This window comes from Dermochelys coriacea, chromosome 18 (genome assembly GCF_009764565.3).
Source record: "Dermochelys coriacea isolate rDerCor1 chromosome 18, rDerCor1.pri.v4, whole genome shotgun sequence".
NCBI classification, from domain to species: domain Eukaryota; kingdom Metazoa; phylum Chordata; order Testudines; family Dermochelyidae; genus Dermochelys; species Dermochelys coriacea.
Genome location: NC_050085.1, coordinates 1750580 through 1853405, shown reverse-complemented (window position 1 = coordinate 1853405; position 102826 = coordinate 1750580). Strand labels below are relative to the sequence as shown.

General features: G+C 47.2%; 2 protein-coding genes across 10 annotated transcripts; one reads left to right on the top strand and one right to left on the bottom strand.

Moving 5' to 3' along the window:
- Positions 1 to 32215: 32215 nt before the first annotated feature.
- LOC119845182 (small vasohibin binding protein) lies at positions 32216 to 40926 on the top strand. The gene is made up of 2 exons (XM_038377108.2): positions 32216 to 32501; positions 40481 to 40926. Exons 1-2 carry the CDS (start codon positions 32385 to 32387, stop codon positions 40565 to 40567), a joined length of 204 nt encoding a protein of 67 aa, XP_038233036.1. The 5' UTR covers positions 32216 to 32384; the 3' UTR covers positions 40568 to 40926.
- A 16846-nt stretch (positions 40927 to 57772) lies between these two features.
- Positions 57773 to 102090, bottom strand: TMEM269 (transmembrane protein 269). 9 transcript variants are annotated; one of them, XM_038376480.2, is made up of 9 exons: positions 100613 to 100673; positions 91551 to 91621; positions 84223 to 84334; positions 78981 to 79091; positions 77354 to 77501; positions 73178 to 73275; positions 65355 to 65498; positions 63368 to 63568; positions 57773 to 61756 (listed from the first exon to the last, which is right to left on the bottom strand). In XM_038376480.2, the coding sequence occupies exons 5-9, from the start codon at positions 77401 to 77403 to the stop codon at positions 61647 to 61649; spliced, it is 603 nt and encodes a 200-aa protein (XP_038232408.1). In that variant the 5' UTR covers positions 77404 to 77501; positions 78981 to 79091; positions 84223 to 84334; positions 91551 to 91621; positions 100613 to 100673; the 3' UTR covers positions 57773 to 61646. The 9 variants fall into 9 exon arrangements, with proteins under 9 accessions (XP_038232408.1, XP_038232411.1, XP_038232410.1 ...); XM_038376483.2 differs by having other exon boundaries at positions 79027 to 79091; XM_038376482.2 differs by lacking the exons at positions 84223 to 84334; positions 100613 to 100673 and adding an exon at positions 102036 to 102090.
- Positions 102091 to 102826: the final 736 nt, after the last annotated feature.

The following is a 102826-nucleotide window of genomic DNA, read 5'->3' as shown; positions in this document are numbered from 1 at the left end:
TGGCAGCCATTGCCTGGAAGATGTGTCGGGGGGGGCGTGATGCAGAGAGGGAACCCATCGTCTTGCTGGAAGGTAAGGACATGAGCTCTGCAGCTTTGGATCTCACTCCCCAAACAGGCCTTTGCCCATCTCCAGCCCCAGCCCCTGGATCTCACCAAGATCCTCCAGTGAGCACGCCAGCAAAGCTTACTAGGTGAGTCCTAGTTAGGAGAGTTTTCAAGCCCTAATGAGCCTCACAGTTCCCAAATGGCTTGTCTGGATCCCCTCCCAAAGCGACAGAACACTGCCAGCTGCACACATGGCACGCACCCAGGATGGGACGTGGAAAGGAGTGAAAAGGGGGTGTGCACAATGGTGCCTGTAAATCTCAGCCAAACCTTTGGAATGGCTGCTGCTGTGTAATTCATCTGCACAACCCCTCTGAGAGGTAGGTCAAGATGATCAGTGCATGCCGGAGTTGTGAGTCCGAGCCCTCTTTTCTGACCATTATGTCGCACTTCCTGCTGGCTAGCGATTGGTCAAAGTCAGCCAATCATTGAGGATGTAAGCTGAGCAATAGAGGAATTTCCCCCAGGTTACAGTCCTGTTCAGTTGCGGAGGTTCAGCCTGTGTAGCGCAGTGAAACAGGAAGCAAAAGTTCTGCTAGACTGTAGAGATTCAGCCGGTTTCTGTTGCGTTGGTCAGGGAGATGCCATGGCAGCAGGGATCCTAGCCTTCCCCTCACAGGGCTCTTGTGTGGCACCAAGATTGATTTAGTTACAAGCCACAATCATTTCTGGAGACAGCTCTCTTGGCAGCACTGGCCCTGGAGCCTCTGCAGTGGCAACATGCAGTCCAAGCAGAGAGGATCTGGATCCTGAAATAACAGCCAGCGTTGAGGGAGCTCGTCAGTCCTGCCAGGGTTGAACATTTCCACTGAAGGTCATTTGTGTCAGCCCCTTTTGTAGCCAGAGATCAGCCTATGGCCCAACACTGCTGAGCACTAGCTGAAAGAAGGTCCATGAAAATACAGCACTGGAGACAGCCTGGCGTTTTAGCATGTCCCTTCCTCCCTCCAACTAAAGGTTGCACTATCATCACATTTCATACATCACCGGGTATAGCACACGAGATCAGCATTACAGAGCCCTTTATGCTAAATCACAAACGTAAAGGGAAAAGAAAGAGAAATACAAAGAACTGAAGCAAGGCCCAGAGCCATTCCACCTCCTCTATACCTCTCTCTGTCCTATGGCACTGAGGGCTATCGAGGTACCAGGAAATCTCCCAGATTTAAGTGGTAATTTTACTTATGTCCGTAATTGTCCCAGGGGTTTGTTGCCATGTTAACAAACACTAATCAAAAGCAAACAAATTATTTGAGGAACGGATAGTGCGATCATCTGCAGATGGTATGCAAAGGTGATGGTAATACTACATTGCGTCATTAGTTAATAGCCAATATAGTTGAGTGGTTAGTTGATTTTTTTCAGTTCAGTGGCCAACCTGAAAATCCGGGGGAAAAAATGGTTTGTTCAAAACAAAAATTGTGGGTTTTTTCCCCTTGCCAAAGTGAAAACCCCCCAAAAATATTTTCAGGTCAAACAAAACATTTTGAATGTTGATTTGAAAATTATATTTACAAAAGAATTTGTTTGTATTTTCAAAAGAAAGTGTCAAAACCATTTGTTTAGAAAATGTCAAAATCAAACATTGTGACATTTCCCGCAAAAACATTTTCAGAGTTGGGGGGAGGGGATTGGCCTAAACAATTTGACTTAGATTGGCGAGTAGTTTTGGTGCCTCGAAATGCATTTTTCAATAAATCTATTGTGACCCGAGGTGCCTCGGGCAGCCCACACTGAAAATGCCCAGGGCAAGGCAGACTGCAAAGGGAGAGCAGATTCTCCCAGAACTGGAGGTTAACACTGTAGTTAGATTCACCAATCAAACACAAACTGTGTTCCTGATTCCCCACATTGGTTATCAAGAAGCTAAACAAAAAAATAAATAAATCACCCAGCCCTCTTTATTGCATTCCAGTTCTCTGACTAGGTCCAGTAAGATGAGGAGTTATTTAAAACTCTGCTCACTATACAAAATGTTCTTCTGATCATAGAATCATAGAATCTCAGGGTTGGAAGGGACCTCAGGAGGTCATCTAGTCCAACCCCCTGCTCAAAGCAGGGCCAATCCCCAACTAAATCATCCCAGCCAGGGCTTTGTCAAGCCTGACCTTAAAAACCTCTAAGGAAGGAGATTCCACCACCTCCCTAGGTAACCATTCCAGTGCTTCACCACCCTCTTAGTAAAAAAGCTTTTCCTAATAGCCACTGCAAACCTAAACCTCCCCCACTGCAACTTGAGACCATTACTCCTTGTTCTGTTAAAGGGACAGAAATCCCGAAAGGGATCCAAAATACCATGCTACTAGCCAGTTTTATAGTAACTAAAACTAAAGGTTTATTAGAAAAGAACAAGAAGAGAGTTGTTAAATGGTCAAAGCCATCAGATACATACATAAGACTTCAGAGTCCATATATCAGGTTCTTAGCAGTATTGGTGAGTTTGCTGGCTTGTAGAGTCCCTCTGGAACACATCCAAAGCTTGGATGGGTCATTCAGTCCTTTTTTCAAAGCTTCAGTTTGTAGAGAAGTTGCTCCAGAGGTAAGAAGCCGGATTGAAGACAAAATGGAGATGGTGCAGCTGCCTTTTCTATCCTAACACAAGCTCACAACACATGGGCCTGTAAAAACACTTGGAGTCCCCTGTCCACAGGCATGTCCCTACTTGTCCTGCTGACTCATAATTGTAGCCCCGGCTTCTCTCAATAGCTTCATTGTACAGCTGATTGCCATCAAGCAGGCCATCAAGAAGGTTGGATAGTGCTGATGCCAATCTGTTTGGGGGTGTGTGACGTTATTGATATAAGCTGGGACTGTATAGATCATTTTTGCAACCAAGGTCCTGTAGTGGCACCAAATCTTGTATAAAGGGGGTCAAATGAGGTGTCTAAGACAAGGTTATGGTTTGCTGGTTATGATTATGCTGTCTATATGTGTATCATTTTTGTAGTTAAAGTTATGAATATTGGCTCTATACTGTCTGTATTTCAAACGTGTGCTATGCTTCTGGGTGACACCCCAGACAAGTTGGTGTCAGCTCTGCCTAGCCTGCTTGATGGCCCATTAAGGACGATCAGCTATACAAGGTTTCAGAGTAGCAGCCGTGTTAGTCTGTATTCGCAAAAAGAAAAGCAGTACTTGTGGCACCTTAGAGACTAACAAATTTATTAGAGCATAAGCTTTCGCGAGCTACAGCTCACTTCATCGGATGCATTTGGTGGAAAAAACAGAGGAGAGATTTATATACACACACACAGAGAACATGAAACAATGGGTTTATCATACACACTGTAAGGAGAGTGATCACTTAAGATAAGCCATCACCAGCAGCAGGGGGGGGGGAAAGGAGGAAAACCTTTCATGGTGACAAGCAAGGTAGGCTAATTCCAGCAGTTAACAAGAATATCAGAGGAACAGTGGGGGATGGGGTGGGGGGGAGAAATAACATGGGGAAATAGTTTTACTTTGTGTAATGACTCATCCATTCCCAGTCTCTATTCAAGCCTAAGTTAATTGTATCCAGTTTTCAAATTAATTCCAATTCAGCAGTCTCTCGTTGGAGTCTGTTTTTGAAGCTTTTTTGTTGAAGTATAGCCACTCTTAGGTCTGTGATCGAGTGACCAGAGAGATTGAAGTGTTCTCCAACTGGTTTTTGAATGTTATAATTCTTGACGTCTGATTTGTGTCCATTCATTCTTTTACGTAGAGACTGTCCAGTTTGGCCAATGTACATGGCAGAGGGGCATTGCTGGCACATGATGGCATATATCACATTGGTAGATGCGCAGGTGAATGAACCTCTGATAGTGTGGCTGATGTGATTAGGCCTTATGATGGTATCCCCTGAATAGATATGTGGACAGAGTTGGCAACGGGCTTTGTTGCAAGGATAGGTTCCTGGGTTAGTGGTTCTGTTGTGTGGTGTGTGGTTGCTGGTGAGTATTTGCTTCAGGTTGGGGGGCTGTAAGCAAGGACTGGCCTGTCTCCCAAGATCTGTGAGAGTGATGGGTTGTCCTTCAGGATAGGTTGTAGATCCTTGATGATGCGTTGGAGAGGTTTTAGTTGGGGGCTGAAGGGGATGGCTAGTGGCGTTCTGTTATTTTCTTTGTTGGACCTGTCCTGTAGTAGGTGACTTCTGGGTACTCTTCTGGCTCTGTCAATCTGTTTCTTCACTTCAGCAGGTGGGTATTGTAGTTGTAGGAATGCATGATAGAGATCTTGTAGGTGTTTGTCTCTGTCTGAGGGGTTGGAGCAAATGCGGTTATATCGTAGTGCTTGGCTGTAGACAATGGATCGTGTGGTGTGATCTGGATGAAAGCTAGAGGCATGTAGGTAGGAATAGCGGTCTGTAGGTTTCCGATATAGGGTGGTGTTTATGTGACCATCGCTTATTAGCACCGTAGTGTCCAGGAAGTGGATCTCGTGTGGACTGGTCCAGGCTGAGGTTGATGGTGGGATGGAAATTGTTGAAATCATGGTGGAATTCCTCAAGGGCTTCTTTTCCATGGGTCCAGATGATGAAGATGTCATCAATGTAGCACAAGTAGAGTAGGGGCATTAGGGGACGAGAGCTGAGGAAGCGTTGTTCTAAGTCAGCCATAAAAATGTTGGCATCCTGTGGGGCCATGCGGGTACCCATCGCAGTGCTGCTGATTGAAGGTATACATTGTCACCAAATGTGAAATAGTTATGGGTGAGGACAAAGTCACAAAGTTCAGCCACCAGGTTAGCCGTGACAGTATCGGGGATACTGTTCCTGACGGCTTGTAGTCCATCTTTGTGTGTAATGTTGGTGTAGAGGCTTCTACATCCATAGTGGCCAGGATGGTGTTTTCAGGAAGATCACCGACGGACTGTAGTTTCCTCAGGAAGTCAGTGGTGTCTCGAAGATAGCTGGGAGTGCTGGTAACGAAGGGCCTGAGGAGGGAGTCTACATAGCCAGACAATCCTGCTGTCAGGGTGCCAATGCCTGAGATGATGGGGCATCCAGGATTTCCAGGTTTATGGATCTTGGGTAGCAGATAGAATACCCCAGGTCGGGGCTCCAGGGGTGTGTCTGTGCGGATTTGTTCTTGTGCTTTTTCAGGGAGTTTCTTGAGCAAATGCCGTAGTTTCTTTTGGTAACTCTCAGTGGGATCAGAGGGTAATGGCTTGTAGAAAGTGGTGTTGGAGAGCTGCCTAGTAGCCTCTTGTTCATACTCTGACCTATTCATGATGACGACAGCACCTCCTTTGTCAGCCTTTTTGATTATGATGTCAGAGTTGTTTCTGAGGCTGTGGATGGCACTGTGTTCTGCATGGCTGAGGTTATGGGGTAAGCGATGCTGCTTTTCCACAATTTCAGCTCGTGCACGTCGGCGGAAGCACTCTATGTAGAAATCCAGGCTGCTGTTTCGACCTTCAGGAGGAGTCCACCCAGAATCCTTCTTTTTGTAGTGTTGGCAGGAAGGTCTCTGTGGGTTAATATGTTGGTCAGAGGTGTGTTGGAAATATTCCTTGAGTCTGAGACGTCGAAAATAGGATTCTAGGTCACCACAGAACTGTATCATGTTCGTGGGGGTGGAGGGGCAAAAGGAGAGGCCCCGAGATAGGACAGATTCTTCTGCTGGGCTAAGAGTATAGTTGGATAGATTAACAATATTGCTGGGTGGGTTACGGGAACCACTGTTGTGGCCCCTTGTGGCATGTAGTAGTTTAGATAGCTTAGTGTCCTTTTTCTTTTGTAGAGAAGCAAAGTGTGTGTTGTAAATGGCTTGTCTAGTTTTTGTAAAGTCCAGCCACGAGGAAGTTTGTGTGGAAGGTTGGTTCTTTATGAGAGTATCCAGTTTTGAGAGCTCATTCTTAATCTTTCCCTGTTTGCTGTAGAGGATGTTGATCATGTGGTTCCGCAGTTTCTTTGAGAGTGTGTGGCACAAGCTGTCAGCATAGTCTGTGTGGTATGTAGATTGTAATGGATTTTTTACCTTCAGTCCTTTCGGTATGATGTCGATCTGTTTGCATTTGGAAAGGAAGATGATGTCTGTCTGTATCTGTACGAGTTTTTTCATGAAGTTGACATGAAACATGGCTGACTTAGAACAACGCTTCCTCAGCTCTCGTCCCCTAATGCCCCTACTCTACTTGCGCTACATTGATGACATCTTCATCATTTGGACCCATGGAAAAGAAGCCCTTGAGGAATTCCACCAGGATTTCAACAATTTCCATCCCACCATCAACCTCAGCCTGGACCAGTCCACACAAGAGATCCACTTCCTGGACACTACGGTGCTAATAAGCGATGGTCACATAAACACCACCCTATATCGGAAACCTACGGACCGCTATTCCTACCTACATGCCTCTAGCTTTCATCCAGATCATACCACTCGATCCATTGTCTACAGCCAAGCTCTACGATATAACCGCATTTGCTCCAACCCCTCAGACAGAGACAAACACCTACAAGATCTCTATCATGCATTCCTACAACTACAATACCCACCTGCTGAAGTGAAGAAACAGATTGACAGAGCCAGAAGAGTACCCAGAAGTCACCTACTACAGGACAGGCCCAACAAAGAAAATAACAGAACGCCACTAGCCATCCCCTTCAGCCCCCAACTAAAACCTCTCCAACGCATCATCAAGGATCTACAACCTATCCTGAAGGACGAGCCATCACTCTCACAGATCTTGGGAGACAGGCCAGTCCTTGCTTACAGACAGCCCCCCAATCTGAAGCAAATACTCACCAGCAACCACACACCACACAACAGAACCACTAACCCAGGAACCTATCCTTGCAACAAAGCCCGTTGCCAACTCTGTCCACATATCTATTCAGGGGATACCATCATAGGGCCTAATCACATCAGCCACACTGTCAGAGGCTCGCTCACCTGCGCATCTACCAATGTGATATATGCCATCATGTGCCAGCAATGCCCCTCTGCCATGTACATTGGCCAAACTGGACAGTCTCTACGTAAAAGAATGAATGGACACAAATCAGACATCAAGAATTATAACATTCAAAAACCAGTTGGAGAACACTTCAATCTCTCTGGTCACTCGATTACAGACCTAAGAGTGGCTATCCTTCAACAAAAAAGCTTCAAAAACAGACTCCAACGAGAGACTGCTGAATTGGAATTAATTTGAAAACTGGATACAATTAACTTAGGCTTGAATAGAGACTGGGAATGGATGAGTCATTACACAAAGTAAAACTATTTCCCCATGGTATTTCTCCCTCCCACCCCAGCCCCCACTGTTCCTCTGATATTCTTGTTAACTGCTGGAATTAGCCTACCTTGCTTGTCACCATGAAAGGTTTTCCTCCTTTCCCCCCCCTGCTGCTGGTGATGGCTTATCTTAAGTGATCACTCTCCTTACAGTGTGTATGATAAACCCATTGTTTCATGTTCTCTGTGTGTGTGTATATAAATCTCTCCTCTGTTTTTTCCACCAAATGCATCCGATGAAGTGAGCTGTAGCTCACGAAAGCTTATGCTCTCATAAATTTGTTAGTCTCTAAGGTGCCACAAGTACTGCTTTTCTATCAGCTATACAAGTCTCCCATTGAGAGAAGGCAGACATGCCTTGGGACTCAGCCAGGTATGCAGGGACCTACCTATGGACAGAAGTCTGAGGTGTTTCCAGACCATGTGAGGGACAGCTTGTCTCTGGGACAAAGGAAGTAGAGACCACATGGCAAGAGACTATAAACAGCTGCTGCAGCTCCTCCATCTTGTCTTCAATCCTGCTTCTTACCTCTGGAGGGACTTTGCTACACTGAAGCTTTGAACAAAGGACTGATGTCCCATCCCAGCTGTGGATGTTCTCCAGAGGCTTGATTTGAACCTGCAGTTTATTCTATCACTGCTGCAAGCCTGAACCAAGAACTTTGCCATTACTGTAATTAATTGATTCCATTTAACCAGTTCTAGCTCTCATCTATATTTCTTTCCTTTTATGAATAAACCTTTAGATATTAGATTCTAAAGGATTGGCAACAGCATGATTTGTGGGTAAGATCTGACTTGTATATTGACCTGGGTCTGGGGCTTGATCCTTTGGGATCGAGAGAATCTTTCTTCTTTTACTGGGGTATTGGTTTTCATAACCATTTATCCCCATAAGAGGGGCACTGGTGGAGATACTGGGAAACTGGAGTGTCTAAGGGAATTGCTTGTGTGACTTGTGGTTAGCCAGTGGGGTGAGACCAAAGTCTGCTCTGTTTGGCTGGTTTGGTTTGCCTTAGAGGTGGAAAAACCCCAGCCTTGGGCTGTCACTGTCCTGCTTTAAGCAATTTGTCCTGAACTGGCACTCTCAGTTGGGTCCTGCCAGAACCAGCATCATTACAGGGTGTCACCCAGAAACACAGCACAGGTTTGATATGCAAATATACCACACATTGATAACTCACAGTACAAAGATGATACATACATATAAACGTGATTATCATATTTTGCCAGTCATAGCTTTCCCACTAATACCTTAGAGGCAGTGATGAGCTGGAGCCAGTTCGCTGGAACCGGTTGTTAAATTTAGAAGCCGTTTTAGAACTGGTTGTTCCGCAAGGGACAACCGGTTCTAAAAGGGCTTCTAAATTTAACCACCGGCCGAAAGTGGTGCCTTAGGCCTGACTCCATGGGCAGAGCACCCACCGACAGCTCCCTGCCCCAGCTCACCTCCGCTCCGCCTCCGGCTCTGAACGCGCCGCCCCGCCCTGCTTCTCCGGGCCCCCCCCGGCTTCCCGCGAAGCAGCTGCTTGCATGGGAAGCCGGGGCGGGCTGAGAAGCAGGCGGCAGCTTCCCGCTCAGGCCGAGGGAGGCAGAGGGGAGCTGGGGCAGGGGGCGCGAGGAGGGCCACCCGCGCCGCAGCAGGTAACCCGGGGGGGGTGCAGGGGAACCGCTCCCCGCCGCCACCCTCGGCCTGAGCGCGAAGCCGCCGCCTGCTTCTCAGCCCCCCCCGGCTTTCCACCGAACAGCTGATTCGTGGGAAGCTGGGGGGGGCGGAGAAGCAGAGCAGGGCAGCGCGTTCAGGGGCGGAGGCAGAGGTGGAGCGGAGGTGATCTGGGGCCAGGCGCAGGGCGGGGAGCTGCCGGTGGGGGCTCTGCACCCATCAAATTTTCCCCTTGGGTACTTCAGCCCTGGAGCACCCAGGGAGTCGGTGCCTAAGGCTCCACTTTCGATGTGATCAGTGGGGGAGCGGCTGCTCCCCCGCTCCCCCGCTAGCTATGCTCCCCCGCCCCTAGGAGCCAGAGGGACCTGCCGGATGCTTCCTGGAAGCTGCCCCAGGTAAGCACCTCCGGGACTCCCCACCTCGTCCCCCAGCAGGTGCCTCTGGCTCTTAGGGGTGGGCACCCACTATGGTGGCCCATGAGACCCTCCTGCCTGGTTCTGGGGGCAGTCAGGGGACAGGGGAGGGGGGTGGATGGGGCAGGGGTCCCGGGGGGCGGGGGTGGGCAATGACCCCCTCGTGGGGTAAGGAGGGAACCCATTGTTAAGATTTTGGCAGCTCATCATTGCTTACATGGCATATATTGTAAGAGTCAATGCAATTTTGTAATATTGGTATCAGTCATATTATAAATGGTCACCCATATTCCATACAGCATCACATCTACAATTTTCCAGAACAATTTCATGGAGCTCTACAGTTGCAGTCCTGTATTTGGTGCTCACCACCACGGTATCCTGTCACCTAAAAGACTTAAATTCAAAATCTCAGGTCTAGAAACCAGACTCCATGCACCAGAACTAGTTGGCTTGGGAAGCAGGATTTAAGCAGCTTAATCCAGCTGGGCAAAGAGGCATGTCTAAAAGCTGCCACATTCCTTCTGGTCGTATTTCAGCAGGGAGTGGATCCCAGAGGTCTACTGCCAAGGAATCTCTGTTGCCAGCCTTTATAGGGTTATAACAGCACCGTTCCTTTGAAGACAGGGTTTGTGTCTGCCCACCGCCTTTCACTGGAGAGCCTCGGAGTGCTTTACCAACAATAACACAATCCCTGTTAAAACACGGGGCAATAGCTTCCTCCTCCTGTCACTGGGGGGAAAGTATGGAAAAGAATGGTGGCCTAGTGGTTAGGGTCTTGCCCTTTGGAGAGCTGGGTTCAACTCCCTGCTCTACTGCAGACTCCACTTGGGACTTTGGCAAAGTCTCTCTGGATCTCAGATCCCATGTGTACACTAGCAATACTAGTCCTGCCCTGCCTTGGGGGAGGGTGTGAATATACACACTGAAGAAGGTGAGGTGCTCAGATATTCTGGTAATGACAAGTACGCAAGCTAGATGTGCTATATCTGAAGTTACACAGTGAGTGTGTGCTGGAGCTGGGAACAGAACCCAGGCTCCCTGCCCTCAGTGCTGGCTGATGTCTCTTACCGCGTTCCCACATATGCTGATTCTTTCTTGGCAAATGATGTTCCAGGGCAAGATGGGAAGGAATATGACTCCCTACCCACCGCCACTTCAACAGAGAGAACACTGGAGTTTAAGGATTCCCCCCTCGCAAAATGGGAGCTGCCTAAGGACTGGCACACCCAGGAGGAGGAGTTTTTGTGCATGGGGCGATATGGACAGATTTCCCAGGCCACCCTCATCCAAACTGGTTCTTTGGGGCCTTCACTGTCTGTGATTCTGAGGAAACTACCAGGTGAGCAAGTTGGGGAAAGGAGCTTTCTCTCACTGCCAGGTCTGGGCTGTCTGGTGCGTGATAGCCCGAATGGGATGCCTAGAACAGGAGACAGGTCTAAAAGGAAAGTAGCAGGCATTAGCTAGAATTATACTTTAGCCATCTAAGTAAATGTCACAGTGGCCAACTTGGCCAACATAACAGGGCTTGAACCAGGGACTTCCAGAGCAAATGCATGAGATAATACACCTTGAGTGAAGCCTCTTGCGGGGAGCTGCAACAGACTCGAGTCCTCTGTGACTCAGGCACCACGGGGAGAGGAGAGGGGGTCCTGTAGCTCACCAGTGGGACAGACACCACTTATTAAATAAGAGCATGTGACCAGGGAACCCTAAGCAGCTTTAGAAATTCCTTCCTCGGTGTCTCTAGCTCCAGGATTCTTTGGTGACCCCCAACAGCAGCCGCGACAGTCTGATGGTGCAGGGGAAAGGCTCAGGCAATGCAGCTCCTATTGTGAGCATGATGGAAGCCGGAGACTTTCAGGGCAAAACATTCATAAACAGAGGCCTACAAACATGCATGTGTACAAGTGCAACTATTCCAATTTGCACACGCATGACCCCTTTTAACCCAGTAAATGTCTTTGTCTCCCTCTAGTGGCTGGACAGGTAAAATGTTTGAGTCCACTACAGCCCCAAGATGCCTGTATCAGCTCCAATGGCTCAAAGAGTAGACATGCTTTTAGAGCCAGAAGTCCCTGGTTGAGTCACTGCAGATGACTGAGCCGGAGGCAGGGGACACAGTGCCTAACTGTGTGCACAGTAAGGGGCATTTTTGTTCACCAGCCTGGCTGCCTACAGTTTGAAAATCAGCCCCTCCAGTGTGTTGTGGGATAAGCTCTGTTACTATTTAAATGTAAGGCGGGTGAGAGGTTAGGTGCAGTGGCTGAGTGGTTAAGGTGCTCAACTACAATCTAGATGGGTGTGGGTTCAAGTTTGGTTGATCTCCCACTGAAAGCCTGCTTCCAGTTCACCCAGCTATAGCATGGGTAGCTGCTTTGCTGGGTCAGGGTAGCCCAAGGTGGTTGGCTGTTTCACATCCTCGGGTACTGTTGTCTATGAACCTTTTGTGTCTTAGCCATGGCAGACCGATGAGCTGTTGGGTTAGTAGACCTTTGACTGTCAAAAGCAATAGATTCGTGTTGGTACATTCTTTCTGTAGCCTGGCTATTGTGCTATAGTTCTGGGCCACAGCCAATACACCTTGTCCAAATCAAGAGCAGATAGTCCTGATATCACTACAATGGGGAGAACCAAAATCATGGATCTAAACAGGGCATGTGATAGACCAAGGCTCATGTACTGTAAGGACTGGTCTAAGAATGTTAGGCCACGTGGCATTGTGTTCATTTGTGACTCAGTATCCCACACATCACCGTTGTTGTTTGCAAGTCTAGTTCAAGTCCACTATCACCCAAGCAGACGCCTTCCTCTGCAGCGTGGGGCTTGGGTCACTTGCTGGAGGATTCTCTGCACCTTGAAGTCTTTAAACCGCAATTTGAGGACTTCAGTAGCTCAGACGTAAGTTAGGGGTTTGTTACAGGAGTTGGTGGGTGAGATTCCATGGCCTGCGTTGTGCAGGAGGTCAGACTAGACAATCATAATGGTCCCTTCTGACCTTCAAGTCTATGATTCTGTGATTCTATGTAGCAAACCTGGCTCTGTGCTGCAAATCCAACCCGTATCTAGTCCCCGTTGAGCCACATTTTCCTCCTCAAGGTTAGTCCCCTTTCTTGTAGGCCATTAGCTTTCCTCCTCTTGGTGCCCATGCTTGGTATTAACGTTGCTTTTGGTTCCTTTCCATCAGTGGCCACCAGCTCTCAGGAAATGAAGGATTTTATAGAAGTGATGAAGTTTCACATCAAGATCTGTAAACATGACAACCTGGTGAAGGTCCTGTGGTGTCAGAGCCAAGTTCTGCCCCTCTGCCTCATCCTGGAGGCCATGAGCCTAGGAAATTTACTGCACTTCCTTTGGCAAGCCCGTCAGATGAGAGGAGCCGTTTGGTTTTGACATGGGCAAGCTGTAATGGGGGAATGCCAAGCACTGCGCCACCCGCAGCCCCCTTCCACTTCTCTCTGTATTGTGGGCGTTTTAGGGTTAATGTAATTCTCCAAGCAGAAGTGGGAAAACATTTGACTTTAGCAAATGCACTCCAAGGTGTGTTGGGATAAAGTCAGGAGAGTTGGAAAGTTCATGATATTTGAAGTTTGTGTGAAAGCCCCAATTTGATAGAGTTCAAGGCCAGAAGGGATCATTGGATCACCTAGTCTGACCTCATGGATAGCCCAGGCCATTGCATTGCACCCAGTTACCCCTGTGTTGAGCCCAAAGACTTTAGTTAGACTAAAGAATTTCAGCCCTGGAGACCAAACTTGTGTGACAGAGAACAGTAGTCTGAGGTGCCACCCAATGCTTGAGGCCCCTGTAATGGCAGGGGATTGATATGTGAGATTTGCCCTGACGATTCCAGCAGGCGACCCATGCTCCATGCTGCAGAGGAAGGTGAAATCCCCCAAGTCCCCTGCCAATCTGATCTGTGGGACTCTGATCTGACCTGGAGTCATGTTATTCCATAAGAATCTCAGCTTTCATTTTTTTTAAAGTGCGTCTTTAGCCCGCTTGGTGTAGAGAAAAGTGGGAAAATGCAACTCGAGTTGACCTACAGGCTCTGACACCAGAAGGGGAAGGAGAAAACAATTTTTTAATCTCATGATTTTTGAACACTCGGAGTTGGCGACACTGCAGCTGTACTCTGAGAACAGCCTGTAAATCTGACAATGTGAGGGCTCATTTATTCTCTCTGCATCTGAGTGGAACTTGCTCACTTTACAGTGTAAGTCAGGACTTATTCAAGCTGCCAGCACCACAAATTCCAACTGGGATTTCAAATCCCATTTTTGCTTTGTGGATTCTTATTCCACCTCATCACCATAGTTTCTGAATGCCTTGTGCTTTCTGCCTCTGCACGATCACCAGTAAGAAAGCTTCTGCTGTCAGGGTTTAGCTGACAGTTCTGTTCATGCATGAGATCAAATAGAATCCAGGTCCCTTTCAAATAACTGCAGTGTGAAAAAAATAACAACTTAATTGTGTCAGTAAAGTGAGCAGATATCACTAAAATTCTACAGAGCATAAGATATGATTTTTACCATAGTTACACTTATAAATGCGCTTTACAGGAGATAAAAGAAAAGGAGTACTTGTGGCATCTTAGAGACTAACAAATTTATTTGAGCATAAGCTTTCGTGAGCTACAGCTCACTTCATCGGATGCAGTGAGCTGTAGCTCACAAAAGCTTATGCTCAAATAAATTTGTTAGTCTCTAAGGTGCCACAAGTACTCCTTTTCTTTTTGCGAATACAGACTAACACGGCTGCTACTCTGAAACTTTACAGGAGACAGGAATTCATGTTAAACATACTCAAGACTAGATGTGATTATTCCTAAATACTAAGTGGTGACTGGTGCCCTAGCTAGACCTAAGATACCATAGATATTGGGAACTCTTTAGGAATAATCAAATCTCTCCTAGTCCTACCACAAAGCAGAGAGTAGGAACTAGACCAAAGGCGGGCAAACTACGGACCGTGGGCCACATTTGGCCCACGGGACCCTCCTGCCCGGCCCCTGAGCCCCTGGCCTGGGAGGCTGTCCCCCAGCCCCTCCTCCGCTGTCCCCCTTCCCCGCAGCCTCAGCTCACTGCGCTGCTGGCGCGATGCTCCGGGCAGGGGAGCTGTGAGCTCCTGGGGCAGTGCAGCTGTAGAGCCCAGCCTGACCTGGTCTCTGTGCTATGCTGTGAGGGGGCAGGGAGAAGGGCGGGTTGGCTAGAGGGTAGGGGAGTTCGGCGGGGGGTTGGATAGGGGTTGGGTGGTCAGAGGGCGGGGAGCAGGGGGATTGAATGGGGGCAGGGGTCCCGGGGGGGCAGTCAGGAAGTGGGGGGTTGGATGGGGCAGGGGTCCCAGTGGGGGAGTCAAGAAGGAAAGGGGGGATTGGATGTGGCGGCGGGGGGGCAGTCAGGGGCAGCAGTTCCGGGGGCAGTCAGGGGACAGAGAGAAGGGGTGGTTGGATGGGGCAGGGGTCCCAGGGGGGCTGTCAGGGAACAGGGGGGTGGGCTGTCAGAGGGCGAGAAAGGGGGGGGCGGGCCACGCTCCCCTCCCCTAACCAGCCCTCCATACAATTTCTGAAAACCGATGAGGCCCTCAGGCCAAAAAGTTTGCCTGCCCCTGAACTAGACGACTTACTAGAGGTCCCAACTGCCTTCGAACCCAAATGGCTCTATTTTGTACTGCAGCATATAGAAGAGAATTTTGAGGAGAGCAAAGAAATCACTATTAATACCCAACTAGGAACTATAACCAGAGGAATTATTGTATTTAGGTATTTTGCCTGTTTTCTGGTTAACCAATAAATTGTGCCCTGAGGTGACAGCCTGAGTCAAACTCTGGTGTGATGCTTCCCAGGCTGGTGGGCTACCCACCTGGAATTCTGACACTCAAATTTGGCAGGGGGAGTCTAAAACTGAGAAGGTCCTGATCCTTAGTCTTCCCCATCTTGTCCGCAGTTTCAATTGGATTAGGATGTAATTATTGCGATCCCAAGCGGAAGTTGTTGTGGAACATGGCAGTGTTTGTGGGGAGGCAGAGGCTGCTTGAGTGAACTGTTTCTTCCTCTTTTGACTTGGTAGGGGGACTTACCCGAGAAGGGACATATTTATGAGCTGACAGAGAAGAGCGTGTTCACCATGGCAATCCAAATTGCATGCGGACTGGTAAGTGTGGCGTATGTCATGGAGGAGAGTGGGTCAAATACACTGATTTGTTTATTTCTAGGTCAATTCATTAATCTTTAGAGAATAAAGCATGGCTTGTTCCTGTGGTGATCTCAGTCCTGGAGGACAATCAATGGGCAAAACCTCGCCACAGCTGTTGCCTTATTTAGTTGATCCTACAGGAAGATCCTGAGCTCACTTCCCAGCTGGGAGAGCACATAGATCATACTGGGAACAGAAGGAATCTCTTGGAGCGTTAGGACCCCTTCCCTACAAGGCAAATGTAGGATTCAGCTAAGTAATGCTGCCAGAAAGGGGACTGGAATTTACACAGACATGCCCATGGGTAGGCCAACACCTTAACCTCTCAGCCATTCTAGATTACAGGCAGGATCCCCATTTGGGAGAGCACAGTTGCAGTAGTTAACTCTGTGGTTGCTGAGACCAGGGGTGGCAGACCACTTGCTACTCATGCAGTCCCAAAGTTTCCTTTGCAAACGTGAATGTGGCTCTTCTAATTTCAGGAATATCTGACAGTGAGCCAGAAGCTGATCCATGGCGACGTAGCAACTCGAAATGTCCTGATCCATCAGGATATGACAGTTCGGCTCTGCGGCCTGGGCTGGTGGGAGAGGTCTACCGCAGGGGCATGCTGCCATCTAGGAAAGCAGCTGAGGTGCCCATCAAGTGGCTGCCACCAGAAAGGATCCTGAAGCGCCCAGTCACAGCCAAGGATGACGTGTGAGTTATTAACGCCGGCTAGAGCACACCCAAAAGCAAGTTGTTCTCCAGAGCTGACTGGGGCATAGCAGAGGGGCAGCCTAGGAAACGCATGCTGGCTTTTAGGGGAAACCTGGGTGCTAAAGCCTAGATGTTTGGGCTAGATTAAGGCCTTACAGGAGGGTTCCTGATGGGCTGCCGAGCTCTGGTACTGTGTGCTGTGAGGAGCGTGTTAGAAACCGTGCTCGCTGGGGAGTGCGCACCCCGGCTAGCATCTAGGGAGATCTCACAAGCCCCTTCCAGCTTCTAGCAGCACTTTTCCCTCTTCTTGGTAGTGATTTGAATCCACAGTGGTGCATCCTCCCTCCTCTCTGGTCTCCTGGGGCCCTTGTCTGTGGTGCACCCTACTAAGCTTTCCCGCAGCCCTGCAATGGCCTTTCCAAGCCTTCATCTTCTCCTGGCTCCTCCTCTGGGTACTCTGGTTTGGCCCAGCCCACCGGCCAAATCATATGAAAGTAAAAACTGCTCCAGTGTAACGGGAACAAGTCCAAATGAAAGTCCAAACAAATCTTCAAACTCAGAACCCTTCCACCCTGTTCAGGCTCCACTGCAGATCCCTTGTTGGCCCTGCCTCAGGGATCCCCTGCAGGGGCCAGACCTGCACCTGTAGAGTTCTTCTCCATTGTTTCCTGTCTGTTAAACCCAATCCTGAGGCTTCTCTCCAGCAGAGACCTGTCTCCTCTGAGCTCCCTTGGTCCACTTACAAGGCCCAGCTCCACCTCCTCTGGCCAGGAGACAACTGGTTAATCACCCCTACCCAGGTGCAGAGCATGACAAACTGGGGTTCTTTCCCTTGCCTTGCAGGTAATCGGGGTAAGCCCCATCACAGAACCCTCTAACAATGACCTGCCATCAAAGCGTGCTTGAAGAGCACAGTTTGGTGCAATGGAGATTTCTGCATGGAAGCTGAGATAGGTCTGAGATAATGTTACACTCCCCACCTCCACTTCTAGCTGCCTCAGCCCTTTGCTGTGCTTGATATTCCCTCTCCCTTTCAGAGTAGAAACCTACAGCTGCCCCTTGCTCTTCTGCAGGCAGTTTGACAATAGCCAGAAGGCCCCAGCTCTGCGATTACTGATGAATATGGTACAAATGCAGCTTCATTCTCAGCTGGGTTAAGCCTGAAGACTAGAAGGGGAACGAAGCTTCTAGGTGTGAGGAGAGAATGTTTGTTTGCAGGAGCTGTTTCTACCGGATTTAATGTGGCAAAGCTTTCAACGAGAGTTTTCTCTTGGAAAATTAATCATTAGACCATGAGCTCAGTCTCTGCCTAAGTGTAGCTCTTCTGAGAGTGAGTTTTATATCTCGCGAGCATGGGCGGTGGGGATCGTAGGCCAGGGGCGGCTAAGCCTCCCCTAACCCAGACTGTGGCCTCACCCATGCTCCACCCTGAAGCCCCACCCTCACTCCCCCTCTCCCCTGAAACTGGCAGGGGTTCCTCCAGCTGTGGCCGGGGATGGGGTCCCTCTGAGCTGCAGTGGGCAGGGCCTCCGGTGGAAGGGGCGGGAGCTAACCTCCCCAAAGGGGAGGTTCACTCGCCGACTATGCTTACGAGCCTCCTGCTTTGCTAAGGATGCCCCAGACAGACAGGGTGACCACAGTGTCCTGAAGTTTCAAACAGCAAAGTTTTTCTCTCCACCACTCCCTGTGCTCAGTGTTCTAACAACACACCTGGTGCTGGGGGAGCCTCAAAGGGTTCACAGGTTTGATTCCTTTGACCGGGAGGTGAGATTTTGATCAGTCCCTTCTCATGAGATTCCTCGGCTGTAATCAGGGTAGAAATACGCTGAAAATTGTATTTGTCTGGTTCTCCTGCATCTGATCCCAACCCATCACATGTGGGTTAAGGCCAAGACTCATGTTACTTTTTACATCATCAGAAGGAGTTTATCCCATCCATAACAGAGTATAATGACTACCTGAGGTCTTCTCGGTGGTCTCAGAGCCCTGCTCAGTCATGAGCTCCCCCCACAACATACACATATGACCCACCAGTCACAGAGCCACTGCTGTATTCATTTAGATGGAATATAGGGGCCCAAAGATGTTAACATAATCAGGTGACTGTCCAACATTAGACAGTGTTAAACAGGGTTCGGGGTTTGGTACAAAGAGACCTCAGCCTGCTTGGTACCACGGCAAACAAAATTAAACATCCGTTAACCTTTTAGTAAAGATACAGAGACAAAGGAAAAACAGTTAAAGCATCTGAAATATAACGTATTAAATAAGGCTTTCATTTTAACAACATCCTTTGTTCCCTTCCCCTTTATCTGGAGAATTTTAGAAGGAAAACCGCCTTGTCTGACAGTCTCTGAGATGGTAGCAAAGCTGGGGATAACTGTCTTTGGGGAGAAGAGAAGAAGTTAGCTGAGGTGGGCGGGGCTGGTTTGCTGCTAAAGTCAGATTCCATTTCATCTCAGGTGGTGGCTGGGATTCAGCTGGTAGAGGTAGAGGTATCTGGGTGCCTCTCTCTGGCCCTGTCTGAGCAGGACAATCCCTCTTGATTGGAGCAAAGAAGGACCACGGTCCATGGAGGTGGTGGGGTGCCAGCCGTAATGGCAAAGCTTGCTTCAGCAGAGTGCCTGTTCTTCTGTATTTCCCTCTCCCCATCAAATCTCTTTCTTTTAGGACCAAAAGAGGGAGTGGTGGGTGGAATAGCCCATCCCCTCGTTATTTTGTCCGCCAATTGGGCCTAAAATCCGACTCACCAATTTTGGTTCATTAATTTCCGGATCACATTTTCTTGTTTACCAGGCATGATCTTAACACAGTCCTTGAGTTATACTAGTTGGCCTTTTAGTTTGGACTAATTCCGTCTGTCTCCCTTTTGCATCTTCTCCCATCAACATTTGTTGTTATCGGTTATTATGACATTTTAGGAATTTGTACATACTTTTTACAGTTGAGCTCACAATTAGAGTAAATTTGTAGGCCCAGTTATCACAGCTCTACTAACAGGGCTCTCAGCTACTCCCATCCCAGTTCCATTTCAAATCTGTGGGCTCACTTCTCTGCTGCTGCCTTCTACACCTTTTCCTGGAGCCTGTGTAGCTCACCACATGGCCTCAGAAGCCATGGAAAGAATGACACCACAGCCCAGGCAGAGCTGAAGCAGACAGGGTCTCAAGCCTCTATTTCTGGCTTTAAACTGACAGAGTGACATTGACAACTGATCATCAGTTCAAAGCGACTCCCCAAACACTAATTCTCGACCGGTACAGTGCTTCCAAACTACATGTTGCAAGTATTCAAAACTGAGCAGTCTTGACTGGATACATAGGTGTCATGTACTAGGATTCCACTCCCTGACTGGATAAGCATAACTCTGTGGCAATACTCACAATTCTGATTCTGAATTCAGACCTTCCACAAATTAGCACTAGACAATATCAGTGAAGGACATATTAGACTAAGAACAGGCTAACTGATAGATCCCAAAGGCAGTCGTCCATGGAAAATAGTTATCAAATAGGGGGTGTTTCTAGTAGAATTCTGCAGGGATCAGTTTTGTTTCTGATGCTATTCAGTATTTTCATCAATGATCTGGAAGTAAATATAAAATGTGCAAATGACAATCTTTTTATCAGCAAAGATCAATGGAGGGGTAAATAATAATAACTGGGCAGCCATACAAAGTGATCTGGATCACTTGGTAGGCTGGGCCCATTCATACAAAATATGTTTTAATACAGCCAAATGCAGTTATACATCAAGACCAAGGATGCAGGCCAGACCAACAGAATGATGGACGGGAGTACTTATGGCATCTTAGAGACTAACAAATTTATTAGAGCATAAGCTTTCGTGGGCTAAAACCCACTTCATCGAAGGCATAGAATGGAACATATAGTAAGAAGATATATATATACATACAGAGAAGGTGGAAGTTGCCATACAAACTGTAAGAGGCTAATTAATTAAGATGAGCTATTATCAGCAGGAGAAAAAAACTTTTGTAGTGATAATCAAGAAGGCCCATTTAGACAGTTGACAAGAAGGTGTGAGGATACTTAACTTAGGGAAATAGATTCAATATGTGTAATGACCCAGCCACTCCCAGTCTCTATTCAAACCCAAGTTAATGGGTATCTAGTTTGCATATTAATTCAAGCTCAGCAGTTTCTCACTGGAGTCTGTTTTTGAAGCTTTTCTGTTGCAAAATTGCCACCCTTAAATCTTTTACTGAGTGGCCAGAGAGGTTGAAGTGTTCTCCTACCGGTTTTTGAATGTTATGATTCCTGATGTCAGATTTGTGTCCGTTTATTCTTTTGTGTAGAGACTGTCCGGTTTGGCCAGTGTACATAACAGAGGGGCATTGCTGGCACATGATGGCATAGATCCTGGAAAGCAGGGTCTCTGAAAGGATTCAGGGGGCAGAGTGGATAAACAACCGAATGTAAGCTCCCAGTGCAACATTGGGGCAAAACAGGCTAATAGGATCCTTGGTAGGGAGTAAGAGTAGGGAGGTGATTTTACCCCTATGTATGGTATTGGTGATACTGATGGTGGAATACTGTGCCCAGTTTTGGAGTACACAATTTAAAAAGGATATTGATAAAATTGAAGAGGGCACAGAGAAGGACCACACAGATGATTCCAGGGATGGAGAACATTCCTTACAGTGAAAGACTTAAGGAGCTCAATCTGTTTAGCTTCTCAGAAAGGTCAAGGTGTGATTTGATTACAGGATATAAGTACCTTCTTGGGGAGAAATACCAGGTATTGGTTCTAAAGGGCACTTTGATCTAGCAAGCACAAGCAGAACAAGAATAAATAGTTGGAAGTTAAAGCCGGACAAATTCAAATTAGAATGAAGGCAAAATGTTTAACAGTGATTGAATTTTCAAACTAATTCAAAGGCTTTCCCCAAGGAAAGTTTAGCACTGTCTGCCCAGAAATCTACCCTGGTAAAAATCACGTGATCCTTTAGAAATCTGCTAAACCTTCTGGCAATGGCAGATACTCTCTTGTTACTGCCTTAGATTCTCTAGTTTGCATTAGGTTAATTTACTGTCTGTCACGAGGAGGTTGCCTTTTGCTAAAGCAGATGGACCTCTTATGTGAAAGGAGTCAGGGACAGGACCTTAGAATCTTAAAAATGTGGGGCTGGAAGGGAGCTCCAGAGGTCAAATCCACCCCTCTGCATTGAGGCAGAACCAAGTAAACCTAGACCATCCCTGACATGTGTTTGTCCAACCTGTTCTTAAAAAGCTCCAAAGATGGGGATTCCACAGCCTCCCTTGGAAGTCTGTTTCAGAGCTTACCTGTCCTTAAAGTAAAAGTTTTCCCTAATATCTGACCTAAATCTCCCTTGTTGCAGATTAAGTCCGTTACTTCTTGTCCTATCTTCAGTGGACATGGAGAACAACAGATCACCGCCCTCTTTATAAACAGCCCTTACCATATTTGAAGATTGTTATCAGTTGCTTCCCCCCTCCCCCAGTCTTATAGATTCATAGATACGAAGGTAAGAAGGGACCATTCTTATCATCTAGTCTGACCTCCTGCATAATGCAGGCCACAGAATCTCACCCACCCACTCCTATGAAAAACCTCACCTATGTCTGAGCTATTGAAGTCCTCAAATCGTGGTTTAAAGACTTCAAGGAGCAGAGAAGCCTCCCTCAAGTCACGCATGCCCCATGCTACAGAGGAAGGCGAAAAACTTCCAGGGCCTCTCCAATCTGCCCTGGAGGAAAATTCCTTCCCGACCCCAAATATGGCGATCAGCTAAACCCTGAACATATGGGCAAGATTCACCAGCCAGATACTACAGAAAATTCTTTCCTGGGTAACTCTTCAGTCCAATCCACTTCCCTAACTAATTTCCTTAATTTTTGAAAGTCAGCCCTTTTGAAATCAAAAACCCTAGTTGCAGATTTATTTTTGTTAATCCTTCCGTTCAGTTTGAACTGAATTAGCTCATGATCACTTGAACCAAGATTATCCCCTACAACCATTTATTCTGTGAGGTCCTCACTACTCACCAAAACCAAATCTAAAATGGCATCCCCTCTAGTCAGTTCAGCAACTACTTGATGAAGGAATCCTTCAGCTATCGCATCTAGGAAAATCTGAGCCCTATTATTATTACTAGCACTGGTCCTCCAGTCTATATCTGGGAAGTTAAAGTCTCCCATGATCATGCAGTTTCCATTAGTATTTACTTTATTAAAAACATTAAAAAGGGCTCTATCCATATCCAAATTAGATCCCGGTGGTCTGTTGCACACCCCAAGCACTATCGTAGGGGAGGCTCTACTAGTTTTCTTCTTTTCTCCAGACTAAACATACCAAGTGTTTTTGGTTAAATAAAGGTGCACTGGAAAGTAATCGTTTTGAGGATTTTGGCACTAATGAAGTGCAGTGCTATGAGAGATAATGCAATGCCAGGCTTCATTCAGCAAATACTATTCCCCCAGCTCTGGAGCATGCTCTGCCTCCCAGTGAGGAGTCCACAAGACCTTGCTTTGTGGGGCTGGGGATCAACCTTAATTCTGACTCATGTGTGGCTGGCTCCAGACTCTATGTTCTCAAGCACAGTAAAGGCATTCTGCATTGGGTGTTGCACCAGGAGTGCCCCGTTCTCAAAGGCTACAGATCAAATTATACACTATTAGGCTGCCTGACCTGCAAGTCCACCAGGTATTGGACCTCTGATCCATTGACACCCCATTAAAGTCCCTTAGCTTTGCTAACTCTCTCTCCAGCAAAGCCTCCTGACCTAGACAACCCACCCCAGAGCCTGGCCAGTCAAGTTTTACTGCTTCTGTTGGTTACAGGGTGGTGATGAGTTCAAGCCTTTTTATAGCACTCGATAAGAATGGGCTATGCTGTGACCAGCCACACACAAATATATCAACCCCCCCATGGGTTTCTTGGTCACCCTGCTTCCCCTAGCCCTGGAACGTCCCCTTATTTTAGATAATGCAATAACTCTTATTCAGGCCGGAAATAAAGTGTAGCATTTTAACAGTGAGGGTAATCAACCACTGGAGCAGTTCACCAAGGGTCAAGGTAGATTCTGCATCACTGTCCATTTTTAACTCAAGCTTGGATGTGTTTCTAGAAGATCTTCTCTGGAAATTATTTGTGGGCAGGTCTCTCACCGGTGCGATACAGGAGGTCTGACTAGATGATCACAATAGTCCCTTCTGGCCTTCGAAACTCTTCATTGTAAGTTGGATTCCGTTTTCCTGGAAGTTCTTTCCTTGTCCCTTCATTTTAATCCCCTCCTCTCTGCCAAGACTTTCTTCTCCACAGCACTTTATCCAACAACCTTCAGCCTCCCATGAGGAGAGGTAGGGACAGTTTTATTGGCACAGGCTTTGTCTGCATGACCCCTTTGAGGGAAGTTTCCCTGCCCTGTTGCACCTTCATTGCTTGCAATGGAGCTGCCATAGGCAGAGGCACGACGTTGTACCACCGGGTCCCTAACCCTGCTCAGAGCAGGTCTAAGCAGTGCAGTGACACAAATGCTGGTGTCTTCTCTGCATTTACTCCCTGTGAAGCTGCAGTGAAGGGAGATGGCCCCAAAGGTGACCATGGGATGGTATTCCAAGAAGAAGAAGTGCTAGGAAGAGACGGGCTCCACCTAACGAAGAGAGGGAAGAGCATCTTCACAAGCAGGCTGGCTAACCTAGTGAGGAGGGCTTTAAACTAGGTTCACCGGGGGAAGGAGACCAAAGCCTTGAGGTAAGTGGGGATGTGAAACTTTATCACTTCTATAAAATCCTTCATTTCCTGAGGGCTGGTGGCCACTGATGGAAAGGAACCAAAAGCAACGTTAATACCAAGACCATTACGGATGAATTCTAAACAAATTATTTGCATTGATCTTCACTGCAGAGGATATGGGAGATATTCCCATGCCTGAGCCATTCTTTTTAGGTAACAAATCTTAGGAGCTGTTCCAGATTGAGGTGTCAGTAGAGGAAGTTTTGGAACAAACTGATAAATTAAACAGTAATAAGTCACCAGGCCCAGATAGGATTCACCCAAGAGTTCTGAAGGAACTCAGATATGAAATTGCAGAACTACTAACTGCGGTATGTAACCCATCGCTTAAATTAGCTTCTGTACCAGATGATTGGAGGGTAGCTAAAGTAATGCAGATTTTTTAAAAATACTCCAGAGGCGATCCTGGCAATTACAGGCTGGTAAGCCTAACTTTATTACCAGGCAAATTGGTTGAAACTACAGTAAAGAACTAAATTATCAAATACATAGATGAACACAATATGTTGGGGAAAAGTCAACATGGCTTTTGTAAAGAGAAATCATGTCTCACCAATCTATTAGAATTCTTTGAGGGTGTCAACAAACACACGGACAAAGGTGATCCAGTGGATAGAGTATATTTGGACTTTCAGAAAGCCTTTGACAAAGTCCCTCACCAAAGACTCAAACTAAGCACTCATGGGAAAAGAAGGAAAGTCCTCTCATGGATCAGTAACTGATTAAACGATAGGAAACAAAGGGCCGGAATAAATGGTCATTTTTCAGACCAGAGAGAGGTAAATAGCGGGGTCCCCCAAGGATCTGTGCTTGGACCTGTGCTGAACAACATATTCATAAATTATTTGGAAAAGTCGGTGAACAGTGAGGTGGCAAAATTTGCAGAAGATACGAAATTACTCAAGACAGTTAAGTCCAAAGCTGACTGCAAAGAATTACAAAAGGATCTCACAAAACTGGGTGACTGGGCAACAAAATAGCAGATGAAATTCAATGTTGATGAATGTAAAGGAATACACACTGGGAAAAACAATTTCACTATACATACAAAATGATGGGATCTAAATTCTTTATCACCAAGAAAGAAATCATGGAGTCATCCTGGATAGTTCTTTAAAAACATCTGCTCAATGTGAAGCAGTGTCAAAAAAGAGAACAGAATGTTAGCAACCATTAGGAAAGGAATAAATAATAAAACAGGAAGTATAATGCCGCTATATAAATACATGGTACCCCCACACCTTGAATACTGCATGCAGTTCTGGTTGTGTCATCTTTGAAAAGATATATATTAGAATTGGAAAAGGTACAGAGAAGGGCAACAAAAATAATTAGGGGTATGGAACAGCTTCCTTATGAGGGGAGATTAAAAACACTGGGACTGTTCATTTTAGGAAAGAGACGACTAAGGGGGGATATGATAGAGGGCTATAACATCATGAAAGGTGTGAAGACAGTGAAAAGGAAGTGTTATTTATCCCGTCACATAACAGAAGAACTAAGGATATGAAATTAATAGCAGGTTTAAAACAAATATAAGGAAGTATTTCTTCCCACAGTGCACAGTCAACCTGTGGAACTTATTGCCAGGGGATACTGTGAATGCCAAAAGCATAACTGAATTTTAAAAAGAGCTAGATAAGTTCCTCGGGGATAGGTCCATCAGTGGCTATTAGCCAAGGGACACAACCCCATGCTCTAGGGGTCCCTAAACCTCCAGATGCCCACAGCTGTGACTGGATGACAGGGGATGGATCACTCAAAATTGCCCTATTCCATTCATTCCCTCTGAAGCATCTGGCACTGGCCACTGTCAGAAGACAGGATGCTGGGCTAGATGGACCTTTGGTCTGACCCAGTGAGACTGTTTGTATGTGCGTCCTCCCACTACTCGCCCTTACTTCCTTACACTACTCTCAGGTCGGCCTGAGCTTGGTATATTTCACAATACCCAGGTTTCATGGCAACAACCCTTTTCACTACATGGGGCTCAGCTACCATATGTGATTTCTCCAGCGAAGCTTGAAACCCTTGCCCCTAACCAGTGTTCTGGGATGCCCCACATGAAGCAGTGCCATGGCTTGATTGTTTTTAATGGACATTCTGTTAGCACAGCCCCTCCCGCTCTCTCCAAGCTCTTTTATCAGCTCCAGAGCAAGGTGTTGCATTGTGTTGCATGCCTCCATTTTCCCCTTGCTCATTATTTTTAAGCTGATGCTAGACCAGAGGTAGGCAAACTACAGCCCGGGGGCCACATCCGGCCCTCCAGCCTGTTTAATCTGGCCCTCGAGCTCCTGCTGGGGAGTGGAGTCTGGGGCTTGCCATGCTCCCGCGCTCCAGGCGGGAAGCAGGGTTGGAGACCACTCCACGCGCATGTGCCAAGGCTCCCAGAAGCTGCAGCATGTCCCCCCTCCAGTTCCTAAGTTTAGGGGTAGCCAGGGGGTTCCACATGCTGCCCCCACCCTGAGCACCACCCCCGCAGCTCCCATTGTGCCTGGTCGCACCTCCACATAGGAGCCAGAGGGGGGGACATGTCGCTGCTTCCAAGAGGTGCTTGAGGTAAGCACCTCCCGGAGCCTGCACCCCTGACCCCTTCCTGTGCCCTAACCTCCTGGCCCAGCCCGGAGCCCCTTCCTGTACCCTGAACTCATTTCTGGCCCAACCCTAGAGCCCGCACCCCCACACATCCCACACCCACGCAATTTTGTGAGCATTCATGGCCCACCATACAATTTCCATACCCAGATGTGGCCCGAGGGCCAAAATGTTTGCCCACACCTGTGCTAGACTGACAGTCCTGAAGCCCTGAATCAATTCCTGGGGCAGAAGCAGTGCAAGCCTTCTCCGGGCTGCCCTCAGCTGGAGGAACCACTCCCAAGTGTGAGAACAGGACTTGCTCTCTATGGTGCCTTCTGCACTAACACGGCAGACATGGGCCCCATCCTGGTGGTGGATTCTGGGATGGGGGCACATGCCCACCGGGAACTGAGACTCAAACTGTTTCACGCAGGGGCGCAACTTCCCACCTCAGCAGGGTTTGAACTGGCCACCTGCAGCTTATGAGAGACACTTGGCATCTCATTGAACTTGGCCAGTCTCCTGCACCATGCACCCCCCTCACTTCTTTCATCTGTGGTTGTGAGGGCCACTGGAGACACAGTGTATAATCAGGGCTATGGATATTTCCTCCTCCAGTAATAAAGAGGGAAGAGGCAACAACGGAGTTAGGATGGAAGTGACCTAGTGAGACTTTGGCTTCCACCTCCCAAGCTGCCATAGCCCTCATCTAAAAGTCAAATTGTCCTCTCCCTCCTTCCCACACTAAGCTTCCCCCACCCTACTGATTTCACAGACAAAATCAGAACTGAGCTTGCCAAGGGAACAGTTGCCATGTTATATACAGGAAGTGCCTAACACCTGCTACTTGGCAGGGGCTGAGCTTATACTGGGGGTTGGGGCTTGGACAATTGACCAGACCTATTTGCCTGAGGCTGACACACAAGGCAGAAGAGTTACCCACAGGCACAGCCATTGATTGAGAAGCCCAGCCCCATGCAGTGTACTGGCAGAGATCTAACCTGGGGAGCGGGACGGAGAAGGCAGCTTTCAATGCCAGCCGTGGCTTGTGGGTGTCTGGTAAATCAGAAGGTTGCTCCTTCACCCGTTCTCACCACCGTCTCTCTCTCGCCTTCTCCCAGACCAAGTGGGAGCCATCACAGGTCTTCCCCCCCCCCGCCACCCCCTGCGCCCCGCCCAACATTCTCTCTGCGTTCTAGAAGCAGGGCAATGTGCTGAAGGACAGCAGCAGGGCAAAAGAACCCACCAGGTCAGAGGCAGGACTAACAGCACCCCATGAGTACTCAGAAGTGCTCTCCAGAGCTGTTGGCACTCAACAGAACAAAATCATCACTTGCCAGTGATGAGAGGGTGCCCTACCTGCAAGCAAGGGGAGGGATCACTGGGATTGAATGCATTGTTCTCCAGCCTCTTTAAACAACCATCCCGGAAAATAATAATAAATACAGTTTAGAGCTCCGTTGCCCAAAGGCCTCCCAGCTGCTAACTACCTTCCTGAACCAAACTGAATCCAAAAGACAACATGACCTGCCAAGTGCCCTGAATCCATCTGAACACAGATCAGTCACCCCCCATATGGCATTTAACGTGTACCTTTAAATCTCCAAGGTCTCTACTGGCTGCAGAGACCTGCAGCCAATTTAAGTATGCAAGAGCTATGCTATTATCACCACGCGTTGAGTTCAGTGCAGAGACACATGCCATGGGACTTTGCTTCTTTCTTGGTTTGTTCTCTTTACTTCAAGCAAAGCTTGTGCATAAATAAAACTTGTATCTGTTATTAACGACAGGTATCGTATCATGAGGAGTTGCTGGCAGTGGAAAGCTTCTAAGAGGCCTATGTTTTCACATTTGATCAACCAGCTGGACTCTCACATGCCCCATGCAAATGGGGCAGAGCCACTTACTGCCACTGAGAGGCTGGACCTCAGTGACTATCAACGTATTGCTGGGGTCTCACCTGGGGAAATCCCCTTGGAACTCTGTCTCTCTGATTCTTGTTTAAAGCACAACACAGACAACAACAGTACGCCCCTGTGAAAGAGCCCGGCAGAGAAGTAGCTGGAGAAGGTGACTGCGGCCAAGTTTATAATTCCATGTTTATTATTTTTTCAATGTGAAAAATGTGAGGGAAACCCTTAGGAGAAGAGGGAAGGGATCTGAAAACTCCACTGACCTGACCAGGCCTTAGGCAAGGAAACTCCTCCTGCCTGAACCCAGCATCAAGGAGCAGCTTCTGATGTCTGTGTGTTTTCAGAAGTAAAAAAAAGCACTAAGTGCATGGCAAAGAAGGTAACCAATAGGGTTGTCAACTGTCGTTGCATAAATTCAAACACCCTTGCCCCGCCCCTTCTCTGAGGCCCCGCCCCTGCTCACTCCAGCCCCCCCCACAGTCCATCGGTCGCTCTCCCCCACCCTCACTCACTTCACCATGCTGGGGCAGAGGGTTGGGGTGTGGGATGGGGTGCGGGCTCTGGGCTGGTGCTGAGGGGTTCAGAGTGTGGGAGGGGGCTCTGCGCTGAGCCTGGGGCAGGGTTTGGGGGGTAGGCTCTGGGAGAGAGTTTGGGTACAGAAGGGGGCTCAGGACTGGGGCAGGGGGTTGGGGTGTGGAAGGAGGTTTGGGGTGCAGGCTCTGGGAGGGAGTTTGGGAGTGGTAAGGGGCTCAGGGCTGGGGCAGAGGTGTGGGAGGGGGTGCTGGCACTGGGAGAGAGTTTGGGTGCAGGAGGGGGCTGGGAAAGGGGGTTGGGGTACAGCAGGGGGTTTGGAGTGCAGGCTCTGGGAGGGAGTTTGGTGCATGAGGGGGCTCAGGGCCGGGGCAGGGGTGCGAGAGGGAGTGCGGGCTCTGGGAGGGAGTTTGGGTGTAGGAGAGGGCTGGGGCAGGGTGTTAGGCTGTTGGAGGGGTGTTCAGGGTGCAGGCTCCGGCCGTGTGGCGCTTATATCGGGTGGCTCCCGGAAGCGTCAGCACATCCAGGCAGCTGCTCCTAGGCTCGGAGCAGCCAGGTAGTTCTGCGCGCTGCCCTTGCCTGCAGGCACCACCCCTGCAGCTCCCATTGGCCGCAGTTCCCCGTTCCTGGCCAATGGGAGCTGCAGAGTTGGCCCTCGGAGCAGGAGCAGCGCACGGAGACCCCCTGGCTGTGCCTCCTTCTAGGAGCTGCTGCCAGACAAATCGCTTCTTCTGGGAGCAGCATGGAGCCAGGGCAGGTAGGGAACCTGCCTTATTCCTGCTGGGCCGCCGGATTTATGGGGGCTTCAAATCTCCCGGATTGGCTTCAGTAGCCTCCAGGAGATCGAGCCCGATTCTCGGAGACTCCCGGCCAAACTGGGAGGCTTGGCAACCCTAGCAACCAAGAAAGCAATCTTGGCATTAACCAGAATAAGGACAGAACACACTAAGAATAAAAATTTATATCCTTCCCCTATGCCAAAGCATCTGGGCCACTGACCAACAGGAAAAACACATCTTAATTACAAATAAAATCCCACCCTCAAACTGCAAACCAGGGAGGCAGCTTGGTCTAGTGCTTAGAGAAGGAGAGTGGGTGCCAGGATTTTTAGGACCAGCTCTGCTCCCTTTGAACCACCTGGCATTGGCTGCTGTCGGCAGACAGGATACTGGGATAGATGGACCATTGGTCTGTCCCAGTGTGACTGTTCTTATTTAAAAATTAGTAACAAGATCATGGTTATTTAGGCACCCAATTTTTTCCTCCGGGTAGCTCTTTGGAGACTTGATTTCATTTGCAGAAGGCACTAGTAGCCAGGAGAAAGGGAAAACCAGGAATCATTGAGCTCAGCGTAGTTTTGTTTCTGTTATACCATCCAGGTTTTTACGTGCTGGAATTTCTTCACCATACAGAGCAGTAGTGCACCACACTGTTCTCAGCCCATAAAGACATATGGGATAAGAAGACTCATGTGTGTGAAGATTTATGGGCGAAAAACTTCAGGAGCTGAATTGAGCCAAGTCTCCCTCTCAGATAGTCTTGTTATGCTGGAAGGCATTAATGGTGGCCATCAAGCAGGTCTTTGATCTATAGCCAATTGCAGGCCTGGTTAAAGCCAATGGGTGTGCCAAGCACTCTGCTTTCATTCTAAATTAAGTCCCTTTACACAGTGATAGCTGGAAACAAAAGAAGCGACCACGCAAGGCACTGGCTGCAAGGCAAGGCCTGGTCAGAAGCTAAACCGGGTGGGTTGCGAGGTTCAGTCGCTGCAAACACAGAGCCTAGGAAATGGTTTGGCAAGCTGTGTGCATGTGTTAAAGCAGAGAAAACAAGTGAAGCAGTCAGGTAATTGATGAACATGTGTGGCCCTGAGAGGGAGCAGAAATAGAGCTCCTTGGGTGCAGGATTGATGGAAGGGGCAGACTTGGAGACTGTGAGCAAGAAACTATTTCCTGCTGTTTATTCCTACCGAGTTGAGGGAAAAAGGTCTTTGCAGGGATTCTTTGTAAATAAACAGGATTCACCAAAGATATATCTGACTTGTGTCATTGATTTTTTTCTTTTAATGAAAACAATGCAGAAAGGCACCGAATACTGGCTCACCACCAATGGGCAAGTCTACATTAGGCCCATGGTTACTGGGCCTTTCCAAAGGGCTGCAGAACATCTGGTGGGTTTTGGATGGAGATCACCAGCACAGCTAACGTGGGGAAGGGAGTAGGAATGCAGGCATGGAGTGTGAGACGGATGCTTTCTTAGACATGCATGATGCAAGAATGTTAAACCTCCCCCCTCCACCAAGGGAAATGTGAGCCTGACCGGGGCAGCAAGGACACAGACAGCACAAGGCTCTCAAGCCAGGCTGCTGCAGACTGGCAACCCCATACTGCCTGACACCAGTGCCCATGCCTCTGGCACCTGCACCCACCCTCATCCCCACACACCTGTGCCATAGGGTCAGAGATGGGGAGCCTAAGGGGCACTGACCCTCACTTTGCGAAACTGAGCTCAGCGGGGGTACGGTGGGTGGAGGGAGCCAGGGCTGGTCCCCTTGGCCCCTGTCTGGATCTGGGTGCCGTGACAGCTGGGCCAAGCGGAGCGACTAGCGCTGTGCCCTGGCCCTGGCGTGCAGGGTCCCAGCGCGGCTCAAAATGCCCATTTTGGTGGTTTGGCCTCCCCCCCTTGCAAGTCTTCTGGTGCCCTGAGCTGTGCCCCAGCGGGGCCCCCCACCACCCAACAGGTCCCCCAATGCTGATCCCCCACCCCAGGCACCCCCAGGACCCCAGCGCCAGCCTCCTAGGCACCCCCAGCCAGCCCCAGCCCCAGCCCCAGCCCCAGCCCCAAGGGACCCTCCCCGCCCAGGGGGCGCTGCCCCACGAGACGCTGCGCTCTGGTGGCGCCCTGCCCAGCTCGCGGGCTCATTTGGTGCGCATGCGCGGGGCCTGCTCTCTCCGTTTGCCACGCTCGATCCCCGGGTGCTGTCCCCGCGCCTTAGCCCGTTTGCACGCAACGTTTACGCATACGTGCTCTCGCGCCTGCGCACTCGCTCATATTTGAGCGCGCGCTTCCCTCGTCCCCTCGCCCGAGGTCGGGTAGGAGCAATCGAGCGCCGAGTCCTCGATGGGCCCGGCCCTTCCCCCGCCATTTTGCGCCAGGCGCGTACCCGCCCGGCCTCCCTGAACGCGGGGGCGGGGGCGGGGGCTTGGGCAAGGCCGGGGCGGGAGCGGGAGCCGGGCGCGGCGGTCTCGCTTGCAGGCCCGGTCCCTGCCCGGCCGGGGAGCAGCCATGGAGCCCGGCGGCGGGCGGAAGGAGAAGCCCAAAGCCAAGGAGCCCAGCAGCCGCCTGGAGAAGGCCAAGCAGAAATCAGCGCAGCAGGAGCTGAAGCAGAGACAGAGAGCGGAGGTGAGAGAGCGGGAGGCCCCCGGGCCGCATGGGGCCGCATGGGGCCGCAGCCGGGGCCCGGGCCGCCCGCCTGCACGGGCCGCCCGCGCTTTGCCCGTGTCGGGGCGCCTGGCCCCCGCCTGGTAAACGCCTCTTGCCTTTGCTGCTCGTCTCTGGCTCCCGGGTTGGCTTTTGAAGCTCCGATGCCGTTGCCTGGACCGGCGGCCCCGTGCCTGCTGCCCGGCTGCTGGCGGGAGCCCGGGGCGTGAGGCTAACCCTGGCTTCGGGGAAGGAAGGGCGATGGGAGAAGCACTTTCCAGCTCTCGTCTCGCAAGCTGCTTACCATGGGGGACCCTTCTTCTTGCTGTAGGCGAACGGGCGGCCAAGCCCCTGCTGCCGACTCACATTTATCCCCGTGGAGGGAAACTGGGATGTGGCGCTCCTAACCCTTGTCTACGCCTAAAAGTTCAGTGCACCTAGCTACGTTGCTCAGGGCTGTGGAAAACTTTCATGTCCAGTTTGATGTAGTTAAGTCGCCCTAACCCCCGCTGTAGGCTCAATGGGAAAAGTCTTCAGGAGACCAGCTCCTGCCTCTCGGAGAGGTGCTTTTACTACAGTGACAGAAAAAATGCATCCGATGAAGTGAGCTGTAGCTCACGAAAGCTTGTGCTCTAATAAATGTGTTACTCTCGAAGGTGCCACAAGTCCTCCTTTTCTTTCTTAGGAAAAACACTGTTGTGGTGGGAAGTGGCTATGCCATGGTGCTACAATGGCAGAGCTGAAGCACCATTGGTGTGCCGCTGTAGTGTAGACATGCCCTTTGGGAGCACTGGTTACTCTTTCTCCCATCTCAGTACTTGTTCTTTCCTGATCTTTTGCTCTCAAAACGTTTCCATGATCAATGGCAGTGTGATGGGGTGGAGCAGCCATGCACTGGTACCGCAGGGGTTAATCCTTCCTTCCTAGCAGAGGAAGGCCCGCCTCTGAGGCTCCGCTGGGTGTGCGCCAACTGGAGAACAGGTATAAAAGCCTGAAGAGCTCATCAATCTGGGTGGACCACTGGAGGGGAAGAAGGCACGCTGCCAGCTCCTGAGGAGGGACAGCCTGCAATCCAGGATCCGGAAGCCAGCCAAGCCGGGACACGCCCAGATGGAGCCCGTCGCAGCAGGGGACAGACCTGAGGAGCCCTCCACGCGATGGTTAGGGTAGGAAGCGACTCAGGGGAACTTTAGAGGAAAACAGTGTTAGAGCTGCCCAGAGGCTCGGCGTGTTTCAGGCAGATCCCCACTGAGCTAGTGGCAAGAGGGACTTGCCACTGCCAGGGCCCTGGGTTCTGACCCAATGGAGAGGGCGGGCCCAGGTCCCCCTACACCTCCCACTCCCCCCCAACACCTGCCCCCTCTCCGGGTCGGGGGGAGGGGTGGCCCAGTATGGGACTCCAGCTGCTAGGCTGTGCTACCCCGCCAGTGAGGGGTGATTGTATGAACTCTGGCCACTAGGCCACTCTTCCCTGCCTGAGGGGGTTGATTATATGGGCGTTCACTTTTGGGCCACACAGCCCTGACACTTGAGGCGAGCCACGTGGACTCCAGCCACTAGGCTGCACTACCCTGCCTGCGAGGGGGGGCGGGTTATATGGATTCTGGCCACTGGGCCGCACTGCTTTGATACTGGGAGCGATTTATATGGACTCCAGCCATTAGGACACACTACTCTGACTAAGGGGTGATTGCATGGAGGCCTCATCGGGCTGCCCACAGAGAGGCGAGCATGCAAACTTGGGAGTGGCGAGGTTCCAACACCCCAGCTCCACCCACCCCAAAGGGGCGGTCAGGTGCCAGGCCCTTCACAACTGGTGGAGAATGTGGGCATTGATCAGGGTCTGAAAGAAGGACCAAGACACCCAAGATGGAGCCAGAGAAGCTTCTGAAATGGCTGCTGGATAACCAGCAGCAGCAAGCACAGTTGCTCTAACAGCTAGCACAGAGGTGGGCAAACTACGGGCCACATCCGGCTCGCAGGACCATCCTGCCCGGCTCCTGAGCTCCCAGCTGGGGAGGCTCGCCCCCGGCCCCTCCCTCGCTGTCCCCCCTCCCCTGCAGCCGCATCGGCAGTGCTCTGGCCCACTGCTCCTGTTGGGCAGCGTGACTGGCTCTGGCATGATAAGGGGGTGGGGAGCGGGGGAGTTGGATAGGGGGCGGTTGGATGAGGCGGAGGTTCTGGGGTGCGGGGCAGTCAAGGGATGGGGAGCAGGGGGAGTTGGATAGGGGGGTGTGGTTCCAGGGGGCAGTTAGGGGTGGGGGCGTGGATGAGGGTTGTGGCAATCGGGACAGGGAGCGGGGGGCGGTTGGATGGGGTTGGGCCCTGGGGGGCAGATAGGGGTAAAGGAGCGGGGGGGTGGGTTGGGAGTTCTGAGTGGGGTGGGAAATGGGAGGGGGTTGATAGGGGGCGGGGGCCAGGCTGTTTGGGGAGACACCACCTTCCCTACCCAGCCCTTCATACAGTTGGGCAATCCTGTTGTGGCCCTCGAGCCAAAAAGTTTGCCCACCCCTGAGCTAGCAGCACAACAGCAACTGCAGGTGGCGCAGCAGCAAGAACAGCAGCTGATTTGGGAGCTGGCTGCCCAACAAGCAAACCAGGAGTGACTATTCCAGCAGATGGCAACTTTGCTAAGACACGCACCAAATCTTCCCCCAGGCGGGGCCGGGGATGGCCTCGGAGCACCACCAGTGCACCTAACAAAGATGGGGCCCGGGGACGACCCCGAGGCCTTTCTCATGACTTTTGAGCAGGTTGCAACTGCCTTCCAATGGCCCATCGCACACTGGGAATCTATCTTAGCCCCTTACTTAACTGGCCCAGCTCAATCCGCATATTACAACCTCGATCCACAGGAGGCGCTGGAGTACTCTAAGGTCAAGGCAGCCATCTTGGTCCAAAATGTGGGTCAATCCCAAGACTTATCACCAGCAAATCCACAATCTCTGTTGGAGGTTGCTAGAACCAGAACACCGGACGAGCGTTCAAGTAGCAGAGACTGTAGCCCTAGAGCGGTTCCTCCAGACCATACCTACTGGGGGGAAGGAGTGGGTGCAGCAGCACCGCCCAAGGACCCTGGTGAAGCGACCTCTCGATGGGGGATTACATGGCAGCAGAGGGAGGGAAGAAGACGGTCTCCAAATTGGGGAACTCGGGTGAATGGAATCCAACCCTGGCACAGGGGCCGTGCAAGGTAAAGGGGAGGAGCCCCTGTTTGTATGCCCCGTCATCGGGGACCCCACCAACCCTCAGTGCAAGGGACCCACCAGTGCAAACATCACGCAGGGCCAAGATGATTCATTGGGAAGGAAGAGCACCCCCCAAAACACCCCACCCGGAGAAGGAAAACGAGACCGGTGTTACGAGTGCGGACAGATAGGGCATTTCCAGAAGGAGTGTCCATACATGGATTGTAATTATGGGCAGGTTTGGGCCGCTGGTCAACACACCCAGAAGTGGGAGCCGGCTAAGATCGTTGCACTCGTGAAAGTGGATGGGACATCTACTGTGGCCTTGGTGGACTCGATATGTAGCCAGACAGTCATTTGGGCTGGGCTGGTAGAACTCACAGGAGGCCCCAAACACCTGCAGTGTATTCATGGGGACGTGAAACCCTACCCCACTGTCTGGGTGTAACTTGATGCCGCTCAGCAAGGCGGGCGATGCCTAGTTGGGGGTGGCCCCGAAGTTCGTTTACCTAGTGATTCGGGGATGCGATTGGCTGGGCTTCGCTGTGCTCCTGCAGGAGTGGGGTACTCGGCCTGCAAGGAAAAGGGGTGTGTGGGCCTGGAGGCCTGGATTACTAGCCAACCAGTGCTGGACGACCCCCCTGGAGGGGCCCTTGGAGAATCCAGAGATAACCAAAGGAGGCCGAGCCCCTGCTGAGGCACCAAAAAAGGGAGGGCCAGGGATAGCTGAATGTAGATGCTGATTTCCTAGAAGAGGAACACCTCTTCCGAAATCAACCGCAAGGACCCCGTTTTGAGATCCATAACGGCTTACTCTATTGGGTGGTCCAGGAGCCCCAAATGAAATAAGACTTGCACCAACTGTTGGTCCTGTGGCAGTTCCAGGGGAACTCTACTCCTCTTGGCTCACTCAGTACCTTGGGCCAGGCATCTAGGGAGGGAGAAAACCGTGCAACGGTGGCCCAGAGATTCTTCTGGCCAGGCATCCATCAAGAGGTGCGGGATTACTGTGCCTCTTGCCCTGAGTGCCAGAAGGCCAGCCCGAAAGGGGTACTGAAAGCCCCCCTTGGGCCCTTGCTGGTGATTGAGATGCGCTTTGAGCAGATTGGTATGGACTTGGTGGGGCCCTTGGAAAAGAGCAACTTGGGCCACAAGTGCATCCTCATTGTGGTCGACTATGCAACGCGGTACCCAGAGGTGGTACCTTTACGAACCGCCACGGCCCCGGTCATCACCATCAAGCTCCTGCAGATCTTTGCCCGGTGTTGGTCTGCCCCAGGAGATTCTGATGGACCAAGGGTCTAATGTAACTTCTAGGTTGGTGACAGAGCTATGTCGTCTGTTAAATATCCGCACCCACAAGACCTCCGTCTAGCACCCTTAGACAGGTGGGTTGGTAGAGAGATTGAATGGCACCCTGAAAGACATGCTCTGAACGTTTGTGGAAGATGACCCTTGGCACTGGGATAAGTTTCCCCCAGTTTCTTCACCGTGCAAGAGGTGCCACAGGCTTCCACAGGGTTCTTCCCCTTCAAACTCATCTACGGGAGGAAACCCTGGGGAATCTTAGATCTCCTGAGAGAAACATGAGAAGAATAGGAGACCTGGGTCAGAGGATCCGTTCAATATATCCTCCACCTACGGGAGCGGCTCTGAGTGTTGGGAGCTTTGACATGAGAGAACCTGGTGCACGCCCAATGTAGTCAAGAGGCTCAGTATAATAAGGGGGCAAAGATAAGGAGTTTTGAGCCTGGGGACCTCATCCTCTTGTTACCTGCCTCTGAATCTAAGCAAAGTGGCAAGACCTCTTACAGGTGGGCCCATCAACTACGAAGTTTGGGTGTCGGGGCAAAGGAAAGACACTCGGGTCTACCATGTGAACCTCCTCAAGGCCTGGAGAGACTAGGAAGGCCTTATGATCACCCTGAACCCTCCAAAACCTGAATTTGGGGCCGTTGGCCAGCAAACCAGCAGAGCCAGGGGTAGCAGCCATAGGCCAGGACAAAGCAGGAACAGGTACAACAGTTATCTGCCTTCCCCGCTGTCTTGTCAGCCCAGCTAGGGAAGACCACCTTGAGCAGCCATCATATCGCCACCATCCCTAGCCACAAAGTGAGGGAGAACCACCGCCCGCCCTCATAAAGATGTGGGAGACCATGCAGAAAGAGCTCGAGGTGATCCCCACCAAGCTGGTGGCAAGGGGTACTTGCCACTGCCATGGCCCTGGGTCGGGACCCAGTGGAGCGGGCAGGCCTGGGTCCCCTCACTTACACACGTCCCCTTCACCCCCCAACGGGGTAGGGGGCTCAGCACAGGAATCATGCAGACTCCGGCCGCTAGGCTGCGCTACCCTGCCTGAGAGGGGGGGTGATTATATGATGTTGGGCCACACTGCCCTGGTGCTGGGGCGACTTCCGTGACTGGCCATTGGGCCACGCTGCCTGATGCTTAAGGTGAGCCACATGGACTCTGGCTGCTAGGCCATATAATCCCCCTCATAGGCAGGGTAGTATGGACTCTGGTGATTGGGCTGCACTGCTTCAATGGTGGGAGCGAGTTATATGGACCCTGGCCAGTGGGCCACCCTGCCCTGATGTTTGGGGCGAGTTACGCGGACTCAGGCCGCTAGGCCGAACTATCCCTCCTGTGAGGCGTGGTTAAAGGGACTCTGGCCACTAGGCTGCACTGCTCTGTCGCTGGGAGCGATTTATATGGACTCGGGCCGTTAGGGAACACTACCCTGACTAAGGGGTATTTGCATGGAGGGAAGCCATTAGGCCACACCGGGCCACTCACAGAGAGGCAAGCACGTGAACTTGGGAGTGGCAAGGCTCTGACACCCCATCTCCGCCCTGCCCCAAAGGGGCAGTAAGGTGCCAGGCCCGCCAGAGGCAGCAACTATCCCTTATAGCTCAGTGGTTTGAGCATTGGCCTACTAAACCCAGGGTTGTGAGTTCAATCCTTCAGGGAGCCGTTTGGGATCTGGAGCAAATATTGGGGATTGGTCCTGCTTTGAGCAGGGGGTTGGACTAGATGACCTCCTGAGGTCCCTTCCAACTCTGATAATCTAAGATTCTATGATAACTAAACCTTCTCACTTAAAATGCCTGTCTGTTTCTGGCTGCACCTGTAATCAACTCCCTCCATAGCCTTCTCTGAGTGTAAAGTGACTGCTTGTTGCAGAGGGCACATAGCCCTAGTGTGACGCAGCAGGGAGTGGGGAGTATTGACCTGGGAATGTTGCAGGGGCGTTTTACTGGGACTGTCTGCATTGGGGATAGGAGACTTTCCTTGAGGGAAGATATCTGAGCATGTAACATGATAGCCCAGGATGGGGGTTGGGGCCAGGTGACACCTGCCTGGGAAACTGGACAAAGGCTGGAGGAGGAACCAGAGGGAGGGGGGTGTGAGATGGCTGGAGGGGGTGTCAGTTTGGAGCTGGCTGGGGAAACTGAGGGAGCCCCAGGACTGGGATCTAAGCTCCCTGCCCTCCAGAAAGACTTGACTGAGGGGTCCTGGTTGTACCCACAAGCTCTGTTTTGGACTGTGTTTCTGTCGTCCAATAAGCCTTCCGTTTTGCTGGCTGGCTGAGAGTCATGGTGAATCACAGGAAGTGGGGGTGCAGGACCCTGGCTCCCCCCACACTCCATGACACCTAGTCAACTTCCCTTCCTTCTCTCATGTGCAAAGTGCTGCTTTGGCAGCAGACATCGGATTAGGAGCTTTGGTGGGTCACTGGATGCAGTAGCTCTAACATCAAGTGATCTGGGAGAACCCCAGTGGCAGCTTGATGAGATGTGCTCCCTTGAAAATCAACACAGGAGGGCAGCAGAGGGGAAGTTAGTCAGCCTGAAAGTGCCTTCAGCATTCATCTGCAGAGAACCCACTCATCCTTGGAGCCCTAGCCCACTTCTAGTGGAGGGCAAACATGTCAGTGGCCACAGCAGCTCTGGGATCCGCTCCTCCTTCCTGTGTGCTCCACTGATGCTGCCACCTTCAGGAATGAGTTAAATGTGGCTTTGGGGGCAGCCCCGAATTGCCCAGACCATGGGGGGGCTCACTCTTTCATTTCAACATGTATTTGTTTCCCCTCTGCCATACGGAGAGACCCACAAACAGGACAGTTACAGACTGAACAGGCGGGACTGGCTGTGTACCCCGACAAACTGGCTAGACTGCTGTACTGACAAGTGCGCAGGAAGCAGACTGAAAAAACAGCAAATCATTTTTCCTCCCCTCAGCTTTGGGAATCTTTGGGGGTCACTTGTAGTAGCAGGTAGAAGTATTTGAGACAAGTGTGACTTTGAGTGATACGCAAAAAGAAAAGGGGTACTTGTGGCACCTTGGCGACTTAACAAATTTATTAGAGCATAAGCTTTTGTGAGCTACAGCTCACTTCATCGGATGCATTTGGTGGTTTTTTTTTTTTCCCCACCAAATGCATCCGATGGAAAAAAAACACCAAATGCATCCGATGAAGTGAGCTGTAGCTCACGAAAGCTTATGCTCTAATAAATTTGTTAGTCTCCAAGGTGCCACAAGTCCTCCTTTTTCTTTTTGCGAATACAAACTAACACGGCTGCTACTCTGAAACCTTTGAGTGATACAGTCTCTTTGTAGGTAGAAGCTGAGGTGCCTGTTGGCATGGATACAGTTTCTTTAATACTTTGGAGAGACAATTCCCAACAGCAGAGTAGGACCCCAGTCTCCCAGCACGAAAACTACGGCCCCTGTGGCAAGTGTTATTCTCACACCTCCCTTTTCTCTGCACAGATCTATGCCCTGAACAGAGTGATGACGGAGCTTGAACAGCAGCAGTTCGATGCCTTCTGCAAGCAGATGCAGGCTTCTGGAGAATGAGACCCTCTATCTGCCATCCCAGGATTGCCAGGACCATTTTAGACCAGGAAACAACATGGATGAGTGGTCGTCATAGCTCAATGTTCCCAGGCATCTTTCTGCTGACCATGGGCAATAATAAAAGGATCATACAGAACTGCACACTCACAGATATAGAGGAGGTAGGATCACTTGTACAGCATGAACCTTGCTCCATCTGCCCTTCATTGTAACTGCCTCTTACCCATTGTCTGGAGTCTTCCCACAGCAGTGCAGAATCCTCTGGTTCATCTTTAAGATGGCATATTTTTCATTTTTTTTAACACTGTCCTCCTTAAAGGCATTTATTACTTTGGTTTGACAAACATTTTTTGTAAATAAAAATTGTGGTTGCACTTACCTGGTCCTGATGAATAAGGGAAGTGTCTTCTAAAAGCAGCATGTGTTATGGCTGGAGCTGTGAGCTGTTGGCCAGGAGAATGAGACTACCACCTGTTTCTTTTAAATGCTTCTGGATACAAGACAGACCAGTAACTGGGTGAGGGCTGAGAACCCTCATGATCTGGGCATGCCACAGGCACTCACTGCTTAGAGCAGGTTGAGAGCAGAGCAGAGAATGGACCTACAGAGAGCATGCCATAAGCACACAGCTCTGAGATTGGGAGAGGATTGGGGAAGAGAATACCCACTGATAGGATCTGACACCTCTCAGCTATTGTTTCAGTCCGTATTCATCTCCATGGGAGGTGGGGGAATGTGTGCTCATTCACCTAAGAACTTCCCATTGCGATGAATGGGCTGTGTCACACCTTTGTGAGCCTCCTGTACTGCAGATGGACGTGTAGAGTCTCTACCCTAGTAGAATCTACCCCTTGCTGCCCTTCAGCTTGCAGATGCACTCCTCACAGCCCTATGGATACCACATTCCATCTCTCTCATGGCGCCGGTTGCTTGAGCAGGGATGTAGAGAAGCGGTAGATGAGCAGCAGCAAGCTGTGCCTGGGGATCTCCCTGATCGCCTCTTCCCTTGTGTGTTGAGAAAGTGGTGATGGTGAAACTCACTAACAAAAAAAGCTTCGGTGAAAGGGGAGTTGTGGCTGCCTGGCAGTATCTTGTTTTCTTCCTGAGTGTTTCTGAAAATGATCACTTTGGCTGAAAAAAAAATTCAAGTGGTTTTATTACAGGTATTACCACTTGAATTTTTTCCTGCCAAAGTAAAGTGTGTTTTTTTTTTTTTTTTTTTTTTTTTTTTTTTTTTAAAACATGCATCTGCTTGAATCTCTGACTGAATTTCCTTCATCTTCCCAGCTCAAATTTAGTCACCTTTATTAGACTACTCATCTCTTTGGCAGTTGCTTGAATGGTCACTTAGTACAAGTGTCACTGTTTATTTGTAAGACCAGGATTTGTGAAAGAAGAGTATCCCTGTGTTGCTGACTGATGCACGATGGATAAAAATTAACTATTAAAGATATTGTAAAAAATCAGATTTAAATAAAAAATCCAATTTTTGATTTAAATTAAATACAGGTTTATTTTTTAAAAATAAATTTACTTGCATTTGAAACTTGAAAATCTATATCAAGACCTGAACACACATAGTACCTTAATCAATTAAATTAAATACAAAAAAAAGCAGTACGTTTTCTGTCAAATTTTAAAGAAAGTCAAACCACTGAACTGGGGGAAGTCTCTGGCTAAGTCCCTGGAACCAGAGTTTGTTGAAGAGCTAAATCAGCTTTTGATAGCAGTTGCCTCTGCTGCAGGTGCAGAGAGAGAGTATTTTCTTCATTTTTGTGTATTTAGCTAGTTCACGTTAATGGCTAGTTCATTCAAAATTAACAAACCGATTGGGAGTTGACAAAGCAGGAAAGCTTGTTTTCCTCTTTCAATCTATGAATACAAATTAGGTGTGAGAGGATGAAATCTACTAGTTCTAAAATCTTGAATGTGGTGGCCAGGAACAATCAGTTCAATTCACTAACTTCAGATAACGCTTCCTTCATTTAATGAATCAGTTTTAAATGCAAAACATTTTTGATTTTTTTCCTTATGTACCCAGCACTGTTAAGCTCAATTTAAGTAATAATTTTTAAATGCTGTTTTTGTGCAGTTTTATTTCTATTTCCATAGAAATAGCATTTGACAAATCACAAGTAAAAAAACCCCAGCATCTAGTAAATAAGAAATACATCATACACCATTTTCTACCATAATAAAAAGGTAAAAATTAAAACTATGAATAGATGTAAGTTAAGCTACATAATTGTTTAAATGTTTATAGATAATATATCTTCCTGGTTAGCAAAAAAGAATCAAGTTTAGTGTAAAGGTTATATTTAGTTGCAAATCCACATGTTTTAATGGTTACTGACCAATGAGACTAAATCTTTAGGCAAGTAACTAAAATTTACAAATGCAAAACATGATTAACCTTGATTATTTAAATCAAGGTTTCCTGCTTGCTGATTTAAATCCTAATTAAAATTGGTGATTTAAATCAATCCATCCTGAACTAACGTCTTCAGCACTGCTGACTGTAAAATGGCTGGATAGATTGTCCTAATCTGATTAGTCCTTGTCTATGTGAGTTCTCGTTATAGATTCTTAGATTTCAAGGGCAGAAGGGACTGTTGGGTCATGTAGTTTGACCTCCTGCTTAACAGGTGAGATAATTTCATCCAGTTACTTCTGTGCTGAGCCCAACAATTTTTGTTTGACTAAAGCAGATCTTCTAGAAAGGCATCCCGTTTTGATTTGAAAACATGAAGAGATGGAGAGACCATCCCTTCCCAGTCATTACAAAATAGAAAGGGGTGGACAGGTGTAGAGTGAGTTGGTTATTAACTGACCGCTTTTTGGACTGATGGGGGTTCTGGGCTTTGATAAACTTGACTCTAGTAGGCAGGTTTGATTTAATCTAGACAGGGGCTATAGTTGAGGAAACAGCTTGGTGTCCGTGCAGTTAACACAACGTTTATTTGGCCTTTGCTCTGTTGGTATAAATGTCCTTCTTTACATTTACAGCATCAGTGAGTTTGAAGAACCTTATTGCTAGGAGCATAGACACTTGCGGAATGAATCTCCCTCTGTTAGGTGCATAAATTCCTGCATTCCACACAGGGTGGACTTGATTTAAATCAAATGGATTTAAATTAATTCAAATCACTAGTCTGGAATACTCAATTTAATCATGGATTTGTATATAAAAGTGCATTTTTGTTGGTTATAACTTTAATACATATTCTTCACAACTCAGATGTAGGTTTCATTTTTAGAAGGTACACACTATACATTTTTAAAGTGATTTATATTGAAAACTTTTCAGATTAGTTTTACAGCTATATCAGAAAATGAATGATTGTTTGGTTATTTCCATTTACCAAAGGTAATTGAAGCAGATAGTTCACCTCCCAATGACTTCATGATTATCTCCAATTCAACAGGTTAACCATTCATATTTGCAGGATTTTCTGCCATGCTGTCTTAGGAGCAGAACATCACCAAAGAGACATTTAAATTTGTTTTATTTAACTAAAACAACGTTATGTATTCTGGATTTTTTTCTTCAACAGCAAACCTATAATATTTTAACAAAACAAGCATATGAATTTTTGGATTTAAACATTCAAGTTTTTTAAAATCAGGTTTGTTTTTGTTAAAAAAATATTTCATCTAACTAGTTTAGTTGAAAAAAATTTTAAAAAAACAAAATTGAGTGCACTTTTAGAGGTAAGGGATAGACTCTGTGTACACGAATTTGCAGAGGGACAATAGGGTTGAGGTCTGTTATTCCTCACCATTTATTTTATTTATTTATTTTATTTAAAACATTTTTACTGTTATCTCTGGAGACACATATCCACAGTTTGAGAATTGCAAAACTAAGCATCTCTGATGGTATCTTCTAGAGTGATCACTGAGTCCTAGGGTGTAGATAGAAAGATAAACCTAAATAATCTATACAGAAGCCCCTGGAACCATGTAAGATTTGATCCCTAATCCATGAACTATTGGAACTTAAACGTTGCATTAATATATTGTCTCATACTATAGAATTTATAATCCCTATTCTATGATGAGATATCTTTGAGCTATAATGTATCTTAATTAAAACTATCTTTAAATAAAATGTTTTTTGAGGGAAAAAAACCTCCAATTTAAAAATATTGGTAGCAGGGTGGATAAAAATCACATACTACCATACAAAATTCCAAACTGACGAGGCCTCGTGAAGGCCTTTTAAGCAAAAGATACTTCAGTGAGGAAGAAGAATGAAAAATAGGATGAAACGAAGCAAAATAAAATCTATGGGAGCACAAGGAGCTGTAAGTGTTTTCCAGGAAACTTGTGTCGCTTACTGCCAACTCCTGCTCTTGTGAATGGGAGCCCTCCAGGCCCATGGCAATAAAACCTTTCAAATTCCCCACCACAGTGTGTCTGCTGTGAATGGATAGTCTTGGGGGAGCTTAACAACATGGACAGAAAATCAGGCTGCTCAGTGCTGCTTTATTATGAAAGAAACATTATTGTCTGTTCTACGGGAACACTGATCCAAAGGGACCAGCGAGAACATACAAATTAGGAAATCCCACTGCTGGGAAGGCCATGCTGAAATACAGGGATATGCCAATGATGTGAGCAGTGAAGGGAAGCGATATGTTCATCTGCAAGTCGTTTTGCAGCTTTGGAGGCTCATGTCTGAAGAGACTAATAACTGGGAGGTGAGGGAGATCACAGCCTTTCATGCAGCTTTCCTGCTGGGAAGTCCCCGTTGTTATGATGAGATGATTATTAACTGATCAGCTTTGTGAAAGAATTGCAGATTTTATGATTAAAAGCATGAGATTTGCTAGAGTCTTAGGGCATGCCCTAATAAAGATTTTCAGAAAAGGGATCATCATCAAAGTTCCATGATAAAAAACTAAAATTCTCTGATAAAAACTTAAAAATCCACATTTTTCTGCTTTTAAATTAAAAAGCTGAACTTTCATTTCCCTAGCCATAATATATACAAGTATCACTTAAACACAAAGTTTTATTGATCTACAGTAGAACCCCACTTACCCAAGCCTCCACTATCCAGCTCTCCATATTAACCAAACCATTAGTCTCCCTGGGGCTGACTGACCGAGACCCCCGCCGTCCAGCGCTGACCACCTGAATCCACCCGGCCTCTTAAAATAAGGAACAGAAAGCTCTTTACCAATCCTCCTGATTATCCTAATTTTTGATTATCCAATCTGCCCCCAGTCCCAATTAAATCAGATAAATAGGGTTCCACTGTAAATTTAAGGTGCATTCAAAAATCAACCACAAGAGGGGGAGGCTATGCACATTGAATAAGTCAGTGGTTCTCAACCGGGGATACGCATATCCCTGAGTACGCTGATATCTTTTAGGGGATACATCAACTCATCTAGATATTTGCCTAGTTTTACAACAGGCTACATAAAAAGCACTAATGTCATCTATAAACTCAAATTTCATACAATGACTTGTTTATACTGCTCTAAATACTGTACTATACACTGAAATGTAAGCACAATATTTATATTCCAATTGATTTATTTGATAATTATATGGTAAAAATGAGAAAATAAGCAATGTTTCAGTCCTAGTGTGCTGTGCCACTTTTGTATTTCTACGTCTGATTTTGTAACCAAGTAGTTTTTAAGTGAGATGAAACTTGGAGTACTCAAGACAAATCAGACTCCTAACGGGTACAGCAGTTTGGAAAGGTTGAGAGGCACTGGACTAAGTGACACTGGTGCTTTCAGTAAAATTTAGTTCAAAATTCATATGTTTTTTCCCCCCACAAAATGTAAAAACTAAAGATTCTCAATAAAAATGCAAATTCCATTTTTTTCCGTGGCAAAGGGATTTCTAAGATCCTTGGTCATCCTCAGCTCATGCCATGTTGGCTGTGGCAGCCATTTTAAATTCCAAATGCTTTTTTTCTACTGATGTTTTTCTGATACTGATTGGTTATGGTATTAAACTATGACCGGGGGGGTTTATACATTTATATTCCTATTTTCTTGGGTTTATTAAAAACTAAAGCAATTAATTGTGATGGCTTGAGATTGTACAGCTATAATAAGAATTAACATGCTCCGTAGTGGATCACCAGGGAGTATTTATTAACATTTTAATTACATGGAAAAATAACACGAAGTTTACAATTTTCTGTTCGTGAACAGCAAATTATACTTCTCTCAGCTAATAAGGATAGTTCAGATTGATCTGTGCGTAACAGGACATTGCTGTGTCTCAGAAAGACTGAAAAGGCAGTTTCCCTAAACATGCAGCCTAATGCTAATTAAGACACAAAAAGGTCTTTCACAGTCTTCAGCATACTGAAACATCCTGTCTTCTCTTCTCCAGACTAAACAAACCCAATTTTTTCAATCTTCCCTCATACCTCATGTTTTCTAGATCTTAAATTGTTTTTGTTGCTCTTCTCTGGACTTTCTCCAATTTGTCCACATCCTTCCTGAAATGTGACACCCAGAACTGTACACAATACTCTAGGTGAGGCCAGTGTGGAGTAGAGCAGAAGAATTACTTCTCATGTCCTGCTTACAACCGTCCTTCTAATACATCCCAGAATAATGATCGCTTTTTTTTTTTTTTTGCAACGGTGTTACATTGTTGACTCATATTTAGTTTGTGATCCACTATTATCCCCAGAGCCCTTTCCTCAGTACTCCTTCCTAGGCTGTCATTTCCCATTTTGTATGTGTGCAACTGATTGTCTCTTCCAAAGTACTACTTTGCATTTGTCGTTATTGAAATTCATCCTACTTACTTCAGACCATTTCTCCAGTTTGTCCAGAGCATTTTGAATTCTAATCCTATCCTCCAAAACATTTGGAACCCCTCCCAGCTTGATAACGTCCGCAAACTTCATAAGTGTTCTCTCTTTGCCATTATCTAAATCAGGGGTCTCCAAACGTTTTGAATCATGCACACCCAGGGCGAGATATGCGGAAGCAAAAAAAAAAAAAAAGCTGCCACCAGTGTCCCGCCCAAGATGGAGCGGGGAGAGCCAAGCGGCCAGTGTAGTGCGAAGGATGGAGCGGGGAGAGCTGAGCTGCTGCCGGCGTGCCGCCGAGGACGGAGAGGAGAGAGCCGAGCTGCCGCTGTTGTGCCGCCAAGGACGGAGCGGGTAGAGCCGAGCTGCCGCCGGCGTATCCCCAAGACGGAGTGGGGAGAGCCAAGCTGCCGCCGGTGTACCACTGAAGACGGAGTGGGGAGAGCTGAACTGCCGCCGGCATGCCATCGAAGACGGAGCGGGGAGAGCCGAGCTGCCAGCATGCTGCGAAGGATGGAGTGGGGCGAGCCAAGCTGCCGCCGGCATACCGCCAAAGACGGAGTGGGGAAAGCCGAGCTGCCGCCGGCGTGCCCCCCAAGATGGAGCGGGGAGAGCCGAACTGCTGCCGGCATGCCGCCCAAGGATGGACCGGGGAGAGCCGAGCTGCCAGCGTCCTGCGAAGGACGGACCGGGGAGAGCCAAGCTGCCGTCGGTGTGCCGGCAAAGACAGAGTGGGGAGAGCCGAGCTGCTGCATGCGTGCCACGGAAGACGGAGCGGGAAGAGCCAAGATGTCAGAGGAAAGCTGAGCTGCCGCTGGCGTGCCACCGAAGGCAGAGCCGGGAGAGCCGAGCTGCGGGCGTGCCGCCAAAGGCAGAGCCGGGAGAGCCGAGCTGCGGGCGTGCCGCCAAAGGCACAGCAGGGAGAGCCGAGCTGTTGCCGGCGTTTCGCAGAGGACGGAGCGGGGAGAGCCGAGCTGCCACCAGCATGCTGCCGAGGATGGAGCAGGAAGAGCTGAGTTGTTGCCGGCGTGCGGCCCAAGATGGACCGGGGAAAGCCGAGCTCCCGGCATTTTGCCGAGGACGGAGTGGGGAAAGCCGAGCTGTTGCCGGTGTGTCACTCAAGACTGAGCAGGGAGAGCCGAGCTCCCACCGGCATGCTGCCCGAGACAGAGCAGGGAGAGCCGAGCTACCACCGGCGTGCCGCCGAAGACGGAGCGGGGAGAGCCGAGCTGCCAGCGTAGTGTGAAGTATGGAGCGGTGAGAGCCGAGCTGCCTCCGGCGTGCCGCCCAAGACGAAGCTGGGAGAGCCAAGATACTGCCGGCGTGTTGCCAAACACAGAGCTGGGAGATCCACGCCATTGCCGGCGTGCCGCCGAAGACGGAGCGGGGAGAACTAAGCTGCCATCGGCGTGCTGCAAAGGACGGAGCAGTAAACCGAGCAGCCGCCGGCATGCGTCTGAAGACAGAGCTGGGAGAGCCAAGCTGTCACCGGCATGCTGCCGAAGAATCAAAGGTCCAGGAGCGCTGCTACCGCCATCCCAGGAGCACTCCTTTGGCAGCGCTACTCCTGCCACGCAGCCCCAGGGATGGTGTTGCGCACCCCCTGGGGTGCGCTAACCCCACTTTGGAGACCACTGATGTAAATCACTGATGAAGATATTGAACAGAACCGGATCCAGAACTGATCCCTGTGCGACCCCACGCGTTATGCCCTTCCAACATGACTGTGAATCATTCTCTGGAAACAACTTTCCAACCAGTTATGCACCCACCTTATAGTAGCTCCATCTAGGTTGTATTTTCCTCGTTTGTTTATGAGAAGGTCATGCGAGACAGAATCAGAAGTCTTACTAAAGTCAAGGTATACCACGTCTACCGCTTCCCCCCCATCTACAAGGCTTGTTACCCTGTCAAAGAAAGATATTAGGTTGGTTTGACATGATTTGTTCTTGACAAATCCATGCTGTTATTTATCATTTTACTATCTTCTAGGTGAAGTGTGGTATACCAGATGTTAGGGGGCTTATTCCTTCACCCACTTACTTCCCTGGTCCTTCTCACATGAACAGAGAACAACAATACCCAAAGTCCAAAGGTGCAAACAATTCAATGACAGGTTTCAGAGTAGCAGCCGTGTTAGTCTGTATTCGCAAAAAGAAACGGAGTACTTGGGGCACCTTAGAGACTAACAAATTTATTTGAGCATAAGCTTTCGTGAGCTACAGCTCACTTCATCGAAATGCATCCGATGAAGTGAGCTGTAGCTCACGAAAGCTTATGCTCAAATAAATTTGTTAGTCTCTAAGGTGCCCCAAGTACTCCGTTTCTTTTTGCAAACAATTCAATGTTTATTGGGGTGAACTTCCAGCAAGCATGATTCCAGTTTCCTTCCTTAGTGTCCCCCTTCCCAGCTCTCACAGCACAGAGCCTTACACCTGTGTCCCTGTTCCCATTCCTGCCCTTAGCAAAACATGATTCCAATTTCCCCACCCCCATTCCCTGTTCCCATTGCCCCCCCCCACACTTCCTGATTGACTTCAGACTATATAGTAAAACTTGAGTTCTGCTTTGCTATACCTTAACCAATCACTTTCCTGAAATTTAACTAACCAATCCTAACATATTGTAACATGATTATATAATCAATTATATCCCACCACCTTATTAGTTTACACCCAGGAAAATTAATTATTCAGCAGACAGGAAAAATCACAGAACCAGACAGAGATTATACAGACAAACAATAGCAAAGTGGGAACTATAATGACAAAACAATACAGAGGTGAGGATTTCACATCCCAGATATTGATAAGTGAGTTCTTGTCAGATAGGATGCTATCAAACCAAGTTTCCTTTTACATCTTCTAGGCACTTCTCTTTCTCTGGAGGTGATAGGCACTATCAGGACAGGATTGTATCCTAATGGCCCAATAGCACCTTATTTCAATGTGGCTAGGTTGGAATGTGAGGAGGTGACTGGTCGCTTCCCAGCTTATGGCTGCCTCTGTTGCTTAGCCAAAGGCTTTAGGCTAAGAACAGGGCCTCAGACTGTCACTGTAAGAAAGGACCTTACGCCGGCAGACAGTGATTTTGATTCTTTCTTTTATACCTCTATAATTAGCCAAGTGATAAGAATACACCTAAATTCTTAAGAGTATAGGCCTTTACAGACAGGCCTGAATATCTATATCCTAACACCAGAAATGGAACACCGTTTTCTCTAATTTAAAACCCGGGACTTTAGGTATACAGTACTGGGTGTGTGCATATTGGAGCAAGCTGTACAGTCTGCTGGCAGTTACTTGGTGACTATGCCTAGTACCTGTGACATGAGACACTTTCAGGAAGGAGTCAGCCTTTTCTAGAGAGGCCACTTTGGCCTGAACAAGGGGTTCAGTCCATCCACTCTCTTCTAGCCAATCTCCAATCACCTTTATGACTTGCCATTTCTAGATGCAGACCACCCACTATAATGACAGATTTGTCCTCTCCATCCCCAGCATGCCAGGTCCACTGTATCGGTTTGGTTATGGGGAAAAGGGGCTGATTCACAGTGATCACTGGGACTTGGCGTGGTGATGTACAATGTTCCTTATCAAATCCATGGCTGGACGAATCATTGCCACAGGCTCAGAGTCATCTGGCAGGAAGGGAAGAAGCCCAGTGCAGGCTGGGGTGAAGTCTTGCACTGGCTGTTTGCTGGCTTGCTAAGCTGTCCCAGAAATGTCTTGATCTCCATTGAAGGTATCCAGACTTGCTGCTTGCTTTACTTGTTCAAGCCATTTGCATTCTCCTTACAAGGCTTGTGTAATGAGCTGGCCATCAGCATGTGCAGCAGGGATGGGAGCACTGGTTTTCTGCAAGATCAATGAAAGGACAGTTGTGACGACTGTATCATCAGGAAGTGATGATATAGTCATCTTCACTGATGCCGTCATCTCACAGCCCAGGGTGGGAATTTCACGGACAACTCCCTCCACTTGAGTACTGGGATACTGAAAGTGTATCCCAGTTCCATGGAAGGTGTTTGTTGCCAAGGTGGAGCTGGGAATGTGGTCTATGTTGTTTATGGTCACAGCAGTGAACAGACCAGCATGAAGCTTTAGAGACAGACTGCATTCTCATTCTTGAAGTGTTGGCATGCATGTTTGCCATGCAGGTAGAGATAGCCAGTGCTCTGTCATAGGAGATAGACAATCCATGTTTAAAGAAATTTCTACTAGCTCACTTTTTTCATGTCTGTGCATAAAATGTCAAACTAACATAGACTGGGACAGGCATTTCTTGAGCTTTGTTGTGGTACAAACAGTGCTTAATTTGTGCCATGGCTTGCCAGAGCTTAGCCCCAGCACCTCTAGGCTTGGCAATTCATAGCCCTGGCACCTCTGGGCATGCTGCATCAGTTAAAAACATAAGAATGGCCCTACTGGGTCAGATCAACGTCCATCTAGCCCAGTATCCTGTCTTCCAATGGTGGCCAATGCCAGGTGCCCCAGAGGGAATGAACAGAACAGGTAATCATCAAGTGATCCATCCCATCGCCCATTCCCAGCTTCTGGCAAACAGAGGCTAGAGACACCATCCCTGCCCATCCTGGCTAATAGCCATTTATGGACCTATCCTCCATGAATTTATCTAGTTCTTTTTTGAACCCTATTATAGTCTTGGCCTTCACAACATCATGTGGCAAGGAGTTCCACAGGTTGACTGTGCGTTGTGTGGAAAAAATACTTGGTTTGTTTTAAACCTGCTGCCTATTAATTTCATTTGGTGACCCCTAGTTCTTGTGCTGAGAAGGAGTAAATAACACTTCCTTATTTCCTTTCTCCATGTCATGATTTTATAGACTTTTATCATATCCTGCCTTAGTTGTCTCTTTTCCAAGCTGAAAAGTCCCAGTCTTATTAATCTCTCCTCAGACAGAAGCCAATCCATGCCCCTAATAATTTTTGTTGCCCTTTTCTGAACTTTTTCCAGTCCCAATGTATCTTTTTTGGGATGGGGCAACCACATCTGCACGCAGTATTCAAGATGTGGGCGTCCCATGAATGTATTTAGAGGCAATATATTTTGTCTTATTATTCCTTTCTTAATGATGCCCAACATTCTGTTCGCTTTTTTGGCTGCTGCTGCACATTGAGCAGATGTTTCCAGAGAACTATCCACAGTGACTCCAAGATCTCTTTCTTGAGTAGTAACAGCTAATTTACACCCCATCATTTTATATGTGTAGTTGGGATTATGTTTTCCAATGTGCATTACTTTGTATTTATCAACATTGAATTTTATCTGCCGTTTTGTTGCCCAGTGACCCAGTTTTGAAGGATCCTTTTGTAGCTCTTCTCAGTCTGCCTGGGACTTAATTATCTTGAGAAGTTTTGTATTACCTGCAAATTTTGCCACCTCACTGTTTACCCCTTTTTCCAGATAATTTATGAATATATTAAATAGGACTGGTCCCAATACAGACCCCTGGGGGACACCACTATTTACCTCTCTCCATTCTGAAAACTGACCATTTATTCCTACCCTTTGTTTCCTATCTTTTAGCCAGTTTCTCTTATCCCATGACAACTTACTTTGCTTAATAGCCTTTGGTGAGGGACCTTGTCAAAGGCTTTCTGAAAATCTAAATACACTATGTCCACTGGATCCCCCTTGTCCACATGTTTGTTGACCCCCTCAAAGAATTCTAGTTGAACACTCCTGCCAACAAAGTACTGTTCACACCAGCACTTAATGTAGACAAAACTTTTGTCTTTTGATGTGTGTTTTTAACATCTCTGAACAAGAAAAGTTTTGTCTTTCACTTGCCAGCGTAGACAAAGCCTTACTTTTTCAAGCACTGATCTGTCAGCTGAACTGCATGCCTGTGGACTTGAGGATCTATGCCCAGAGTAGAAGCTTCATGCATTTACCAAGCCAAGGTCAGATAAAAGCTGTAACCTTGGGAGTGTAATAAAAATTAATACTTTCCACTCCAGGCTTCTATTACACTCCCAAGGTTACAACTTTCTCTGACCTTGGCTTGGTAAATGCTGCCACCACCCAAATGTAAAAAAACCCCTTGGACCCGGGAAGGAGCACTTGGAAATTCCTCCCTGTGGGTACCCTCAAGCACTTTCACACACACACCCCGCCCCGGGGAAGAGCTGAGAGAGAAAACAAAGGAAATTAGCTGTTGCTACCAGCTATCAAACAGCATATGCACAAACCTCTCAGGACACCAAAAATCCAATCCTGTTCTTAAAAAAGGTAAATTTTATTAAAAACAAAAAGAAAGAAAATACATCTGGAACTTAGGCTTTTGCTAGATTTTAAAAGAGCAATTCCAAAAATCAAGCACCCAAAATAGCTTTCTTAGGGGTTCATCTTAAAAGTTACAAGCAAACAAAAGCATCTGGGATTAGCACAGAGGACATCCACAAGCCAAAATAAAAAATAAACCTGATTGTGTCTAACTAAACGTTCCCTATCCAAATAATTTCTTCTAGATTTGGAAGATGAATTTTCATACCTGGTTCAAGCCTTACAGAGCATTGCTGCTCTGTCTCTGCAGCCCATAGAACAACAGACAAAGAGAAAGCTTCTTTCCAATTTTAAAAACTTCTACATTCCCATTGGCTCTTTTGGTCAGGTACCCAATCCTTTTCTTTTACCTGTGGACTTGTTAACCCTTTACAGGTAAAGCAAGCAGAGAACAGACCAAGAGGATTTTACAGCTAACTGGCTGGCTGGGTGTCCATCAAAGGGAGCTACTCCCCCATCCTCCCCTTCTTGTATCACACCATCATCTAATATACATATGTCTATGGATATGGGACGTGCCTTCAGCTTATAGGAACATCTGATATTTTAAAATCATAGAATATTAGGGTTGGAAGAGACCTCAGGAGGTCAACTAGTCCAACCCCCTGCTCAAAGCAGGACCAATCCCCAACTAAATCATCCCAGCCAGGGCTTTGTCAAGCCTGACCTTGAAAACCTCTAAGGAAGGAGATTCCACCACCTCTCTAGGTAACACATTCCAGTGTTTCTCCACCCTCCTAGTGAAAAAGTTTTTCCTAATATCCAACCTAAACCTCCCCCACTGCAACTTGAGACCATTACTCCTTGTTCTATCATCTGCTGCCACTGAGAACAGTCTAGATCCATCCTCTTTGGAACCCCCTTTCAGGTAGTTGAAAGCAGCTATCAAATCCCCCCTCATTCTTCTCTTCCGCAGACTAAACAATCTCAGTTCCCTCAGCCTCTCCTCATAAGTCATGTGTTCCAGTCCCCTAATCATTTTTGTTGCCCTCTGCTGGACTCTTTCCAATTTTTCCACATCCTTCTTGTAGTGTGGGGCCCAAAACTGAACAGAGTACTCCAGATGAGGCCTCACCAATCTCTAATAGAGGGGAATGATCACGTCCCTCGATCTGCTGGCAATGCCCCTACTTATACATCCCAAAATGCCATTGGCCTTCTTGGCAACAACAGCACACTGTTGACTCATCTCCAGCTTCTCGTCCACTGTAACCCCTAGGTCCTTTTCTGCAGAACTGCTGCCGAGCCATTTGGTCCCTAGTCTGTAGCGGTGCATGGGATTCTTCCGTCCTAAGTGCAAGACTCTGCACTTGTCCTTGTTGAACCTCATCAGATTTCTTTTGGCCCAATCCTCTAATTTGTCTAGGGCCCTCTGTATTGTATCCCTACCCTCCAGCCTATCTACCTCTCCTCCCAGTTTAGTGTCATCTGCAAACTTGCTGAGGGTGCAGTCCACACCATCCTCCAGATCATTTATGAAGGTACTGAACAAAACTGGCCCAAGGACTGACCCTTGGGGCACTCCACTTGATACCGGCTGCCAACTAGACATGGAGCCATTGATCACTACCCGTTGAGCCCGACAATCTAGCCAACTTTCTGTCTACCTTATCGTCCATTCATCCAGCCCATACTTCTTTAACTTGCTGGCAAGAATACTGTGGGAGACCGTGTCAAAAGCTTTGCTAAAGTCAAGGAACAACACGTCCACTGCTTTCCCCTCATCCACAGAGCCAGTTATCTTGTCATAGAAGGCAATTAGATTAGTCAGCCATGACTTGCCCTTGGTGAATCCATGCTGACGTTTCCTGATCACTTTCGTCTCCTCTAAGTGCTTCATAATTGATTCCTTGAGGACCTGCTCCATGATTTTTCCGGGGACTGAGGTGAGGCTGACTGGCCTGTAGTTCCCCGGATCCTCCTTCTTCCCTTTTTTAAAGATGGGCATTACTTTAGCCTTTTTCCAGTCGTCTTGGAATTCCCCCAATCGCCATGAGTTTTCAAAGATAATGGCCAATGGCTCTGCAATCACATCTGCCAACTCCTTTAGCACTCTCAGATGCAGCACATCCGGCCCCATGGACTTGTGCTCGTCCAGCTTTTCTAAATGGTCCCAACCACTTCTTTCTCCACAGAGGGCTGGTCACCTTCTCCCCATGCTGTGCTGCCCAGTGCAGTAGTCTGGGAGCTGACCTTGTTCGTGAAGACAGAGGCAAAAGAAGCATTGAGTACATTAGCTCAATTTTCTAGTAGCGTTTGATAGTCATATCTGACCTGCTCTCTTTTTGAATCTGCTGGATCAGTCAACTCTGCACCTGTATCTTTCTGATAAAGTACACACTTGCCCTAGTCAATAGAGGAATGGCTCTCTGTTGATGGACCTGCTCTTGAACAAGCTTGTCTAAAAGATACATTTGAAGCATTAGTAATAGCCGATAAAAATCTAATATCTTTCTGTACTGCGTGCGGTCAGTACCACCCAATCACGAAGCTGCTTTCACACAACCAAAGTAGCATCTGAAAGAAAAAGAGAAATGTGATTAAATTTTGCCAAGACCACACTGACAATCAAAATTAGTACAAAAATGTGTCCTTACACTGATGTTAAGGTCATGTTGAAGCAAAACCAAGAATACAGCCCTTGTATGTCCAACTGTAAAGCAATGTTCTTTGCCAATAATGGGAATGTTGTTAAAAGGGCTGCCACAGCCAACACAGAATGAGTTGGCAATGGCCCCATCTTTGAAAATTGTTATTAGGTCATGCCCTGCGACTCTGACAAGTTTCACACTTTTTTTTTTTTTTTTTTTGGACAAATCTGATTGGCTATATGAATTACCTCCAGCTAGGGCGACAGTGATGTTTTTAACCAAAAGGGGCTAATTTATCGCTGGCAATGCTTCTCAGCCTTTAGTATTAGGGATGAATTTAGCCATTGCAGGAAGTTTTATCCAGCTGATAGCACGCCTGCAGGGCAAAGCAGATTTCTTCCTTGGCAAAGTCATTTACTTCTTCCAGAGGTGAGGCCAAATCAAATAGTACCATATATGATATAATGCTTTCTGGGAGTGCGAGAAGCAAGCTCTCCTTGTGACAGGGTTACCCTCACTGTTAAATAAATTGTGCATTATTCCAGTCTAAATTTGTCTAGCTTCAGGTTCTCCCTTGGATCTGGTAATACTTTTGTCTGCTAGAGAAGACTCCTCTGTTCTACATCACTAGTAATTTTTAATTCAAGATTGCATGTTTTTATGAGCTCTGCTCTAGTTCTAACACAGATTAATTCAGGGACGTCCTATGATCGGTGTTATACAGAACAGGCTGGGTGATCACAGTGGACCCTTCTGGCTTTATAACCTATGACCGGTGTGTTAGACATGTTGCTGCTCTTTTGTAGAAGCAATGGTTTTATTATGGCTGGGGTCAGCTTTTCAAGGCAGCCTTCTTTCTGCTGTAAGTGCAGTGATAAACAAGACCAGGCTCCTGCCATAAGGCGGAAGTTGTGTGCTATTAAAATACTGACCGGATCAAAACTGCATGATGCATAATAAATAATGGCCTTTCAAAGCACATTTACAAAAAGGAGGGATTTGGTTTTTTTTTTTTTTTTTGAACACAGGGGAAGTATGGGTAGGTGTGTTAATACCATTTCCAAACTTGGATCCATAAAGAAATATGGATTTAGGGGCAATCCTTTTGGTCTAAGAGACTTCACCAAGATCAGAATGCAAGTCAGCAGCAGAGCTAGGAAGCAGTTCTACTACACTATCCTTTGCTCCATCTCCTGACTGGTACCTTCTGGAAAGTGTTCTCTTGTCCTCGCTGGTCTGGTTTTAGTAGTGGTATCATGTGACAGCGGTGGGAATTCCAATCTCCCATGGGAATGTTTGCTGTACCTCTTTGCATGCTAATAAGCAAGCTGTTCTGCCAACACCCAGCCAAGCAGGGAACGCACTTTTGTCAAGCTACAGTAAGCAGAGTTGTATTCCTCAGGATGCCTGTGTTTGAAGGCAAGAATTGTGGAAGATTTTCTCACACGCTTTCAGTCTCCAGCTTCTTTGCTTTTCAGGAGCAAACAGATTTACAAACAAAGCACAGCATTGGATGTTTCCCCAACATTTTATTTCCAAAGATTGAACTTCAATTTCAAGTACAATTTTCCATTCCTGTGCCCTTTCCCCAGATAAAGCAAATGCAGGGAGGAAACAAAATACATTTCACTACAGTGATCAGTAAAAAATAAATATTCTAAAACTCCTGGACATCAAGACTTCATGTCAAATTTTAAAAGAGCTGGTAGATTATTTTCTTCCCCACCAAAGATTTGATCAATAGAGGAGAAGAGTTCTGTCCCCACAGTATTCAGGTGGGCACAGAGCTAATTCTCTTTAAAATATATTCAGGACTTCAACAACAATAAAAACCCACACCACAATTACTTCCGTATATTACATTACTATGTACATTTGTGATACATCTGCCAATTGAATGTTCTCCTGTTCACATTTCAATTGCCAGAACAGAACAGCTTCACAGCAGTTTCCGGTCTTGCACACCACAGCTACAGATGAGCTACAGTCCATTTTGCCATGCGGCTTCTTGCTTGGTGCGTTTGCTCTCTCCAACCCATTAGTTGTGCCAACAAATGTGCAAACAAAAAATGGCGACATGGAAGTAATGCCAGGTGTAGTCACAGCATCAGATAAGGTGCCATGTTTAAAAAACACTTGGGAAGAGTCAGAGCAACTCTTGGAGTGAAGTTTATGCCTAATGGGAATGCTTCTGTTTGTCTTCCAGTTTTGCGTGTGTTGTGATAAGATACCATACGGGTTGATTCCTAGCTACTCCTTGCTACACTCTAGGGAGGGTACTGAAGGCCTCATAATGGATCCATTCTTCTGGCTGCAGAGGTTGCATCAATACCACTGCCACTCAAATCAGCCACAGGGCTATGCCTGAGCATAGGCACTCCCTCCTCCAGGGTCAGTGAGTAGCCACAATGCAAGAGAGACTAAAGCTCCAACAAGGCACTTCTGAGCACAGATAGGAAGCCACTGTTTAGCCTGGCTAGTTTTATCCCCTCTAGTCAACAGGATCAAGTTTAGATACTTCTAAGGATGCTGATGCAATCAGAATTAGGGACTCAATGGCTTGAAAACAGTGAAGTGCACCTCTGCTTTGACCCACTGCAATAGCTGTCACATGCTATTGTGCCTGAATACCATTGGTGAATACAACCATTGCTCTACTGGCCCTCCTGGGGCACGCAAGTGACTCATTTGTCATTTCAAGACTCGAACACAAAGTAGCAGAAATATCAAGGTCTGGCACTGTGAAATGCTGAGCACCTTCAGTTCCCAGTGAAGTCAGTTGCATCTCCCAGGAGGCATTCATGGCCTCGCAGGATCAGGCCTCTAGAAAGGGAGCTTCAAGGTGCAGGACTTGCTTCAGCAGTTCTCATCAGTCTGCTCTTCCGGGGGCACACTTTGAAGGTCAGGCTTATTTTCACAACCCTAGAGAAGGTAGGAGGCAGAATCTAGGTGCTTACATGACCCACTTTCTCCTTTCCCAGACGGCTCAAGTGAGAAAACCTCAACCTTTATGAGAATACGCATTTGTCAAAAAATTAAGGCAGAAGGATCTTACCCCACTAGTTTGGCTATTTTATTTTCAAATGCACTCTCAGACCGAATTGTTAATTAGGAGGACACCAATGTTAAAACCTAGTTAATCCAATGGTTATTTTAATTAATTTTCTTTATCGGAATGATACTCAAATTATAATTTGTTAATTGAGGCCATAACTTGAACTGTAAGGGCCTTATTTTGGTCTCACTCCAGCTTTACCCAGATGTTAGTCTGGCTTCAGTGATGTTACTCCAGATTGACACCACAGCAAAGAGATCAGAATCAGGTATCAAGTGTTTCCAAACATTTGTTTTACTGTTTTGCAATAGTTTTTGATCCAACTACCCCTGGACTGACAAAGGTGCATATGTATTAGGTCAATTTCCCTGGTCTTTCATCTGGAGTGAAGTTTTGAACCTCAGACTTGTAACCACAGGTACAGTCCAAGTTATGTCCAGGGAGAGGTTTTCACATTGCCAAGATGACTCACTGTTGGGTAAAGTCCCTTCACCAGTGAAGTTTAGTGGGCCAAATTCCTACCTCAGTAGGTACAACTCCAGTACAGGCAATAAAGCTGCACCTAGGCTAAGTTCAGACCTGGTGCAACTCCACAGACTTCAATGTAGTTACACCAGGATCCCAAACATTTAAGAGGTTATTCTTTATCCCTTGGTCTGCAAGACATTTTTCCCTTTTAAGAGGCAGGTGCTTTGTAGTGGGATAGTCATAACTTTCCTTCCTTCAGCACAGGATTCTCTGAAATGATTAGGTCCCACTGCTCTGGGATTTTGGTCTGGCATAGTGTATGTATGGTTTTACGTTTCAAGTACAAGATGATCTCACTAGTCTGATTACTTCTATGTGAGCGTTAGAGGAGTCAGTGGTTACAATTTATAATATACAGATCTCAAATTTCAATGGGGAGCTGTTCATAATTATCTAAAATAGTAAAATAACCGATCTACACTCCTCTACTTTTTAGGTATACCTCTGCTTTCTCAGCCTAACTCTGATGAGAAGCCAAGGCCCTTGAAGCAGGATAAAAGCCCTACCAGATACAGTATCTGCAGAGAATATAGGACTAGGTGATTCAATGTAAGCCATGTGCTTATGTTCAGTTAGTCACTGGCTCTTCTAAACATACATTTCCTAGCTGTGTCCTACCACAGTCTGGGCTGCATTGCGCCACCTCTAGAAAGGGGTGGTACGTTTTCATCTTTCGTACAAATGCAAACACTGTTGCTGAGAAGGACTGAGAGCAATTTCAAATTGCCCTCAGTGATTCATTAAGAAAAAAGCCATTGTTCTGCTCTCCCTGCATATTACAAATATACAAATAAACCTACTCTAACTATTTTCATGCCATTTCATTGGGTTAGGACAGGGGAGCCCAACCTATAGGCTACCAGAGCATTTCATAAGGCCCATACCCTGCTTCAACACAATATACTAATGGCCGATTCATTAGTGTTTTGTCATCAAGTTTACATCATTTTAGTTTACATGAGTGTGTAAATAGACAATACTGTACATAGAAACTACCTAGCTAAATACATATGAAACAAGCTGAACTTCAAATATAAATCAATACAGATGCCTTGAAATCTGATTAAAATCTGTCGAATCTGTTTGGCCCACCCAAGGGTCGTGCTTAAGTTCCTGTGGCCCATCCCGTATAACAAGGTTGGGCACCACTGGGTCAAGATGTTAAGCAGCAGTTTTCAAATCAACATCTCAGGACGCTTCTGATCCTGATCCCAGCCTTCCTGGACCTCTTCCAGAGTCACAGCCAAGGTTGGGCCTGTGGGGTCATTAGAGGAACCCCCATCGTGGGTGTCTACTGCCCTACAACTCTAGAAGAAGCAAATAACTTTATAAATTCATGATTTTAAGCATAATAAAAATCTGAAAATGAATTTCTCAATTTAAATCCATACAGTATCTTTTTGTAAGGAATATGTACACTCACATCTTCAGCAAACCCTCAAATATCTGGGAGAGTTTAAATGAAGTTTCCTCATTAACAAGCGTTAAACTTCATGTTAGTTATTACATGTGGTGTCAGAGCGTAGGCACTACATGAACACTTTGAAACAGGCAGGGGAACTGCAGGAGCTGCGTTAACACAGATACTTCCTACCACTCCAGTTTGAAAGTGTTATTTGAAGTGACAAGTCGCTGTTACTTTCAAGTATAGATGATTTCGATGATGAAACCTTTAGTAAGGATTAGGCAACTCATGGATGTTAACAGAGGATAAGTCTTCATTTAGGTCACAGGTGTTGTCTTTGGCAGATTATCATAGTGACACATGAAGCTGTCATCTACACAATACCAAGCGTGCAGTTAAACTTTGCTGCTCCACAAGGCGACTGGAAAGAAGATGTAAGTAGTAGACCAAACGAGATAGTAGAGAGAGACTATTGAATAGGAAGAGAACAAAACCATCAGGATACCTGCAACAGGAAAGTAGCACAGAAAAGTAGGTCAGATACAATTGACAAGGTTAAACAAATGTAAATATGCATTTCACACACTTCCCCAAATCCCTGCCTTTCTGTCTCTGAAAGCTTTTCTAGCAGGTTTGAGCCTAAAAGATTCTTCTGTTCACTGCAGGAAATAAGTCCTTTTAAAAAACACCAGACACAGGTTGTTTAGTATGATCTGGTCTTCTCTTGACCTTTCACAGCATGTAACTCTGTGGCAAAAGGAACCATTGCCACCATGTATAATGTACTTCATGATCTTAAAAGAGAAATATATAATCCATGAAAGTACAAGCTGCCAGAGCTACTCTTCTATACACAAGCAAAAACCTACTGCCTTCAACGAAGTTATGTTAAAGATTGCGACAGCAAACAGAGAGAATGATACTGCTAGAAACAGATATAATGCCATTCCCATCTCAGAGCCTCTGCAGTGCAGCATACAGCTACTAGTCAAAGTTTTAACACTTAAACTGTCTCTTGTCACACTGCCTTCCTGCAGCACCATGTACAGTGCAGCTGCCAGGCTGGTGAATTAGTTTCATGACCCCACCTTTGTATACACACAGTGCTGTGCTTCTACAATTTCCATGCCATGTCTATAAGTCTGACAAAATATTTTATGACTATTTTATGGCTCCATTTCAGGGTTCTATAAATGAATAAAAATTAATAAAAAATGTAATTGTCCAGTATGAGCTGCTGGGTATTTTACACCTTCCTCTGAAACATCTGGTACTGGCCATTCCCAGAGAAAGGAAACGGATATAGATGGACCATTGATAGGATCTGGCGTGACACTTTCTGTACTTCTGAATCATCTAGGTTTATTTCAGGGAGGAGGGAGCATGACCTAAGAGTTTGATCATAGCAATTGAGAGCTGAGAAACTGGTTCTATTCCTAATTCAAACATGGCCACTATGTGATTTTACGCAAGTGACTTCTGTGCCTCTGCCTGTTTGCCAATCCCTAAACACTGAGAAAATGCTCTTCCCCATTTTGTAGTGTGTATTCACGACGTCTCTGGTGACAAGCACTATGGACATTCCACGTATTCTTAATTCTGCTTCTCTTAAAGAGGCACACACTGTATTCAGGCGAGTAAGAACCCCCTCATGTTTCAAACACATGTTGAAGAACTTATACACTAGATACATATTTTAGGTTTACAGTACAAAAAAGAAATGTATATTTTCATACAGCTCCCAAGAATTCTGGTTCACATTAATGACAGGTTTCAGAGTAGCAGCCGTGTTAGTCTGTATTTGCAAAAAGAAAAGGAATACTTGTGGCACCTTAGAGACTAACAAATTTATTTAAGCATAAGCTTTCGTGAGCTACAGCTCACTTCATCGGATGTATTCAATGCTCAAATAAATTTGTTAGTCTCTAAGGTGCCACAAGTACTCCTTTTCTTTTTGGTTCACATTAGTTTACCCTTTCCATCAGTTTGGCTGAAGGATGAAGTCAGAGAAGAGACTAGATAATGAAGGGCAAAAGCACTATGCCTTCACCCCTTGTGTGTGTAATAAGAAACAAATGAGAGCCAAGGTTTTGTGCTGGTTTGTTTTAAAACTTACCCCCTGCATAGACCATCTTTTTCCAGAGCTGGGACTCCAGTACTTTGTCATGGGGATAGAAGCCCTGGTCAACCATGAACAGGATCATTATCATGGCCACAATCCGTAGAACCACAAGGTTGCCCCCTGTCAAGAGGTATGTGCCCGTCAGGAGGGAAGAAGCATAGGGACAGGGTAGGCCTCGGTACATGAAAGGGATTCCTACAAGAAAGAGGAAGGAATGGGTGACTTTTCCTTTTTAAATTGCCACAAAGCTATAAGACAGAGGATTCTGGGAAATAAAAGAGAATGCTTGGTTCAGCCCTAAAAAGAGGACAAGGACAGATTAACCAAAAATTTGAACAGTTCTTCCCCTGTTTTGTTTGTAACACCTGAGATAAGAAAAATGAACACTTAAAAATCATGTTTCACCATTTACTGTGTGTATTTTTCATTTCCCTCAGCTGGAAATCATCAATGATTAGAAAGTGGAACAGACTATCTTGGAGTTCATACTGTGCCCATCACCACAGTATCTCAATACTAAGAAAATGGATCATAACCAAAAAAAAGGACTGCAACCAAAATAGGGTCATGGGCTAATTTTCCCTCCCTCCTTCCCCTCGAGCAATCAGGACTATGTTTGTTTTCTTCTTTCCTGTCGTCTCCTCCCCAACAGGTTTTCTCCCTCTTGCTTTCCTCTCTTCCACTTTCTCTTTCGTTGCTCTCTTACTCCAGCTATCGAAAGGGAAAATGCAGGTGTTCAATGAGTCTTGGAGCACTGGGGAAATCCCAGATGACTGGAGGAAAGTCAATGTTGGGCCAGTTTTAAAAAGGGTAAACAGGCTGACCCAGGTAGTTATAGGCCTGTCTGCCAAACATCGACCCAAGTAAGATAATGGGGTATCTGATATGGAACCATATTAATAAAGAATTAAAAGAAGGTAATGTAATTAATGAAAATCAACATAGGCTTATGGAAAATAGATCCTGTCTCACTAATTTGATATCTTTTTGATGAGACTATTTTTATCAACCAAATTTATAACAATGCTAATGTAATTTACCTAGACTTCTGTAAAGCACGTGACTTGGTACCACACAACATTTTAATTCAACAACTAGAACAATATAAAATGAACATGACACACATTCAATGGACTAAAAACTGGCTAACATATAGTCTCAAAATGTAACTGTAAATGGGGAACCGTCATCAAGTGGGTGCGTTTCCATTGGGGTCCCACAAGGATTGGTTCTTGGCCCTGCGCTATTTCACATTTTTATCAATAACCTGGGAGAAAACATAAAACCACCACTAATAAAGTTTGCAGATGACACAGAAATTGGGCAAGTGGCAAATAATGAAGAGGACAGGTCACGGATACAGTTTGGAGAGTTTAATGTGTTGTTAACAGCACAGATAGACACTAAAGTTGAAAGTCTCTAACATATACACAGCATCTCACCCACTCTCTCCCACAGAGGGCAAAACTATATCCTCTGAAAGAAAAACCTGATGGACTGGGACAGAAAGACCAGGAAACTCCACAAGGAGAACATGGTGGCCCTGAGGAGCCTGAACCCTTCCTACTGCTCCCCAGCTCCCAGGGGCTGACCTGCTCCCTCCTCCACAGCAGCAGAGATCCATCACTGGGGCCGCCCACACCTCCGAGCACTACCACACACACACACAGGTGCCACCACTTCCAGCAGTGGATATGAAATAGAACCAATGAGAGTCCGTACTGTTTAGAGCAGCCTCAGAAACTCACAGGGCATGGCTGCTTCTCAGCTATAGGAGTTCAAAAAGCAGGACTAGCACGCTTGTCTCATTCCATTTCCTCCCAGCAGGAGGTGCTGCCCGGCCACGTTAGCAGAGACTAGAACAGAACTCCTACAACTAGGTGACTGACTTTCAGCCACATTACACCCTACTTACACTCCCTTATTACTGGCTGTAGCCACGCTCCAGACCCATGCAGAGAAAGGGAGACCACACACTTACCACTCGAGAAGAAACACAAGCGGGCAAAGACTGCGAGCACATAGACGATAGCCAGCAAGCCATCCAGGATCCCGTGAGCCTGCAGCAGCAGAGCTGTGGCCAGACCGAATGAAGTGAAGTCAGCAAAGTCATCCAATTTGGCACCTGCAGTGAGTGACAAGTAGCTGCTCAGCGACCAGGCAACCTGATCCCAGCACCACAAATGGCAGGAAGGGGCAGATAGATTTCCCAAACCCAGCACTGCTCTTGGGGTGAGTCTAGCATTACTCACTAGGGAACTCCATGGGCTGGACACAACTAGCACCATCATCACCAACACAGCACGTCCCTTACAGAGACTAAAGGAGCTACATCTATGCCTTGCTCATGACCCATAAGTGTCTAGACAGGGAGATTTCTGACAGCAGGGGTCTCTTTAGTCCGGCCAAGGCAGAATAAGAGTCAAGAGCTGGAAGTAGAAGCTACTCACACTCAAGTGGAAATAAGGCCCAACTGTGTAACTGTAAAGATAACAAATCATTGGAAGAACTAAATAAGGGACGTGATGGGGTTACTCTCTGGCTTGGGCTTCAGTGAGGCAGACGATGGCAGGAAAGATGTTCCAGCTTTGGCAGATGGGAAGAGTCAAATTTTGACCTTTGATTTTACAAACCACTTGGAACAGTCAGCTAGGCGCATTTTAAACAGCCCCCACTTTCTGGTGCAACTCTTTTCACCTCAAGAGAGACCTGCCCTACTGGCTCCTTAGGGCCTCCCTCTGCCCTTCTGCCAAAGATGAGAGTACTGAGCCTGGAGGTTAGGGAGAGGAGATGGATCCTCTTGTCAAAGGGTTCATTTTTCCCACACTATTTCTGACCCATCCATGATCAAGTTCTACCTGATGAAGAAGGAGCTGAGTTAGGCATTCAGGCTTGGTACCTCCCAGGGCATGCATGAGAAGTTCAGTTTGCAAAGTGGATGAGTTTCTCGACTTCGAGAGCTCTCCTGTCCCCTCAAATGAGCCATATCGCTCCTCCTCGTCTTTCCCCAGCCCTTTCCGCACAGCCTTAGCTGAGCACTGAATTTGGCTAGTTTCACATTCAGTGCACAGTGAGATACAAGATTCTCACTCCCTCAAGGCTACTACCAGCGTGAAAAGGCACCTAGGATCACCACTGTTCCCTCCCCTCCCCACACACAACAGCCTTCGAAGAGCTGGTGGAGGCGCTCGCTGGATCGGTACTGTTAATTTTCAATCAGTCCTGGAATGCTGGAGAAGTTCCAGAAGAAAGCTGGTGTTGTGCTGATGTTTAGAAAGGGTAAGTGAGTTGACCCAGGTCATTACAGGCCTGTCAGTCTGATCACGGAGCGGCTGATACAGGACTCAATTAATACAGAATTAATAGTGGTGCTGGAAATTATTTTCTTAATACATTTATTGCAATTTGCCATGACTCAGCTGCCACACAAGCATTCTTTTATTAGTCCCAAAGGCCACTTGATGTTGGTTACATCCAAAATACAGATGTAAACAGATAAACTCACATTCAATATCCGCCAACGATACAGTGATAAGCACTGGCCAAAACATAACCAGATCAGGCCCGGGAGACACCTTCCCATGAAGGCGCGACTCCAGAGAGGTAAGGAAAAGCTCGGACAAGGAACCCTTAGAAAACCATGCTTTATATATTATATATATAATGCACAAGATGTCATTGCGAATTACTGGACCTTAGCTAAAGTCAGCTGAAGCAGTTTATATTGCTTTGCCATATTTTTCCTGAGCTAACCAATTATTTACTATGCCTGGGATCCAATTAACACATTCTCTTTATTTCTGCTGCTTATCCTAAATCTTAAACAAGAAAACTATGGTATTTACAGGCCCAATACAAGTCTAACATGAACAATCTTTCATTCTCGTGATCTCTTTTTTATTTTTGGGTCTCATGCTTCAGGCCTATCACGCATATTAAAATCCACACTCAATTTAAAACCATAGTTTAGTGGGGTCTAATGTGGGCTTATATTCCTATAGGAGGGTAATATAATCAATGCCAACCAACACGGGAAAATGGCAAGTAGATCCTGTCAAACTAACTCTCTCTTTTTTTGACGAGATTACAAGTTTGGTTCCAAAGGTAACAGTGACTTAATATACTTAGACTTCTGCAAGGCATTTGACATGGAACTGCACGTTATATGCATTAAAAGCTGCCTAACTGACAGATCTGAAAATGTAATTGTAAGCAGGGGATCATCGAGCCGATGTGTTTGTAATGGGCTCCGACTCTTACCCCGACGCTGTTTCACATTTTCAATCAGTGACCTGGAGGAAAACAAAATAATCACTAATTATGTTTGCAGAGGCCACAAAACTGGGGGAGTGGTAAATAATGAAGACAGGTCACTGATACAGAGTGATCTGGATTGCTTGGTAAACTGGGCGCAAGCAAACAATATGCATTTTAATGTGGCTAAACGTATCCATCTAGGAATAATAAACATGGGCCATACTTACAGGATGGGGGTCTCTATCCTGGGAAGCAGTGGGGGTCATGGAGGATAATCAGATGACCATGAGCTCCTAATGTGACACTGTGGCCGAAAGAGCTAATGTGATCCTGAGATGCATAAACTTTATTACTCCTGAGGGCAATTCTGCACCACAAAATAATAAATTCTGCGCATAGTATTTTAAAATTCTGCAAAATTCTGAAAATTTTATTTGTCAAATAAATGTGGACAATCCAGATTGGCACTGGGGAGCACAGGCCACTGGCTGCACAGAGATGGGAAATCACTGTGCAGCTCCTCCCAGGACACGGACTCAGCAGTAAGGCTGCACCCGACCCTGACACAGCGCAAGCCAGGCCTGCCCCAGAAACACCCCAGGGCCCTGCCCCTCTGTGCCAGGTACACCAGGTGTGGGCAGGCAGGCTCAGGAAGGCATGATGCAAGTGTGGAGGGGCCTAGTGTGGGGGGATCCAGGTGTGGGTTGAGAGAGTTCTGTGTGAGGCAATCTGGGCGCGGAGGGATCTGGATGCACAGTGGCTTGTTGTGGGGTTTTGGGTGCAACACTAATGGGACTCCACAGGGGGATCCAGGTGAAGGTGGTTGAGGCATGGCAGGGGGGTCTGGGTGTGGAGAGCTCAGTGGGAGGGTCCAGATGCTGGGGGAGTGGGGCTCAGTGGGGTCAGGATCCAGGTGCAGCTGGTTGGGGCTCAGTAGGGTGGGGATCCAGATGCGGGTGGCTCATTGGGGTGGTTTAGGTGCAGGGGGAGTGGGGCTCATCAGGGGCACGGGCGGGGTTCTGGGTGTGTGTGTAGTGGGGGTGAGGCTCGGGAGGACAGTCTGGGTATGAGAGGGTCTAGATGCACATGGGTTGGGGGGATGGGGGAGCAGCTCCCTGTACAGTGATCTCTTCCCCTGCAGCTGAGAAGCAGGAGGGTGGGGGGAGGAGAAGGGGGAGGCCAGTTTGCAGAGCTTCCTACAGCCGGGGGAGAAGTCTGGGGGTGGGTCTGACACAACCCCAGATGCTGTGCAGGGGAAGAGAAAGTCCTGTCCTCCCCAGCCCAGCAGGGACTAGCAGCTGAGCCCAGCACAGGGTGGGAGCAACCAGCCAGGTCTTCCCCAGTCCTGTCCCCCGTCCCACAGTGAGTTACCGCTCTGCCAGCTGCCCTGGGCACCCGAAACATACTGCTGGGCAGGGTCATATGACCGCTCTTGTGGCTTCCCTTTGCTTCCTCATCAGAAAGTCATTTTCTGTGGGGAAGAAAATAAATCTGCAGGGGACATAAATTCTGTGCACACACAGTGGCACAAAATTCCCCAAGGAGTAATAAACAGGGGATTCTGGAGTAGGAATAGAGGTTATTTTACCTCTGCATTTGGCACTGGTGACCGTTGCTGGCATCCTGGGTCCAGATCTGGTTCTCACAATTCAAGGAGGATGTTGGTAAATTGGAGTGGGTTCAAAGAAGAGCCACGAGAATGATTAAAGGATTAGAAAACCTGCCTTATAGTGATAGACTCAAGAAGCTCAATCTATTTAGCTTAACAAAGAGAAGGTTAAGGGGTGACTTGATCACAGTCTGTAAGTACCTACACAGGGCATAACTGCTTAATAATGGATTCTTCAATCTAGCAGAGAAAGGGCTAACACGATTCAGTGGCTGGAAGTTGAAGCTAGACAAATTCAGACTGGATATTAGGTCTAAAATTTTAACAGTGAGGGTAATTAACCACTGCAACAATTTACCAAAGGTTGTGGTGGATTCTCCATCGCTGACAATTTTAAAATCAAGATTCAGCGTTTTTCTAAAATATCTGTTCTAGGAATTATTTTAGGTAACTTCTCTGGCCTGTGTAATACCGGAGGTCAGACCAGATGATCACAATGGTCCTGTCTGCCTTGAAGTCTATTAATCTACAAAGAGTAGGTGCCCTTTGGCTTAAGAACTTTCCTGCATACTTCAGCTGAGGACTGTCAAGGGCAAAATCTGTTTCCCTGCCCTGGCACAAACCCACCCGCACCTGAAGACAAGCCAGAGTCCCACACTCCCGAGATTACCAGGTACTGGAGGCAGTCACCATTTATAATTAATCCTGCCAATTCAGATAGTTGGACAGAGCCAGCACTAACCAAGTACTGGCTAAGAGAAAGGCAGTCCTTTGCTTCCCCCACTTCCTGTATTTGCCAAGATTCCAGTGGAGGCTCCCCATTGACTTATGCAAGTGTCACGGTGCACAGTATAGTCAGAAGTACACAACACCCTAGAGCGTGAGACACCAGAATTGGTGCCACCACAAGATGGGTTTGAGTCAATGGGGAAGGACAGGGCATAAATAGCACCAGCAGAATCTAGAGTTATGGGAGACAGGAGGTGCTGCAGGAAAGGAGGAAGAGGAATTGGTCTGGAGAAGGTAATTAAGACAGCTTCTGTTCTTGCTCTTTCATAACACCAGAACAAGGGACCATTCAATAACACTGAAATGTGACAAATTCAAAACTGATAAAAGAAAATCCTTTACACAGTCGGCCTCATTTACACAGTGAGTCTGTGAAACTCATTGCCAGGCTGTTGTTGAGGCCAAGAAGTTGGTAACATTCAACGAAGGATCGAGAACAAGAATATTCAGCATTACAATAACTAATGCTAACAAAAGAAATTTTGGAAGAGAGGGATATAAAACCTGATGCTGCAGGGCTTAACCTGATCTCTAATTATATGGGGTTAGAACAAGACATTCACATGGGGGTTCAGTTAGCCCACATCTGCCAGCCAAAGGGGTTCGTGCACCTTCCTGTGGCATCTGGTTCTGGGGCTGGGCATGTCAGGGACAGAATACAGGACTAGAAGGACCAGGGGTCTGAGCTGGTATGGTGTCTTCCTATGTTTCTGCTTTCCTCCCCTGAAAGAGTATTAAGACAGCGGTCTGGGGTTTTTTTATTGTAAGTTTAAACCTCTGGATACTCTACTCCCACTGAGCAGGTACTTTTACTTCACTCGTCTTGGAGGCCCAAACTATTATTAGTAGCAATTATTTGTTTTGTAAGACACAAAAGACTTTTACTGCACTAGACAATTAAACCCAGCCCCAAAGAGTTACTGTCTACAAGAGAAGAGGAGTTCAAACTCTGTTTTTAGGACTCGTCTTCGTTTTCCCTGAAGACCCTTTCTTTTAAAATTGGCACCTTCTTCTATGCTCCCTGGGTGTATCAAAGCCTCATCTGCCAACTTCACTGACTAAAATAAATGTAGTTGTTTTTATTCCCATTGGCCCTGGAGAGCCAAGCTACAGCAGAGGGAGCAGGAGTCGGTTCTGGCCAGTGTATCGTCAGAACTGTTAACTCCCCGAGCCTTATGGTACAACCTAACTTGACTCCTGGTTCCCAAGGCACCTGGCAGGGCTGCCAGTTAGAAAAATGCTGTTTATAAACCAAGCACACCTGATCATAGAATCATAGAATATCAGGGTTGGAAGGGACCCCAGAAGGTCATCTAGTCCAACCCCCTGCTCAAAGCAGGACCAAGTCCCAGTTAAATCATCCCAGCTAGGGCTTTGTCAAGCCTGATCTAGAGTCACTGAGAGACAAGAAACCTGGAGAGCACCACAATGCCTTTTTCCTATGAAAACAGTGAGCCAGTGGGACCAGAGGCCGAGTTGCTCAGATGGAGGCAGTGTCACAGCTCAACTCTAGGCATACTGCTCTAGTCCCAAACACAGACTTACCTGGCTACATGCACAGGACAATCTTATATGGGGCACAGAGAGTCCATCATAGAAAAACAACCTGGGAATGTCCAGGGGCCTGGATGTATAGTCCTTGCACTCCCAAGGCCCAATTCGGTGTTGCCCTGAGGCAATCATTCACACCAGTCCAACAGAGGTGTGAAATGCCACCATTCAGATTTGGGAGCGGGAGTTTATACTCACTTTGAACTTCTGTAAAAGACTCCTCCAAGTGCAGGGCTATGGCGAATCTGACCCCAGTGACTGCAGTGGAAGCTTTGGGTGGGCTAAAAATGTAGCACTGGACTCCAGATCCCTACCCATCTCATGAACTTCTCTTTTGAATACTATATTTAGCCCTCTGCCCTTGCAAGGCTGATTCTGTATTCACATACTCCTGTGGTACAGCAGGCCTGGAAAACCTAGAACCATACCATATATACTCTCTTCGCTCGGTCTGAAGGATGATAACAGATGAAGCCGGACTGCACTGGAAATTTGGATCTAATATACAATTTCTCTCCTCTGCCTCCAAGCAGACTCTTCCATTAGCATGCTGCATGAGCTGATGTAGAGCAATCATTATGGCCCAAATAGTTGGGCGGGAAAAAAACAGGTGGCAATAGAAAACTAAGGGAGGTTTCTCTCAGTTTCCCCACCAGATCATTTATTGGCTATACAGAGAAGTTGCCTCCCTGCAGAATTAGAAGGGTTTTAAACCCACCCATCAGCAAGACTCACCACTCCAGAGTTTCACATGGATCTTAGGCCAAGCCAGAAACAAGGGCTCTTTGCAGTTAATCTGATGGTGGAAGTTGAATGGAGAGCACCCATCCATATATGTGGATCCCCACTGGAAGTGGAGTCAAGGGGAAGAGTGCAGCAGAGGTCTCCATTCCACAGCCTCTGGACAGGGATGCAGTATGTTCCCTCTCTCTGTCCAGACGCCAGGGTCAAGGCCTGTTATTTTCCCCTCCCACACGGAATTTGCTCCCCACCTGTGTTTTCCATACCAACAGGTCAAACTGATATGGTTGTTTTAGTGATTCATAACGGCCTGTCTGCAATGCCATCATTCACGAGAACTACTGGAGAAATTGCTGCTGCTGATTGGCTACCAGGAGAGGCACCATGTTAATGGCTATTGAGTTTGGGTGTTTCAATTTGCAACAAGGAAGGCCAGAATGAAAAAAGGACATAATCTGAAATCCTCTAGATTCTAACACATTCCAGGCAAATTGGGGACTAACTGTGATTCTGAAGAATGCTTTTAAAGAACAGAATCCTGACCGAAATCTCAGAAATTCTACAGGCAAACGACCCTACATTTAGCAAGAAGCCTCCAACACCAACGTGTGTTATGATTACCTGGCACAACAGTCTCTGTGCTTGAAAACCCACCTGTCTGGGAGTGCAGTAATGGGGTAGCAATACAGTCCGCAGGCTAATTTTATCCCTAGGGTGCGATTTATCCTGCCCATCGGGGATGAGGGGGCCTGTTATGTCTCGTTTGTTCATTAAGTCGATTGGACATGGCCTGTCTCACAGCCTGAGCAAGAGGCCTAGCATGCTGAGCTTCTAACGGACGACAAGATGGAACTCACCCAGGGCTGAGCAAGCATTCAATTGCCTAGCAACCGCTCCATCAGCTAGGTCAAGCAGGAATCCGATCAGGAGCAGCCAGCAAGCAGAGTGGTATTGCCTAGAGGAAAAGAGCAAGGGAAGGACATTAGTGTCTCCATGGCTACGTCAGGTTTGGAGGTTTATAACAGGCAACAAGAGCCTTAATTTTCAGGGTTGCTGGGAGACAGCCTGTGAAGCTGGAATGTGCATGGCTCGGCATCAGTGCAGGCGCTGAAATCAGAGCTCACTCCCAGATCTTCTGTTACACTGCTGCCTTTCCCACTCTCCCAGGGGCTGGGCCTGCACCTCCTGGTGTCTTGTTCACAGAGTCTCTCTGGAAGGGGAAGCAGCACTTAAAGTGGAGGAGCAAATTCCACTCTGTGATGTGGGAGAGGCAAGCATCCTGTCCCGTACATATGCCACTTGCTCAGCCTTGGAAGAAGGGGACTTCCTTGACCTTGACCACAGGCTGGGGCTGATAGGCTTCAATAGGGAACCAGGTACAGTCCTCCCTCCTTAGCGGATAATCGCACAGGGGAGGAGGAGGGAAGTCAGTAGTGTGCCTGGGATGGCATGGCCTTGGCCAAACCAGATTAAAGTGTGTGAGAGCTTCCCAGGGAGATGAAGCAGCCAAAACAAACTTGGTAGGGGAGTGTTACAAGATGCCTCAGCACAGATGCTATCATTTCTGCAGTGCAAAATAAGTCCCTCCCCAGCTCTTCTCTCCTGTTGATGCCCCCGCAACGTTCCTATGGATCTCCTGCATTGCCGTTCCAAGGGCCCCTCCGTTTTTATTCAAGTTGTGCCTCTGTCCCTCCCAGGTGTAAATAGAGGACAGAATTTGGACCAACTTAGTAACAGGATACTGACTAGCAGTACAGTGCTGCGATGTCCTGTGCTCTGGGAGTTACTGTAACATCTGGCCAAGGCATCACTCATGGGCGGCGAGAATAATAGACTCAGCCTCCCCTAGTGCAGCCACCGCCAGAGCCCGGGTATGGGTTTGCTGGGGGAAGTTTTTGCTTTTTATTATGCCCCATGCAGGTTCTGGGGCGGCTGAGCAGGTGGAATATGCTACTCAGCTTCCGGGGTTCATCAGTAACTCGCTAAACTCCAGGGAGATTACTGATGAACCCAGGAAGCTGAGAAACACATACCGCCTCTCAGCCGCCCCAGAACCTGCATGGGGCATAGCAAAAGCTCAGGTTCTTCTTCTGGAAGAGAGAAGACAACAGCTTTTGAATTTTTCCATGGGGAGGCTTGGGGTCTGCAGAGGGGAGGTGCGGCTGCGGTGGCTCTGGCCAGCCCAGGGCTTCTCTAAGCAGGTTGGGAGGGGCCCCCCTCAGGGCTCCGGCTGGCACGGGGCTCCTCTGGCAGTGGGGGGGGGCAGGGTGGTTTCAGGGCTCTGGCCACGGAGGGGAGCAAGGGGAAGGGGTGGAGGGGGGGCTCCACTCACCCCTCAGGGAATCACTGCTTTCATAAGCACCGCATTTATTCATTCCTGTGCACCAGGCATATCCCTTAGGCTGCTGTAGTACAATCTCCATTTGGTTGCTGTGGTACAAGGTGGTATCTAAACAGCAACAGAATCCCTGTCCTTCAAGGAGTATCTGTTCATCTATCATCCCCATCTACCTAATTTGTTGTGTTCACTTCACCTTGAGGGAGAAAGGCTGTGTCTCTCGTCCAAACGGAGTTATACATTTCCCTGCAGGCATTCGATGATGGCAGAGGTTCCTAAATATGATTCATGAAAAGGGCCTTACCAAATTCACAGCCATGAAAAATGTGTCATGCACCATGAAATCTGGTCTTTCCTGTGAAATCTTGCTATTGTAGGGGGGTCACGGTATTTCCACCCTTCCTTCTGCTCTGCCTTCAGACCTGGGTGGATGGAGCAGCAGAACAGAAGGGTGCTGTCCTTACTTCTGTTGGCAGCAACGCTACCTTCAGAGCGGGGTGCCCAGCCACTAGCTACTGCTCTTGTGCCCCCCCTACAATATTATCGAGACCCCCTTTTGGGTCAGGACCTCCTGTATGAGAAATGCTGACATCTGAACACATCTGCAAAATTTGCTATTTATGCCATGACCAACCCATGAAAAATTTGTGATTTCTCCACCATTTAAGTAGACCCCTATTCATAAATGGGATATTTGGGTGCAAACTCCAAATTGTGTGGTTTAATTCCACTTAGAAACGACAGTAATAGGTGTTATAGAAATATCCAAAATAGGTACTGGGTTGTCCTATTATGTTCTCTCTTGCACAATTTTTGTTTGCCCCATGGATCAAAATGTGTGTATTGTAATTTCATAGTTTTTATTACACTGCACACTATGAACTCCTGGCCCTTTGCACTGCCAGCCAGGATAGAACTCAGCTCCTCCAGTTATGAAAGCAGAGTCTCCTACTACTTGAGCTAAGTGTTGAATAATAAATGTTTCTTTTGATTTTCTAAACTAAGTGTTTTGTTTAAAAAACACCCAAACCTAAAAATAAATGTAAACACCCAAACCTCTATTGCTTGACATATCCCTTCCCCCCTCATTTTAATATTAACATAAATAGTGCATTAGGGAGCCATCTGTGTTACCACAACAGAGTCATGTACACCCCGATCAGGTCTGTAGTGTGGACAGGAGCTAGCCATATTGTAAGCAGGTCACATAACGAAGCTAAAGCCTGGCATGTGACCAAGGCTCAATTACAGAGCTTTACTCTAGTCAGTGAAACTATGCCATTTTACACTAATGAGAAACCAGCCCTTTTATTGAGCTGTAACCAAGCCTCCAACTCTGTTTTTGTAGCTGCAGACAGGCTTAAAGTGAAGCTAAGGAGAGCAACAACTGCGCACTAGACTGCCAGGTTGGCTTTGCTCCAGGAAAGTGTCTCCCTGTGATTCCCCCTCCTGAACGAAACAGCACACAAGCGATATCACATGGAAATAACTCTTAGGCCATGCAGTGCTATTTGTTGTTCTATCAAAGAACATTTCAAATGTTTGCCTGGAGGGCAAAAGTCTGGGGCAACCAGCTCTTTCCTTTTTATTAGCAGACATGATTCCCTGTTTGACGAGCCCCGATGAGATTTCAGACCCGGAGTTAGCAGTCTGAACTGAGGCAGATCTCTACAGTGATGTCAACAGGAGCTGCATCTGAGTAGGGCTGCAGGACTGGGCGGTCAATTCCGGATGCACCATATAAATTAACAAGTCAAGGAATATTTTTAGCTGGGCATCCTTACAGGACAATGTATAAGTAAAGGTCCCTTTGGCATCCTGCAGAAATTGATGGAAATTCCCACTCATACGGGAGGAAGACAAACTTGAATATATTCCCCTGTGCCTGTTTAACTCTCTTCAATCCCTTTGCTGTTTTGTTACCACGTCAGGTCTCTTTTCTTTCCTACCTACAGTGTTGCTTACTTAGCCTAGAGAAGATACTTTGGCAGCACACTGGTAATGTAATGCAGAGAAATTTTATGCTACATAGGCCAATTCTTATCCTGATTTACAGTCCAGGCATTCCACTGAAGTCCACAAGGGGGCAGAGGGTATAAATCATGGCAGGACATAGCACAGAAATGCCTTGTAGCAACAGCCCTCCCTCATCAGCTCAGATAATTGTCACCTTGGAGATGTCAGGGGACATAAACGCAACCTGGTCACCTTAGGCCACGCCCACACGAGGACAAAATGTCACGTTTTGAAATGCACACGTGTTAGCGAATGGTTTGTCTATACCGCACCGCAGTGCAGCTACAGGGGTGCAAACTGCAGAGTGCAAGAGAGCTGCACTTTAGCTGCCCCCTGCGCACGCTGTGGGTGTGAACTAAAAGGTTCCTAGTTCACATTAACGCAGTCCCGGTGGAAAGAAGACTGAATTCACGTGCACTAGGTCCTTTTTGGTTTACAGCAGGAGTGTCCACAGGGCAGTTAGTGTGCAGATCTTTGGTGCACTCTGCCATTCATACCCCTGTAGTCTTTTCAAATGTAAACACAGCCTTACTGGCCCAGATCCTTCCCCCAGTGGAGCAAACAGAAGTTTTGCCATTGATTATAATGAGGATTCCCTGTCCCTCCCTCCACCCCTGCCAATTATGCAATCCTTTCCATGAAATCATGACACTGTGTGAAGCCCCAGACCCAGACATACCCATTTAGACTGCAGAGGATGGAAGACAGACCCATGATCAGGTTAGCCATAGAGAGGGCATTGGCGACATTCTTGCGGACAAACTCCAGAGCCTGGGCTCGGCCTGCTTGCTCGCTCAGGAACAGCTTCTTAAAGTGGTGAAATATACCTGGAACCCAGCATGGGGAGAGAGAGTCAGGACACGAAGGCCTTTGCTCCTGCCTTTCCAAAAGGAAATTATTTAAGCACAGATCCTTGAAGAAGAGGAGAAGGCCCAATGGGTCAGCGTTGAGTCTACAGTTAAATTCCCCAAGTATCTGTGAATCGCTTCTGGGTCAAGCTGAGGGAGTCTTAGAGAAGGCAGATTTTATTGCGTGAACATGGAGCTAGGTTTCTTATGGGGATCCTATTGCAAAATGTCCTGGGACACAGAACTGCTGTTACAAGGGGACAGGAGCTTCTTGGCCTTATAGGTTTTTTTCCTTAAATAAAAGTAAAGCCAACAAAACACTAAATACCAATCGAAGCCCAGTTTGGATTTTAAAGAACTGATGCAAAAGTGGTGGAACGGGGACAAGGACTAGTGCCCCCCCAACTCCAATGCTCTATATTTAGATCCTTCCTTCAAAAAAGTTTGTTTTGGGACAGCCTTACAAAGAGGGGAGTTTTCTTTCTATTGGTCTGTAAATTAGTACCTGACTCTTCTTCTTCGTGGGGGTTCCTCTGCTATTAAAGGGGTCAGCACTCATCTTGGTGCTTCCTTTGGCAGCTGTCAATGCTAACGTGCCAGCCTGGCTGTAGCCCTTCTGCCCCACATCATGAGATGATTAACATGAGATTAGCTCCCAGAGGTGTTTTTTAAAAACCATACATGCTGCCCAGAGTATTTTCATGCACTTTCAAGCCTTATAGTTTCACACCTGCCTAATTTCTAGGCACTGCATGTCCTCACTCAGCTCAGCTTTACTCACTTGTGATGATCTGGCCATTTGCAGCCTTTGCATTCTTATATATACACACCTGTATATATTCATAGGGATAGATGCCTTTTGCCTTCCTCTGTCCTTTTAGCCCCTCTCCCCTGAATAGCATGTTACAGAGGGGAAGAAAGACTGCAACATTAAGATGTCATCTCAGGTAGTAGCCAGAAGAATGCTACCTCTCTAGACTTCTTTTATTCATAGGAGGGGACATTCCTGTGCAGGGGGCTAGCACAAAGCCTATGCACGGCTGAAGTCATCAAAATTGGGTTTAAATGGAGCATCGGGCTTGTGTTGGCCGAAAGCAATGGGAGTTTATGCACGTTAGTTTTGCAAGACAATGGGGGGGGGGCGGAACCACATCAGTTGAGTTCTAGACCACCGCAGCCAAAGATAAACATCACAAATGAGCAATTCACTCTTCAGATGTTCAGCCCAGTTGCCCCAGTGGCTTTCATTCACCCCATTCTATAACCATGTGCCACAATTATACAATTGAATATGCATTTTTTTAAAAAGCTTATCAGAAAATTCTTAAAGCTGTTTCTATTTTACTCCCCCCACACCCAACCACTAAAACAAACATTTTTACTTAGGAAAAAAAAAACCAAAAACCAAACTTACAATAAAACCAACCCCACGTTTTAAGCTCTATTTATCTTATATACCTATAGGGCTACTCTTTAGAGAAAAAGGTTAAGGGTCATGTCCTACTAGTGTGTTTTGCACCCTGCCCTTGACGTGTTTCCAAAGCCAGGCAAGTTCATGAGATTCTTCATCTGAAAGAAAACAGCATGTCAGAGCAAAAGCCATCAATGTGAAACGAGTCAGATTGGTGTATACGGCTTTACCGCCCTCCCTTCAAGCCCTCCCAAGGCTCATACTGGGACAATACAGTAAAAGCCAGTATCGTGTAAGACACATCTTTATCAAAGTTTCACTAGCACTTGCTCTAGTGAAAACAAGTTTCCCATGAGGCAGCCATTGGGCCCCCATTTGGAGGTACTATCTGCAGTCAGGCTTATTCTTTTTAAACTTCAGTGGCCTGCTCACTTGCTTGCTCTTTGTACAAAAGCACAAGTTAGTTATTTTTAAAAATAATTGTTAAACATCCCATCAAAACTGTAAAGTTGTGTCCATTCTAGGCAAAGTCAGGAACAGAGGGAACTAGTCCACTTAAACCTAATACTTGAGCAGATAAAACATGCACCTGGAGGACTACGAAGAAGTCTATTTACCCCTCATTAGAAACAACCCCATTTAGATTAACATAAAACACAGCAAAAAGGTTGTTAGAAAAGGCACCATTTACATCAGTGTGTGCATTTGAAATGTTTGATTGACTAAAACCAAACTGATTGTCAAAGTAATGCTCACAAATCACTGAAATGAGATACCTACTTAATAAAACAGCCGGACCACTCCTACTAACAAATCTCCCAAGGTAAAAATGTTTCCTGTACTTAGGACTTGTGGGGAGCAGTCAATTAAATCCAACTTTTCAAATGAACTTGCTGAAAAATATTCTGTAAGAAATGAAATCTAAAGGACAGATTCTTTTGTAACCATCAAAAGCTAAACAGCTGGGCTGGTGGTTCATTTAGCATCTGTTCCATTTTTGTAGGCTGTGTGCTTTTACCACAAGCTAAGAGAAATGTCAAAGGTTACAGACACCATGGAAAGAGAGGGAAGTAACATACAAGAAATCAAGGTGATTCCATATGAATTAAATGCATTTGTAGATTTGGGACCAAATTTGCCACCTCATTGTGGCTGCTCTGTACTGTTACAATGATTAAAAGCAGCAATAAACAAGTCTTCAACAACCATTTAAACCAAGTTTGCAGCCACCTAGCTCCTTTATGCTGCAAACTTGGTTTAAATGGTTGTTGAAGACTGTGGTGTGGTGTGGTGATACAAAATGTACTGGTGATACTGGCTCATTATATTTGCAGGGATAAGAGACTGTTTACAAGATTACACCCATGCACTCCCACACAATTCAGTAGATGCAATGAAGGGAAGAGTCTTGTCTCTCTATCTCGAGTGCTTTTTTTAATCGTGCTGATGGTTGGAGATTGGGAACAGCAAGAAAGAAATAACATTTTTAAATAGATTATAATTGCACTTTAACTTTTCATCTCAGTAATGTAAAGACTCCAATATCACTGTTTATCAGAGGAATAGAAGGCCACCTATATGCACAAAAAACACAAAATGAGAGGGAAGGGGCAGGAACAAAAGAAAAAAAAATGCCCCTGCCCTAACTTGTCCACCTTTGTGCAACTATGGGAACTGAAAACAGCAGCCAATGGCAAGAAGCTAGTTTCAATCATTTTATTCAATCGCTCATTTTATTCTCTGGAGCAAAATTAATCCCTTTGTAACACCATTGACTTTAATGGGTTTGTACTAGGCTTGAATGTAGTTTTGTATGTTTCAAGCGACTTGGCATCAGATCTTGTATTGGGCATTCCATTGAAAACGGGGGTTTTGAGCAACTGAAACTAAGCCTGGGGCAAAGACCCACTTGCAAAGGCCTATTTAAATCCCATTTAACTCTTGAAAATAGGGTTTATGTAGGACTTAAGAACACCAGAGTGCCTTGCAAACGACCCTCCATACGGGGTGAGTATCACCCAGAATGATAGACAGCCTTCTATTCTGAGGCCCATTCATTCCAGCCTGCAGAGTGTATTCCTGGGTTACACGCATTCCGCTTTGTACCCGTTTGCTTTGTTTTATGTTAATTCACCTGCATTCTATATATTCCAGCAGGAACCTTTAGCACTGGGACTTAGTTTCCTCTCTCAATTAGAAGGGAGCTTGTTCTCCCTCTCTATTGCAAGGACAGTGCAGTCATGGTGTAGGGAGAGTTGCAAAATATCTCAACCTTTCCCTAGCTGGATTTGGTGTCTACCCAAGATGAGATTTTTGTCTTCCCTATGTAATTTTGTAGAAGAACCTTAGATGATCCTTGGAGGATTCCTATTCAGGTAAAGGCCCAGCCAGATCCTATTTAGCAACATACTCTGGAGGCACAAACAGCAAGATGGACATAATATAATGCATGTTTTATGTGCTAAAATAGTATTTTAAAGTGAACAGTTCTTTTCATTCATATCCCAAAACACCAGTTAACAGCTCCTTAGTTTGGTGCAATAAGTGGACATCACAATTCATACTATACCTCTCAAATGGAACACATCTGTGATGTTTAAAGAAAAAAAAAAAAAAAAGACTTCTTTGCCTATAAATTATTTCATCATCTGGTACTATTCCCTCTGCTTTTGAATGCATAGTGTATTGAACACTGAACAATCACATTCACCCCTACTCAATCATCACCACCCACCTGATTTTATTTGTTGCTTTTGTTGGAATTCAGCAACTATCATGCAGCCAAATGCAACATTAACAAGAGACCCTCACAGAGTATTAAATTTAAAAATCTAACCACTGATATTCAGTTTTACTCCTTTAGCTTTTCCGGCTGAATTAAGCCAAATACTGAAATATATTTAAGAAACAACCCCTGATGGGACACCTGTTCTCACCCCATATCAAATGGACCTTTCCCCATCTCTAGGATTTTCTGTCACAGTTGAGAGGTAGGTCAAAATTATTGCAAATGTCATAAGTGTTTTGTCTTCAGGCACACAGGTGGATCTAGCTCATGCTAGAAAATTCCCAGAATGAGCCTTGCAAGTGTCTTTTGCTTAGATGCCAATACAGTTACAAATCTAAAATTTAAAAATATCCAAGATCTCTGCTGGGATTTTTTTTCATTATTATGATTTGATGTACAACAGCTGTTCTCCCACATTATGAGCTTCTTCAGAAGAAACAGAACCTCTGAACTGAATCTGCCAGGCAGCTGCTTACTGTTTTCTTTTGTTTGTTTGTTTTGTTTTTTAATTCTACCACTGATACTGGTTCAAGTTTTATTTATTATGAAACTGTTATTTTTATAAGGAGCATACAACAGGGTCTTGACTGAGTGTTAACAGAAACCTATCAAAAGGCATAGAGGCCTGATTTTCCCCCTCACTCACACTGGTGTAAATCCAGAGTAACTCCACTAATGTCAATGGAATTACATCAGCATAGATGAGATGAGAATCATGCCCTGTGCAGTCCTTCACACCCATGCAAAGTGGGTATAAATAAATCCACCATGGCAGACGTCTTCATTCACTTACACTCATTTAGGGCCTGATATTGCATTCCCTGCTCAGGCAAGGCTCCAACTGACTTTAATGAAGCTTTGCAGAAGAAAGCCCTGAAGGATCCAGCCTTTGCACACTAATCCTGGCTAACCCTTGGGATCAATGTCACCCCAATCTCAAGGGGGCCTATATAAACTCCAGTACACCACTAGACCCATAACAAGGGTCCTTGTTTAGGCCCTCTGCACTAGGATGACTTTCACTCTCTAATCTCATTCTTACAAGATAAGTCTGAGAAAACAGAAAATCCTGAACCAAAACTAGGGCATTCAGGAGAGGTGTCTTAAAAGGGAGGGCTGAGCAGGGTTGTTTACATAGGTTAATTCTTTGCGTCACTCCTAGTTGCAGGGGCACTAAGTAAGTCAGGCCATTAAAGAAAGAACTCTAAACCTATTATACGCCCGTACTGTGACATCAGTGAAAATCCAGCCTTATTAAAGTAGCCTCAGAACTGTCATCACCGACTCTTTTTCAGCCCATAACATCTGGAAAGAAGTGTCAGGAAAAAATAGCATGATATTTCTCTATATTCCTCAGCGCCGCAATAGCAGCCAGCTTGGTCTTCAGTCAGATCACAAGTGAGTAGCCTTGAGGCTACCTAGTGAATTTCAAGATGCTTAGATAGATATTCTTGGTAGTTGTTATCCAACAAAGCAGCCATCAAAACTGAATTCACTAGACGTATGAGACAGACCTTGCGCACATACATTATGCCCATTTATGCCAACAGAGTTCGACAGCGTGACAGAGAATGGACTCCACAGTGTAACTTTTCAAATTATTTGTCTTCTTCCTTCCCTCCCATTTCCCTGCTCCCATGGAGGTCAACACAAGTTTTGCCATTGACTTTAATGGAACCGTACTGGGCCCTCAAGTTATAGGACCTGATTCATCTCACACCAGATGCATACAAGTCTAACTTCCACTCACTTGCAGTAGTGGCACTTGTTAGTCATTCTGATGTAAGTAAGACCAAAACCAAGAGTAACTCCACTGAAGTTGAGTTACAGTGCTGTAAAACGGAGGAAAGTGAGAGGAGAATCAGGCCCATAGACTTGTGTTAATTCCTTTCAGCCATGTCACAAAATAGGTCAGATGTTTAGTTTAAATAAGCTAAATCCTCACTCCAAACTCCCCTTTGATTGGATTCTCTCAGTTTTGCTGGTGTAGATCCAGAGTAACTCTGACAGGATTACTTGTCATTTTCGATGTACATGAGGCTAAATAAGATCTGAATCCAGTCCACTACCTTCAGTGGTCGGAATAAGGGCTGACAGATGTGGCCCACAGAAGTGTATTCTCCCATTATTCTCTGTCAAGTTAAATATCAGCCCATCCCCCGAGAGTTAAAACTTAGTTCTTCTGAAGAGCCCTGTTGAATTAATGAAACCTCCCGGCCCAATATGAACTGTGGGGTTACTAACCACCTCAGAGTTGTTGCAGACAGGAATCCTCCCCAGCAGAAATCTTGGATTTTAACAATCAGTGAAAACAGAGGAAAGCAGCAACAAAAGGATTAGAATCTTGATATCCAACGATGCTTTTGGCATCACAATGGCCGGCTGCTGGCATCAGCAGTAACAGAACATGGAGAGAGGGTGCTCAAAGGGTTTTAAAAACAAACCAAAAACAAAAAAACAAAAAAAAAAAACAACCAAGTATGAAATTGGCATTTCTTTACCTTTCTGTTGTAAAAAAGGGATTATCCACTGGCCTCCAGTAAGGCAAGTTTGTTCCACTTTTGAGCAGTGTCTTTCACAATAACCTGTGTACACTTGCATCAACTGTGATTACTTGGGGGAAGGAGGTTAAAAACATTCAACCAATGAGTGTTAACTATCAACATCCCACTCCCATGTCCACAGGGCCTGATTCTCCTATTGCATCAATGAGACTCCATTGGCTTCAGCAACGTTTCCCCAGCGTGACAAGAGGATCAGGCTCAGTGTGTCCGGCGTGGTGTGAGGCAGTCTAGCCTCCGCACATTAAAGGCACAATCCAGCTCCCACTGAAGTCAATGAGTCTTTTCAATGGGGCCAGATCAGGTCCTCATGCCATATAGGCCACATTCTACCTTTGGATGCACATGGGCCTCTCCTGTGGAATTCAACAGAAGTTCTCAGCAGAGGCCAAAGGCAGGCTGGGGTATTGCAACTTCCCTCTACATTTTTCCCATCCATGTGCAAAATGAATTTTGTTATGTGCACCAATCTGGAGGTGATGTTTGGTGGGGTTAGGGCTGAGAGGTTTGAAGTGTGGGAGGGGGCTCAGGGCTGGGGCAGAGGGTTGTGGTGCGGGGGTGAGAGCTCCAGCTGGGGATGTTTGGTATGCAGGCTGTCCTGGGGCTGGGGCCAGAGGACTCCCCCCAGCCCTCTCCCCACCAGCAGCAGCTCTGAGGCTGGGGCAGAGGCTCATGGCAGCCCTGCATGCCCCAACTTGCTCCCCTCCCCCCACCTCACTCCTCTCCAGGCCCCTGTGGCTGCATGCCTGCGTGGCCCTTTATAGCTTGCTACACGGTCGCACAGCTTAGCAGGAACTTTAGGCTCCCGTATTTCTGAATACAGGACACCATTACTAGAGACACGATAACGCCTCTGGTTCTTGGAGCATTTCCAATGTGAGCTGTCCAAGCCAATGAGCTCAGTATACATGAATTGTCCCAAGACCAAGAAGGCAAATCCTCACTAAGTCACCCGGCTTGCAAGCAACACATTGCCTAACCTATACCCTTCTACAGAGAAGATCTTCTTGTGGAAATTCCCACTTCAAATATTCTTTTCTCCGAGTTTCCAATTTGAATTTAAAAAACAAAACGCTAAATCAGCAAATTATATTGAAAATGCTTAGGGAAACCCTGGTGAATCTGAAGAAAAATTCTGCCTCTCTCCATCCAGCTAACACTAGTTGGTGCCAAGAACATGTCTGAAAAAGGGAGCAGGGGTTCTTTGTGCACAGTACACACAGTACTATGCACGTGGGCTTCTTGCACGGCTGGCTTATTTTAATTGTGACATGGTTTAACGTGGCTTTAAAAATTGTAGCTTTTTGTGGCTTCCTGCAGGGACAGCTAGACAGAGAGCAAACATGCCTCTTCGTATAAACTGAAAACAAGATAGCCAAGTTCGGATGATCCACAGTGGAAGAGCCAGAAAGATGTTTAAAAACAATAAAATAGTTCTAAGATAGGTTTAGATCGTATTCAAATTCAATGTAAATCTAGCAGGAGGCACTCTTCTGGCTGAAATGAATATAGTTATTTCTCATAAATTTACACATTGGCATATTGAAAAGGAAGTGACAAGAGATAATGCAGGGTTTCCCCCAAGATTTTAGGTAAAGGTGTGGACAAGTTCCCAGATGTCTGAATATGCAGCCTCAAATGTCCAGCAGAGCATAATTGGCTCCCTGTGCAGTTAGTTTTAGAGCTGGTTAAGAGGGGAGCAAAGGCTTTAAGGAACAGGGATGAATGGGAGGAGTTGGTGCAGAATATGACATCATCATCAACCCCTCCTTAGAGCTTAGGGGAAACCCTGCAAAGGAAGAGGAGAGCAGTGAAGGCTCTAGAAGGTTTTCCAGTGTCCCTGCTGGGCATGCTTAAAGTGGTGCCATTGAGTAGGGGAAACAAATTCAAAGTCAATTCTAAGAGCATGCAGTTTCACCTGCCAGGAAGCCATTGTGGGCCCGATTCTCAGGTGATGTAAACGGATGTAGCGCCAATGATTTTGTGCCAATTTGCACCAGCTGAGATCCTGGCCCTGCAGGAGGTAGTTTTATAGTTCTATGAATATTGGTGACCTACCTTTCTTACAGATTCAGATCCAAAGTATGCCTGTTAAGCTGACACACATCTCTTTTTGGCCCCCTTCACTCAATTTTATACCAACAGTGGCAATTCTCCACTAGGTAAGAGGGAATCTGAGTGATTTGCAAAGGAATAGGGGAAATGGGTCTCATAGGTAAATGGCAGGATAGGAGATTTTGCTTCTTGGAATAATGTTGCTGCAGTAGACTCCTATGAAGATTAAGTGGTAAACTGCTATTTTTGTCTCCAGTGAAGCAACTGTTTGTGCTTCCAACCCAGAAGGGCCTTCCTGCACATTAGGAACCTACCATATGCTTGATTATCACCTTGTACTTGAAAAAAGTCATCTAGGTTTCAAAACATGAGCTTTTTTTATGGTAGCATCAGAGCTTTTTGACAGCTGGCATGGCTTGATGCAAAGGCTGAGTCCAAGAACCCCTAGAAAAACTGTGGTCAGACTAAATTAAAGCAACTCCTCCCTCCCACTCTCCCCAATTTGGAGAGCTAAACTCAGGGCTTGTCTACACTACCTGCTAGATCAGGTATAAATGCGATAAATCGACTGCCGAACGCTCTGTCGACTCTGGTACTCCACCAGAGCAAGAAGCACAAGCTGAGTAGATGGGAGAGTCAGCTGTCGACTTACTGCAAGTAGAGCTATTCACGTAGCTGAAATTGTGCATCTTAGATAGACCCTGCGCGATAGCGTAGACAAGCCAGTATGCTTAGACGCTATGATTAATACATTTTCCTTCAGTCAATTCTATTAAAAGGGACATCATCAAGGTTGGTAGACCCAAAGAGCTAATTTGTATTTGCAAAAACCTACATAATTCATTAACAGCTCCATACTTAAATGCTATTTTCTCAGATAAGAAAAAAACCCATGCAAGTCACCCAGCAGTCAGGCATGCAAGTTTCAAAGAACATAATTCTGATAAGGGAATTTCAGTATCAAGTTCCCAAAGGGTGATCAATCAGCAAGAAGAAAAATGGAACTTAAACCTCAGTGTCCTTTTAAAGGACAGATTTGCAGTAAAATTCCCCTTAGTCTCACTATAACTAATTTTGTATGACTTCAATTATCTCAGTCTACCAAGCAAAAGCCTTTCAGCAAAGTTACCTTTAAAATATGAACGTGCTTCCCCCTCACCTGTTCACGAAAGCATGAAATGTGCTGCTTACAAAGCAAGTTATCAATTTCCAGCCACTATTAAACGAGACATGTCACACCTTTGTTCTCCCATAATACAGGGGAGCTGAATGGCAGAGACAACAGCCTGATTTTCATTCCCTGCCTGCACTATCATCCCCAAGGACCTGCCTCTCCCCACTGTCTTACATCTTGTGCAGTCATTTACCCCTATGCAAATGGGGGTAGAACACTAAACTTCTCTCACATAAACTAGTGTTAATCAGCAGTAACATCAATGAAGTTAATGGCATTACACTAGTTTTTCCATCACAAAGTGCAATCTGAATCAGTCCCACAGGATTTAAACACTATCTCTGTTAACTCCGTTGTTCATGCCGATGTGAATGGGACATAATTAAGAGACCGTCTATTCCTCTACCTTCTATAGCAAGGTCCCCTGATTTCTATGGGACCCCAGTGCCGAAATGTAGAAATTCTGCACCAGCTTCAGGAAAATGTGATTTATTTTAAAGGCTTTTTTTTCAATTACATATGAAAATGCTTTACACAATCACTACGGTAGCTCCTGCATTATTTATATCTACATTTAAATGAATTTGTTTTACACTCCCGCAATATTTGCAATGCACTGTGTATTGGCAACTCAGTGCAGAAGATGTCAGGGAGAAGCTGAGCTTTTGGCAACTAGGCAGGCATGGGCTGAGCATATTAGCTGAATTAACTTGATAGAGTGAAAGAGTTAACAGGAGCATTTGAATTTTCATCATCAGGCATCAATAGCCAACATGCCACTGACATGAATGGGACTAGTCACCATCTCTCAGATGTTGTTCCCAGCTGGCTGCATAATCAGCAAGACAATTCTGCATTGATGTAGGCTCAGATCACACTTAAAAGTTTATCTGGCAAACACAGGGACTAGCACTTTTTAAAAAATGAAATGCACTTCTGTGGCACAGGACGGATTCTGTGACACTGTCAAATAGATGGGTATAATTAGAGCTATTGAGACTGGGGAGACACCCAAAGGCCAGATTCTGATCTCACTTATCCTGCTTTTACACCAGCATAATGCCATCGACTTCACATGGCGTTTGCCCTGATTGACATTACTACCGGAGAAAACACAGTCTGGGCTCAAGGTCACAAGAATGATTCAGGACAAGTTTCAAAATTACATCCCAGGTACACAGGCCAGCATGGCTGTATTGCTCTTGTGTAATCCTTCTGCAGTGGGGGGGATTTCACCCATGATTAATTTCAGAAGGCAGGTACAACCGGACGCTGGTATCTTAACCCAATGGAGAAACTGCTGCACGGAGAGGCTGTGAATGCTAATCTCATGCTCCAAATCCAATTTCAGTCATTCTGCAACCAAGCAAAACAGGAATTACAGTTTAAGGTTTGAATGGAGAGGGGTTTAAATTTCTTAACGACAGTGGTTTTGAATGACTCAGCTACATCCAGTGTATTCCTTGGCTGTTAGAGGGAAGTATTTAAAATAGGATCCAATTCCTGTCCCCCAATGCGATCACCTCTCATTCAAAGCAGACGGAACTCAAGCCCCACCAGCTGCGCAGGAGTACACAATGGCTAGTTCAAGCTGACTGCAGCCTGCTTTAGGCTAGCAGGGGGAAAAGGATAGTAGGAGAGAAGCAGTTATCACATGAGCCAGCTAGATTCTCTCATAAGCAGCACACAGCAGCCTCTCTATTTGTATACCTCCAGTGGAGTGAATGTGAAAAAAAGGAAATAAATAGACATTTAAAAGCTAGCAATATCACACAATCCTGATATGTAGGGCCCATTCAGGAGAGGATTTCTAAGTAAAAATGCTCCCTTGGCACATACTGTGTTTTAGGGGAGCTGAAGAAATGTTAATTCAGAACCTGTGTTTTCCTACTTGTTTCCTCATTATGTGGAGGGCAGCATATTACAGCATAGGAAACTGATATCTTGGAAGGTAACTAGTTGGGGGGTTGTTTGGTCATTAGTAGTTACACAATCATTAAAAAAAAAAAATCAGTTCATTAAAATCAGGTTGTTAAACTTCAGAAGTAGAGATGGATCATGCCCAGGAATGGTTGTGTGAAAAACCTTCTAGAACACAGACATGGGAGACTAGTGAGGAAAGAGAAAACTCAAAATCTATGTTAAAACAACAAACAAAAACAAACCTCCAGCAATATCAAGGAAGGAACTTTATGGACATCACAGAATCACATTAATGTTAAATTACAGACCAAATGCTGCCTTTGGATACGTGTGCAAAGCTCCTAATGACTTCAAGGAGATTTGCACGCATCCATCGCAGGATGTAATTTGGCTCCTTGGTCAGCCTATCACAAACAGACAGAAAAGGCCCTGATCCAAGAGCCATTAAATTCCATGGAAAGACTCATGGATTTCAACAGGAAATGGATTGGGCTCCAAGTACAAAGAACAGCGTCAGGCTTAACTTTCAATCTCCAGGCTTTGTTCCTTGTCAAACCAACACTTACAGTGCTTTTTTTTTTTTTTTTGGGGGGGGGGGGGTGTATTTTAATACAAACAAACCCACGTTAAAATTACACTGAGACCCCAGCAGGCCAGGCTGGCTAGAGTGTTAAATTATTATGTTTAATATTTTAAGCTCTTTGAGACAGAGACCATGTCTTCCAGGTTTGTACATTAAGTGCAATGAAGTCTTCTGTTCTTGGAACTTCAGATGACAGGAGCTACTGCCATGAATAAGAGGTCAAGTTTTATTTTTTCCATGAAGTACTGAAAAGAAGGGGAATGACTTTTGGCTGAATTTATCTTTTTTACACCTTGTCTCAGTTGTACCAGAGTAATAAACCCCACATGCCAGTGGAGTGTTAATCACAAGTAATTATTAAGGGCTTGTCTACACTGGCAATTTCCAGTGCTGCAACTTTCTTGCTCAGGGGTGTGAAAAAACACACCCCTGAGCTCAGTAAGTATCACCACTGTAAAGCACCAGTGTAGACAGTACCCCAGCGCTGGGAGCCGTGTCCCTTGTGGAGGTGGCTCTGCTGTGACCATACAAGCCACGTTACGTTGCCACTGTAGACTAGCCCTAAATCTTACATCTATATGTTGTGTACTTCTTTGTATGGCTAGGCCTGGTAGGCCACATTTCAGCCCAAGGGCCGGCTGTACTTATACTTTGGCCAGGGGGAGAGGGGGAACTAAAGTCACCAGGAACAGGCAGGAAGAAAGGGTGTGGAAAGCAGGTCACGGTGACTCTGCTCTGTGCTCCTTTCCTCTATAAAGGAAAATGTTCCCTCCACAAGCATCCACAGGGCTGGGGCTCTGGAGTACAATGGGGTGTGCTGGGACCAGATGCTCCACTTTAAGCTGGTGGATTCTGAGAACTCCAGCTTCCCCTTCAATTCCTCATCTAAGACAATATGGGGTGAACATGTGTGGGAGGTGCAGAGCCAGTGTCAGAATGGCTTCAGAAGAATCAGGCAGAGGCAGAGGGGGAAATGGGAAACCCAGGGACCACTGCCTGCCTATGCCACAATCCCAGGATCTGTGGAGTTGCGGTCTGGTAGCTCTGCAGGATTTCAGGCTACAACTCCTTCCCTCAGCTCAAACTGTAATCACAGCCAGAAAAAGGGTCCCATTAAGAAGGGCAACACAACTGGCCAAGAATGACCAGAAGTGGGTGAAAAGTTTTGTTTTGGGATCAGAATTTCAAGTGATGAGCAGGGGGGTGTACAAAAACATTCACAAATTCCCACCATTTTCCAACCAGCTGCAAGAACTACTGGACAAGCTTGGTGGTTGTCTTTGCGGTTTCTGGTCTCAAATGAAATCTTTTCCCCTCGCCCTAATCTATACACTAACAAACCTCTGGCAACTAAACATCTTTGCATGATAAATGGAACATTTGCTCCATGCTTCCTCTCTGGTTCTCAAGTTGTATGGATGCTGGTTTGTTTGTTTGTGTTTTCAGTGGGGGGGGAGGGGGAAAAAAGAGTTGGATAATAGATCAGTATGCAGAAAGGAGTAAGACATGCTCAAAGTTTCAAGAAGTACTCACCAGAAGGGGGCGACACCATCCACATCTTTGCTGAATTATTATGGGATACAGCACTCTTCTACTACTGAAGACTAATAAAAACATTTACAGAGGTTAGATCATGCTCACAGCATCTAGTGATCATTGCCCAAATCGCTCATCCTAGTTACCAAATGGGTATTATAAAAGGCCAATTAACTGGGGAAGGCTCTGCCTGCAACTAAATACATCGTGTGCACAACTCGTTACCAAAGCAAAACAAAACACACTTTCAAGAAGTGACGTTGTACCAAATACTCAAACTTCCCTAATGGCCAGAAGTTCAAAAGCTACACACCGGAGATGGGCATATCCTTTGGAACTATACATCTCAGCATTTCTGCTTGCTTGCACAACATTCATTAGCAGGAGGACAAGGCTTGCTTCACACAGTTAAATAAACAATGCTATCAGTGACAGAAGCAGACTCAACTAGCAAATAGATTGCTTCCCTGTCTCCTGTGAAAGCCCCCACCGCTGTGCTTCCGCAGGAGCATTTGGTCCTGGAACCACCTGAAAGCAAAGCGCTGAGATTCTGTGCATGAGATTGAGCTTTGTCGTTGCTGCACGAAGCGAGCATCCACATGCACTGACTAAACTCACAGGCTGGGTCTTCCAAGGCGCCAAGATGAATTGGGGGTTTAAATCCCACTGATACGGAATGGGAGCAGAATTCCTAACCCAGCCTGCACTAGGCTCAGAATGAAACTTCCAAGGACTGATCTGGGGACAATTCCACAGGGTATTACGGTAATTACTGTAGTCTGAAAGGAAGATTAGTGTTTGTGCAATTTCAAGACAAAACTTGCTCATACAAGAGAATCCAAGATTTGAAAGACAATTTACTAAGTTTAGAAACACACTGTTAAATAAACAACCCTTCCCTCTTACACAGAGAAAAACTTTAAGGAAACTGTTAATTAACATATAGGTACAGTAAGAGTAAGTGGCAGAGATGGACTAAAGGTGATTTTGCTATAAGACCCTGTTCAAAAAACAAGGTTTAAGCCTGAAGAAAATTTTATCTTCTGCTGGATCCAGTTACACTTCCCTAGAGTCAGAGACTTCCCTGGTATTTTCACCCCGCAGTGCATTGCCTTTCTGAAATCCCAGGGTTCAGAGACTGCTCTGAGGTTTCGGAAGTGCAATGTTATCATTCTAGAGCAGGGGCAGGCAAACTTTTTGGCCTGAGGGCCGCATCGGGTTTCAAAAATTGTATGGAGGGCCGGTTAGGGGAGGGAGGCGTGGCCCAGCCCCCACCCCATATCTGCCCCCCGACAGCCCCCCAGGACCCCTGCCCCGTCCAACCCCCCCGTTCCCTGACTGCCCCCTGGGACCCTGCCCCCATTCAATCCCCCTGTTCCCCACCCTCTGATCACCCCAACCTGCTGACCAACCCCCCGAACTCCCCTGCCCTCCAGCCAACCCACCCTTCTCTTGCCCCCTCACTGCGCAGCACAGAGCCCCGGGTCAGGCCGGGCTCTACAGCTGCACTGCCCAGGAGCTCACAGCACCCCCCACCCAGAGCACTGCACTGCCGGCCACGCAGTTGGCTGCGGGGGAGGGGCCGGGGACAGCCTCCCAGGCCAGGCCGGAGGGTCCCACGGGCCAGATGTGACCTGTAGTTTGCCCACCTCTGTTCTAGAGCATGAAAACGGAGAAGTTTTAAAGTGGAAGGATGAGTGAATTGAGGGACAATAGCAGATGGATGCTACCAGAGTTGGCCTTCACTGCCCACTTCACTGGTTGGGGTGGGGGGTGTGGTCAAAAGACAAGAAGTAGGGTGTGGCTGCGAGGCCAGCCATGGAAGGGAGTTTGGGACAATGGGGGGAGGCAGTGGGGCCCAAGGGTGATGACTGGGGAGCCTGGGGGGGGGGGGGACAGCGGGGACCAGGAGGATGGGTGGGGAGGTAGCAGAGGCCGGTGTGATCAGAGGGGAATGGACTGGGGGAGGCAGTGGGAGCCAGGAGTGATTTGGGGAGGGAGGGGGAGACAATGGGCCTGGTGAGGCAGAGTGGGCCAGGAGAGACTGGAGGGACGGGGCAATGGGAAAGGGGGAACTTGCTGCAGGTGGCTACATCTCCATACACATGGATCTGGAAAAAAGTGGCGTGGAGAAGAGGTGAATGATAGGAGAGGCCAGATTGCACATGTGACAGCTTTTCAAAAAAGTTTAGAGGGAAAGGAAGGTCTGAGCTGGAGTTTGGGGATGGAAGGGGGCTCAGAAGGTTGGTGTAGTTTAAAGAAAAACTTGGAGCTACCCTCTGGACTATTCTTCTTCTTCTTCTTCTTCTTCCTCCACCCTCTGCACCAGAGCTTGTCAGGTAAAAAACTCACAAGTGCTCCTTCTAGCAGATGACAGAACGAGGAGTAATGGTCTCAAGTTGCAATGGGGGAGGTTTAGATTGGATATTAGGAAAAACTTTTTCACTAAGAGGGTGGTGAAACACTGGAATGCGTTACCTAGGGAGGTGGTAGAATCTCCTTCCTTAGAGGTTTTTAAGGTCAGGCTTGACAAAGCCCTAGCTGGGATGATTTAACTGGGACTTGGTCCTGCTTTGAGCAGGGGGTTGGACTAGATGACCTTCTGGGGTCCCTTCCAACCCTGATATTCTATGATTCTATGATTCTAACCTCAGAACATGAGCAGGCCCTTTTTTATTGGCAGTGGGTAGATTTTTTTAGCCACTCTAAATCCCTTTGAGCAGCGTAATCCATCACACAAGTACCACTTCCTTTGTAAGAGACACCTACCAAATCCAGTGCCTTTATCCCACAAAGTCACTTGCAACAAGAGCTCATGGCAACAGAACCAGAAGGAAAGAGGCCCGACTGTAAGAGACCAAAGTGATCAGTTTTGCAAATCGCTCAGACAGCTCTTGCGTTTATTGCACTTTGGCCTGGACAGCATGAGAAATCTCCTGTCAGTCCCAGCCATCGGAAGGGAAAGGAGGAGCTTGGCTGGTCAAGCTGTGCCCATCTTTTGTAAACGCCTCACCCGGACCTGACATTCTTCTATTGCTTTACTAAAAGGTGCTCAATCTGCAGGGTAAGCTTAGAAGAAAAACAAGTTTTCCCTCTGGGAAGGCTCCCCCGTGGAGAATAAGCAAGCACCATAGGCAGCTGTGGTTGTCCCCACCAAGAAGGTAACAGGATAAATTGGACAATCTGGGCTATTAATATCTTCTGCAGACAAAGCAGCCCCAATGCCATTATGAAGGCGATTAGACAGCGAGGAGAGAGAGCATTGCCCAGCAGCCCATAGTCAGTAACCATTAGGGGCCCTGGGCCAGGTTCTCCTCTCATTTACTTCGTGGGAATCAAGGGAAGGGCACCAAAGCTATTGGCACGATACGGATGTAAAAATCAGGTGAAGGGAGAGGAAGCTGTTCTAAAAAGCCAGTCAGCTGCAAACCAGCTGAGCAGCGAACAGCAGAGAGGCTAACAGAGGGAGTTTGTCTAGGATCTGCCTGAGAGGAGGTACACTAAGGGCTGCATTAGGGAGGCTGTGTTGGTGAGTATCTGAGTGTCTGTTGTGGGGACAGTTTGACCATGTGCTTGATTGGTTGTTTGAAAAGTGTGAATTGGGAGTGCTTTGTTCCAGGTGAGCCTTCTGTGGGCCTGACTGTTATAAAAAGCCAGTCAGCTGTGAACCAGCTGAGCACTGAACAGCAGAGAGCCTAACAGAGGGAGTTTGCCTGGGAGTTCGCCTGGGGAGAGCCCACTGAGGCTTACATCTTGCCAGCTTCTCTGAGTAGTTACTACAACTCCTGAGGAAGCTCGTACAAGGAAGGCAACATGGGATGGGGAGCATACAGCTGTTGTGACCTGCACTGGATGTGCCATGTTTGTCTTTCTTCCACAGGACAGAAGCGACTTTGTACAAAGTGCAAGCTGGTCTCCATACTGGAAGAGAAGGTTCAAGGTCTGGAGAAACAAAGTATCGACCCTGCTTTGCATAAGAGAAACTGAAGATTTCCTGGACAGATGTCAGGATACGCTTCTACGGGCACAATGTTCTGAAGATTCAGAGCAGGCTGCGCAGCAGGGACAGGAGGATGGTGAAGAAATTTGGCAGCATGTGACCTCCAGAAGAAGAAAGGGGAGCGTCCATGTACCAGCAGCGCAGATACAGATAAGCAACCGTTTTCATGTTCTCCCCACAGGTACTAATGCGGAGAGTGGACTAGATGATACGTCTGAGGGAAGGGAACAGAAGGAGACTCCGCCGATTGGAAGGCAGGAGATGCCCTGTCCTAGGGATGCGCGTTCCACGACCACCGCTCCCAAGAGGAGGCGGCGGGTGGTGGTGGTCGGGGACTCTCTCCTCAGGGGGACCGAGTCATCTATCTGCTGCCCCGACCGGGAAAACTGAGAAGTCTGCTGCTTGCCAGGAGCTAGGATTCATGATGTGACGGAGAGACGGCCGAGACTCATCAAGCCCTTGGATCACTACCCCTTCCTGCATCTCCACGTGGGCACCAATGATACTGCCAAGAATGACCTTGAGCAGATCACTGCAGAGTACGTGGCTCTGGGAAGGATAAAGGAGTTTGAGGCGCAAGTGGTGTTGTCATCCATCCTCCCCATGGAAGGAAAAGGCCCGGGTAGAGACCGTCAAATTGTGGAAGTCAACGAATGGCTACGCAGGTGGTGTCGGAGAGAAGGCTTTGGATTCTTTGACCATGGGATGGTGTTCCAAGAAGGAGGAGTGCTAGGCAGAAACGGGCTCCACTAAACGAAGAGAGGGAAGAGCATCTTCGCAAGCAGGCTGGCTAACCTAGTGAGGATGGCTTTAAACTAGGTTCATCAGGGGAAGGAGACCAAAGCCCTGAGGTAAGTGGGGAAGTGGGATACTGGGAAGAAGCATGAGCAGGAGAGCGTGAGAGGGGAGGGCTCCTGCCTCATACTAAGAAAGCAGGACAAACAGCAAATTCTCAAGTGCCTATACACAAATGCAAGAAGCCTGGGAAACAAGTAGGGAGAATGGGAAGTCCTGGCACAATCAAGGAATTATGACGTGACTGGAATAACAGAGACTTGGTGGGATAACTCACATGACTGGAGTACTGTCATGGGTGGATATAAACTGTTCAGGAAGGACAGGCAGGGCAGAAAAGGTGGGGGAGTTGCATTGTATGTAAGGGAGCAGTATGACTGCTCAGAGCTCCAGTATGAAACTGCAGAAAAACCCGAGAGTCTCTGGATTAAGTTTAGAAGCGTGAGCAACAAGGGTGATGTCGTGGTGGGAGTCTGCTATAGACCACCAGACCAGGGGGATGAGGTCAGCGAGGCTTTCTTCCGGCAACTCACGGAAGTTACTAGATTGCAGGCCCTGTTTCTCATGGGAGACTTCGAATCATCCTGATATCTGCTGGGAGAGCAATACAGCAGTGCACAGACAATCCAGGAAGTTTTTGGGAAGAGGAGGGAACAATTTCCTGGTGCAAGTGCTAGAGGAACCAACTAGAGGCAGAGCTCTTCATGACCTGCTGCTCACAAACAGGGAAGAATTAGTAGGGGAAGCAAAAGTGGATGGGAACCTGGGAGGCAGTGATCATGAGATGGTCAAGTTTAGGATCCTGACACAAGGAAGAAAGGAGAGTAGCAGAATACGGACCCTGGACTTCAGAAAAGCAGACTGACTCCCTCAGGGAACTGATGGGCAGGATCCCCTGGGAGAACAACATGAGAGGGAAAGGAGTCCAGGAGAGCTGGCTGTATTTTAAAGAATCACAGAAGTCATAGAATATCAGGGTTGGAAGGGACCTCAGGAGGTCATCTAGTCCAACCCCCTGCTCAAAGCAGGGCCAATGCCTAATTTTTGGCCCAGATCCCTAAATGGCCCCCTCAAGGATTGAATTCACAACCCTGGGTTTAGTATGACAATGCTCAAACCACTGAGCCATCTTCCCCCCTCCCCCAGTACAAACTAAAATTTCATGCAGACAATGACTTGTTTATATTGCTCTATATACACTGAAATGGAAGTACAATATTTATATTCCAATTGATTTATAATTACTAGCAAATAGTTTAAGTGAAGTGAAACTTGGGGGTACACAAGACACATCAGACTCCTGAAAGGGGTACAGTAGTCTAGAAAGCCATGAGAGCCATTGCCGTTGGTGACAGGGAAGGCTTCTGATGAGTCTCCATAACCCTGCCCATTATGCCATCATGAAGTGAGCAGATGACAGCAATCCTCTTAGATTCATAGATACTAAGGTCAGAAGGAACCATTCTGATCATCTAGTCTGACCTCCTGCACAACGCAGGCCACAGAATCTCACCCACCCACTCCTACGAAAAACCTCACCTATGTCGGAGCTATTGAAGTCCTAAAATTGTGGTTTAAAGACTTCAAGGAGCAGAGAATCCTTATTGAGGTTACAGGGACAAACCATCCCGAAGTGTACAAAGAATAGTAAATATGACAGGCGAAAAGCTTGGCTTAACAGTGAAATCCTTGCTGATCTTAAACACAAAAAAGCTTACAAGTGGAAGATTGGACAAATGACCAGGGAAGAGTATAAAACTATTGCTTGGGCATGCAGGAGTAAAATCAGGAAGGCCAAATCACACCTGGAGTTGCAGCTAGCAAGAGATGTTAAGAGTAACAAGAAGGGTTTCTTCAGGTATGTTAACAACAAGAAGAAAGTGTGGGCCCCTGACTGAATGAGGGAGGCAACCTAGTGACAGAGGACGTAGAAAAAGCTAATGTACTCAATGCTTTTTTCGCCTCTGTCTTCACAAACAAGATCAGCTCCCAGACTACTGCACTGGCCAGCACAGCATAGGGAGGAGGTGACCAGCCCTCTGTGAAGAAAGAAGTGGTTCGGGACTATTTAGAAAAGCTGGACGAGCACAAGTCCATGGGGCCAGATGTGCTGCATCCGAGAGTGCTAAAGGAGTTGGCAGATGTGATTGCAGAGCCATTAGCCATTATCTTTGAAAACTCATGGCAATTGGGGGAAGTCCCGGACGACTGGAAAAAAGCTAATGTAGTGCCCATCTTTAAAAAAGGGAAGGAGGAGGATCCTGGGAACTACAGGCCAGTCAGGCTCACCTCAGTCCTTGGAAAAATCATGGAGCAGGTCCTCAAGGAATCAATTCTGAAGCACTTAGAGGAGAGGAAAGTGATCAGGAACAGTCAGCATGGATTCACCAAGGGCAAGTCATGCCTGACTAACCTAATTGCCTTCTATAACGAGAAGGCTGGCTCTGTGGATGAGGGGAAAGCAGTAGACATGTTATTCCTTGACTTTAGCAAAGCTTTTGACACGATCTCCCACAATATTCTTGCCAGTAAGTTAAAGTAGTATGGGCTGGATGAATGGACGATATGGTGGATAGAAAGCTGGTTAGATTGTCGGGCTCTACGGGTAGTGATCAATGGCTCCATGTCTAATTGGCAGCCGATATCAAGCGGAGTGCCCCAAGGGTCGGTCCTGGGGCCAGTTTTGTTCAATATCTTCATTAACGGTCTGGAGGATGGCGTGGATTGCACCCTCAGCAAGTTTGCAGATGTCACTAAACTGGGAGGAGAGGTAGATACGCTGGACAGTAGGGATAGGATACAGAGGGCCCTAGACAAATTCGAAGATTAGGCCAAAAGAAATCTGAGGTTCAACAAGGACAAGTGCAGAGTCCTGCACTTAGGATGGAAGAATGCCAGGCACTGCTAAAGACTAGGGACTGAATGGCTCAGCAGCAGTTCTGCAGAAGAGGACGTAGGGGTACAGTGGACGAGAAGCTGGATATGAGTAAACAGTGTGCCCTTGTTGCCAAGAAGGCCAATGGCATTTTGGGCTGTATAAGTAGGGGCATTGCCAGCAGATCAAGGGACGTGATCGTTCCCCTCTATTCGGCATTGGGGAGGCCTCATCTTCACTACTGTGTCCAGTTTTGGGCCCCACACTACAAGGAGGATGTAGACAAATTGGAAAGCGTCCAGCGGAGGGCAACAAAAATGATTAGGGAACTGGAACACATGACTTGTGAGGAAAGGCTGAGGGAACTGGGATTGTTTAGTCTGAGGAAGAGAAGAGTGAGGGGGGATTTGATAGCTGCTTTCAACTACGTGAAAGGGGGTTCCAAAGAGGATGGATCTAGACTGTTCTCAGTGGCAGCAGATGATAGAACAAGGAGTAATGGTCTCAAGTTGCAATGGGGGAGGTTTAGGTTGGATATTAGGAAAAACCTTTTGACTAGGAGGGTGGTGAAGCACTCAAATGGGTTCCCTAGGGAGGTGGTAGAATCTCCATCCTTAGAGGTTTTCAAGGTCAGGCTTGGCAAAGTCCTGGCTGGGGTAATTTAATTGGGGGTTGGTCCTGCTCTGAGCAGGGGGTTGGACTAGGTGACCTCCTCAGGTCCCTTCCAACCCTGATATTCTATGATAGGAGAATTTGGCCCTCGATTTGCCTGCCAGCTTCCAGTGGGGACACTTGGCCCTTGCATAGGATCCGAGTGTCCTGACACGGAGAATACCTCGGGGAGTCACTCCTGAGGCGGGCGGCGGGTAGAAGAGGCCAGGGAATGCTCCGGCTCCCCTGGGCTGTCGTCGGATCCGCGGCTGCGGAGCTGCTGCTGTATTATGCCCCATACAGGTTCCGGGGCGGCGAGCAGGCGGCATGTACTATTCAGCTTCCCGGGTTATCTCCCTAGACTCCAGCGAGTTACTGATGGACCCCGGCAGCGGAGTAAGACATACCGCCCCCTCGGCCGCCCCGGAACCTGCATGGGGCATAGCACAGCTGCTTCGGATCAAGTGGAGGCTTTTCGACGCAGCCGCTTGGGCTCTGCGGACGGGGGGCGCGGCGGGGCCGGCCCGGGGCTGCTCCGGCCGCGGGGGAAGAGCAAGGGGGCTCGGGGCTCGCCTCCCCTAAGGGGGGCCCCACCCGCAGCCCATGCTTGCCCCGACTGCATTCAAAGCACGGTCCACAAACACAGACCTATCCTCACAACACCCCCACCGTCCTCCAGCATCCAGGCATGTTACCGCTTTGAAAGACGGGAAACCGAGGCACAGAGAAGTGACTTACCCAAATCAATGGCAGAGCCAGGATTAGAAATAAGCGTCTCTCTGCTCCCAGCCCTCTGCTGAAAAGACTTGCCTGACGCACTTCTTTATTTTATAACCAATCCCCGGCTCAGATGCCCTGAGTCACGGAACAGGGTGGGGCTAATTTACAGGGCCGAGGTTTTTTGCAAATGACACTGGATTGGGGGTGGGAGGAGCGCTGGAGGCAGGGCAGCAGCGGTCGGACCGGGGTTTACTGCCGTCCACAAGGCGGGGCCCCAGGGGCTGGAGCTGCAGAAGTGGCGGACTGAGACCGTGGGTAGGTTTACGCTACAGCTGCTATGGAGCCCCAGCCCCGGCCGGGCCCGGCGCCGGCGCCGCACAGGTCTAGTGTAGACAAGCCATAGTGTAGGCACTCCAGGACAGCCGAGGGTTACGATGTCGATTTCAGTTTGTGTCGGTTTAGGTGCAGTTTGGTGTTTGTGCCTGGGGCAGAGCCGGGAAAGTGGACCAAGAAGCAAATATTTTTTTCTGCGAAATGGGCAAGACCTGTAATGCCTTCTTCAGTTCTGAAGACGCATGCAACAGTTTTGCAGCGCTGACAATTTTGGTGGAGAGCTGAGAGGAGGTGTTCCCAAGGGAACATAGTTGGGGCCCTAGATAAAACCCTTTAGAGACTGGGGTGAGGAATAACTTGGCACAAAGGCATTGAGGGTTGTGGGCGCAAAACAAGAACCCAGGCAGTTATTGGGTTACTGCAGCTAAGATCACTTGGGGAGAACATGTCGTGCCTGAGGGTGTGAGGAAGGGATGGAAAGGGGGTAAGGGGGGGGCAGGGGGAATAGCCTGTGGCCGAAGGAACAGTTTGCTGCTAAGAAGGACCAAGGTGGCTGAGTGGGGCCAAGACTGGTCAGGGGGCAACAGGCTGAGGCTGGGGGGGGGGCTAGGGAGGTGACGGGCTGTAGCTGGAGATGGGGCCGAGCGCGGTGACAGCGAGACAGGCTGCGGCTGGATGGAGGAGGGTCCAGGAGGGTGAGGGGGAGACAGGCTGCAGCCAGGGGGTGGCAGGGCTGGGTGGCGATGATGTGGGGCAGACCGGGGGTATCAGGGGCAGGGCTGGGGGCTTGGAGTGATGGGGGCAGAATAGGGGTGCAGGACAGAGGAGGCTGGAAGCAGGACTGGAGTGCAAGTTGGGGGTTATGGGGACAGGACGGGGTAGCGGGGATGGGGACAGGATAGGGGAGCGGGCAAGCCAGGGGTGCAGGGCCGGCTGGGAGGGGTCGAGGGTGCAGGGCTGGGGGTTTGGGGGTGATGCGGGCAAGCTAGGGGTGCAGGACTCGCTGAGGGGGTCGCGGGGTGCAGGGCTGGTCCCCCGGGTGCTCGCAGACGCTGGGGAAGCTGGACAGCTCCCGGGGAGACCTGGACCCGGATCCGCCCGTACTCACCAGGGGCACGTGGCTCCGGCTCCAGCTGCTGCTCCTGGCGGCCCCGCGGTCGGTTTTATGCCCGCTCCCCTCCTCCATCCCCGGGAAAATTCCACAGGAAGTGACGGCCGGGGCCTCCGGGGGGGAAGGGAAGGGAGGAGAAGCAGCCCCCGAGCCCCAGTATGCTGCTCCCAAGAACCCCTGTACACCTGCACTGTGCCAACCTCAGCAGCCCCCTACATCTCCTATGCCTTCCCCCAGCAGCCCCTATACACCCCTATTATATTACCCGCAGCAGACCCTCCCCATATATCCGCTGCTTTACTGTTCCCCAGGAATCTCTGTACACTCCTATGCTGCCCCCAAGAAACCCCTTTACCACCACCAAAAGCCCCCTTTATCAACACTGTCACTATATCACCCCCAATAATCCCTTATACATCCCATCATCTTGCCCTCAAGCATTACCATACTGCCCCAAGAAGCCCCTTACAGTGCTCCCTGCCACCCCCCCCATAGCCTGCTATATTGTCCCCATACAGCCCCTAACAACCCATTAAAAAGAACAGGAGTACTTGTGGCACCTTAGAGACTAACAAATTTATTAAAGCATAAGATTTTGTGAGCTACAGCTCACTTCATCGGATGCATAGAATGGAATATATAGTAAGATAGATAGATATAGATATATACAGAGAAGTGGAAATTACCATACAAACGGTGAGACGCTAATTAGTTAAGATGAGCTATTATCAGCAGGAGAAAAAAACTTTTGTAGTGATAATCAAGAAGGCCCATTTAGACAGTTGACA

Bases quoted from the DNA above. Each gene is read 5' to 3' on its own strand.
- TMEM269 (XM_038376479.2), bottom strand. From the start codon at position 91,575: ATGTGGATGGTGTCGCCCCCTTCTG. The intron at 73,276-77,353 runs GTATGTCTGGGT...CTTTTCCTCTAG, and splicing joins ATCCTCTGCAGTCTAAATGG to GCAATACCACTCTGCTTGCT. The intron at 63,569-65,354 runs GTAAGTGTGTGG...TCTTTCTTGTAG, and splicing joins CTTGTGTTTCTTCTCGAGTG to GAATCCCTTTCATGTACCGA.
- LOC119845182 (XM_038377108.2), top strand. From the start codon at position 32,385: ATGGAGCCCGGCGGCGGGCGGAAGGAGAAGCCCAAAGCCAAGGAGCCC. The intron at 32,502-40,480 runs GTGAGAGAGCGG...TTCTCTGCACAG, and splicing joins AGCAGAGACAGAGAGCGGAG to ATCTATGCCCTGAACAGAGT.